The sequence below is a fragment of the Mustelus asterias genome, chromosome 4, assembly GCF_964213995.1.
Source record: "Mustelus asterias chromosome 4, sMusAst1.hap1.1, whole genome shotgun sequence".
Taxonomy (NCBI): Eukaryota; Metazoa; Chordata; class Chondrichthyes; order Carcharhiniformes; family Triakidae; genus Mustelus; species Mustelus asterias.
In genome coordinates this window covers 95,554,433-95,681,722 of record NC_135804.1, presented here as the reverse complement: position 1 = coordinate 95,681,722, position 127,290 = coordinate 95,554,433, and the positions used below count along the sequence as shown (strand labels likewise).

Below are 127,290 nucleotides of genomic sequence, written 5' to 3'. Positions count from 1 at the left end.
CCTATATCCCTCTGTACTTGACTCACTTGCAGGCTCACTCCATTTCAATAATAATCTGCCTTTTGATTCCTGCTACCTAGCTTCATGACCTTACACTTTCCCACATTAAACTTCATTTGCATGTTTTCACCCAGTCACCCAATCTATTTATATCCCTATGCAGAATCACAATATCCACACCACAAACTGCCCTTCCTCCTATTTCCATATGATCGGCAAAATTGAAAACCTTATATTCTGTTCCTTCCTCCATCCAGGTCATGAATGTAAATAGTGAACAATTCCGGGCCAAGAACTGATCCCTGTGGTGCTCAACTAGTTCCATCTTTCCCCTCTAAAAATGATCCATTTATGCCAATTGTTTTCTATCTGACAGCCAGTTTTCAACTAATTTATGCGATGAACTTGTCAGTTTGCTCTTATTGCTGTACTATGCACATTTGAAATTGCCACAAGGCTGTGTTCTCAGCCCCCTACTATATTTATACACCTATGACTGTGGGACCAAATTCCCCTCCAATTCCATTTTCAAGTTTGCTGACGACACCCCTGTAGTGGGTCGGATCTCCTTCCAACATCCACTTGTTCAGTTCAAGTTCCTTAACATTGTCAGGGATGTTAAGGAGTATTGTCAGAGGCTCCAGAAGGATATAGATAGGCTGGAAATTTGGGCAAAGAAATGGCAGATGGAGTTCAATCCTGATAAATGCGAAGTGATGCATTTTGGTAGAAATAATGTAGGGAGGAGCTATACGATAAATGGCAGAACCATAAAGGGTGTAGATACGCAGAGGGACCTGGGTGTGCAAGTCCACAGATCCCTGAAGGTGACGTCACAGGTGGAGGTGGTGAAGAAGGCATATGGCATGCTTGCCTTTATAGGACGGGGCATAGAGTATAAAAGTTGGGGTCTGATGTTGCAGATGTATAGAACGTTGGTTCGGCCGCATTTGGAATACTGCGTCCAGTTCTGGTCGCCACATTACCAGAAGGATGGGGAGGCTTTGGAGAGAGTACAGAGGAGGTTTAGCAGGATGTTGCCTGATATGGAGGGGCTTAGTTATGAGGAGAGATTGGGTAAACTGGGGTTGTTCTCCCTGGAAAGAAGGAGGATGAGGGGAGACTTAATAGAGGTGTATAAAATTATGAAAGGTATAGATAGGGTGAACGGTGGGAAGCTTTTCCCCAGGTCGGTGGTGACGTTCACGAGGGGTCATAGGTTCAAGGTGAAGGGGGTGGGGGGGAGGTTTAACACAGATATCAGAAGGACATATTTTACACAGAGGGTGGTGGGGGCCTGGAATGCGCTGCCAGGCAAGGTGGTGGAGGCAGACACACTGGGAACGTTTAAGACTTATCTAGACAGCCATATGAACGGAGTGGGAATGGAGGGATACAAAAGAATGGTCTAGTTTGGACCAGGGAGTGGCATGGGCTTGGAGGGCCGAAGGGCCTGTTCCTGTGCTGTATTGTTCTTTGGATATAGTAACCTGAAAGCACAATAGGCTTGAGATGGGTCTTTTTGTTCCAGAAAAGCAGAGATTTTGGTCCAGCTGTTTAAAATGAAGTAAGAGTTTTAACAACACCAGGTTAAAGTCCAACAGGTTTATTTGGTAGCAAATACCATAAGCTTTCGGAGCGCTGCTCCTTCGTCAGATGGAGATTTCCACTCCATCTGACGAAGGAGCAGCGCTCCGAAAGCTTATGGTATTTGCTACCAAATAAACCTGTTGGACTTTAACCTGTTGTTAAAACTCTTACTGTGTTCACCCTAGTCCAACGCCAGCATCTCCACATCAAACAGGGCATACAGAGACACAAAATCAAGTTACAGAATACTGATTAGAATGCGAATCTCTACAGCCAACCAGGTCTTAAAGATACAGACAATGTGAGTGGAGGGAGCATTAAGCACAGGTTAAAGAGATGTGTATTGTCTCCAGACAGGACAGCCAGTGAGATTCTGCAAGTCCAGGAGGCAAGCTGTTGGGGTTAACCCCCACAGCTTGCCTCCTGGACTTGCAGAATCTCACTGGCTGTCCTGTCTGGAGACAATACACATCTCTTTAACCTGTGCTCAATGCTCCCTCCACTCACATTGGCTGTATCTTTAAGACCTGGTTGGTTGTGGAGATTCGCATTCTAATCAATATTCTGTAACTTGATTTTGTGTCTCTGTATTCCCTGTTTGAGAGCAGATATTCACTCCATCTGACGAAGGAGCAGTGCTCCGAAAGCTAATGGCATTTGCTACCAAATAAACCTGTTGGACTTTAACCTGGTGTTGTTAAAACTCTTACTGTGTTTACCCCAGTCCAACAACGGCATCTCCACATCATAAAATAATGAAGGCATTAGATTGAGTGAAAACGAATGAACTAATTGAATGAGACAAGCCATGGACAACCAGAACACGAGTGCTCAGATACATTATAGAACTAGATGTTAAGGGTTCTGATAAAAGGTCACTCACCTGAAATACTGTTTCTCTTTCCACAGATCCTGCCTAACCGAGTGTTTCCAGCATTTTCTGTTTTTATTTTCAATTTCCAGCATTCTCAGTATTTTGTATTTGTGTTGGGATATTTCTTTCTGCAGGGAATCAATCAATCTTTGGGCAAGTTAACAACTTGCGCATAGTACTGCAAAGCTCAAAAAGACCCTTTCTCTGGTCGTGTCCACTCTTTTCTGGTGAAGCACTTAGACATCAGTCTCTAAGGTGTATTACATGAATACACATTATTGTTACTAGGAGAGTACTTGTATAGCATTCAGTTCAGTCAGTAATTACAGAATAGAAAGAATGAATTGGTCCATCATTCCATGTTAGAGATGAAAGTAGGTTGTCTGCTTTCTCCAACAGAGGCTGGAACATGACATAAAATAGTTTATAAATGCTTAAATTTAATTCGAATGCATATGGCAGCAAAAGAACTGTTGTACCTCACATTTTGTATTAAAAATTACAGCAACAAAACCTCACTATTTTTCCAACTTGTGAAGCACTCTTCAATATTATAATCACTATAATTATTTACATAGCACCTTTAACATAATAAAATGTTCTGAAATGCTTTACAGGGGCTTTATAAAGCGAAATGATACAGCCACAGAAGATACCAGGGCAGATGATCAAAACTTGGTCAAAGAAGTAGGTTTCAGGGAATGTCTTAAAAGGAGCAAAGTAGGATAGACAGGCCACGAGGTTTACATAGGGAATTCCATAATCCGGGAGATGGGGGGGGGGGGGGGGGGGAGAGGAGAGAGACAGGTGAAGGCACAACTACCAACACTGGAACATGAAGCTCCAAGATCAAGGTAACAATCATTGACACTCCAGTATTCAACATTTGATTGCAGTACCAATTGCAATTCCTCAGATACTGATGGTGTGTCTTCATGCAGCAAGACCTAGATATTTGATGATATATATCACACATTGTAACATTAAACATACTCCAGACCCTTCAGAAAGCTGGGACTCGACAGTTTTAAGAACCAATTTTCCACAAGTGAAGATGCAATTTTCATTCCAAGAATTTCTAAATATCTCACCAATCTCAACATTGGAGACTTTTTTTGAAGCATTTTGATACACAAAGCACCTTAAAAATGAGCGAGCCGTTTTTCTTTTTAATTAGTAATCTTGTCCATTGGTACATTGGCCATCTTCCACAGAGTAGATCATTGATTTTTTTTAACCAAAATTATGGAAATACATCTCTCTTCTGGACAGCTATTATACTCAACCAGATACATAATAAAAGTTTTAATAGGATGAAGCCACCTTTATGCACCATCAACTACATTCATTGTAAACTCAAATTGAAGTCTATATCTCCTCATTCAGTGCAACCTCCGCTTACGAAAGCCAAAAACTGCCGATAATGAAAATTTGAAAGAAGAGCAGAAAATGCTGGAAATACTCAGGTCAGGCAGCATCTGTGGAAAGAGAAACAGAGTGAATGTTTCAATTCTGATAAAAAGGTCATAGACCTGAATCGTTAACTCTGTTTCCCTCTCCACAAATGTTGTCACACCTGCTTAATATTTCCAGTGTTTTCTTTACTTCAACCTCCCAGTCACTAACCTCTGGCGACTGCAGAAAAGTTTTCAACTGCATGTTCCAATTTGCACTCATTTTGAGGATAATGCCCTCCCTATTGAGCCATCCTATACACATTTTATTTATTAATGTAGAATATCGTATGGTGGTTGAAATGGTCAGGGTATTTCAGCATGCATTTTGTTTTAGTATTTTAGCCAGAGAGCAAATGTGGAGGAAAAGGGGAACATACAATTAAAGATGGTTCGGAAACTCCAAAAAGACAAAAACGATAAACACTGAAGTCAAGGTATAGCCCATAATGGGATAAGGGGGCTGTGGCTAAGAACATGCAAATAGCACTGAGGCACAAGGCAGTCTAGAACTATAGAAGAGGTGAAGGATAAAAAATTGGGAATGGGGTTAACACTTCAATGTGGATTCAGAAAACATGCACCTACATTCTTGAGGGTAGATACACCCAAAGTAACTCCATGAGACCTTTTTCACCCAAAGTTTAGAGTGCTCACAGTGCATACGAGTTCCATTTGCCTCATAGGTGATCATGAAAGTTACAAATCTGATCAACTTCCACAAGACTTTTAGAAGGAAACTGATTATATTAATTGCTCACCATTTAATGTAATACTGTAGAACAGTTAAATGAAAACCAACATTTAATCAAAGTATATTAAAGCTCATCATTAAAAACACTTGGGGCTTGAATCAAACAGATGTCATTGTTACCAGACTAACATCCTTTTGTTCCAACCATAACCACGGGATATTTGCTCATTTGCAACTTCTAGCAAAATTTAATAAACTTGGGGATTATGATGGATTGAGAATCTGCTAAAAATACTTGAATCCCCAATTTGGCTAAACCTTGTGTCACCACATCAAGACATTTTAAAGGTTTGCCATTGTAACCCAACAGTGAAGTCTAGGTGTGTTTTTTGTTAAAATAAATGAAAAAATAATAACCCTGGAGACTAGTAAATTGTTAAAAGCCAAGTTTGAGGTTATATGTATTCACATTAAGTTTGATAATCAATAATGTAGCACAACTCTTTGTTCTACAAAGTTTTGGTAAAGGGCAAAATGTGCAATCTGGTACAAAGGAACGCACATTAGTTAAGCTTCTGCTTTTTTCTTCAGTTTTCTTCCCAACTCTCCTGTCAGCATTAATTCCAGTTGAGGTACAGAGTCCACAAGCATCATTAATTCTTTGGGACTAGTATTGACAGACTATTCAAATAAGAGAAACATCACAGCCAAATCCAATCCTGTTTCCAACCAACAGCAACACACACACATCCCATTAGAAGTCACAATTCAGCAATCGGAATCCTGGCTAAATTATTTCTCTCTCTTCAAAGTTGGAAGCTTTAGGTTAAAAAGTTAGTGTTTGCAGATAGGCAACAATCAACAAATTTCCAATTCTGCTGAAACAGGGGGATGAGAAAGGGAGATTAATTATAAGGCTTATTACACAGGAACTATTTATTCAATATTTATTGAACACGAAAACCTTGAATATGGACCTCTTCCACTTTATGTAAGGGACAAATATGTACATATATAACAAATTCATTTGGAAAAGACACAGTAGTCTTTGTGCACCTCTGTTGCCAGCTCGTAATTACAAAGGCTTCCTATTGTGCGTTAGATGTTTATTTTCACATTCTTAAAAGAACTGAGCAGTTTGTTTGACATTTTATCAGGTTCTCTGCCCTTTTCCTCCCGCTCCCCTGAAGTGAAAAGGTTTAATAGTACAGGAAGTAAGCAAAGTTTTATACAACCCTGATCATAAAGGTTGGAAAAAAAAAACAGCTTGTATTTTCTCGCGATCTGCACCCTGATGAAAGTTATGTCCTGCCGCAAGTCTCCAAATGTTGTTGTATTCTCAGTGGTTAAATCTATTACTGTTATGATAAATGAAAAATACAACATGGCAAATGCTTTGGAATTTTCCAGCAGGGTCAAAATACAAAACAGACATCACTGCATTACACACAATATTTTATTACCCACATTCCACTTTTGGCACCTCCTTTAGTTGTCAAAAAACGATGGCAAAAAACGGAACAAAATCCACATTTGTAAAATAAAACATGTATAGATAATGTTCACAACTAAGGATTGATACCATTTACTCCTTGCAATTCTAAAATCAATGTTAAAATAAAACTTCCAGAAGTGGTGAGCAATTAGTCTTCTCTCAATGCAGAGTTTCAAGTGTGAATAGAGGTGGGATGTCTAATGATGTCATGAAGTTTGAAGACTCATGCGCTTTTACAAGAAAAAGAGAAAATAAAACAAGCTCTCCCTCCCAAAAAAACATGGACGCAACTCAAAATGATTCAACAATGACGTGGCTAATCAAGAAGATAAAACTGATGAGGTGCAGTTTTGCATTGCATCTTTTTCTTCACAATTACCAAAAGTTAGTTTGAAAGATGGGGAGGGGTTGCATTTGCTTTTGGTGTCCACTGCTACCTCAAATATGTGGAAGTCCAACAGCATTAACAGAGATTCACAAAGTACTCTCTGGATGGGCACATTTTCCTTCAGAGAAGTTCTCTCCCAGTTATTTCAGTAATGCCATCCTCCATATATTTCTAGGCAATACGAACTAAAAAACTCATTTACTGGGATCAATACTGTAGCGTTAAGCCATTGACCATCCGAGATTTGAAGTGCTTGATGAAGCTTTTCTTCATCTAAATTTCTATGCCACATAGTTGTACTGATTGGTATTTTCTTTGTCTCTTTCCATGTAGTCCCTGTCAATTAATGACTCTATTCTTTTCTTTAGATCAGCAGGCTGAAAGAAAAACATGCAAAACATTATTTACATAGTGGAAAGCAATTCGAAATACACAAGACACACTGCAGCAACTCATCAAAACTCCTTCAACAGTACCTTCCAAAACCACCATGTCTAGCTTCTAGAACAACAAGGCCAGCAGATGCACAGAAATACTACCACCTCCAACTTCCCCTCTAACTACACACTATCCTGACTTGGAGCTACATCACCATTCCTTCACTGTCACAAAATCAAAATCCTGGAACGTCCTTCCCAGCAGCATTGTAGCTGCATCCACACCAGATGGACTGCAGCAGTTTAAGAAAGCAACTGATGACCCTTCTCAAGGGTAATAAGGGATGGAAAATATATCTGGCTTTGCTAGCAATGCCCATATGCCATGAAAGGATAAAAGTAATAATTATTCACGATATTAAAGCCACAATTAATTATTATTGAAAAGAGACATGTTGCTGAAGCCTGTGTCCTGCACTCATCAGGACAAATGCAAGAATGCCAAATCGTAAATGATCACAACAGTGGCGAGCTCAGAGTTCCCCAATGCTTTCTCCATGGCAACTCCTCAGCCCATCAGAGTTAGCTTGCTAATCAATCAGCATCATTTTCTCCTATAGGATAAATTGTTGCAATTGTTTGAAGTGTAATTCTTGCACTTTCCTGATGAGAGCAAGATGAAGAGCTTCAACAACATGTCTCTCTCTCTTTTCAGCAATATTCAAGCACGATACTATCAAGTAACTGAATAATTAACTGCAAATTCTGATTTGCTTTGAGTTACCAGCCATTCAACTAGGAAATCCTGGTGGCTTACATAACAGATGAGCACACAACTCTCACTCAAGTTGATCATCTTTCTAGACAAAGCAAGTCTCTTTCTGCACCTTAGTATTGCCCAAGAGATGACTAGACCTTTATGAAATCTAGAGGGGGGGGGGGGGGGAAGAGAAGACATATAAGGGTCCCTTTAGATTGCAAGTTGTTCGATCTCACACACAATAGTCTTTCCTGCTGTAGAAAATACGAGTTAACTCATACCTTGACTGGAAATTTCAGCTGATTATACACTTCAGATACAAGGAGATTGTGGCTCAAAGTTTTTCTCATTTTCATAATTCGGACAATGGCAGCATCTATCTGATACTGCCTGTCCTGGAACACCCTCTCAGTAGTGCTGGCCTGTTCTTCAACCTACCAGAAAGGACATAAATGTTACGGCAATGATATTTGAACTTGAATGACAAAATGCTAACATAGTAATGCCAACGTCACAAAAGTAATTACTCTGGAATTCAACTGCATGTTTGAAATGGAAAGACAAGTCAGCCATGTCAAATAACTTTAATGAATCTCCAGCAATAGCAACTCATTTATTTGGTGCCATTTATGTAATAAACCAGAGATGAAAGCAGACAATCTTGAGGATAGAAAAACATGGGGTTGGATGCTAAGGTTGAATACAGTTTGGTTCAGTTTCAGACACTGGCCAGGGACCATGATGGAGTTGGTATCTAGGAAATGGAACTTGTGGCAGAGACTGAAAACAATAGCTTTGGTCTTTCAATATTTAATTTAATTGTTCTATTCAGTTAAGTGCTCAATGTGAATATTTTGTTCAATTCCCAAGGAGGACTGGGTTTCAAAATTGCTAACTTTTCAAATGATCCTATCATAACTGGTTACGGCAGTTTATATAATTCCGACTAGGAAGGTGCTGATGTTCAATTCATAGAGCATAATTTTTACAGCCATTGCAGCAGGATTGGGGCTGGAAAATGCAACAAGCCATTCGAAAGTCCATTGACTTCGGCAGCCCAGGAAGTCCCGCCCATAGTCCATGCTGAGTTAGTGGATTTCAAATGGGCCAGTAGTAGGATGCTATAATTTGCACCAGCAGGGAAGGACTAGAGGTCCAAAACAAAATGGGCTGTGAGAAACGGCCTAGCAACCTACTTAGGGATGGGCAATAAATGCTGGCCCTGCCAGTGGAGCTCACATCCCATGAAATAATTTTTTTAAAAAGCTGTCGATAGTCTTTGGTTTTATTTACATGTATGTTGAGGAAGGGATGACATGAATGTGAATTCAGTAAAATACACAAATTGGACGAAAAAATAGCAGATGGCACTCTTGCTATTGTACATTGGTCTTCAGGAGAGGAAGGGAAAACACAATGGTAAAATATAGGTTGATAAAAACTGTCCAACTGCCAGAGTAGGATTTGAACTCATGCCCTGAGACCATTAGCCTGGGCCTCTGGAATACGAGTCCCATGACATTATCACTATGCACTGTCACCCCATGAAATTAACTCATATTTAGTTAGTGTTTTGGGGATCAGAGAGAGGACATGCCCCCTTTTCTTGCTCTGCCACTTTTCGTTCGGCACACATCCAACCCTTGTTGCTCCTTGTGATGCCTTGCCCTTATATTGTAGCTTGTCGTCTTTTTGTCCTCTGGACACATTAGTCTTTTTGTGCAGAGTGGTTAGGACTACAGGAAGAATAGTTGTGGGGCGTTTTATTTCTTCACATAAATTGGGCAAGTCAAATTGGCAAAGGAAGCCTTGAAGGAGTTGGCAGTTCGTATTTGGGACAGTATTTTGGAAACAACCCAGGAATTAGGCTATTTTAGACCTTGCATTAATGAGATAGGACTAATTAATTATTTCATAGTAAAGGATCTTCATAACATGATAGAATTTCATATTTCATTTGAGGGTGAGAAAGGTGGGTGTGAAACTAATGCCTCAGTCTTAAATAAAGGCAATTACTGGCTGGCTACATTGGATTGGAAAATAGGTTAAAAGATACATTTAAGGATATATTTCAAAACTCTGAGAAGGTTGAGCAATCCAGGGCTTACTTGGTTAACAGTGGTATCGAATTGAAAGAAAAGGGATACAATGGTAGGCCAGAAAATTGGGGAAATTTTAGAAAGTAGCAAAGGATGATCAAATACAAAACAATAAAGAGGGAGAAACTAGAATGAATAAACTGGCAAGATACAAGAGGTTTTACAACTATATAAAAGGGAAGAGAGTAGCTTTTGTTCCTTAGAAGATGAGATTGTGGATGTAATATTGGGAAACAAGGAAATAGCAGAGAAGGAATAAAGTATTTTGTATCTGTTCTCATGGTAGAAGACATAAAAAGCATCCCAAAGGTGGTAAAAAAAAAAAAATCAAAGTTGGAGTGGGAACTTAAAACAATCACGAGAGAGAAATAAAACTAATGGAATTAAGGGCTGACTAGGTCCCTGGACCTGTGGAGCGGCATCCAAGAGTTTTAAAAGTGGCTCCATACAATAGATATCCAAAAGACATTTGATAAGGCACATGCAAATGGGGGGCAGGAGTAGGTCACATAAGATGCCACAAAGGAGGTTACCATGGTGTTGGGGGTACATTCTTAGCATAGATATAGGCTATCAGGAAACAAAAGTCAGCATATTCGGTCAGTTTCAGATTGACAAACTACAACTGCACAGGAATCAGCGCAGGGGCCTCACTATTTAAAAATCTATATTAATGACTTGGATGAAGGCAACCAATGTATTGCAGAAAGATACAAAGATAGATAGGAAAGCAAGTTGTGAAGAGGACACAAACAGTACACAAAGGGAAAGATAGGTTGAAACAGCAAAGGTTAGGCAGATGGGAGCATAATGTGAGGTTATCCACTTTGATGGGAACAACAGGATGGCAGAATATTACTTAAATGGGGAGCAAATGTAGAATAGTATAGAGGGACTTTGATGTCCTTGTATATGAATCACAAAGTTAATATGGAAGAACAGCAAATAATTAGGATGGCAAGTGGGATATTTATTGCAAGAGGGATAGAGTTCAAAAGTAGGGAAGACTTGATACAACTATACATGGCATTGGTGAGACCAGTTTGGTCTCTACTAACAAAAGGATATACTTGCATTGGAGGCAGTTCACAGAAGGTTCACTAGATAACTGGGTTACCTTATTAGGAAGGCTTGAGCAGATTTGGCCAATAGAAATTGGAGCTTGGAAGAATGCGAGGTGGTGATATTGAAACACAAGATTCTGAAAGGACTTGACAGCATAGATACTGAGAGGATTTTTCCCCTCGGTAAGGCAGGGGTGGAAGAATCTTTGAAATCTAACATCTCTGGCAGGGAAATCACTGGAAAAAATTCTGAGGGATAGAATTAATCTCCACTTGGAAGCAAGGATTAATCAAGGATAGTAAGCATGGCTTTGTTGGGGAGGGGATCATGGCTACAAATTTGACTGAATTTTTCAAGGAGGTGATTGTGTGTGTAGATGAGGACAGTGCAGTTGATGTAGTCTACATGGACTTCAGTAAGGCTTTTGACAGGGTCCCGCATGGGAGACTGATCAAGCAAGTATGAGCCTATGGGATCCAGGGCAATTTGGCAAATTAGATTCAAAACTGGCCGAGTGGCAGGAAGCAGAGGGTAATGGTCAAAGCTTGTTTTTGTGACTGGAAGCCTGTGTCCAGTGGTGTACCACAGAGATTGGTACTGGGTCCCCTGCTGTTTGTAGTGTGCATTAATGATCTAGACTTGAATATGGAAGGTATGATCAGTATGGCGATGTAGTAAATAGTGAGGAGAAAAGCCTTGGATTACAGGACAATATAGATCATAGAATCCTACAGTGCAGGCCACCGCCATTCGGCCCATTGAATCTGCACTGACCACAATCCTACCCAGGCCCTATCCCCATAATCCTATGTGTTTACCCTAGCTAGTCCCCCTGACACTAAGGGGCAATTTAGCATGATCAATCCCCCTAACCTGCACATCTTTGGAGTGTGGGAGGAAACCAGAGCACCCGAGAAAACTCACGCAGACATGGGGAGAACGTGCAGACTCTGCACAGACAGTGACCCAAGCCAGGAATCGAACTCGGGTCCCTGGCGCTGTGGGGCAGCCCAAAGATGGGCTAGTCAGATGGGCAGAACAGTGGCAAATGGAATTTAACCCTGAAAAATTAGAGTTGATGCGCTGGAGGAGGACTAACAAGGCAAGGGAATACACAATGAATGTTAAGACACTACGAAGTGGAGGACAAGAGGGCCTGGAGTGCATGTTTAAGGATCCCTGAAGGCAGCAGGAGAGATAGATAAGGTGGTTTAGAAGGCATTTGGGATACTTGCCTTTAATAGCCAAAGCATGGAATATAAGAGCAAGGTTATGATGGAGCTGTATAAAACGTTCATTAGGCCATAGCTGGATTACTGTGTGCAGTTCTGCTCACAACATTATAGGAAGGATGTGATTACACTAGAAAGGGTGCAAAGCAGATTCACCAGGATGTCACCTGGGCTGGAGCACTTCAACTATGAAGAGAAGCTCATTAGGCTGGGTTTGTTTTCCCTACAGCAGAGAAGGCTGAGGGGGTACCTGATCAAAGTGTAAAAAAATGATGAGGCACATAGACAGGAAGAAATTAGTGGACCTTAGTGAAGGGGTCAGTAACCAGGGGGCATAGATTTAAGATAAAGGGCAGGAGATTTAGGGGTCATTTGAGGAAAATCTTGTTTACCCAGAGGATGGTGGGAACCCAGAAATCATTGCCTGAAAGGGTGGTAGAATTGGGAACCCTCAACATTTAAAAAACATTTAGATGAACACTTGAAACAGCATACAAGACTACGGACAAAGTGTTGGAAACTGAGTTAGAATAGATAGGTGATAGATGGCCAGTGGAGATGGGCCAAAGGACCTGTGTGCTGTAAACCTCTATGACTCTAACTAGGCAGCACAGTTTCAAAAAGCTAATCATCAGGGTTCCACAGCATATACTGGCACTGGGTTCCTACAAAGAATTCCATACTCCATCATCAACATCCCTCACCTTGATCAATGCAAAACTTCACTAGAAAATTGCAAAATACAGTATTTTATGCATTTTAACTGACAACACAATGAATCCTCAAGGTATAAGAGATCTTGCATACCGTTTCTTTCATCTGGATCTGATTAATCTTGATCCTGAACAACTTGTGCTTGAAATCATCATTACAGGTGAATTTGTCACAGTCTTCCACATCTTTGCTTTTTGGAGTCTTGGTCAGTACACGTGCCTTGCCACATGCCAAAGACTGCAATGTTCGTCGCAACTCTCCATCCTCTGATAGAAGAATGTTTTGTAATTAGGTAAATGTTAGATAAACATTTGAGAGATATCTTTACCCCTCCTAGCGTGAGGGTGCCAACTCTTACTTTGTAGATGCCATAGCATATTTTGTCTAAATGGTCATTTTGATACATAGGTCCAGACAGCAAATATAAAGCAAGTTTGTCAAAAGTGAATGCATCATAGCTGATTCTGATTTCACCTGATGTCAAAATATACATGCACATCCAATTTTGCAAAATTCACCGGATATCGTGAGGAATAAAGAAAACCTGTTTATCTTTTTCTTCCCCCTCCCTAACTCAAGATTGCTCAGTTTAATTGCTGTAACTTAATTAGCTGTCTCAGCTGAGATCATATAACCAACATTGATAATGCTAATTCATGAATTTTAACACTTAAAAGTGACATGAAATGCAGATATATTACTCAATCATTTAACTACTTAATTTTCCTTTCAATTTAGAGATCAGCTGATTGTTTTGAATAGCACGGAACACAACTTTCTGAAACTTGCTCAACTAGTATTCCATTTCTCCTCTCAAATTTCAAACAGGAGCATTCAAATATCTTGCATAATGCTATGATATTATTGCTATGTAATTTAACTTTCCAAATATTGATTGGAACCTTTGTATGTCAAATAGTTCGGATGGGGCAGTTTTTGTGCAGTGTGTGCAGGAGGGTTTCCTGACACAATATGTGGATAGGTCAACAAGAGGTGAGGCCACATTGGATTTGGTACTGGGAAATGAACCAGGCCAAGTGTTAGATTTGGTTGTGGGAGAGCACTTTGGAGATAGTGACCACAATTCGGTGTCTTTTGTTATTGCAATGGAGAGGGATAGGGCCGTACAGCAGGGCAAGGATTACAATTGGGGGAGAGGTAATTATGATGCGATTAGACAAGAATTAGGGGGCATAAGATGGGAACAGAAACTGTCAGGGAAAGGCACCAATGAAAAGCGGAACTTTTCCAAGGAACAAATACTGGGTGTCCTTGATAGGTATGTCCCTGTCAGGCAGGGAGGAAATGGCCGAGTGAGGGAACCATGGTTCACGAAAGAGGTGGAATGTCTTGTGAAAAGGAAGAGGGAAGCTTACGTAGGGATGAGGAAACAAGGTTTAGATGGCTCGATTGAGGGTTACAAGTTAGCAAGGAACGAGCTGAAAAAGGGGCTTAGGAGAGCTAGGAGGGGACATGAGAAGTCCTTGGGGGGTCGGATCAAGGAAAACCCCAAGGCATTTTTACTCTTAGGTGAGGAATAAAAGAATGACCAGGGTGAGGTTAGGGCCGGTCAAGGACAGTAGTGGGAACTTGTGTATGGAGTCAGTAGAGATAGGCGAGGTGATGAATGAATACTTTTCTTCAGTTTTCACCAAGGAGAGGGGCCATGTTTTTGAGGAAGAGGTGTTACAGGCTAATAGGCTGGAGGAAATAGATGTTCGGAGGGAGGATGTCCTGGCAGTTTTGAATAAACTGAAGGTCAATAAGTCCCCTGGGCCTGATGAAATATATCCTAGGATTCTTTGGGAGGCAAGGGATGAGATTGCAGTGCCTTTGATCTTTGGGTCCTCACTGTCCACGGGGATGGTGCCAGAGGACTGGAGAGTGGCGAATGTTGTTCCTCTGTTTAAGAAAGGGAATAGAAATGACCCTGGTAATTATAGACCGGTTAGTCTTACTTCGGTGGTTGGTAAATTGATGGAAAAGGTCCTTAGGGATGGGATTTATGACCATTTAGAAAGATACGGATTAATCCGGGATAGTCAGCACGGATTCGTGAAGGGCAAGTCGTGCCTCACAAATTTGATTGAATTTTGAGGAGGTAACTAAGTGTGTTGATGAAGGTAGGGCAGTTGATGTCATATACATGGATTTTAGTAAGGCGTTTGATAAGGTCCCCCATGGTCGGCTTATGATGAAAGTAAGGTGGTGTGGGATAGAGGGAAAGTTGGCCGATTGGATAGGTAACTGGCTATCTGATCGAAGATGGTGGTGGATAGAAAATTTTTGGACTGGAGGCAGGTTGCTAGCGGAGTGCCACAGGGATCAGTGCTTGGTCCTCTGCTCTTTGTGATTTTTATTAATGACCTAGAGGAGGGGGCTGAAGGGTGGATCAGTAAATTTGCTGATGACACCAAGATTGGTGGAGTAGTGGATGAGGTGGAGGGCTGTTGTGGGCTGCAAAGAGACATAGATAGGATGCAAAGCTGGGCTGAAAAATGGCAAATGGAGTTTAACCCTGATAAATGTGAGGTGATTCATTTTGGTAGGACTAATTTAAATGTGGATTACAGGATCAAAGGTAGGGTTCTGAAGACTGTGGAGGAACAGAGATATCTTGGGGTCCATATCCACAGATCTCTAAAGGTTGCCACTCAAGTGGATAGAGCTGTGAAGAAGGCCTATAGTGTGTTAGCTTTTATTAACAGGGGGTTGGAGTTTAAGAGCCGTGGGGTTATGCTGCAACTGTACAGGACTTTGGTGAGACCACATTTGGAATATTGTGTGCAGTTCTGGTCACCTCACTATAAGAAGGATGTGGAAGCGCTGGAAAGAGTGCAGAGGAGATTTACCAGGATGCTGCCTGGTTTGGAGGGTAGGTCTTATGAGGAAAGGTTGAGGAAGCTAGGGCTGTTCTCTCTGGAGCGGAGGAGGCTGAAGGGAGACTTAATAGAGGTTTATAAAATGATGAAGGGGATAGATAGAGTGAACGTTCAAAGACTATTTCCTCGGGTGGATGGAGCTATTACAAGGGGGCATAACGATAGGGTTCGTGGTGGGAGATATAGGAAGGATATCAGAGGTAGGTTCTTTACGCAGAGAGTGGTTGGGGTGTGGAATGGACTGCCTGCAGTGATAGTGGAGTCAGACACTTTAGGAACATTTAAGCGGTTATTGGATAGACACATGGAGCATACCAGGATGATAGGGAGTGGGATAGCTTGATCTTGGTTTCAGATAAAGCTCGACACAACATCGTGGGCCGAAGGGCCTGTTCTGTGCTGTACTGTTCTATGTTCTAATTTGAGGCCCAGTTCATCAGTAAAATTTTACATTCAACTAAGTTCCCATTCAAAAATGAAAGAATACAAACCTATTCCAGTAGCAGTTTTAATATCTTCCAAACTGAATTCCTCCCCTTCATTAAACATGAGTAGTACCAGAGTTTGGAAAAGCGACACTTGAAGTTCTTTCTTACCCTGTCATAAAAGCAGATTCCACTTCTTTAAAATCATTTATTTTTAATCAAAAGGTTGCAACAACCGACCCAAATTAAAATTGAATGGTTTTAAGTTGGTAGCACCTATTTTGAATCAGAAAACTGGGTCATTCAATGCTGCTGTTCAGCTTTTTAAAATAAAGGCATAAATGTGACCTGATTACTGAAACAGTTGCATGTGTTCAAATGCAATAATTAGTTTTTGTAACCAAAATAATATTCTTCTTTACCAATGTTGCAATTGGATTGGTTTACCTCGCTGACAATTTACAATGCAATCTAATGTTTAAAATAAGTAATGTTTTCCCATTCTAAATTGCAGAACACTCAACATGCAACAATTTTGCTGGACAATTGTATTATGGAGACATTGCAAAAGCTTGATGTCATTGCTGCGTGAAGGTCTAGAAATGATATAATTCCTCAAAATTTTCTCCTGAAGATACAGTTTCTTGTTGGAAAAAGATTGCACCTTTACATGCAAGCTTAGACAGCAAATGCCATAAAGCAATGCAGTGGACTCAGTTTTGTCCTCATTGAATGTATACCTAATGCATTTCCAGAAGAGTTAACTCAGCCAGTGGTATTGTCACTGGATTAGTAATCCAGAGACCATGGGGTAATGTTCTAGGGACCCAGGTTTGAATCCCACCATGGCAGATGGTGAAATCATTACACTGAATGTAAGCATGCAGGTAAAGCAGGCAGTAAAAAAGGCAAATGGCATGTTGGCCTTCATAGTGAGAGGATTTGAGTACAGGAGAGGGATGTCTTGACATAATTATACAGGGCCTTGGTGAGGCCACATCTGGAATATTGTGTGCAGTTTTGGTCTCCTTATCAGAGGAAGGAGGTTCTTACTCTAGAGGGAGTGCAGAGAAGGTTTACCACACTGATTCCTGGGATGGCAGAACTGACATTTGATGAGAGATCAAGTCGGTTAGGATTATATTCCCTGGAGTTCAGAAGGAGGAGGAGGAGGGGATTTCAGAAACCTAAAAAATTCTAACAGGACTAGACAGGCTAGATGCAAGAGGGATGTTCCCAATAGTAGGTGTGTCCAGAACCAAAGGTCACAGTTTGAGAAGGGTAGACTGTTTAGGACAGAGATGAAGAGAAATTTCTTCACACACAGGATGGTCAGTCTGTGGAATTTGCTACCAGAGAAAGTTGTTACGGGCAAAAAATTGAACGGTTTCAAGAAGCAGTTAGATATAACACTTGAGGCGAAAGTGATCAAAGGATATGGGGGCAGGGGAGGCAGGATCAGGCTATTGAGTTGGACGATCAGCCAGGATCATTATGAATGGCAGAGCTGGCTCAAAGGGCCAAATGGCCTCGTCCTGCTCTATTTTCTATGTTTCTACGTAAGTAGTAACAGCTAAAATCACAAACAGATCATTCTGACCAACAATATCGTCATGATTTTTTCCCCTCAAAATGATGAAGAATTTCAATTTGAGAAACTCTGGCAAACATTTGAAACATTAGTCAGCTACAAAGTAAAACTACTCCTACTCCTCCCTAACAACCAACATGCTCAATGGCAGGTTTCCCTCTACTGCACCTGGAGGACAAGAATTAACTTTCCGCACCAGCTATCCTGAAACAGCTTTACGTTGGTAGTATTCATTCTGAAGGAACTGGATTAGGATTGCCCAAACATATTTCATGGAGGATCTTTGGTGATAACTGAAGGAACACCTACATTGCATCATTGTGAACAGGATTCCAATCCAGGATCCAAAGAAAATCCAATGCCCTAATCTTTGCAGAAGTGAACAAAATTGTATTGTGTAATACCTTTCACATCTTCAGGACATCAAGTGGATTGCTTATGTAAGTAACACAGTAGCAATTTCCACACAGCATGGGCCCCAAGCAGCAATAAGCTCAATGACCATTTAATCTGCTTTGGCAGTGCTGATCGAGGGATAAATGTTAGCCTGCACACTGGGAAAAAACCTCTTCTTCTTCAAATGGTACCATGTGATCTTTTAAAGTCAACTAAACAGTCAAGGCCTCAAATGAAGTGTCAACATAAATCAAGTGCTTAAATCCTGGAGAAAGGCTTGAATTCATGATCTTCTGATGTGCGAGAACATCCACTGAGCCTGACGATGAATAAGCATGTTTAAAGCATAGGTTCAATACATTAAAGGTTTCTACAGTTAGAAAGATCCCAGTAAAAACTTAATTAAAATTATAAGATTTTAGTTTGCAGCTCTAATTATTGGAAATAGTCAAGTCCAATTTTTGAAACGTACCTCTTTAAATTCTGCTTTCAATACACAATGACCCAAAGTTGATTGCCACTGCAACTTTCTACCGCTGTGCTTACCCAGATAAAAAGTCTTGAAAATTTCCTGAAGTTTCACCATCTACAGAAAAAAAGAAAATAAGCAGCAGGGTTGATGGTAGTTTAAAATCCTTGTTTCAAGCTATTTCTGTTCTATATATGTGTCAAGTGGTTCAATGATGTGGAGATGCCGGCGTTGGACTGGGGTAAACACAGTAAGAAGTTTAACAACACCAGGTTAAAGTCCAACAGGTTTATTTGGTAGCAAAAGCCACACCACACGTGTGGCTTTTGCTACCAAATAAACCTGTTGGACTTTAACCTGGTGTTAAGCTTCAAGTGGTTCAATGCAGCCAAGGCTGCTTTTGGCTTATTCTTTCTTCTTTGTTCGTTCATGAGATGTGAGCTTCACTGCCTAGATCAACATTTATTGCACACCCCTAATTGGTGGTGGTGAGCGGCCTTCTTGAATTGTTGCAGCCTGAGTGGTGTAGGAATGCCCACAGTGTTGTTAAGGAGGGAGTTCCAGGTTTTTGACTCAGTGACAGTTAAGTTATATTTCCAAGTCAGTATGATGAATGGCTTGGAGGGGAACTGTTCCCATGCATTTGCTGCCCTTGTTCTTCTGCATGGGAGTGGTTGTGGGTTTTGAATGTGCTGCCTAAAGAGCCTGCGTGAGTTCCTGCAGTGCAACTTATAGATGGTACACAGTGCAGCCACTGAGTGTTAATGATAGAAGGAATAAATGTTTGAGGATGGGATGCCAATCAAACAGGCTACTTTGTCCTGGATGGTGTCAAGCTCCTTCAGTACTTTTGGAGTTGCTTTCATCCGGGCAAAGGGAAAGTATTCCTTCAAATGCCTTAGAGATGAAAGGCAGGCTCTGAGGAGCCAGATGAGTCACTCACTGCTGACCTGCTCTTGGAGCCACTGCATTGAGATGGCTGGTCCAGTTCAATTTCCAGTCAATGGTAACCCCCAGGATGTTGATGGTGGGGGATTCAATGATGGTAATGCCATTGAATGTCATGGGGCAGTGGTTAGATTCTCCCGCTAGGGAAAATCTAGTTAATGCTCTGGATGTGACAGTTTTAGACCTGTTGGAAAGTGTGTGCATGCAGACATTGTGAGATCATAAGATTTAGCTTTTAAAATCATAGAATCCCTACAGTGCAGAAAGCGGCCATTTGGCCCACTGAGTTTGCACATCGCTCTGACAGAGCATCCCACTCGGGCCCTATTCCCGTAACCCCACGTATTTACCTGCTACTGTCTTAACCTACACATCTCAGGACATTAAGGAACAATTTAACATGGCTAATCAACCTAATCCGCACATCTTTGGAATGTGGGAGGAAACTGGAGCACCCAGAGGAAACCCACGCAGACACTGGGAGAAAGTGCAAACTCCATACAGTCATCCAAGGCTGGAATTGAACCCGGGTCTCTGGTGCTATGAGGCAGCAGTGCTAACCACTGTGCCACCATGCCTCCCTCTTATACCTGCCAACATTTACTGTCTCTTACAAACAAAATTGGTCATTTGGACAATGTATAGGTTTGTTTTTTCAATTGAATGGACCCTTAGTGTTCAACGGTGTAGAGGTTATTGGCCATGCTAAATTGCCCCTTAATGTCCAAGGATGAGTAGGTTAGGTGGATTGGCCATGCACATTGACCCTTAGTGTCCAAAGGGGTGCAGGTTAGGTCAATTGGCCATGCTAGATGACCCATTAGTACCCAAAAATGTGCAGGTTATGTGGATTGGCCATGCTAAATTGTCCCCTAGTATCGGCAGAATAACAGGGTAAATACATGGGTTACGGGGATTGGGGCTGGGTGGGATTGTTGTCAGTGCAGGCTCCTCCTGTACTGCAGGGATTCTATGATTCTAATTCCTCTTCATATTCTGACCCTTGGATCCCTGTTAACATTTTGATAAATCTGCACTTCCAAGATTTAATATATCCTAGTTGCAATGCCCCAAAAGTACAAAGCAGTCTAAATGTGATCCAGCTAGGGCTTTGTACAGTTGCAGCAAAGCTCCCCCTCCTCACTTTATATCTAGTCCTCTAGTTATAAAGGCTCACGTTCCATTAGCTCTTTCAATTATTTTTTGTAGTTGACGACTGCATCTTTATGATCTGTACACACAAAACATATTCTATTTGGACCTCCACCGTTCCTCGCTTTTCACCATTTAAATGAACTTTAATCTATGGTTTCATGGTCCAATATACCGATGACCGTTCACCTGCAATGAAATATATCTACGCCAGGATTACTCGCTTAAACTATCCATTATTATTTGTAATTTATGCTCCCGTGTATACTACCTACCAAGCTACCAACTGGAGCCATTGGCATACTTGGATATATGGCTCTCATTTCTGTTATCCAAGTCATTCATGCCTTATCCAATGGATCAAACAGCCATTGCAATGTTGAGTCATGCAAGCCAGGGGATGCTAGATACAATGCTTGGTCTGCAATGATGCAGCTGATAGCAGTTAGGAAAACAACTGGAGCAGTACAATAGCCTCAGCCACCATGGTGCGACTAAACACTATTTTAGTACCCTTAACAGAACATGTATGACAGGACTGGCCTTACACTATGCTTTATTTTGTTCCAGCTCTTCATCCCATTTTCCCTTTCCTTCATCTCATGCAGTTAAGGAGCCAACTCCATTAAGATCCTGAGATATGCAACAGTTGCCGCATGAGCTCAGCCTCACTTCTCTTCTGATATCTATGTGGTGGAGCATTTGGGTTCTGCACAATAATTCCATAATGCAGCTGAGACCAAACTGCACTGACACCTCATCAACTATGTCACCTTGCCGAAGTGTTCAAACATATTATCCTAATTTAATGTATCTTTAAGAATTACTTTATGGGTACAATCAATTTTCAAAGCAAACTTGTGTGTAACTCCTTGCAGTGAATTTAGTACAGTCATTAAAATGATTTCACCATTATCAAAGTATAAGCAAAACCATAAAGACAATTAAATTGAACTTGGAAATGGTAGTTTGCAACATTAGTGTGAAGTGGTGAAGTCTCCACAGCTATCCATCAATATTCCTCTATTTTACTTGCCAGCCCCCCCACTGCTAACAAATATTTGATCAAACAAAAGCATTTTCTTCAGTTGCACCTAAGCCACACACCACCAACACTTACCAAACCCATGACCTCTACCACCTAAAAGGACAAGATCAGCAGATTCACGAGAATGCACATTCCCCTCCAACTCATATCACCCTGACTTGAGCTATACTGCTGTTTCTTCACTGTCACTAGGCAAAATCCTGAAATTCCCTCTCTAACAGCACCATGATGTACCTACACTATATGGACCACAATCATTCAAGAAGGTGCCTCACCAGCATTTCAAGGGCAATCGATGCTGGCCTTGCCAGCCCTGCTTACATCTCGTGAATTAATAAACAGAAAAAAAACAAGCCAAGATGAGCAATAACTCGACCCTAAAAGTCTATAATCATTGTTTATAGCAATTGCTAGGAGAGCAATGGGTTTCCTGCAACAAGTGGGGGAGTACATTACAGATCTATTTAATATGGAATTGGAACACTACAATTCTCCAAGGAGAAGATAGAAAAAGTGGTTAAATTGCAAATATAATCATGTGTGCAAGCAGTAAGTAGCAGCTACAGAAGGAATCACCCATGTAAAGGATCATTTCAAGGTTTACGATTCCATCAGGATTTTATTGCCGATATTTGTTTGCACTATTAATGTAGCACACTAACCTCCAGGGGTAAATGAACTTCCATAGGTACATAAGTTGGCCAGTAGCCCATTGTGAGGATATTTACAGTTAGCTCAAGGTTGCCAGGTATATTTTGATTCTGCATGTACTGTGGGGAAAAAAAAGAAAAATAAACTTTAAAAGGTTGAGCAAAATTTAAATCTCCTCCAAGGTCTTTTGAGATATCCAGAGTATATTATCCAAGTATAGCATCCCTATCCCCATCTTTTTTCCATCCTCCAAAGCTGCAATCCTCCAAGTATCCTGCATATTCCTCCAATTTTGACCTAATTTCCTTTCCTTCATTACTGGTGGCCATGCCTTCAAATCATAGACAATCATAGAATTCCTACAGTACAGGAGGCCGCCATTCGGTCCATCGAGTCTGCACCGTTCCTCCAAACAGCATCCCTCGCCTGCAACCAGCTCCATCATATCTCATTGGCCTAACCTACACACTAGGGTCAATCTAGCATGGCCAATCCACCTAACCCGCTCATCTTTGGACTGTGGGACGAAATTGGAGCATTTGGAAAAAACTCTCTCAGACACAGGGAGAATGTGCAAAATCCACACTGAGTCACCGGAGGTCAGAATTGAACTTGGATACCTGGCACTGTGAGGCAGCACTGCAAATCACTGTGCCACGTGCTGTCGCAAATGTCAAGGCCCTAAGCACTAGAATTCCCTCCTTAAACCTTTCTACTTCTCCCTTAAGCTAGACTGTATTGTTTCCTTATGTGGTTTAATGTCAAATATTCTCTGATCACTCTACTGTGAAGCCATCTGGGACATTTTGCTATGTTGAAGCACTAAATAAAGTCAAACTATGTTGCTTTGGTAAAACTGAAAAGTTGCCAATTTTACAACATTGTTACAAACATTCTGTGTTCAAAGGCCTCATAGCTCTTCGCCACACCATTTCAATTTTGGTTGCACCCAAGACAATAACTGAATACAGTCGGGAAGGCAGAGAACATGTGCTCTGTCCAAGTATAAACATAATACCAGAAACTCTTGTAGTTTCTTAAATTACATGAAAAATACATGAAGATAATTTGAAATATGTGGGATGAATCTCAATTTAGAAAAGTAGTCAGTTTGATAATGCATTCTTGAAAACAAACTCTTCCCGAAAAGAGTGGATTTAAAAAAAAACTTGAGCCATTTGGTGCACTCTACTCTCATTTGTTGCTTGGATGATACAAGCTTTAGACCACAGAAGCCTGAATTGTAACATCAATTAAGAGCATACATATGAAATCTACTGCACATTTTCTAAGCTTGTTAGCTCTCGGGCGACCTCTTTTTCAGAGTAAGATGTAGTAATTAATTTGTGGTCATAATAATAGCTGTGTGTGTATACTATCAACAGGAATAATCTCCACCCAACATTAATACTTGGCTTTTCCTAGAATTTTTTTTTTCAATGTATGGGGTCTTAATATTTAAGGATTTATTCTAAACCGATGTGGAACAAATTGATAATATCATCGTATGCCAAATGAGTGGGACTTTTCAGCAGATCTCCCCACAACATAATATATTAAATGTAAAGTAAACACGCAGATTAGTCATGGTAAAATTAATTTGGGCTAATATGGAGACAGCTCAAATGTATAATATTTATAAATAACTAAAAATATCTATTTCTATAAGTAACGCAACTCCCAAATTCCACTCTTCCTGCTGCCAGCAAATGCAAATTCAGCTCAGTCAGCTCTGGGTGAGTGATGATTGTAAAGAAAAAAAGGAGGGAAAGTTTAAAAGGGGGAAACATAAATTCAAAAGGAAAAAAGTGAAAAGGAAACAAAATGTTAAAAATTGCATTTTTAATGAATTTGCCCTAGAGTCATCCTGCTCATTGTGCCTGCCCTAGCCTTTTGAAAGAGATGACCAATTGAGTCCCACACCCAGTTTTCTCCCCTTAACCCAGCAAACTAGTTCTCTAAATATCTGTTCAATTGCCTTCTGACAATTGAACCACACTTTCAGGTAGTGCATTCCAGATCGTAAATGTGTGAGAGAAACCATTTCTTATTCCCTTCGAGTTCTTTTGCCAAATATTTAAAATCTATAACTTCTGGTTATCAATCCACTTGCGCTATTAAAAGCCCTTATAATTTTAAATGTCTGTTAGGTGCCCCCTTAAAGGCTCTGTGGAGAACAATCCATTTCCTCCATTCTCTCCACCCAACACAAATCACTGGCATCATCTTGGTATACGTTTTCTATAACTTTTTCAATGCCTTGCTATCCTTTGTAAAGTATAATGCACAGATATGTACACAATATGCCTGCCAAGGCCGAACCAGTGATTTGCAAAGGTTTAACAGAACTTCCATTTGTATATAGAGGTGTTGAATGCACAAAGCCAAGTATTCCTCAGACCTTTCTAGTTGCTTGTACTGCATTATTCTGAAGTTATAAAATGCAAAATTAAATTTGGAAATGTAAGATTTAAGATTATAAAGATGTGCAAATCTTCCCATATATAGGCAGACATGTTGAATTTATAAAACTATTCAGCTTAGAATTCTTGCTACAATTTAGCCACTGCCATGGAGAGAAAAGACAAAGATGAGAAAGTTGGGAAAAGTGGATGGAATGGGGAAAAAGTGGGAAAGAATTCTTAATACTGCAAGAAACTGAACTGAAGTAGCACTACAATTGGATCTTGAATAGATTGAAGGAAGCAAGCAAGTGGACCAATTAATATTCTAGCCATGCAATCCCCTGCATGAGGCCATTGGTCCAGTAAAGCATATGAAGCTTAAAAATAAATTCCCATTATATTGTCAGCTATCACAAGAAAAAAATATTGCAATGTTAAAAGTACATTTGCATTTACCACTTGATCTATTTAAAACAAAATGTGATACCTGTTTAAACTGGATCATAATATCTTTTGAGAGTTCCATGTCTCTAAACATTCCTTCCAGTTTGCTGGTGAATGCAGCTCCACATTCTTAAAAACAAAACCAGGGATAGAATTACATTACCCAACACCTGAGCATTTTCAGCATTTTCTGCTTTTATTTCAAATTTCCAGTATCCACAGAACTTTGCTCTTATAGCGATGAACATCTATTCTTTTAAGTGCAGTTTTTATTTGACAATATTCCCGAAAGGGATAACCAAGTGCAATAAGTTACATAATAGATAATGGTCTTGAGTTTTTGGTTCAATTGCACTGGTTTTAGAAGCATATTTCAGGCAAAATTGACATAAACAGCCCAACTTGAGCAGACATCGCTTTTTAAAAGTAGGCCCCATTCACAGAACTGGAACCATTAACTGGCAAAATAAATCCCCATTGGGAGTAAGTCGCTCTCATTTTCAGGCCTTTGAGGAGACTCAAAATTTAAAAACTGCTTTTTTTTTCAGTGCAAGGTCACCCTTGTTAAACAAAATTACATTCAAAAGCTTTTAAGTTATTAAGAAACCAATTGCCGTACCCCAGTAACTAAGAACTGGTTCTGCATACTTTTGAAAAGTAATTTTTAGGAATTTAAAATAGTGTTACAGATAGTGAGTGGATTGAAACTTTACGATAAATCCAATGTGAGATAGAAAAAACTGTATTTACTGCCACTCAAACACATGAAAACATTTGTTCTTGGTTATATGCAAATAAATTTAAACAAAAATCCCAAGGGAAAAAAAAACTTCAAAACTGGCTCCTTTACGCCCATTTTGCCAATTGCATCCAAAGAGTAAAGATTGAATGTGTGAACACCATTTCTGCAGAGGCCAGCAGATCCCAGTGAGCAATGGGAAGTCATGGCAATTCTACCTCCACAATCCACAGGCACCAACTGCAGCATCTCTATTGTTGCCCACACTGAGATTAGCTAAATTCAGTGCAGGTCAAATGCAAGACCGTCACTGTTTCTCTGACTAAACCTCAAAATGGATAAACCTGAGTATTCTACTCATTCCAATCAAATTTTCAGACTCTAAATTATTTTTCTAAATTCCTTTCTCCTGTTTTCTTGCTCCAATCATCCATTTTGGAGGTGGGAAAAACCTGCTGGTCAACACCTCATCTTTCGGTGAGGCAGTTGAGGGGGGGATTTTCCTGTCCCACCCACCAGGGGAATTGTAGCGGGCAGGGGGCGAACCCGAACCATGCAAAGGTCCTTTGACCTTTGGCAGGATTTTCCTGTTCTGGACAAGCATGGCTGGAAAATCCTGCCCTCGCTGTCAACACTGAATTCATCAATTTTTGATCATAACCTCTGCCCCACCTCTCGTCCTCCTTTTCCTTTCTTGTTCTGTTTTTTCTCATTTTTGCTTTCAGTCAACAGCACATCTTCTCTAGGCACGTCTTTTATTTATTCTCTTGCCCAGTCACTATTCTCTTTCACCTTGGAGGACTAACTCTTCTGTCATTAAGTCTCTCCTGTCCTTCACCCTGTCACAGACCTTCCATTCAACCTTGCCCCACCCACTCTTTGCTAAAACCTATGACATGCCTAACTTTTCCCCATTCGGATGAAAGGTCACAGACCTAAAATGTTAATTCTGTTTTTCCCTCCACCGACACTGCCCAACTTGCTGAGTATTTCCAGCATTTTCTGTTTTTAATTCAGATTTCCAACATCTGCAGTATTCTGCTTATTGATTAATACTTGTTAGCTAACTGGCTTAAACTTGGCTACAAAAGTAAATTCTTTGGCCAACTACCAAAAAACTTGATGATTGCAAAGTTCATATAACTGATACACCTGAGATGTCTTTCATTAACTAAATGGGGAAGGACTGTTGGACAAAATGCTTAAAGGTGACCCCCAAACCAGTCAGCACTGAGTCTATGGCATTTAACAGTTTAAAAATATGCTAAATTACAATTAGAAAGATAAGAGCAGTTGCAACTGGACAACAGCAATTTTACATGGTAGATTTTTTTTAAATCAGAGACCATGGTAAAGGAAGATAATTTCAGTGCTTCAATTGGTACTCGTGCACTGAAATGTACAGCAGTTACCATCAAGGACAACAGTTTCTGGAAAACCAGAAGTGTACGAAATGAAGCTTTGACAAAGGGTCATCTGGACTCGAAACGTCAGCTCTTTTCTCTCCTTACAGATACTGCCAGACCTGCTGAGATTTTCCAGTGTTTCCTCTTTTGGTTTCAGATTCCAGCATCCACAGTAATTTGCTTTTATTCTTATTAATGGTCTTCAAGGAGGTGCTACATGGAACTATTTTTCATGGGTGTGTTGGTGAATATTTCAGATCAAGGTTGCAGATCTGTTTAGATTGTGCTGTATAAGATGTTGTGACTTTGAGTTTAGAAAACTTCAGGAAAATTGCAGGGTTAATGGGACATGGGTTTATGCAAATTTAAACTCATTAATCTTGGGATACTGATATTGCTATCAAGATCAGCATTGGTTACTCATCCCTAGTTGCCCTTGAGGTGGTGGTTCATGAGTGCCCTCCTTCACTCTTTCACTTTAATGTTTTAATTAAAGAACCTGCACTGCTGGTTTTGAATTGCTTCCTTAGTTTTCTGGTAAGCGTGGCCGAAATTGTGTTTGCGATGAATGAATTACCTACAAAAATGGTCCATGACAAAATTAAAGGAAGTGGGCATTTCATATGGGTAACCTGGATTGAAAAAGGAATACTAAACCAGTGGAATTCATTTGTTCATCTGTCATATGCAAGTGAATAAGACCAGCAGTGACACAGTAGCAAATGTGGGTAACCAAGTTAAAACACGAGGGCAGTGTGGAGTGTAAAAGATGGACATTGAGCAAAAGCTCAGAGATTTATCCATGTGCTCAAGAGAAAGCCTCTTCATGTTGATCTACGAGGCAGCCAAAGCACAAGAAAAAGATCTCAAACACTTGGCAGTTTACAAGTAACTGAGGTAGAAGGCAATGAAATACATTCATTTTGGCATACCTCTGCTTCAATAACTAACCTTACAGGTCACAATCCTAAACGTAAAGGGCTTGGGGTTTCTCTGGTTGCTAAAAATATTTTTTTGAAACAAAATAGCTGCAAACAGAACTGAAATCAATAATGAAAATATATATTTTAAAACTTAGTACTTCTTTATTAATGGACAAGGAACTGCAGTACACACACAAAAGCTCAATTGTTTTTCAAGAAAACTCACCATGCTTTAATTTGGACAGCATCGATTTTTCTGCATCCACTGATGCACTCTTTCCTACCAATAGTCTCTTTGCCAAATCCTTCTTGTAAAAAGCCTCAAATACGTCTTTTCCTGTGATTTTTTTGAGAAAGTAAAGGTTTATTCAAAAACATAAAAGTAGAAAGGAATCAAAGGCCCCTTCAACTCTCGAATTTGGAATCCTAATAACGTTGCACTCTCATTCCTGGTGAACAATATACACTCAATCATATTATACTAACACACCTCGATCAGATTACTGCAAGCAACACTTGGCAAAATGTTCAATTACTTATTTTACATGAATAAATGAAAATAAACATTTTGTTGCCAAATTAGAAGATTAAAACTAACTGGGAATTAAGACCTCAGATTTCACATCTTGAATTAAATTTACAACGCAATGCCAATATGAAGAGAATATTTTATATAAAAGATGTTTGAATGTGTTCCCCTTCCTATACCTTCACGATCAATTTTCTTTCTTTCTGAAGACATTCCTTGTTAGATTTCAGCTTCACAGCAATCACCCTCTGATACTTCACCTAAGTGACCAATCACCATGTACAGGATAGTCTAAAGGACTGTATATGTTGCCAGACAACTCAACCACTTTGGGCAAGAGGAAGGAGCGGGCTGAAGGAAAGACATCACAACCACAGTCAATTGCATTCTCAATACACAGTTTTTCCCCCAATAAGGACACTGAATGGTGAATAGTTGCAGGATCTTTATAACACCCTTCTGCTTCCATGATTGAGATTAGTCATGGTCACAAAGCTTGATAACTTCTGGTCCAAAAGGTTCTTTGATGCATCAGATTGTGTCTTTACACAGAGGATCAATAGTAGGGGAGCTGTGCAATAATTATTACAAATTAGAGATGAATTTTTAAATTAACATTCATTTCACACATACCATAAATGAATCTAAATATTATCATAATTTTGTCCAGCATCTTCTCAAGTTCCTCGTCTGTAGCCTCTTTGTTGCCAGCTCGAAGCTTTGAATCTACATATTTGGCTGAAACAGAAATGAACAATACGCTTAAGGCTGTTTTCAATGTTCAATATTAAGTTACAATTTGAATCTGCGATTTGTTTTTGAGACTACAGCACATAAACAAGCCATTAAATCCAACTGGTCTACATCAGTGTTTATGCTCCTTACCAGCCTTCTTTGCTAATCAGCATGTGCACGGTTAGCTTATACTTAAATGCATTTGTCATTGCCTCAACTACTTGTGGTAGCATGATCCACATTCTGACCAATCTTTGACAACCAAGTCTTTTGCCTGAATTCTCTAATAAATTTATTTAGTGACTACCTATATTCATACTCACTAGCTTTGGACTCCACCCACAACTGGAAACATTTTTTCTACATTTAACATTTCAAAACCTTTCAGAATTTTAAAAGCCTCTGTCAGGTCATTCCTCAGCATTCTCTTTTCTTTTGAGGATGCCAGTTGGAAACCCACTGCTCCAAAAATGAGCCTCAGTGCTTGGTTTGCTATTTTTAATTGCTTTATGAATCAATGTCACCACTTTTAGTGATTTGTCTATCTGAACTCATACATTTTACTCCTCTACCCATTTAGGTTATCAAAGCAGTATGTGGTATTTTTATTCTTCCCAACAACATGCACCCCCGCAGGCTTACATATTTTGAAATTAACCTACCAATTAATTACACATCCATTCTGCAAGTAAATTTGTGTCATCTTATTTTGTCGTATTGTTCCAGTGTATCAAATGCATCTTTAAATTTGGTGACCTCAAATTTTGAATTTATACTTCCAATTTGCAAGACTAAATCATTAATGTAAAATTTGAACCACTGGTGCCAAGTCCTAGCATCAATCCCTGTGGAACATCACTTCGCACTTTTTGCCAGTCTGCATTGCTAAATCTAGCTGCTACTTTGTTTTATAGTCATTTATTAGGCATTTTTTGCCACACTCGCTTTGACCAAGATCATATTAGGCTGTACCCTACTGAAGGGCTTTTGAAAATACGTAAATACACAGCTACTGCATTATCCTTGTCCACACTGTTAATAACAACTTTACATTTTCAATTTATTTTGATCTTTACTCTGGAGATGGTGGTTTTGCATTGTGCTGTCCCATAAGCACCACAGTCCTCTGGCAACTTGCCGAAGTAATCATTCTTTGTTCATGGACCCAGATTGAGTTCTTGGCAGACAAGCCAAACAGGTCCATTTAAGGTAGAGTCAATTCAAAAACTGCAATTTGGGGTCAAATGTCAAATCAATCAAATGGCAAGATTTTTAAAGGTTGCTACCACTCTTTTTACATCTTCGTTCAAAAAAAGGCTATCCATCTCTATTGGGGATCATAACATCAGGCAAAAGAGGAAACCAAATCAAAGGAGATATTAGGAAGGCTGACCAAAAATTTGGTCAAAGAGTTTTGAAGGGAAGGAGGATGGTGACAACATTGAGAAGATTAGGAAGGGAATTCCAGGGATATGGACAGACTGGTACAATGAGTGAACAGATGATGTGTTGAGCACAAGAAGGTGGAGAAGTGGCACCATGTGAAGTGCTCCTTCAAACAGTTAGCATATACACAACAGACCAAATGGCTTCCCTTTCTGCTGTAACCATTGAATGATTCTATTTGGGGCCCAGACTGCTAAATGCACACAGCCAATGGAGCGCTGAAGATGCACAAAAAAATCAGTGGTAGAAAGTACTAGGGAATCAAAGTCTTTCAGCAAAGGAGGCTACAGTTTGGCCCCTTGCATCTGTTGGCTCTCAAAAAGAACTTGGTCCCATTTACCCAACTATTATAATTTTCAAATCGTTCTCAATGTTTATTTTTAAAACTATTTAGGGTTATCCTTATACTATGAACAGATGCTCATCTAAAACACTGCACCATAACAAAAAAAACACCTAACATAAATCAAGATAACAAGACCAAAATCAAAGTTCAATTCTGCAATTCTAACATTTTGTATTCAGAGACCACTCTACAGTGCTTCAAAAGTGCTCAAAAAGTTCAAAACATACTGAACATAAAAACACCAAATCCTGAAGACAATGAAACAGATTTTCAAACAAATATAGTCACACAATCTTCCATAAATGTTTTTAGGACAAACAACAAAATGAAGACAGGACATGTGTAACTCAATTTTTAATTCATTTCTTCATTTCACTAATCTAATCGCTCACGAGCACATCTCTTTCCCACCCCATATCACAAATCCTCAGAGGTCAAACTGTTTCTGTTACACACAGAACACATCAACTGACTTTAAAATTATAGCTGATGTTTACTGCCACAAGCAGCATCACAGAATATAAAGTACACACAAGTATCATACATGTGCACAGTTCCTGCTGAGTAACACCTTTGTCAAAGAACACGTACTTCCAGTAACACTTATGTCAGAGTTTTTTAGCATCGTAAATACAACTAATCATTTAGCTGATAGCTAATTAAGTCTTCTAAAATTGGCCTCCAGAGTAGGAGGGGTTTGCCATTAGCAGGACAGGGGCTAGTCACAAGAGACTGAGTGATTTCAATGAAGGTGGTTTTGTTAGCAGGACAATGCACTACTAAGACAGCGATTTCGTACCACATTTTACCCAATTTACTATTCTGTTTCTGGCTACCCTGTCCTATTCAGTTGGGCTTCATAACAAGAACTAGCATTTCTGTTCTCTAAATGCTTGTCCTGTTTGAAATGCTGTAAGCATTTTAAGTATTTTTAAAATTCTAGAAAACAAGCTTTAAAAGCTTCTAAACCTTGGGATATTGCCATTGTTAAGAAACTGGAAGGAGAAATGGGGAAAAGGAAGTGGATGGAGGAGAGAGGGGAGAAAGAGCATGGGTAGATGGTCACAAATATACTGCAACTCTTACATTTTGTTTTATTAAGAGACCACATTAGCACAGTACAATAAAGATGCTCAGAAGTTGTAACAACTGAAAGTGCAAAACATACCAAACATAAAAACACCAATCTTGAAGACAATAAAACAAACAAGCACAGCACCACAATCTTCCAGCGAGAGATGGGTAAAGAGCTGTACAATAGGACAAAAGATGGTGCAACAAGGTGGTGGAGAAAAGCAGAGAGGGTGGGCCGAGTGTAGACAGATCAGGCAGACAGTTTGGAGCCTCTAATTCAACATAATCTGCAAAATGCAAAATCCACTGACACATGAATGACTTATTCAATTACTCTGCTCATCTAAAGTTTTTTTTAAAGTTTATTTATTAGTCACAAGTTAAGGCCTACATTAACAGTGCAAAGAAGTTACTGTGAAATTCCCCTAGTCGCCACACTCTGGCGCCTGTTCGGGTCAATGTACCTAACCAGCACGTCTTTCAGACTATGGGAGGAAACCGGAGCACCCGGAGTAAATGTAATATATTGAAGATTACAAAACACATCTTCCAGCTCAAATGATTTACATGATATTCTTTTATTAAGCTAAAGCTTTAAGACTACAATATTTGACATCTCACTGGGTGAAATCAAAGTTTAATTGTTCTTGCATCAGAGGTTATGTATACAGAGACACCTGTATCAAATGAGTGCCTTTGTTTCTTTAAGCTTTCTTTTCAAACTTAACATTAATTATGTCAAAGTGCAAACCAGGAATTTCACACTAGATGCATCAATTTTATATTGCTTATAATCTTTGGGACGTTGTTTTAGAAGGACAGGAATTCTTATCACATTGCATAATCTACTACTCTGCTATGGTGCAGTTACATGCACAGCTTTAAGGTAAAGATTATTAACTTATGAAATAAAGTCAGGGTAGCAGTTTGACAATTGTTTGTTAAAACTTTTCAACTTGTTATCCATACCTATTAGTTCAGCTGGCTTATTAGGTCGTTTGTTTATGAAGGTTTCAAAGGCTTCTTTCATTGCATTGACAAATTTTTCATTCTTCAGGAAGCAGACATCTACTACGTGATCCACTTTGTCCTTGAAATCTAACAGCTCTTGAACCATCGTTTTATCTTTTTCGGGATTAATTACTATTGTACTGCCAAAGGTCTGAGGAATAAAAAAAATTAACCAACTTTAATCAAATTTCTGAGTAAGACTGACTGTAACAGGAAATACTTACATGACTACACCATTTAGCAGTGAAAAACATCTGGCTGCAGCCATCAGGAATTAAACAGTGTCCCTCCCAACTTTCCTTGCTTCAACATGTAAATTCTTGCCAGAGTATCACATCCCTTGCATCCCTTCAATGCTTTACTGAAGTGACCATTCTTCAGACAACAGCAAACGTCAAATCTGTTGAAATGTGCAAATTAAATCCCGTTATCTCCAAATGTTCATTGATGTGCTCTTTTCAGCAGGAATCAGTGAATAGCAATAAATAGCGGGGTCCCAGGGTAACAAGTAAAGCACTCCAAGCACAGCAGACGCCATCTCCCTGGCCCTACACTCAACTCGAATACCTAATACAGTTCAGCCTTTAACACCATCATTCCTATGAGACTCATCTCCAAACTTTGTGGCCTGGGGTTTGGCTCCTCCCTCTGCAACTGGATCCTAGACTTCCTAACCCACAGACTGCAGTCAGTAAGGATAGGCAACAATACCACCTCCACGATCATTCTCAACATCAGTGCTCCGCAAGGCTGTGTCCTCAGTCCCTTACCATACTGCTTACACATCTCTGACTGTGTGGCCAAATTCCCCTCCAACTCGATTTTCAAGCTTACTGATGACACCAACGTTGTGGATCGGATGTCAAACAATGACGAGACGGAGTACAGGAAAGAGACAGAATCTGGTGAACTGCTGCGACGACAATAATCTCTCCCTCAATGTCAACAAAAAGGAGATAGTCATCGACTTCAAGAAGCGTAGTAGAGGGCATGCCCATCTGCATCAATGGGGATGAAGTAGAAATGGTCGAGAGCTTCAAGTGTTTAGATTTGTAGATTACCAACAACCTGTCCTGGTCCCTCCATGCGGACGCTATAGTTAAGAAAGCCTACCAACTTTCTCAGGAGACTGAGGAAATTTGGTTTGTCCACTACAACTGTCACCAACTTCTACAGATGCACCATAGAAAGCATTCTTTCCGGTTGTATCACAACTTATTATGGCTCCTGCTCTGTCCCAGACTGCAATAAACTACAAAGGGTCATGAATGAAGCCCAGTCCATCGCTCAAACCAGCCAGTGACACTGTCGACACTTCTCGCTGCCTCAGAAAAGCAGCCAGTATAAACAAGGACCCTATGCACCCAGGACATACTCTCATCCACCTTCTTCTGTCGGATAAAAGATACAAAAATTTGAGGACAATACCAGCCGACTCAAAAACAGCTTCCTCCCTGCTGCCATTAGACTTTTGAATGGACCTACCTCGCATTAAGTTGATTTTTCTAGCTATGACTGTAACACTACATTCTGCACTCTCTTTTTCTTCCCTACATACGATATGCTTTGTATAGCACGCAAGAAACAATACTTTTTACAATATACTAATACATGTGACAATAATAAATCAAATGCTCAGGTCTTCTAACAAGGCCATTGGAGCTGTATCTCTCCATGACTAAGTCGCATCATAATGCACCCTGCACTGATCTCTTTTAGTCAGGACAAAAGGTTTCATGTTTATCCATATAGACTCGTAGGAGGCAGGACTGGGTGAGCATGCCATTAAATTATCTTTTAAAAATATATATTCTCCAAATAATTACCAACATCCATTCTGAATGCTACTACAATTCTGATGTATAGCTGTTTCTCGTAAGATATCCATATCCTCAGAATTCCTAACCTCTCCCTTCATTCTTTTAATAATCTTAACGTTTATGTCCTCCAGTTACCGAATCACAAACAAGTAGATTTAGTTTACATGCTTTATCAAAACCTTTTACAAGTCTGAACATCATCAGATTTCACCTTAATCTTTACTGATGCAGAGAAAAATATTATCCAGTCTCCCCAAACAGCTGGATCTGGAATCAATTATTTTGGAGAATTATTAGATAGATAGATGAAATGAGACAGTATCTGAGGCTCTGCTAAACGAGTTGAGATAAACAGGGAAGTTTAACAGGGAAATAACTGACTAATTGAATGGTGCAGAATAAACTGTTACAGCAGAAATGGCTCCATTCTTAAAGGGCTGGCAAAAGCAGACCTGTAACAAACAAACATAGAAGTTACCTCTTTAAATTAGATGGGGCAGGGTGGAATCTGGAGAACAACCAAAAGAAACCCAGAATATAGCACTACAGGCTTTATAACATTAAGCAGACAATGGTTAGGGATCTACTTTAGAGGCACTGCACAGGCAGTAAGTATTCAGAAATTAAGTGGATGAACTGTAGCCATTAATGGTGACCAGTAATTACAATGTCATGAAAAATTATGGAGGCAGCTAAGCTTGGCTGATGGAAATGAATATAACTTACAAGAACACAGACCATTCCAGAAAGGAGGGAGGACAAGGGGAGGATAGTGGAAGGAAAGAATGAATAAGAGATACACCAATTCCATTCCCCTCCCAGCCATGTTCTCTGGTTAATTGAGCCTACTCTCAACTTAAGCATCCCACTGAATCCCTAGGTGAATGCTGAATCCAATATGCTCCCCACCAACCTCCACAACATCATTCACCAGTGTTTCTACTTTAAGTTAACTGCTGCTGAAAAACTCATGCATGTCTTCTCCACCTCCAGATCCAACTACACCAAGATCCCCTGGCTGGGCTCCTCTGCTATATCTTCCAAACATCAGTGACAAAACATTGAGATGCGCTTTCTTCGGCTGATGGTCCACTTTTTGATTATGCCTCTCTGAAATGCCCCAAAACGTTTGTCTACATTAAAATGCTACATAAATCATACTTTTTATTTTGGCTAACACCTACATAACTACTTCAGACACTTTTGCTGAGAAGGCCATGAACAAACATACCATCCAACATTTATCATGCAGACTCTTACATACCGATGTCTGTGAATTAGATATTTTACAAAGGCTGAAGTGAATGAATGCCTTAGGCTTAAGTGGATGAATATTTGCATAAACTATGTACTCCAGGGTACTGTATCTATTTTCACATTCTTATCTGCCATTGAGAGTCAAAGAGGATATTCCAATAAACTGGAAATATTGAAATATAGTTACCAGTATTAAAAATGGCAACCTGGCAATTACTGAACCTGTGGTCTGACCTGTTATCAGAATGCCAACAAAATCAAAAATTGGAAGCAAAATATAATACATGGACCAAGTGCAAAGAAATGGTTTTAACAAGGTTACACTGGACCAGATGCAATTAGTGTTGAAAAGATTAAATCCCAAATTCCCGGTAATGGGTGAGGGGCACAATCTGAAAGTATATCTCTGCTGCCAAGAGACCTTTGATATTGCTCAAGAAACTCCTATACAAACTAAATGCCAGTGGGCACCAACAGTAAAATGTGGGTTAGTAACTACCATAAGAGATGAGTACAATCGTAATCCTGGATCAGTGGCTTAGTATTTCAAATCATAGAAGACTGCCTTTTTAATAGTTCCTCATGGGATTTTATTAGCTGGTGCTGTGAGCTGAAAAGGTTACCGAAAGCCTTCTGCATGTGCATGAAATAAAGATGTGTAATTTACAATGCTACTTCAAAAGACAAGTCACATTTGTCGAGATGGACTAAATGAGTGTCAGGTGTAAAATTCACTCCTGTTATTACTATTTCTCACCAACAATTAGTTACATCGATGGGCTTTTCAATTGTCCAGTAAAAGTGACAGTGACCAGCTCACCATTGGAGCCAGTGAGCAAGGAAATGGAATTATTCTGATATTTACTCTGTTTCACATGATTAAAAAACACCATAATTGCCGTCAAAATTTGAGATTGTGTACCAAATTGAGAGATAGTCTTTTGGTCATCCATGATCTCTGTCAAAATTTCAAAGCAAAGGGAAGAATAACTGTCTACCAATATGAAATGTTTTTTAAAAAAAATATGGTGATTTTTGTTTGCCAAGCCAACTCTCAAGCTGGGTTTTAGAAGCACTTCACAAATGTCCAATTTAGAATGAGGTTACTGCAAAAAGGCTATTCGACCCATCATACGTGTGCCCATTTTTGCTACAGCAATCCAAAACTCATGCTCTCTCTCCCCATGTACAAACTTATCACTCCTTTTACCTAAAGCAAAGAGCTCGTCTAAAGAGCTGACACCACTTTGAGAACTTTTATTATGTAACAGATTCCAAGTTGAAAACATCAATTTATCTATCTGCTATTTAACTTTTTAAACTTTTGTTTTCCCAATTTAGTTTCTTAGTGAGCCTGATTTAAACTTTAGTCTGAGATCATAGAAACCCTACAGTGCAGAAGGAGGCCATTCGGCCCATCGAGTCTGCACCGACCACAATCCCACCCAGGCCCTACCCCCACATATTTTACCCACTAATCCCTCTAACCTACGCATCCCAGGACTCGAAGGGGCAATTTTTTTTTTTAACCTGGCCAATCAACCTAACCCGCACATCTTTGGACTGTGGGAGGAAACCGGAGCACCCGGAGGAAACCCACGCAGACACGAGGAGATTGTGCAAACTCCACACAGACAGTGACCCGAGCCGGGAATCGAACCCGGGACCCTGGAGCTGTGAAGCAGCAGTGCTAACCACTGTGCTACCGTGTCGCCTGTCAAAGTATTATTGCTCAAGTTCAGAAAAGTAGCATTACTGTTCATTCAGTGAACATTACTCCCCATACGATGGGCACAAGATCGTATTTCAACTCAGATGAAATACAATCTCAGTTCATTTGACTGCGGAAGTGGACCTTTGCGCTGGCATACAAAACATTTTTTGAGAGTACAGCTGGATTACACCAGCCATAAAGGAAACTAGGTGGACAAGAATAACTGAGTGGAAGTCCCAGGATTTACTCTTTTGTGGTACACATATATGCCCTCTAAATACAATTTCAGAGCGAGATTGACAGAATTTTCACCTAGGAGTGTAGTTAATAGCAGAAAATGCAAGAAATTGCACTGTGTAAGAATAGAAGGCTCATGTATTCCATGGGTCGGTTAGAACTTTTCCCTCAGGAAACTGACGCAAGATAGGGAAGAAGTGGCCCATTGAAAGATACTTATCAGGTGTTAGTTGACTTCTCTTTCATTGTATATAAATAGTGATATCCCAATAAGCAAAAGTGACTATCGGGCTGGGTTATATGGAGTTCAAATCTCCCGAAATCTTACTAAGGCACCTCAATGCTCATTTAAACTGCATTTGGCTTTTCAAATCCTTGGGGCACTGTAGAGTTAAGCAAACAGACAGAACCCTGGTGGCAGACTAACCAGATATGAGGTACAAACTTCATGAGTCAGATCTCTTGTGTCTCAAGGGACTTCAGTTGAAAAAAAACTTCAGGCAAATGCGAGATACTTGTCACCATAGAGAATGCAAACTTGCAGTAATGACATGTGAACATGCTCAGATAGCAAGAGAAGAAGGTTGGCACGGTGGCACAGTGGTTAGCACTGCTGCCTCATCACCAGCAACCTGGATTCAATTCCAGCCTCGAGTCACTGTCTGGGTGCAGTTTGCACGTTCTCCCCATGTCTGCGTGTGTTTCCTTCTGGTGCTCCAGTTTCCTCCCACAGTCCAAAGGTGTGTGGGTTAGGTTGATTGGCTGTGCTAAATTGAAGCTTAGTGTCAGGGAGACGAGCAGAGTAAATATATGGGGTTACAGGGATAGGGCCTGGGTGGGAATGTTGTCAGTGCAGGCTGGATGGGCCAAATGGCCACCTTCTGCACTGTATGGATTCTATGATTCCAAGAGGATGTAGGTTCAGGATGTGGAGGACCAAGTTAAGTAGTCAATAAACAGGAAGCATTTCTTCATACTGTAACCAATTAACATAGTTAAAATCAACTATCTCAATGATGACTGGAAATCAAACCTGGCATTTCTGGAATGCCACAATCTGAAACATTGACTGTTTCCCTCCCCAGATGCTGCCGGACCTACTGAGTATTTCCAGCATTTTCATTTATTTCAGAAAAATCAAGTTTAGCACTGCAAATTTTAGTCAACAAATTAATTGATTCGAAGTTAAAAACAGACCTTGTGAAACACCTTCTAAATGTTTTTGAGAAAAAAGTGTAGGCAACTTGTATTTTTTAATTCAGTTACTACAGTTACTACTAAGCTAAGAAACAAACTTGATATACCTTTATATATTCAATCCAATGTTGCAGAAGAACCTGTACTCCACCTCGAACTCGACTAAAAAGCTGGTAAAGAAGACAAAGATCTTGTATCCTGTTTTCATCCAGAAGACTGTTTAAACCTGCAGGGTTTTAAGAATAATTTTGTTTGTTTTGGGATGGGACCAAAATGCAGAAGTATCGCAAAATCCAAAATCCCATCATGGAATAAAGTAGCTCGTGCAAATCTAAGTTTCAACTCATTATTGATATTTTGTTGTGAAGCTTCAGGGAATGAATGAACAGATGATTTTAATTATAACTCACGAGTGTGGAACGATATTGTTACACACACATACACCAATTTTAATTAGTGCATAAAAATCCAGGTTACCTTTCTGAAGAATGGCTGGTAAATGTTCACCTAAAAGTTGTTTTTCCACTGTAGCTATTAGAGGCTTCCTAAAAATAAAAGACAGATCAAAGAAAACATGAAGTAACACCATAGCATTAGAAGAGATTAAATGTACAGGAAACACTTAATATCCCTTTAATTTTAGATAAATAAAAAGTCAAATTGATTAGATATACAAACCTTAATTAAACAGATGAAACAAAGTTAGATGGAGATGGCAATGCAGTAGTATACCACAGCCACACAATGTGGGACTTGAAGATCACTCTGATTCTGGCCAACCACATCTGTAATAATTGTCTGCATCTACATCTCTGCAGCTCAGATTTGTTGAACTGGTGTTCAAGGTGCAGGTATTGCAGGTCATCAGGAGGGATTATTACCTGGACATTTATATCCAGGAGGCAGTCACACTCCTTGGGTTAGATAGTAGCGCAGGTCTGGTTCATGGTCACAGACATGTGTGACTGCAAGGCAGGTAGTTAAGGAGCAGCCTCAGCCTCTTCTCTTACCTAACAGATATGAGGTTCTTCTGCCTACACAGATAAGGGCAGTTTGTAGGCTGGATGTGTAGATTGTCACATATATAGAAAGGGAAAAGGAATGTAGTAGTGAAACAGGACAGTCAGATCAGGGGGATGAAAACCGTTCTCTGCAGCTGCAACCATGAATTCTGATGCTTCGTTGCCTGTCTGATACCAGGGTTTAAAGACATCTCCTTGCACCTTAACAACTTGTATTGAGAAGGGGAGAATCCAGATCTCAAGGTACATGAAGGAACCAATGGTAAAGGTAGAACAAGGAATGAGGTTCTGCTGAGACAGCATGAGAAGTGAGAACCCAAATTAAAATGCAAAATCTTAGATAATAAACTCTGGATTATTATTTGAACCACATGCATAAAGGCACAGGGACAAAGATTAGAAGTTAAATGCATGGCAGAAAGAGTGGTAAGGAAGTAGTTTCTGGAAGGAATAGCAAGCATAACAAAAATAGGCAAGAAATGACGAAGGAAAGAGAAGAATTATTAAGCTAAAGGCACTACATCGGAATGCACAAAGCATTCACAACAAAATAAATGAAACTATGACACAGGCAGAAATTAATGTGTTTGATCTGATAGCCATTATAAAGACATGGTTGCAGAGTGACCAAGATTGGGAATGAACTATTCCGGGATCCTTAACCTTTAGAAACATAGAAGATAGGAGCAGGAGGCGGCCATTTGGCCTGTGCGAGCCTGTTCCACCATTCATTATGATCATGGCTGATCATCCAACTCAATAGCCTAATCCTGCTTTTTCTCCCTAACTCTTGGTCCCATTTGCCCCAAGTGCTATATCCAGCCGCCTCTTGAATAAATTCAATGTTTTGGCATCAACTACTTCCTGTGGTAATGAATTCCACAGGCTCATCACTCTTTGGTTGAAGAAATGTCTCCTCACCTCTGTCCTAAATGGTCTACCCTGAATCCTCAAGATTGTGACCCCTGGTTCTGGACTCCCTCGCCATTGGGAATATCCTCCCTGCATCTACCCTGTCTAGTCCTGTTAGAAAATTCCATTTCCAGAAGATTGTTAAAATGGAAAAGGAGGAGAACTGTCTCGATAATTAATAATGGGATAAAATGAGAGTAAAGAGAAAGGTTCAGAGCTCATAAAATCAAGACACAGAACCAGCTGGAACTAAGAAACAAGAGCACAAAACAAAGTGGGAGCAATTTATTATGCAAGGAAACAATTATATAATAACCAGACAGTAAAGAGCTTCTGGGAAAGAGTGATCATTATTTGAATCTGGTTCTTTGTTCTTTGAAGTACATTGTAGCTGTGTCGAATGATAAATTTGTACCAGCCCAGGTTTAAAATCTTTCTGCCAACACCTCACCACCCTAATCACAGCTTGCATATAGATTAGAGCAATAATTAATATACTTTTATTTTCAAATATACACAATACCACAAACGTGTGTTCAGTGTTCCAGAAGTTATGTTTAGGACAGATGTCAAGAGCTTTTCTGCACAGTTGTAGCAAGTTACAGCAAGGGTACTTGAAACAAAATACTGTATTTGTGCATGACACAGTTGGAAGCTGTAATGTGTTGGCTAGACAGCACATCGTAAAGTGCAAGACTATACAAAATTCTTCAAAATTTGTACTTACTGTGTGCTCTGATCCAAGTAAGTGATAACCCGATCTGCTTCTTCCTCTAAACGCTTATTAACATGGTGCAAATACTCTGGAACCTAAATGGAATAAAGATATAAGTTAACCAAATAACTTCTTGAATATTTCTTGAACCAGACTATGCAAGTCTGAGCTCTGATGAAGGGTCATCCTGACTTGAAACATTGGCTCTATTCTCTCGCCACAGACACCCTCAGGCCTGCTGAAATTTTCCAGCATTTTCTGTGTATGTATGTAGGGACGATGGTCAAGTTAGTTAAGGTGAATTCGGAAGTTAGATTAAAGATCAGAAGAAATAAAGATACGGTGAATAAGCGATGCAACATTTGAAGAATGAATTCATAATTTGCACTGATTATACATTTGCTTAAGGAATAATGAGTGGTGATCGCATTGAAATATATTAATTTCACAAGATAACTGATGGGGTAGATTCTGGGAAGATGTTTCCTTGGTTGGAGAGTCTGGAGCTAGGGGTTACAATTTCAGAACAATTGGGTAGCCATTTGGAAATGAGATAAGGAGAAATTTCTTAACTTAAAAACTGTAACCTTTTGGAATTCTCTGTCCCAGAGAGCAGTTTACACTCAGTTGTTAGGTATATGCATTATAATGTAATAAGTATATCTTCAGGCAGTGGAGAGCATCGGACATGTGAGGGACACGCTTCACTGGGACAGCGATGTAAGAGAGCCCAGGGTTCTTGGCCAACACTGGAATCGTTGGCCCTATTCACTCCCCAAAGATGCTGTCAGAGCTGCTGAGTTTTTCCAGCAATTTCTGCTTTTGTTTCAGATTCCAGCATTCTCAATATTTTCCTTTTATCTTAAGAATCTATCAACCTTGGGTTTTAAATTAGTAACTGAACTGGCACCTACTAATCCTTCTGGGAGGCGGTTTCTTATTTAAATCACAGTGTGAGAGGTGTGTTTCCTGGCTTTTCTTCTGAAAGACCTGGCTCGGATTTTAGTATCCCCTACTAGAAGAAAAGTTTATTTTTATTTGCCCTATCAATTTCTTTCAAAATCATAAAAATCAATGAAACCATTGCTTAACCTTCCAAATTTTTTAAGAATATAAGCCTTGATCATATAACCTCTCTTCATAATTTGAGGAATTACCAAACTGCTTGGAAGATTTAGATATCTCTTCCTTTTGCCACACACCTTTCCATAACATCTCCAAATGTAACTATCAACATTGCCAGATTACAGGCAGTTTTGCATTCTAAGTAAACCAGGATTTTAATTGATACTACCTAAACTGAATTAATTTAGGAACTTGACACCGGACAGTGGAAACTTTCTTCACCAGGACATTTTTGGAAAATCTTTATTCAGTTAAGTGCCAATTTATCAATCGGGAAAATTTAATTTCTTGCAAACTACAATCAACATTTTTTCACCAAGTGAATGGAAGAATCCCATCAAGTTTTATTTGGAATTTTTCATTCAGTTATTAAGTTATGAACAATTCTAGGCCCATGACCCTAAAAACATGTCCCTGGTGTACTGGTAATAACCCAATTTATTCCACGTTCCACAGCTCCTTGACATAGTGCGTTTGTTCATCAACATGCGACTTGAACAGATTTCCTCTAACTGGGCTGGCAAAGGTAACATGCTGCATACCTCTCGTTCTTGCATCAATCTTTGACCTTCTGCAGCGTACAGACGGTTAGTCTCTTCCAAAAATCTTTGTTCAAATGAATCTTGATATATCTAAAAAGAAAAAAAAATAGATTTAACTATTATAAATGAAAACAACTGGGTTAGCTACATCTGAAAAAATTCAAATCTTACCTGCAAATCTGATAGCATACTTAAGAGACTTCGAAGCAAACTACGATCAATAGCTTCACCATTTCTTTCTCTCTCAATTAACAGGAGAATGCCATCAATAGTTTTATTTTGAACTTTGCGATCACTTATTACATGGGATCTGAATAATTCAAGGCCCATATCCCTATAAATGAAAACAGCTCAAATGAATAAGGATTGTTAAAGATCACAATGAGACTATTAACAGATCTGGTGCACTCAAATACCATTTTGTTTTCAGGTCAAAGTTAATCTCAAACCTGTTCTTTCCATATATTTTTTATTTAATCATCTTGCTTTGCAAAACCTGATCACTTAAAGTTAAAGCAATAAGTTGAAAATTTCAGTAAATCTATGCATTTCACATTATTTTATTTGTTGCAAATTTCTCACTCCTGAAGATGTGACTTTCATGTCAGTTCATTTCCACATGTACTGGCCGCCCTCAAGTCGCTTTCCTAAATAATATTTTTCACGTGTGAACTTACACAGTGACCACTGGTATATTATGATTAGAGAGAAAATCATAGATGATCTCAATCCTATCCTCATCCAATAACTATCCATGCAACCTTCCTTGCAGTTGACAGTAATCAGGAGCAGAAACTTTGGCTGATATTCTTCCCAGCTCAAGGGTGCAGAGCCAATGTGGCACTCCTCCTGTTGTACATGGTAGTATCAGTTACATCGATGACAAAATTCTCTTGGGAACTTCTGGTCTAATTGGTTTAATTAAATACTGAGTAAACAGCGAGTCATATCTTCATTTTATGGACCTTGGGAGCAAATGGAATTACTGCAAACTTGGAAAATTTTTTACAATACCTTAACTTTAAAACTTGCCATGTATTTCAATGTCACATCATGACATCACTTCAATTAAATACATTATGGATTCGGATTCATGGCTCAAAATCAAGTATCTCCATTAACACATTCAAAACAATAACATGCAGATATGCAGCCTATCAATTACTTCATCTTCAATTTATCACACAAGTCCATCAAAAAAGTGCAGGTACATAAAAGCAAACATCCATGCACACACTTGGTATGAAGACAAAAGCCTACCCCACATACAGACATTCAAAAATATGTTAAGAAAAAGCAAAGATGTTTCCAACACAAAGATGTATTTGAAAAACTCCAGGCAGATTTCCCAAATAAACTTACAAGTTTGCATCTCATCACACAAAGTGCAATATAAAAACAAATACTGAGCATTACAGTTTGCCTGACCACCTGAAGAGGGTTAGGGAAGGAGAAAAAGCTATGAGACATTTTGTTTCTGATCATTATCCAGTGACCACCTGCCGGAAAAGTGTGTGTGTGGGGGCATCAGGTAATAAAACAATCAAATTTGAGAGATGCCACCCCACAAACAACCTGTCAAAACTCTGTGCGGGCGCACATATGAGAATAAGCACTTTGTCCAAGGTAGTGCAACCTAGAACAATTGGTATCTGTAGATCTGCACCCCTGTAGGGAAGTCAGGATGATCCTGACTTGAAACATTGGGTCTATTCTCTCTCCACAGATGCTGTCAGACTTTTTTTTTGGTCTTGTACATGGATGGTTCATTTTTGCCACAGTTGTGTTTTCTGGATTTAGATTGGTACACCCCATGTTAATTCATGGTGGAATCCATAAATTAACAACGGCTGAAAAATCTATTCAAAGAACAGGAGAGGTATGTTACATGCTCCCAAATTTTACTTTTGATTTATAATTCTAAGTAATGCAACAGCTATTTAGAAAGATTATGAACCAGAAAAATAACAAGCACTAAATGCAGTAACAATAAGAGGTGTATTGTTAATAGACGGATGTCATCAGATAGTAAACTCGACCTACCGCAATAGAATATGACACAACTTTGGGAATTTCAAAGTAAATTGTTGTGCCTCACTGTATCAATGGCTCCATCTGCATCCCCCCCACCTCATTCCACTTGCCATTCTTCCCCCTGTAGCCATTACTTCTACCCAAACTCAGTTCCATTGTACTTCCCTTCTCTCATCTCACATCAGATTGGAAATGTATCTGTGATGAGAAGGACATTAGGCCTAACCACAGATAATGAAAATAAACTAGAATAAGTTTGAGATTACTGTGACCACTTTCCCAAAACATGCGTACAATTAACAATTCTAAAGGGCACCCCACTTAAATCAGCTTCCATCTTTTGAGTGATGATAAACCTTCAACAGCAAGAGTGTGCAAGCTATTTGATTTTGGAAGGTATTACAGGTGATTCCAATCCTATTCTCACCCGACATCCACAGTCATTCACTTTCTAACAAAGGTCCCTAGAGAGCAAACAAGGGTGGAAACAGTGACCAATATACACATTAATTCAGAAGTGTAGAGATCAATTGTGGAGCCCAACCAAGACAATCCAAGTCAATGCAGACTCTGAATAAAACTTGTGTCATTCTGGTCTGCATGGTTTAGTATTGCATTTAAAACTTTTACATTCTGGGACAAAAACCTTATAAAACACAGAAAATATTTAAAACTTTGTCAACCCAGAATTAGGACCATAAATTAGTCCGTTAGGTATTGCAGGCAGAATATATAGTCCACGGGGTATACCCTTATTGGTATAAGGACTACTTCCCTTAAAGGGGAGCAATATACCTGACTTCATTTACAGGATTCCCTCTGTGCACCTGGGATCCAAGGATGCTGATGTTCAAATGGAAGTCATTTTTGCACACCTGTCCTGGGATTTGGATCCTGGTGGACACCCCACAATCTGATGTAAGAACCTCTGAAGAAAGGCATACCAAAACAGGGGCTCACTGGCTCTAAAGGAAAGCTCACTGCAAGATCATACAGACGGTGAAGAAGAAAGATGGGTCACAGATCACAGATTCTTTAGACGAGAATGAACTAGTACCTGCCAACATCAAGGGCTGCCTTAGAAATCTGACCTATATCAAAAAGGCCCAATGTCGCATACACTCAACAGAAAGAAATGACAGCAAGGAAACGCCAATCAGTCTCAGACCCTTGACCTGTTGCTGCTTTCACTTCAGGAACAATGTGTTTCACTTTGCTCCAAACATCTCCAAACTCCATGTCTGGGCCTCGGCTCCTCCCTCTGCGACTGGATCTGAACTTCCTAACTCACAGACCATAATCAGCAAGGATAGGCAACAACACCACCTCCACGATCATCCTCAACACCGGTGCCCCACAAGGCTGTATTCTCAGCCCCCTACTATACTCCTTATTCACCTATGACTGTGTGGCCAAATTCCCCACCAATTCCATTTTCAAGTTTGCTGGCGACACCACCGTAGTGGGTCGGATCTCAAACAATGACGAGACACAAGATAGAGAATCTGGTGAACTGGTGTGGCAACAATAATCTCTCCCTCAATGTCAACAAAACAAAAGACATTGCCATCGACTTCAGGGAGCATAGTGGAGAACATGCCCCCATCTACATCAACAGGGACAAAGTAGAAAGGGTCGAGAGCTTCAAGTTTTCAGGTGTCCAGATCACCAACAACCTGCCTTGGTCCCCCCATGCCGACACTAGAGTTAAGAAAGCCCACCAATGCCTCTACTTTCTCAGAAGACTGAGGAAATTTGGCATGTCAGCTACAACTCTCTCCAACTTTTACGGATGCACCATAGGAAGCATTCTTTCGGGTTGTATCACAGCTTGGTATCGCTCCTGCTCTGCCCAAGTCCGCAAGAAACTACAAAAGGTCGTGCATGTAGCCCAGTCCATCACGCAAACCAGCTTCCCATCTACTGACTCTGTCTACACTTCTCGCTGCCTTGGCAAAAGCAGCAGCATAATTAAGGACCTCACGCACCCAGGAGATTCTCTTTTCCACCTTCTTTTGGGTGGCACGGTGGCTAGCACTGCTGCCTCAGTGTCAGGGACTCGGGTTCGATTCCCGGCCTGGGTCACTGTCTGTGTGGAGTTTGCACATTCTCCCCATGTCTGCGTGGGTTTCCTCCGGGTGCTACAGTTTTCTCCCACAGTCTGAAAGACGTGCTGGCTCAGTGCATTGATCCGAACAGGCACCGGAGTGTGGCGACTAAGGAAATTTCACAGTAACTTCATTGCAGTGTTAATGTAAGCCTTACTTGTGACTAATAAATGAACTTGAACTTTTCCGTCAGGAAAAAGATACAAAAGTCTGAGGTCATGTACCAACCGACTCAAGAACAGCTTCTTCCCTGCGGCCATCAGACTTTTAAATGGACCTACCTTGCATTAAGTTTAACTTTCTCTACACCCCAGCCAGGACTGTAACGCTACTCTCTGCACTCTCTCATTTCCTTCTCTATGACCAGTATGCTTTGTCTGTATAGCGCACAAGAAACAATGCCTTTCACTGTATACTAATACATGTGACAATAATAAATCAAATCTGGACTGTTAGTACTGCTTTAATCTAAATCCTTTCATCAAGCCTCGAAGCGCTGGCAGAATTTGCAGTGGACAAATGTTATGGTCAAGCAGGAAATGCCGAAGACATATGGTGACCAAAATACCCATCTTTACTTCAAGTATAAATTGGTGTCTGAAACTGTCATAAGCAGGTTCCAAGGAAAACCAAAAGTTTTACATTTACAATTGAAGGTGAACAGAGTGGAAGAAAAGGAATTCTGAAAATCACATTAACCTCTCGCGATACTGTTATGGCATACTTAAACAGGAAGTAACAATGTCTGCAGAGCTCGCAGGGAGATTCATGACATTACTACCCCATTTCCAAATAAAGTTACCTTTGAAAACTTAGTCTTGTTTGAGAAAATTAGAAGGGCCAAATTTAAAACAGCGTTGCTATTTCCTTTTAAGTATATAAAACTGTGGCATACACCTCAAACTGACAACTTCTCCTTCTATAATAAATTATATTTAAAATCTGCTATTTTGGCCATAATCATCAAGTTATTTGACGATGTTTCTCATCTGATGGAAGTTATTTCAGAGAACTGATTACTGTTAACATTACCAAACCTCCTTGGACAGAATTATCAATGTTATTATGCTGCTAAACATGATACTGAACATAAGGCAGAAACTGTGCCACAAGAAGGGGTGAGGAAAATTACTCATCTGATATGCATCTCATATTCATCATACAAGCAGTTCCTTATGCATTTGAGAATAAAAACAAGGAATGACTACAGAACAGACTGGAGCAAAAGCACATCTAAACATGTTTAAATAGCAATATTCAGAGGAAAAAAATGCATTAATTCTTTCAAATTATTTGTGAACTCTAGCTTGAAAAAAGCTGACATTCCTCCATGTTCTATTAGCTTTCTTTATCCATGCTTTGCAAAGCATGACAAGAAAATTTGCTTCTGAGCTACAGATTTTGATCCTCAGAAAATACATCAGTTTTAATCCAATTCTAACATTGTGCATTTGTAATTGCATCAAAGCAATCACAGACTAATTAACACAATTTTAAAAAACACAAGTGTTAAAAACCTTCACTCACATATCCAGTGATATTTGTTAAGTTTAAACCTACACTATATTATAGACGGATCTATTTCCCCAATTGCTCCATGAGCAGCTAAGCCACAGTAAAGGAGGAAAAGTTCGATACGAGCCTGCACCATGTTAACTGACCTAAAGCTCACTTGGCAATAGGTAAGCTACAAGGAGCTTCAATTGCCCCGGGCTGATGGTGGGTCAGCGGTTAAAAAGTGACAGAAAAATCAACCAGGGTCCATGCTCTACACTGTTGCTTAGTCATCCAAGAAGGCATGAGTGTACTGGCTGACGATAGCATATAGCTTGACTGCACTGGTCTGTAATTAACAACTTTCATTGCACAACTCACTGTCAAGATTCAAATTAAAAATTGGTTTCTTAGATAAATTCTTAGACTGCTGCTGGTGCCTGAGAGACAATATCTCCAGCAAGGAGCTAACACCCTTGCTGGGTGGGGAGGGAAAGGAACTATTGGAAAGAGGAGACTCAATTTGCATATTATAACTGCAGGAGTGAGTTTTAATAAGAACATGACAGGGGAACAGCAGTACGCCTTCGGGCTCCTGGAGTCTGCTCCACCATTCAATAAGATCATGATTGATCTGACCCTGGCCTCATCTTATTATCTATTCCCCCTAACACATACTCCCCAATAATTTAACATTCAATGAGAAGCAGAGATTTTAACTTCCCCTATATTGACTGGGACTCACTTAGTGCTAGGGGGGTAGATGGGGTAGGGTTTGTAAGGAGCATCGAGGAGGGCTTCTTGAAACAGTATGTAGATAATCCAACTAGGGAAGGAGCCTTACTGGACCTGGGATTGGGGAATGAACCTGGCCAGGTGCTCGACGTTTCAGAAGGGGAGCAGCTCGGGAACAGTGACCACAATTCAGTAAGCTTTAAAGGTACTGATGGAAAAGGAAAAGTGTAGTCCTCAAGTTAAGGTGCTAAACTGGGGGAAGGCTAATTACAACAATATTAGGCAGGAACTGAAGAATGTAGATTGGGAGGCAGATGTTCGAGGGCAAATCAACATCTGGCATGTGGGAGGCTTTCAAGTGTAAGTTGATAGGGATTCAGGACCGGCACATTCTTGTAAGGGTGAAGGATAAGTGCAGCAAGTTTTGGGAACCTTGGATAACAAGAGATATTGTGAGCCTAGTCAAAGAGAAAAGGGAAGCATTTGTCAAGGCTAGGAGGCTGGGAACACACGAAGCAAGTGTGGAATACAAGGAAAGTAGGAAGAAACTTAAGCAAGGAGTAAGGAGGGTTAAAAGGGGTCACGAAAAATCATTGGCCAGCAGGATTAAGGAAAATCCCAAGGCTTTCTCTACATATATAAAGAGCAAGAGGGTAGCCAGGGAGAGGGTTGGCCCATTCAAGGACAGGGGAGGGAATATATATGTATGGAGCCAGAGGAAATGGACGAGGTATTAAATGAGTACTTTGCGCCAGTATTCAACAAAGAGAAGGACTTGGTGGATGATGAATCTGGGAAAGGGTGTGTAGATAGTTTGAGTCATGTTGAGATCAAGGTGGTGGTGGTATTGGGGTTCTTGAGAAACATCAAGGTAGACAAGTCTCCAGGGCCTGATGGGATATACCCCAAAATACTGAGGCGCAAGGGAGGAAATTGCTGGGGCCTTGAGAGAAATCTTTGTATTCTCACTGGCTATAGGAAAGGTCCCGGAGGATTGGAGAATAGCCAATGTTGTTCCTCTGTTTAAGAAGGGTAGCAAGAATAATCCAGGTAATTACAGGCCGGTGAGCCTTACATCAGTGGTAGGGAAATTATTGGAGAGGATTCTTCGAGACAGGATTTACTCCCACTTGGAAATAAGTGGACGAATTAGCGAGAGGCAACATGGTTTTGTGAAGGAGAGGTCATGTCTCACTAACTTGATCGAGTTTTTTGAGGAAGTGATGAAGATGATTAATGAGGGTAGGGCAGTGGATGCTGTCTACATGGACTTCAGTAAGGCCTTTGACAAGGTCCCTCATGGCAGACTGATGTAGAAGGTGAAGTCACATGGGATCAGAGGTGAGCTGGCAAGGTGGATACAGAACTGGCTCGGTCATAGAAGTGATGTGGAGATGCCGGTCATAGAAGACAGAGGGTAGCAGTGGAAAGGTGTGTTTCTGAATGGAGGGCTGTGCCAAGTGGCATCTCTCAGGGATCAGTGCTGGGACCTTGGCTGATCGTAATATGTATATGATTTGGAGGAAAATGTAACTTGTTTGATGAGTAAGTTTGCGGATGACACAAAGGTTGGTGGATTTGCGGAGAGCGATGAGGACCATCAGAGGATACAGCAGGATATAGATCGTTTGGAGGCTTGGGCGGAGAGATGGCAGATGGAGTTTAATCCTGACAAATGAGGTAATGCATTTTGGAAGGTCTAATAAAGATAGGAAATATACAGTAAATGGCAGAACCCTCAAGAGTATTGATAGGCAGAGGGATCTGGGTTTACAGGTACACAGGTTACTGAAAGTGGCCATGCAGGTGGAGAAGGTAGTCAAGAAGGCATACGGCAAGCTGGCCTTCATCGGCCGGGGCATTGAGTTTAAAAATTGGCACGTCATGTTGCAGCTTTATAGAACCTTAGTTAGGCCGCATTTGGAATATAGTGTTCAATTCTGGTCGCCACACGACCAGAAGGATGTGGAGACTTTGGAGAGGGTACAGAAAATATTTACCAGGATGTTGCCTGGCATGGAGGGCCAGGATATGAAGAGAGGTTGGAGAAACTTGGTTTGTTCTCACTGGAACGATGGAGGTTGAGGGGCGACCTGATAGAAGTCTACAACATTATGAGGGGCATGGACAGAGTGGATAGTCAGAAGCTTTTTCCCAGGGTGAAAGAGTCAATTACTAGGGAACATAGGTTTAAAGTGCGAGGGGCAAGGTTTAAAGGAGATGTACGAGGCAAGTTTTTTTACACAGGGTGGTGGGTGCCTGGAACTCGCTGACAGGGGAGGTAGTGGAAGCAGATATGATAGTGAGTTAGAAGAATATGGTCTCCGGAAGGGTAGGGGGTTTTAGTTCAGTCGGGCAGCATGGTCGGTGCAGACTTGGAGGCCGAAGGGCCTGTTTCTGCGCTGTAATTTTCTTTGTTCTTTGACTCAGCCGCCACAGATTTCTGGGTGGAAAATTGCAAAGACCTACAGCATTGGGTAAATCCTCCTCATCTCAGTCTTAAATGGGAGATCATTGATTTAAATGTATGCCTCCTAATGTGAGATTCCCTCAAAAGGAAAAACATCCTCTCAGCATCTATCCAGTCAAGCCCCTTCAGAATCTCGCGTGCTTCAATAAGATTCTCTTATTTTTCCCAACTCAAGTATAGGTCCAAACCGCTCAACCTTCCCTCAGAAAACAACCCCTTCAGCCCAGCAATTAATCTCGTGAACATCCTTTGAACTGCCTCCAATACATGTCTATGCCTCTTTAAATAAGAGGACCAAACTGAACACAGGATTCTAGGTGCTCTCACCAATGCCTGTACAGTTGTAGCAAGACTTCCCTATTATTATAGCCCTTGTAATAAAGTCTAACATTTCATTTGCCTTCCTAATTATTTGTTTTATCTGCTTGGTTCCATGTACAAGGAAACCCAGATCCATGAGCATTCTTTCTCAATATAAATATCTGCTTTTCTATTCTTCCCAAAAAGTGGATAAACTCACTTTCCCACATTACACTTCAATCTTCCAAACTTTAGCCAAAATAGCCATGACCTTTAGTCCCAGTTACACTAGCTAGTGATAAATGGCATAGTGAGCGCATTGTTAGGACCCAAACTTTATACAAGTAGAGTTCATCTATTAGAATTTACTTTCCAGATGCTGCATTCCATGCTGCATTCCACAGATGTAATGCTGAACAGAAGTTTCCTCCAAATATTTTTCCCCCTCTCCTGTCAAAACTGACAGGATGGCCCAATGCTTCACTGCAACTAATCACAATTCCCTGCAGCATTTTCTTCCTCCAATGGATTATCTATGAATAAGAACCACCACCCCTGAAACTTGTGAATTGCAAACTCATGTTTAACAATTCCATAAAACACAGCTACCCTTATAGTAAATGGATACTATTCAAAATGAAAACTAAGAGACACACATGAATTTAGTTAAGTCAATATCAAAGTGGATCATAGTGATGGGTATTAATCCAGAGAACAGCTTAGATCCAAAGTGGCACAGGACAAAATTAGTATTGAAACAAAACTAACAAGGCAAGATGAGGTGAAATTTTTGCTAATTTAGTACAGTCAGAAATCTTGCAATTATTTAAAACAGAGATGAGCTGCAGAACATGGAGTCTTGGATTTAAACATTATTTTTGGTCCCATAAGTTTATAGATTTGCATATATTCCATGTTAACTGGTATTACCATCCACCAAAAAATAGCCTTTTCCAAACTTAACCATAAAATTCAAATAAGGTGAACCAATTTACAAGGAAAAGTGCAAAGAGGCCCACATTGTCCAGGTTTTATATAATTCTAGACTGTGAATGTGCAACTAAGTTTTTCAGACAGATGAATTAAAATGGATGAAATAATGCAATAACCTTCCTGAGACTTCTGTTTTTAGGAAGATGTGGACCAATGACTCCCAAACAAGACACAGTTGTTGTAGTCAGCATTCCAATATCTTATCTTCCATTACTCAGTCAAATGCACAGAGCATCTCAAATGCACTTCGAGAATATTTAAGAGATTAATCAAACCTAAACCTGCCCTCAACTATATATGCACTTGAATACAATTTCATCTGCAAATTGATTAGGAGCTGGAAGCCAAGCTCACTGTCTCTTTCCTAATTTAGAAGTGGTAAGATCAGCAGTAGTGTTCTTACTGCTGTCCTAGCTAACTTAAGATCATCAATTCTTTCAACTTACCAAATAGATGGAAGCATTGAATTTTGTAGAACGTAAGTTCTGTCCAGAAACAAGAAGATACTCCTAATCATGATCTGGAAGATAAATAAACTAGTAAACAAGTGAACATTTTAAAGCCCTTGTAAAGTATTTGAATAAAATCACAACATCTTCAGTAGTCTATATGCAGCAAACATCAAACTAAAACAGAGGGACCCACTTACTATGCCACAAGTGATGGCTAGTTTCTTTAAAATTAAACATCTGGTGTTTTTCCAATGATCTAGTGGTAAAAGATGCTGCCCCTGGTGATGCACAAATATACAAAATGCAGGTTTTCAGATTGAATCCGAGGAAAAATAGTCAGTCAGGATTCATATATCTGATGTTATCCTGTCACATATTGTCAGACACAAACTTACGCAGGTACGAACTGAGGGCAGTTGATGCTCTCCACATGCAAAGTAAATATCAAATGAACAATCATTTTCCATAAAACAAGTTTTTATGGTATTTGTGTTTCAGGCAAAGGAGGAAAGGCAGAAGTGCACAAAAGCTGCACTGAAGGGGGTCATTAAACAGGTTTATGAAGTCAGGTCAGCAAGACAGAGTTGCACAGGGAAAGTGACAGTGAAGACTGGTAGCTGATGCAGCATTGTCAATGGCAAAGCAAACATAGCTGCTTTTGACAGAGTGGAGCATGTACACTATGACACAGGATTAGTCAAAACCATAAAGGGTCAAAGCCATAGAAAAACTTGAAAGTGCTGTGGACTGCAGGAAGCAAGGGAGCTTGGAAAGACTTGGAATGATGAAAATTTTGGATTTTAAGTTTATGGGGTAAAAGTTATGACATACTGGATGATTTTGGAGATTACAAATGCTATAGATGCACAAGTCAGCCATGAGACCAATGGAGAAGTCAGCCACAAGGTTTTAAAATACATGCATCAGAATCTCAGCTGCAGAAAAGGGGAGGGAGATGTTCTATCAGAAGTAAACAAAAGTGATCTTGGTGACAGATTGAGTACAGTGTTAGAAGCCGAGTTTGAGGCCAAGCTTCCACTAGGTCAATCAAACCTGGTGAAAACTTAGGCTGGATGCACACAGGCATTTGCAGCAACTGTAAGAAACAGCTTAGATTTGATATCAAACTGCTGGAAATTTTGGTTTCAATATATGAACGACTACAGTATGTTTATGATGAAAGCAGTGATGACAACAGTTTTACAAAATGTAGGGATGATTTTGGAGGAAATAGATATTGACAATCTTGTGGATCATATGACTGGCATCAAGGTGCTTAGGTGCTCGGGATGAAAAGTTTGTGGCGGGTTTTGCAAGAGATATTTATCAACACTCCTCTGAGGGAGGGCATGGATTAGGGACTATCCAACAGAGAAATTGAAGCAGCTAGTTAAGGCTAACCTCTGAATTTTGTACTCAAGGTGCAGTCAACATACCGAACCTGCCACTTGGTTCAGGGGCTACCTCTGCAGTCTCAAATCTGCTGGCCAAAAACTGGAAATTGTTTGTGAAACAACTGTGTGTTAAACTTGGCATTGGGGAATGGAACATGGTCCTACCTTTCCAGATCGATTTTCAGATCGGCCACATAAGGTAAAACATTGGGTAGCAGTGGGGAAAAGATTCTTCTACAAATGCTCTGACATGCCTTTGATTCCTCTCCAGAACTGCAATAAGAAATGTTCATTGTCCCTACTGATTTTCAAATGAAGCTGCCTTTCTATTTAGTTTTGAAGTGCACAAATCAATTAGAAGTTGATTGAAAAATGCTCACAACTATGTTTCTGAATGGCTCAGTTTAAGCTTCAGAACCATGAATGCAGTCCGAGACAACCAGGAAGATACCAGATCTCATCCCAGGGATTCAAGAACTAATTATCTTCATGATGGGTGAAATGAGACAAAAATTGACCTACCAACAGAATTGTTATCCCTTCAAGATGAATTTCTACACAATAAATAGGTAAATCTTTGGAAACAAACAATTCTTCCATGTATATTCTTGCAACCTAATTTTGCTTAAATATATACCCCCAGTTAATTGCGATCATACTTACCATTTGTCTGCAATGGTCCTGCCAGCATTTATCTATTTTCTTTAGAAACAGGACGCTATCTAAGGAATCTGTAAAGAAATGGTTAAAGAAAACTGGTAGTGCAAAATTAGTTCTTCAATTAATCAGAAACCAAATTTCTTTGCAATATACTCTACCAAGCAAATATGTTAAAACTCATGTAAATAATTTATTTCCATTTGCTTGTTCATTCAATAAGTTTTCTTCCTTCTATTTTAAGTTCCCACACAGGGTCAACCAAGGAAGAAGGAAGCTATGTTACCTCTAGTCTTTACAGATAGTGGTCTTAAGGTGCATCTATGGATGAACCACCAATTTTGCTGCTGTTGAATCTACCCATTTCACTCAATCAACCTCAATCTTACACTTTGATTCAGAAATTTGTTTGAGTGGGAGGGGTGGGATGCAGGGGGAGAATAAAATAACCTCAGACGTACTAGCTTGCAAGATATACAAAATACAGTCAAGTGAACATTTCAGGAATTGGCAGAAGCGATTTTGGAAGTCTGTGAAAACATTCTGAAGGTACACTGCTGTATTTGTAATTTAGGAATAGGATTCAGCCATGTGCAAAAACATCTATATACATGAGGAATTAAAGTATAAATGGAAGCGCTGACTAATAAAGAACAAACTCAGGATGCTATCAAATGCTGCACAGCCAGTAAACTCCTTCTGAAATGTAGTCAATGCTGTTTTGCAGGCAAACAAAATACTGATTTGCAAATAGCAAAGACAAACAAACAGAAAATCAGATTAACAGACATTCTGTTTGTGATGATGGTTGAAACATGAATATTGGCCAGGACAAGAACTCCCTCCCTCTTTGAAAAATGCCATGTCGTGCAACACATTAGCATTGAGTGTCAATGTCTCAATGTTTTGATGGCAAGAATAATTAAAACCTTGGCTGAGCTCCAACTAAAGTGTTAGGTTTCCCCTCAGCGATCCAAAGCTGAGGAAGGAGAAAAACAATTACAGTATTCATGACTTTAAAGTATACCTTTTTTCAACAATGTAATTTGTTGAAAACCATAGTTTACAGAATCTTCCATGCGTTTTTCTCAACTGTATGTTCTTCCGGAAACAATCATCATGCGGCCCTCCAAGTTATACGAATTAAACTGAAAGAAAACCTTAGCTCGGTATTTAAAATGCTATGAGTCAGCAAAATAAAATTAAGAAAGGTCAGAAGGAGAGAAAAGGCAGTTTCGAATGGAGCATATGGAACACTCGGGAGCAAGAACGGATAGTTGGGTGCACATGGAGTTACTCTGTGCCATTGTCAAGCCAGGGAAGCCATTCAACACACACATCTACTCTCCTACTGCCCTGCTCTTAATAACATACAAGATCCTGGAATGCTTCCTGCTAAACAGACTGAGTTGCTTCCCAGATGCAGCAATGGCTCCAACAGACAGGTGTTTGCAATCATCTGCTGTGTAAAAACCCTACAACCAATAAACTCCATGATTAGCAACCAAAGGTTCCACATGCACGTTGGAGATTAAATAAGCCACCCACGCATAAAACACACAAGAGGATGTGGTGGTATCATGGTATCACTGGACTAGTAATCCCGAGCCAGGGTAATGCTCTGCAAACATGGATTTGTGTCCCCAGAGTATTGTCATATACAGTACTACGCTCAAACAGTCAGTAAACCCATAGTCTGACATTCCCCCACTTCCATTACCACCAAGCCAGGGGATAAATCCTTCTTCAATGAAGAGTGCAGGAGGGCATATCAAAAAATTAGGTCTCAACTTGGTGAGGCCACAACACAGGACTACTTGTGTGCCAGACAGCATAAACAGCAAGTAATATACAGAGCCAGGTGATTCCACAACCAACAGGCCAGATCTAAGCTCTGCACTCCAGCCACATCCAGTCACGAATGATATTGGGCAATTAAGCAACTCACTGGAGGAGGATCCGGCACCACAAATATTCCCATTCTCAGCGATGACAGAGCCCAGCAAATCAATACAAAATGCAAGGCTGAAACATTTGCAGCCATCTTCAGTCAGAAGTGCCAAGAAGATGATCCATCTTTTGGCCTCTTCCTGAGATCCCCACCATCACAGATGTCAGTCTTAAGCCAATGTGATTCACTCCATGTGATATGAAGAAACAGCGAAAGCCACTGGATACGGCAAAGGAAATGGGCCATGACAATTTTCCAGCAATCATACTGAAGACTTGAGTTCTAGAACTTGCCACACTCCAAGCTGTTCCAATACAACTACAACATGGGTATCTACTCAGCAATGTGGAAAACTGCCAAAATATGTCCAGTACACAAAAAGTTGGACAAATCCAACCTGGCCCATTACCACCCCATCGGTATTAATAGCACTAGCTAATCAAAAACCGACTCACTGATGCTTAGTTTGGGTTCCGTCAAGCTCCTGGCCTCATCACAGCCTTGGTTCAAACATGGACAAAAGAGCTGAATTCCAGAGGTGAGGCAAGAGTGATTGCCCTTGACTTCAAGGCAGCACTTGACAAAGTGTGGCATCAAGGAGCCCTAGCAAAACTGGAGTCAGTGGGAATCTGGTGGAAAACCTTCCTTTAGTTGGAGTCAAATCTGGTACAAACGAAGACAATTGTGGTGACGAGAAGTCAATCATCTCAGTTCCAGGACATTATTGCAGGAGTTCTTCGGGGTAGTGTCATTGGCCCACCATCTTCAGCTGTTTTACCAATGACCACCCTTCTATCATAAGGTTAGAAGTGGAGATGTTCACAGATGACTGCACAATGTTCAGCACCATTTGCAACTCCTCAGAAACTGAAGCAGTCCATGTCCACATGGAGCAAGATCTGGACAAAAAGATTGTGGTCACTTAAGCAGATAGGACACCATACCTAGAAGCTGAGTTTTCAAACTATAGCCTTTTCTCCCCAACACCAAAGATGAAAGATTTTTAAAAAGACTTTTATAACACGTTTGTTATTCACGAATATAGATCTTGAAATGTTGTAACTGAACGCTGAATTTGAGTTTTATAGCACACGTGACTTGATCCAGAAACTTTACTGATTAAAGGATATTCTCTGAACTGGTGAATTTGAGCTTTGATATGATCCTCACAGACTTGCCTCAGCTGTTTGTATAAATTTGCAGATACTTTGTAAGAACAGAGGTTCTCCACAGCCTAAAACAGAAAAACATAAATGTCACAAAGAAAATTGGAACAATAATTATAGTTAATAGCGTGAGCCAACAAAATACACCCCTTGCAGCTACATGAATTTTAGGCAAGGTGAATTTTCATCCCATTACCTCTCCCAGGGGTGCAACCTGGAAGCAAGTCCTGAAATAGGGAGGCAGGCATCAACAGGCTACTTAACCATCAAGATAAGAATATAACATAAGAAATAAGTGTAGTTCATCATTCAATATGATGGCTGATCAGACCTTGGCCTCAACTCAATTTTTCTGCCTGTTCCCCATAACCTTTAACTCTCCAGAAGTGCAAGGATATGTCTAACTCAGCCTTGAATTCAAAAGTCTTGGCGGTAATATGAATAAAGAATTGGCTAACTAACAGGAAAGAGATTTGGAATAAATGGATAATTTCCAAAATGGCAAACTAACTAGTGGGTGCTACAGTGTTTCGTACTAGAGTATAAAGAACAAAGAAAAGTATAGCACAGGAAGAGGCCCTTTAAGCCTGTGCCGATCACGATGCCCTAACTAAACTAAGAAGAAACCTTCTGTCCTTACTCGGTCCGTATCCCTCTATTCTCTCCCTATTCATGGACCCATCCAGATTCCTCTTAAATGTTGCGAATGTGCCTGCTTCCACCACCTGCTCTGGCATCTTGTCTCAGGCACCCACCACTCTGCGTGAAAAACTTACCCCGCAAATCTCCCTTAAACTTTCCCCCTCACCTTGAATCTGTGCCCCCTTTTAATTGACACTTTCACCCTTGGAAAAAGCCTCTATCCATCCTGTCTGTGCCTCTCAATTCTGTGGGCCTCTATCAGGTCTCCCCTCAGCCTCCGTCTTTCCAGTAAAAACAATCCTAGTTTATTCAACCTCTCCTCATAGCCAACACCCTTGAGACCAGGCAACATCCTGGTGAAACTTCTTTGCACTCTCTCTAAAGCTTTCACGTCCTTCTGGTAGTGTGGTGACCAGAACTGCACGCAATACTGCAAATACAGAGTAACCAACATTTTATATAGCTGCAACATGACTGCCCAACTCTTGTAACTCAATGCCCCGGCTGATGTAGACAAGCATGCCATATGCCTTCTTAATCACCTTGGCCACCTGTGTTGCCACTTTAGGGAACTGTGGGCCTGCATGCCCAGAACCCTCTGTATGTTAATTTTCCCAAGGGCTCTGCCATTTACAGTATAATTCATACCTAAATTTGATCCTCCAAAATGCATCATCTCGCATTTGTCCAGATTAAACTCCATCTACCATTTCTGTGCCCAAGTCTCCAATCTATCTATTTCCTGTTGCATCTCCTGACAATCCCCGACACTATCAGCAACTCCACCAATCTTCGTGTCATCCGCAAATTTACTAATCAGATCACCCACATTTCCCTCTAGATCATTTATATATACTACAAACAACAGAGGTCCCAGCTTTGAGCCCTGCGTATCACTAGCTATAGATTTCCATTCTGAAAAACACTCTTTCACTGCTGTTCTGTCTTCTATAACCAAGCCAGTTCTGTATCCATCTAGCCAGCCACTCCGAATCCCATGTGATTTTAATTTTTGTACCAATCTGCCAAGTATTACATACAATTTTAGACTCTTTATTTAGAGAGATATATTTGCATTGTTCAGATCAGAGGAGGTTCGCCAAGTTGAACCCTGGAATGAAGCAGTTATCTTAAGGATAGGTGAAATAGGTTGGACCAAAAATGATTGGAGTTCAGAAGAATGATCAGGTATCTAATTAAATGTATAAGATTCTGTGGGAGTTTGGCAGAGTTGATGCTGAGAGGCTGCTTCTCTTTGTGAGGACTCAAACTGGTGAACATAGTTTTCGAATAAGTGGTCATCCATTTAAGACAGAGATAATAAGGAATTTCTTCTTTTAAAGCATTATGAATCTTTGGAATTCTTTACCCCAGAGATCAATGTAGGTTGAGTCATTGAATACATTGAAGGATAAGACAGGTTCTTGATCTATATGGATGTCCAAGTTTATGAGGAACAAGAAGGGAAACTGGAGATGTGGTCAAAGACAGATTATGCATGATCATATTGAATAGCAGAGCAGGTATGCAAGTCATATGGCCTACTCCTGCTCCTATTTCTTACATTATGATGTTATACTATTTTCCTTTAAGCCTATCACTTCAAAATGTCAAGCACCTCTGAATATTCAGTTCGTAGCCGTAGTCACCTTGCAACAATGTCCTCTATAATAGCTTTCAATTCAGACCTATTTATCTCTATTTGTGCTATCAATTTATCAATTTTATTACGAATGTAATGTGTGCTTCAGATGAAGAGCCTTGACTTCTTATCATATCTTTTATTCTCACCCTGTTTACTGGTGCACTCTTATGTTTGCATACTCTTCTCTTCCTGTCACACTCTGGTTTTCACTACCCATATCACTACCCTGCCCTTTCACTACCCATATCACTACCCTGCCCTATCACTACCCATATCACTACCCTGCCCTATCACTACCCATATCACTACCCTGCCCTATCACTACCCATATCACTACCCTGCCCTATCACTACCCATATCACTACCCTGCCCTATCACTACCCATATCACTACCCTGCCCTATCACTACCCATATCACTACCCTGCCCTATCACTACCCATATCACTACCCAGCCCTATCACTACCCATATCACTACCCTGCCCTATCACTACCCATATCACTACCCTGTCCTATTACCCATATCACAACCCTGCTCTATCATTACCCATATCACTACCCTGCACTATTGCCTTGCCCTTTCCCTTTAACTATGTGAACAGTTAAAGGGAAAGGACAAGGCGGCACAGTGGTTAGCACAGCTGTCTCAGTGCCAGGGTCCCCATGGTTTGATTCCTGGCTAGAGTTACTGTTTGTGTGGAGTCTGCACGTTCTCCCCGTGTCCGGGTGGATTTCCTCCGGGTGCTCTGGTTTCTTCCATAATCCGAAAAACATGCCGGCAAGATGCATTGACTATGTCAAATTCTCCCTCAGTATACCCGAACAGACGACGGAACGTGGCGCTTAGGCGATTTTCACAGTAACCTCATTGCAGTGTTAATGCAAGTCTACTTGTGACACTAATAAACAAACTTAAACTTAGGATATGGGTGGCACAGTGGTTAGCACTGCTGCCTCACAGCTCCAGGGACCTGGGTTTGATTCCCGGCTTGGGTCACGGTCTGTGCAGAGTCTGCACATTCTCCCAGTGTCTGCATGTTCTCCCAGTGTCTGCGTGGGTTTCCTTGCAGAGTCTGAAAGATGTACTGGTTAGGTGCATTGGCCACGCTAAATTCTCCCTCAGTGTGCCCAAACAGATGCCGGAGTATGGTGACTTGGGGATTTTCACAGTAACTTTGTTGCAGTGTTAATGTAAGCTTACATGTGACACTAATAAATAAACAAACTCAAAATTTCCACACTTGAACACTCCCCCAGCGCACTTTGAAGCCTTATCTACAGCCTCAGTTATTAAATTCACTGGAACACTTGTTCCAGCAAAATGAAGCCGATCACAGCAGAACGGCTCCTTCTTTCCCCAGTTCTAGTGCCAATGCCCCACGAATAGCAATAAAAACAGAAAATGCTGCAAATATTAAGGGATCAGCCAGGAGGGAAACAGGGTTAACCTTTTAGGTCAATGATGGTCCTTCATTTCAGTTTTCCAGCATGTGGTGTTTTTCCCATGAATTGAAATCCATTTCTCCCACACTAATCTTTCAGCTGCGCATTCAACTCTCTGACCTTATTGACCCGATGCCAGTTGGTCATGTCTCAGGTAGCAATCCAGAAATTATTACCTTTGATCATCACAGCCAATAGAGGACACTGAAGGTATTTTTCCTAACTATATTCTTCCAATTTCATGTTGCTCAGTCTGTCATAATTTCCATCAAATTCACTCCACATCATTTAAATAAACACTAATCTGCAGGCCAAATAAAATCAGTCCGTAGATTATTTCTTCATGCTCGTTTAGAATTTACAGGCTCAGTAGATTAGAATCTATCTTTCTGACATAGGCCAAGACCAACACAGATTGACAGGCTACTGACTGTTGAGGGTATAATTTCTGACTTAATTTATGCTTTCACACACAATTTTCTCTAGTGATCTGAAGGGAATTTGGTGAATTTTTCAACCAAATTCACTAACTTATAGCGTTCAAGTTTAGCCTGAAGGGCTATTTACATTGATAAAATTATATTTTACCAATAGTCTACACCTTCAGAAGGGGAGAAAATTTGAGAATAAAAACCCTTTGTTTCCTTTTGGGAGATGGTGGTTATAATACATGTAAAAAAACACAAAATTGGCAGCAAAATGCGGCTGACACATATCGCTATGCTACTATTTACAAAATAATGTAACCCCAATACATAGAAAAACATACACAATTCCATTACCTGATAAAGTTCCTCCAAATTGTATTTGATTGAGGTGCTCTTCTGAATTGCTTCTACTGCTTCTTTCAGTTTTTGCCAAGTTTCATTGGTGTAATTATCAGGTAATTTAGGCTTATCTGCAACAGAAAATGCTGCACTGTATCACAGTTCACTGGAATAATGAGTCAGAAAAAGCTAACATAAAAAGATAGAAAATAGGAGTAGGTCATTCAGCCCTAGGAGCCTGCTCTGCCATTCCATGTGATCATGGCTGATCCTCTAGAAATCTATTTCTTTCTTAAATATGTTCAGTGACTTGTTCTCCACAGCCTTCTGAGGTAGAGAATTCCACAGGTTCACCCCCTCAGTGAAGAAGTTTCCCTGCAGTGAAGAAGTTTCCCTGCATCTCAGTTCTAAATGACCTACCCTGTATCCTCAGACTGTGAGCCCTTGCACCAGACCCTCAGCCAGAGGAAACATTATCCCTTCATTCAATCTGTCTGACCCTGTCAGAATTCTACATATTTCAATGAGATCCCCTCACATTCTTCCAGACTCCAGTGAATACAGGCCTAGTTGACCCAATCTCTCCTCACACGACAATCCTGTCATCCCAAGAATCAGTCTGGTGAACGTTCACTGCACTTGCTCAATGGCAAGTCTACCCTTTCTTAGATATGGAAAACAAAACTCCAATACACAATACTCCAGATGCAATCTCATGAAGGCCCTACACAGCTACAGTAAGATATCCTTGCTCCTATACAAGTCCCCTTGCAATGAAGACCTACATACCACTTGCCTTCCAAACTGCTTACTGCACCTGCAGTTTTTTGTCGAAACTTACCTCCTGACATCTGATGAAAAATACAAGCACATATTTTTTTCCAATTAGCTTTTTTTTCCTGAGTTGCAACTGATTGCTGGGGCTTGAGGGTAACCTCAACCTTGAGGATATGCCTCGTACTTCATCTAGGCTTATATAAATTAATACCTGCACATTTGCTGGCTGGTGTACAAGGACACCCAGGTCTGGATATAAAATCTATCAACATTTAAATAATACTCTACCATTGTATTTTACCTACCAAAGCAGACAATTTCAGACTTATCTACATTATACTGTGTTGGCCATGTATCTGCCCATTCACTCAACTTGTCTGAGTCACCCTGAAGCCTCTGGAGAGTTCGGCAAATTCTCAGAAATACATTCATGTTTGAAAAGAGATTAAACAAATAAATGTGCAAGTTTTGACATATAACAAAACTCAGCCATGCAGAAAATATTGTCAATTAAGAAGCAAAACAAATGGGTCCTTTTACGATGAATGGCTATTCCTTTTCAGTCACTGAACAGCGTGCTCAAAATTCAATCACCATGATGATGTAATTTCTTCTTCCTCCCTATCCAATCTGCTGTCATTGCATTTCCAACCATCTGGAAAGCATTGACTTTTGTTGAGGGACAGCATCTCAGCACACGCAAACCTCCAATGTCTTGGCGAAATAACCATTCTTACACAAGAAACAGGAGTAGAAAACCATCTGGCCTGTTGAGCCTGCTCCTTCATTCAATATAATCATGGCTGATCTTGAGCTTCAACTCCACTTTTCCAAATACTCCCTATGATTCCTTGATTCCCAGAAAGTCCAAAAATCTGTGTCAGTCTTAAATGTATTCAACGATGGAACATTATAACCCTCTGGGATAGAGAATCCCAAAGATTCAAAACCCTAGGAGTGAATTTGTCCTCATCTCAGTCCTAAGTGATTAGCCCCTTATCCTGAGACTGTGCCCACATGTTTTCAATTCCCCAACCAGCGGAAATGATTTCTCATACTGCAATACAGCAGCAAGGCTCGAGAGAAAACAGCAACAAAAAAAAAAATCAAGAAAAAATAATTGCAGGATCCCAAGCTTTGGATTTTACAAGCCTGAAAATTCTTAGAGGAGGGAAGGTGGTAAAAAGAAACATTTTAGAAATTTGGGAAGAACAGTGACAATAACAGATGATATGGCAAGACTTGATTTCAACTTGGAGGATGAAAGGAGAATAGCATATTGGGATATCATTTTGGAGCTTACAATGTATGGCAGGAATGATTCAGAGGAGTAATCAAAATATCAATGAACGGATTGAGTGGCTGGAGACAAAAGTGATATTTTTCTATACAAGATTTTTTCATTGCCTTTTCAACACTGAAGAGCTGTCTCCGATATGTCAGCACTATCCAATCTTGATCTCAACGAGGTACGCTCTAAATGAACTTGTTGTCTCCTGGGATAAGCATTAGTGATTGTAAATTAAGTTCCTGCTTCAAACTTAACCCATGCATGGCTGTTAGGTGAGACTGAGGTCAGGATGGCTGTGATAAACCAAAGGGCATGTGACCTTGCAGCCTAAACTATATGATGAGTGTGTGGGGGTAGCTGTTGAAAAGAACAGTAAGAAGTTTAACAACACCAGGTTAAAGTCCAACAGGTTTATTTGGTAGCAAAAGCCACACAAGCTTTCGAGGCTCTGAGCCCCTTCTTCAGGTGAGTGGGAATTCTGTTCACAAACAGAACTTATAAGACACAGACTCAATTTACATGAATAATGGTTGGAATGCGAATACTTACAACTAATCCAGTCTTTAAGAAACAAAACAATGGGAGTGGAGAGAGCATCAAGACAGGCTAAAAAGATGTGTATTGTCTCCAGACAAGACAGCCAGTGAAACTCTGCAGGTCCACGCAACTGTGGGAGTTACAAATAGTGTGACATAAATTCTGATTCTAGGATCGCATGATAAAGACTCAGGAGGAAAAAAGCAGAAATATTTATGTGAAATAGTGTGACATAAACCCAATATCCCGGTTGAGGCCGTCCTTGTGTGTGCGGAACCTGGCTATCAGTTTCTGCTCCGCGACTCTGCGCTGTCGTGTGTCGCGAAGGCCGCCTTGGAGAACGCTTACCCGAATATCAGAGGCCGAATGCCCGTGACCGCTGAAGTGCTCCCCAACAGGAAGAGAACAGTCTTGCCTGGTGATTGTCGAGCGGTGTTCATTCATCCGTTGTCGCAGCGTGCGGTTCGAACAAGACTTCTTCACCGCACGGGACCTTCAACCGGTGCTATACACTAGATACATCGATGACATTTTCTTCCTTTGGACTCATGGTGAACAATCACTGAAACAACTCTATGATGACATCAACAAGTTCCATCCCACCATCAGGCTCACCATAGACTACTCTCCGGAATCGGTTGCATTCTTGGACACGCGCATCTCCATTAAGGACGGTCACCTCAGCACCTCACTGTACCGCAAGCCCACGGATAACCTCACGATGCTCCACTTCTCCAGCTTCCACCCTAAACACGTTAAAGAAGCCATCCCCTACGGACAAGCCCTCCGTATACACAGGATCTGCTCGGATGAGGAGGATCGCAACAGACACCTCCAGACGCTGAAAGATGCCCTCATAAGAACAGGATATGGCGCTAGACTCATTGATCAACAGTTCCAACGCGCCACAGCGAAAAACCGCACCGACCTCCTCAGAAGACAAACACGGGACACAGTGGACAGAGTACCCTTCGTTGTCCAGTACTTCCCCGGAGCGGAGAAGCTACGGCATCTCCTCCGGAGCCTTCAACATGTCATTGATGAAGACGAACATCTCGCCAAGGCCATCCCCACACCCCCACTTCTTGCCTTCAAACAACCGCACAACCTCAAACAGACCATTGTCCGCAGCAAACTACCCAGCCTTCAGGAGAACAGTGACCAAGACACCACACAACCCTGCCACAGCAACCTCTGCAAGACGTGCCGGATCATCGACACAGATGCCATCATCTCACGTGAGAACACCATCCACCAGGTACACGGTACATACTCTTGCAACTCGGCCAACGTTGTCTACCTGATACGCTGCAAGAAAGGATGTCCCGAGGCATGGTACATTGGGGAAACTATGCAGACGCTGCGACAACGGATGAATGAACACCGCTCGACAATCACCAGGCAAGACTGTTCTCTTCCTGTTGGGGAGCACTTCAGCGGTCACGGGCATTCGGCCTCTGATATTCGGGTAAGCGTTCTCCAAGGCGGCCTTCGCGACACACGACAGCGCAGAGTCGCGGAGCAGAAACTGATAGCCAGGTTCCGCACACACAAGGACGGCCTCAACCGGGATATTGGGTTTATGTCACACTATTTCACATAAATATTTCTGCTTTTTTCCTCCTGAGTCTTTATCATGCGATCCTAGAATCAGAATTTATGTCACACTATTTGTAACTCCCACAGTTGCGTGGACCTGCAGAGTTTCACTGGCTGTCTTGTCTGGAGACAATACACATCTTTTTAGCCTGTCTTGATGCTCTCTCCACTCCCATTGTTTTGTTTCTTAAAGACTGGATTAGTTGTAAGTATTCGCATTCCAACCATTATTCATGTAAATTGAGTCTGTGTCTTATAAGTTCTGTTTGTGAACAGAATTCCCACTCACCTGAAGAAGGGGCTCAGAGCCTCGAAAGCTTGTGTGGCTTTTGCTACCAAATAAACCTGTTGGACTTTAACCTGGTGTTGTTAAACTTCTTACTGTGTTTACCCCAGTCCAACGCCGGCATCTCCACATCATGAAAAGAACAGAGACAGACCCAGAAAGAAACATGAGCACAACAAATCATACTCCATTACCACAGCAAATGCAAGGAAAGTATGTTACTTTTTTGCTGCAAAAAAGATAACTGCTACATTGTCATCTCTGACATGCCATTCTTCTTAGCTTACTGTTTATTAGCACAAGGAGGCAAGAGAATTCTCAGTTAACGCTATTCAATGAGCCCTCCTGCAATGTTCCAGAGAGGACAGGATCATGGTTAGCTGTGATGGTTTGGAACAAATGTGCTGGCATTAATTTACATAAACTCAAATGAAGTACAGTCGCTTAAGATAAAGAATGAAGAGTTTGCCAGATTACCCTAAAGCCCCAGCAATCAGTTGCAACTCAGGAAAAAAATTCATTGGAAAAAACGTGCACTTATAATAAATATCAACAGGAACTTCACATCGTTAAAAAAAACAGCAAAGTTCATGTGATTACTGCTTTATATTTTCACTCAAGCAAAGTAACACTTTGGCAAGGCACTCTGGTTCCTCGAAAGTGAAGGACAATAGATGCTCAATATAAGCTTTAACTAACTACATAAGTGATGCAAGATCCCACAAAGTCAAAAACAATTCGTTCATGAACTGATTTGTGCGACATATGCTGCATCCCGCAAAGTACAAAAGTCAATACATTTTGAGTTAGAAAAAAAAAACTTTACAGCACAGGAGGTTGGTTTCTCAAGCAAATGTCCATATCACAGAACAACTCGAAGTGTTTACTCAAAACTACATCTGTTCTCGGGCTCTAAAATCATGGAATGATTGAGCACACAGTGGGACCATTTAACCCACTAAGCCTGTGCCAAATCCAGTAGAGCTCTCTAATTCATTCCCCATAGCCCTTATTTTTCTTCCTTTCATGTATTTGTCTAACTTCCTTTTGAAAAATTATAGAATCTGCTTTGACCAACCTTCCAGGCAGTACATTAGAGATGACAACAACTTTTCATGTTGCTTCTGAATTTTTTGTCAATCATCTTAAGTCAGTTCCCGTTGGTTACCAGAAACAGTTTCTCCTTTATCAAAATCCTTTATAATTTTTAACTCCCCTTAACCTTCTCTGCTCTCAGAAGAATCCCAGCTTCACCAGTCTTGCCGTGTAACTGAAGTCCCTCATTCATGGTACTATTCCAAGCCTCTCCTGCATCCTCTCCAAGGCCTTGACACCCTTTGTAACTTGTGGTACCCAGAATTGAACACAACACCTAATCTGAGGTCGAATAAGTGTTTTATAAAAGGTTTAGCATAAGGATCACATACACCTTTTTGACAGTCTTCTCATCTTATCATGTCACATTCAAAGATGCATACACACACCCCCCAAATGTGTCTTTTGAACCATAAAAGGTTATGGCACAAAGAGGCCATTAAGCCCATAATTTCTGTGCCAGTCAAAAAAAAAAGCTAGCTGCTTATTTTAATCCCACTTTCCAGCACCTAGCCCATAGCCTTACAGGTTACAGCAATTCAGATGCAGATCCAAGCACCTTGTAACGAACTGAGTATTACATTACGTTTCAACCTCAACCACCAATTCAGGCAGTGAATTCCAGATGCCCACTACTCTCGGGGTGAAAAACTTTTCCCCATGTCCCTTTTAATCTTTCTACCAATCACCTTAACACAACATAAGAAATAAGAGGAGTCAGCCTCCAGGCCCTTCAAGCCAGCCCCACCATTAAATACGATCATGGCTGATCTAGGCCGGCCTCAACTCCTTTTCATTTCCCCATAGTTCTCTATACCTTGATCTATCAAATATTTATCCACCTCCACTTTGAATACTGCTAGTGATCCAGCCTCCAACCAAACTCTGGGGCAAAGAATTCCAGAGATTCACTACCCTCTGCGAGACATTTCTATGCACCTCAGTTTTAAACGACAGGCCCTTTATCGTATAGCTATGTCCTCTTGTTCGAGATGCTCCAACTAGTGAAAACATCTCACCATCTACCCTGTCAAGCCCTCTCATGATCTTACATGTTTGAATAAGATCACCACTCACTCATCAAAACTCCAAGGAACAGGGACCCAGATTATTTAGTCTCCCTTGATAGGACAATCCTCTCATCCCAGGAATTAGCCTGGTGAATCCCCAGTAGACTGCCTCCAACGTTACTATATCCTTTTTTAGGAAAGGGGACCAAAACAGTACACAGTATTCCAGGTGGGATTCACCAACACCCTATACAGTTGCAACAAAATCACCCTATTTTTAAACTCCAAACCCTTTCCCATAAAGGTCAAAATGCCATTGGCCTTCTTAATTACTTGTTCAACCTGTCTGCTAATTTTTTGTGATTCAAAGATTAAGTTTATTTGTCACAAGTAGGCTTACATTAACACTGCAATGAAGTTACTGTGAAAATCCCCTGGTCGCCACATTCTGGCACCTGTTCAGGTACACAGAGAATTTAGCATGGCCAATACACCTAACCAACACATCTTTTGGACTGAGGGGGGAAACCAGAACACCTGGAGCAAGCCCACGCAAACACGAGGAGAACGTGCAGACTCCACACAGACAGTGACCCAAGCCAGGAATTGAACCTGGGTCCCTGGCACTGTGAGGCAGTAGTGTTCACCACTGATTCATGGAACAGAACACCTAGATCCCTCTGTACTTCGCTCACCAGCAGTCTCTCAACATTTGGATAATGATCTGCCTTTTGATTCCCCCACCAAAGTGCATGAGCTTAAACTTCCCCACATTAAACTCCATTTGCCAGCTTTTCTTCCAGTCACCCAATTTATCTCTTGCAGAATCAATATTTCCTCATCATTACATGCCCTCCCACCTATCTTTGTATCATCGGCAAATTTGGAACTGTTACATTCATAACCTGGAGGAAGGAAAAGAATGTAAATAGTGAACAATTGTGGGCCAAGAACTGATCCATGCGAGACTCCATTAGTCAAATCTTTCCACTCTGAAAAGGGCCCATTTATTCCAACTCTGTTTTCTATGTGACATGATGTGGAGATGCCAGCGTTGGACTGGGGTAAACACAGTAAGAAGTTTAACAACACCAGGTTAAAGTCCAACATGTTTATTTGGTAGCAGGTTTATTTGGTAGCTTGTGGCTTTTGCGACCAAATAAATCTGTTGGACTTTAACCTGGTGTTGTTAAACTTCTTCCTATGTGACAGCCAGTTTTCAATCGATGCAAACACTTCCAATTCCATGGGCTTTTACTTTATGCACCAACCTCTTATGTAGCACCTTGTCAAATGCCTTTTGGAGATCTAAATAACTACACATCTACAGGTTCCTCTTTATCTACTCTCCCTGTTACATTCTCAAAGAATTTGAGAAAATTTGTCAAACATGATTTACCTTTCAAAAAATGTTCATGTTGACCAGATTTGATTATATTCAGCTTTCCTAAATGATCAGATATTTCTCCTTTTATTATTGACTCTGGCGTCTTGCCAATAATAAATGTTAAACTAACTGGCCTATTGTTCCCTGCCTTCTGCCTTTTTCCCTTTTTGAACCAGGGAGTCACATTGGCGACTTTCCAATCTTCTGGTCCCTTCTCTGAATTTGGTGAGTTACAAAAAATTTCAACCAATGGGTCCGCTACCTCTGCAGCCATTTCCATTAAAACCCTGGCATGCAGTTCATCGGGTCCTAGTGACTTGTCCACCTTTAGCCCCTTGAGTTTCTCTAATATTCTATCCCATGTGATTGGGATTTTCTAAGTTTTACCATGTTATTTGAAGTTAGCTCATCTGATATCTTAAGGATATTGACAATGCTTTCCACAGTGAAGACTGATGCAAATAATTTACTGAGCATATCCACCATTTCTTTCTTTGCTGTCATCAATTCATCAGTCTAGTTCAGTTGAGGTCCCACATTTAACTGTAGCTGCTCATTTCCTATTTAAATATCCATAGAAATTCTTACTGTTTATTCTGATGCTGCATGCAAATTTTCTCTCAAAATTCATTTTCTCCCTCTTTTGCTGCTGGATCCTAAAAACTTGCCAGTCCTCCGGTCTACCACTATCCTTTGCCACTTTGTATATCCTGCTTTTCAATTTATTATCCTTGACCTCCTTTGTTAACCACAGATTTTGCCTCTTTCTTGTAAAATCTCTCCTTATGATTGGGGGTAATCTCCTGCTGAGCATTTTAGACCAGTTGTTGAATTTCTACCACTGCTCATCCACTGACCTGCATCTTAGCTTGGTTACCCAGTTCATCTTAGACAACACTTCCCTCATACCATTATAATTAACCTCATTTAAGTTGAAGACACTGGTTATGGACCTACAGCATTAACCCTCAAACTATATCTGGAATTCTATCATTATGTAGTCATTACCCCAAGGGAATCCTGAACCACAAGATCCCTTATTAATCATTCTTTATTACACAAAACCAAAACTAAAACAGCCCATTGCCAGGTAGGTTCCACAATGTACTGCTCTAAAAAGCAATCCCTAATGCACTCCACAAATTCTTCGACACTACCATTGCCAGTTTGGTTAGTCCAATCAATATGCAGATTATTTTTTATTCTTTTGTGGGCCATGGGCATTGGTTGGCCAGCATTTATTGCCTATCATTAGCTGCCCTTGTTCAGAGGCCAATTAAGAGTCAACCACATTGCTGTGGCTCTGGAGTTAGATGTGGGCCAGACCAAGTAAGGATGAGATTTCCTTCCTTAGAGGACATTAGTGAACCAGATGGTTTTTTTCGACAATCGACAATGACTTCATGGTCATCAGTAGTTTATTAATTCCAGACTTTTGTTTTATTGAATTCAAATTCCATCTGCCATGGTGGATTTGAACCCGGATCCCCAGAGCGTTAGCTGAATTTCTGCATTAATAGTCGAGCGATAATATCACTAGGCCATCACCTTCCCCTAAAATCACCCATGATAATTGCAGTTCCTTCAAAGTTCCTGATTTATGCTCGACTTTTTCTGGGTCTATAGACAACTCCCATCCTTGTCTTCCTTTCCCGGTTATTCATGATTTCAGCCCAAACCAATTCTGATTCGCCTGTTTTTCTGGAACATTATATGCCCTGAATGTTGAGCACCCAGTCTGTGCCTCCTGGTGATTGACCCCTCAGCTAGTGGAAACAGGTCATTGTTGTCCACCTCCTCAATTTTGTACACCTCAATTAGATCACCCCTCAGTTTCTTCCAAGGAAAATAAAATAACCTGGGTCTATTTTTTTCTTGTAGCTGCAATTTTCAAAAGCTAGTGACATTCTTGTAAATCTCTGCAATCTCTCCAGAGCAATTGTCTCTTTCCCAAAATGTGGTGACAAGAACAGTACACACGATTCCAGTTGTGGTCCAACCAGCATTTTATACAATTTCATAGAAATCATAGAAACCCTACAGTGCAGAAAGAGGCCATTTGGCCCCATCAAGTCTGCACCGACCACAATCCCACCCAGGCCCTACCCCCATATCCCTATATATTTACCCACTAATCCCTCTAACCTCCGCATCTCAGGACATTAAGGGGCAATTTTAGCATGGCCAATCAACCTAACCCGCACATCTTTGGACTGTGGGAGGAAACCGGAGCACCCAGAGGAAACCCACGCAGACACGAGGAGAATGTGCAAACTCTACAAAGACAGTGACCCAAGCCGGGAATCGAACCCAGCTCCCTGGAGCTGTGAAGCAGCAGTGCTAACCACTGTGCTACCGTGCCACCTTTTCTATCATTACACCCCTGCTTTTGTATTCCACATCTCATCTGATAAAGGAGAGCATTTTCTGTGCTTTCTTGACCACCTTATCCCCTTGTCCCACCACCTTCAGGGGCCTGTGGGCATGCACGCCAACGTCTCTCACTTACTGAACTCCACTCAATATCATCCAATTCATTAAGTGTTCCCTTGCTTTCTTTGCCCTCCCTAAATGCATTAAATCACACGTCTCCGGATTGAATTCCATGTGTCACTTTTCCACCCACTCAACCAAAACCATTGATATAATTCTGGAGACAATAGTTATCCCTTCACTATCATCTACATGGCCGATTTTTGTATCATCTGAAAATTTCTTGATTTTGCCCCCCACATTTAAATCCAAATCACTAATACATACAACCTCACACTGAAGTACAAATCCTTAACATATACAACAAACATTAAGGGCCAACATTGAGCCCTGTGGGATGCCAGTAGAATCCACTTTCTATTCACAAAAACATCCATTGATCACTACCCGCTTCCTGTTGCTAAGCCAACTAGCCACCTTCCCCAGTATCCCATAGAAGTTTATTTTTCTGACCAGCCATGTGCTGACTGCCCCTGATCAATCCATGCTTTTCTCAGTGAGTTTGTCCTGCCTTTCTGCATTCCCTCTAAAATTATAACATTTGGTGTATATTACCTCTTCTCGTTCTTTCCATCAAAATACATCACTTTACACCTGTGTCAAATTTCTTCTGCTACTTGTTAGGCCATTTCACCAATCTTGATATCTTAGTGAGTTCTACCATACCTTCCTCATGGTTTATGACATTACATAAATGTCATAAAGGTCAATGGTTTTGTGAAAGTGCTGCAGCTGTAGAATTGGACAAATCTACAGTCTCAAAAGCAAATAGTTCATGCAACACTATTTCAAACTTGTATCTTTGTTTCCTCCAACAAACGGCAAAACTATTTTAAATGTTTTTTCCATGGCTGCATTCAAAATAATATAATGGCAGAAAGTAATTTGAAAAGTTTAATATACTTATTAGGAAAATATCTAATAGGTGAAGCTTCATGTTGTAGTATTCCCTAATTTAGATTAATCACAGGATTTAAATAACACTATAATGTTTTAATATTGTCTATAAAGAATATTGCATAATATTTAACTTTTCACCTCAAATCATTCCTATAGTTAACTGTAAGAATGAGCAATGTACATTATACGGCTTCAAGTGCACTCTCCAGACATAACTGGTAACTTTGAAAGAGACATTGATGCACGGAAATAATAGCTATACTATTTTGACTCATCTAAGCAATTGTCTGTTTGTTAACATGGATTGTTTTAAGTGAATTGTACATAAGCTGAAGTTTGGTCTTTTCTTTCATTCCATCTAACTTTACTCCCAAATCCACTCTTAATAAATGTTAACGAAGACCTTACAGAGATGCAAAGCGACCAATACACTTACATCCAGTTCTGTATTCATCGTAGCTACCTATATTTCAAATGTAATGTCTGTCTACATTCTTGAATTAAAAGTCAATGGGGCTCTTCAATTTTCCCCTTCCACTATCTGATGCTGCTACGACAGGGATCCAAAGTCTGCTACTGCATGTTATGCACAGGAATTTCTGATCTACAAAAACTGTTGCCAACAGCATGCGGAAACAGTCTAAAATCTTTGGAGCAACAGATAGAGGGATTCTTGAAGAACAATACGACTATGAATTTGGGGGGGGGGGGGGGGGGGGTGGAGGAGGAGGAGGAGGAGGAGCGGGGTGGTTGGAGAATCAGAACAGTGCACTCAATGTGATGTGGAAAGCTAAATTAATGGTGCTATTAACTTAGGGATTTCCATTTCAAGGTATGTTCCCTTAAAAAGGAAATGTAAGGCAAGCAAATCCTGAACTCCCTGGATGAAAAAGGAGATAGAAATTAAGATAAGGAAGAAAAAAATGTGCTTATGACAGGTATCAGATAGAAAATACGGATGAGAAGCAAGAGCAATACAAAAGGTTCAGAGGGGAGGTGAAAATTAGAGAAACAAAGAGGCATTATGGGGAAAGATGTGCAGCCAACATGAAGAGGAATCCCGAAGTATTCCATCGGCATTTAAATAGCAAAAGGGTGATGAAACGAGTCGGGTCGACTAGGGACCTAAAAGAGGATTCACATATGGAGATAAGGAGCATGCCTGAAGTAGTAAATTAATACTTTGTATCCATCTCTACCAAGCAGGTAGATGTTATCCAGGACATGTTGACATTCGAAAACATTCTGACCCTGGAAGGGTTCAAAATTAATGAAGTGTGGAATAGACTGTCGCTATTGAAAGTTGACAAGGCACTGGGACCAATGAGATTCACCCTAGGATATTGAAGGAAGCGAGAATGGAAATTGCAGGGGTGATGACAATAATCTACTCTAGATTAAGGGGTGGTGCCAAAGGTCTGGAGAACACAAAAGTCACACCCTTGTTCAAAAAAGATTGTAAGACTAGCCCCAGCAGTTACAGGCCAGTCGGTTTAACATTAGCAGTGGGCAAGCTTCTTGAAACAATTATTCGTGATAGTAGTCTTGCATGGAAGAATGTGGGATGATTAAGAGCCAGCATGGATTTCTAAAGAGCAAATAGTGTTCAACTAACTTGGGAGTTTTTTTTTGAAGAGGTAATAGAAAGGGTTGATGCAGGTAATTCAGTTAATGTGGTGTACTTGAAATTTTAGAAGGCATTCAATACAGCGCGACACAGACTTGAGAAAAGTTATAGCTCATGGGATAGAAGGGACAAAGCAATATGGATACAAAATTTGCTGAATAATGGGAAGTAGAGTGTAATGGTCAGTGTTTCTCATCTGTATTTTCTATCTGATACCTGTCATAAGCACATTTTTTTCTTCCTTATCTTAATTTCTATCTCCCTTTTCATCCAGGGAGCTCAGGATTTGCTTGCCTTACATTTCCTTTTTAAGGGAACATACTTTGAAATGGAAATCCCTAAGTTAATAACAATTAATTTACCTTCCCACATCACATTGAGTGCACTGTTCTGATTCCTCCCCGCCCCCGACAAATTCATAGTCATATTGTTCTTCAAGAATCCCTTTATCTGTTGCTCCAAAGATTTTAGACTGTTTCTGCATGCTGTCGGTAACAGTTTTTGTAGATCAGAAATTCCTGTTCACAACATCCAGTAGCAGATTTTGGATCCCTGGTGTAGCAGCATCAGATAGTGGAAGGGGAAATTTTTCAGGCTAGAGTAAAGTTTGTAGTGGTGTTCCCGAGTGATTGGTATTGGGACCTTTGCTTTTCCTGATATATATCAATGATATAGACCTTGCTGTGCAGGGGACAATTTTAGTGTGCAGATGACACAAAACTTGGAAGTATTGTAAGCTGTGAAGAGCACAGTGCAGAATTTTAGAAGGACAGACAAGGTGGAGTGGGCAGATAGGTGGCAGATGAAGTTTGATGCGGACAAGTGTGAGTTGACGCATTTTTGTGGGAAGAACATGAGACAATATATAGTAAATGGTAAAATTCTGAAAAGGGTGCAGGAGCAGAGAGGATGTACATGTGCATAAATCACTGAAAATGGCAGGACAGATGGAGAGAGCAGTTAATAAAGCATATAATGCTCTGTGCTTTATTAATAGGGGCATAGAGTACAATAGCAAGGAGGTTATGTTGAACTTACAGAAGAAACTAGTGGGACCTGTGTTGTACGGTTCTGGGTGCCACACTATAGGAAAGTGCAAACACATTGGAGCATGCAAAAGAGGCTTACAAGAATGGTTGCAGGGATGAGAAGCTCCAGTTATAAGGATAGAGTGGCGAGGAGAACGCTAAGAGGAGATTTGATAGGTGGTCAAAATCACAACGGGGCTAGAGAGAAACTGTTCCTGCTCGTAAAAGCCTCAAGAACAAGATGGCACAGATTTAAGGTGAGTTGCAAAAGAAGCAAACATGATACGAGAGAAAATTGGTTCCACACAACGAGTGGTTTGGATCTGGAATGCACTGCGTGGAAGTGTAGTGGACATTGATTCAATCAAGGTATTCAAGAGGACATTAGATAATTACTTAAACAGAAACAATGTGCAGGAATATGGGGAAAAGGCAGGGGGTGGCACGAAGCCATAATGCTCATTTGGAGAACCGGTACAGACATGATGGAACAAATGGCCTCCTGCTGTGCCGTAACATTTCTGTGATTCTGAGGATATGCTTCAGCTGTACAGGGCATTTGTGCGATCACATCTAGAGTACTGTGTACAGTATTGGTCACTTTATTCAAGGAAAAAAAAAGATTTACGGTAGAAGTCAGATATCTCAACATTTGTCTCATGTTACTCTGGGAAGGGGCAGGAATCAGCACCACAGATTTGAGATGCTATTCTGTAAGAACTGCTCCTTTAGTTTAAAAAAAAGCTTTTAATGATTAAAGATCCTTACATTTACATCATACACTGGCCAGATATTGCATGAACACTCTGCTACAATCAATGGGGCCTGTGGAACCGTTCACAAACTTAGGGCATCGAAGGTGCTTCACAGCCAAATATGTACTGGATTCATATCTCAAGACAAATTCTGCCTTTATCTTCCACTTTCGTTATGTAGAATGGAGGTATTACAGACACAGTAATTCATGTTGAAAAATTCATGAAAAACATGTTGAATTGGTTCGATATTGGAAGCAGTGAGTGTTTGAGTTTGTTCTTGGAAGCAGAGTTTGCTGAACTTCAGGGTCTACTCTGATCCTGTACTTTCCATTGATCCCCTGAGAAAAATCTCACCACCCAAGGAAGTAAAAGTTAAAGGTAGAATTTGACTCAAATTTCAAGTCATGATGATCTGCCTTAATTGTTGACTGAAACTGTAGGGGCAGTTCTCTATGAAGTGCAAAAGGAATTACTGTTAACAATTTTAAACTTTTAGTTCCCTACCTTAGCTGAAGAGTTTCAACACCCATAATAATGACAATTGTCTTATTCTGCACACACTTCACAGATGGGAACACAAATTTACATTGAATCAGCCAAGGTACAGAATGAGAGAAGGATGCAACACTGATATAGGCTGCTACTTTCTTCAGTGTACTTTTCATCTTGAATATAAAGTCATATTCAAATTATAGACTGATATTCTTAGTTCACAATCTTAAACTGCTTCCACCAGTACAACTCATCCAAGTATTATATATGTGGCTCAAAACATTTCTCCTCAAAGGAATTTCCCAATCTCTACAGTGAGAACGCAGTCAATAGGAGACCAAAGTAGGTCCCAAAGCAACATATTCAGTTAATTGCTTTCATAGGCTGCTCTTTTCCTTTACCCACAAGGTTCTGAATCATGCTGGAATACAATTCTACACACACCAGTATTTTGCTCAAGTAGCCATAATTTATCAGGCTACTTATCAGTAGAGAGGGAGGAATCTGCCAACAAGTCAAATCCAAAAGCTCATACCTGCTTCTACAAAGTGTACAATCAAATTCTGAATGCAAGTTGATTTCCATCCACACCAAATAAAATTCCAATACCAATTTAGTTGTCCTTTCTCCCAATCAGCACAAACTGAGAAACACCTGACCCTATAGTTCAGTCCCACACTAGGGAGTGCATTTAACAGTCATTTTGCGAAGACCACTCAACAACTGATGCTGCAGACAACTCCTCATTTGGAGCAGGAATCAACATCCATTCCTTTGCAGGAGTACCAATCATGGCATAACGGAAATGATCACCATTTGGTCTCACATTTTACTTGCTGCAAAATATTTTCAAATTGAATTAGTGCTCTGAGTTTGATATCCAGGATCAAGCAGGGATGCCAATCCAATCTCAACATCTCAAAGGTATCCACTAAAATTATTTTTGTAGCCGAGACACCTGACATGACACCTTCAGTACTCTACTTCAATGCACTAAATGGGGCAATTCTCTTCTGAGATACCATATTTATCATATTTTTAATGTATCTAGGACAAGGCAGTGTTGTCTAATAGAAATGGCTGGCTAACTACAGGTGTGGCTACAGTGACACTTTCTTTTACCAACATCCAGAAATTTCAGAAGGAAATGCTTGGCAAATGCTGAAAGAGGTGAATTTAATTGATGTGTACATATACTTAACATGTGCACCATTCAATAACTAAGATAGTAAAGGATGGAAACAAAAGCTTGTGCACTCTGCCTTTTGTACTACCATTTTACCATATGGATAGAAGTGTGACAGTATTGAGATCATAGACTTCCGGAGGGTGTCCATAACTCTTTTTATTTACTAATTAAAAATACAATTAGCTATATCTAGATTTCCAATTAATTACATGTAGCTAATGCACGAGACAATATTAGACATAGCACCATAAATTGCATTTTCTTCCCCCAATAGATACTCTCAAAATGTTAAATGCTGTACTCTCCTTCCATATACCACACAGCACCCAGGTTGAGCAACTTTATTTTGACTAACAGCCAAGAACTAAAATAGAGATTAACTATTCACAGAAACTTCTGTCCCTTGCCTGTACACATATTATCTATATTTTAATTATTACTTGCCATTTTTTCTTCTCTTCCAATTCTTGCAAGGGGCACAAGTCTTAGAATATAGGTCTATTGGTTCCTCACATATGCACATAGATTGTGCGTTTGCAGGTGATTGCAGTTGGAATAAAACCTGGGAATATTTTTAATGTTTCCATAGTGTGCTGCCTTTACCCTCCAATTGTTGTTGCCCTTATCATCTGCCAAACTGAGATCAGAATATACACTTCGTAAAAATGCAAAACCACAAGCCAGGATGATCACAACTTCAATATTCATCTTATTTCAAAATAAACTAATCTGAACCAACCCTCCAGTGTGAGTGCTACAATTGCTTCCAAAGATGCCATTCCAATTCAGCCATAATGACCAAAATATTGCAGATCTGATCCACACTCCGTTATGTATTGGCCAATCTTGTTTAAGATGTACAAATGACAGATACATTTAACTCAACAATAACAAAGACAAGCAAAAAATCTAGTCTAAAATCCATCATGTCCTGCATTCAGATTAAGAAACAGGTTTAAATGTAACTACTGGCCTATTGCAAAATACCAAATTTTTAAACACAATCTATAATCACACTGCTCCCTTCATAACACATGCTATTTTCATTTATAAAGTGAATAAATAATCAGCAAACCTCTTTAAATAAAATACTCAGCCTAAAACACATATTTAAATAATTCTAGCAACAGCACAAGCAATTTTAGTGAACAGCAAGACCACATTGGTTGAATGGTTCAGATGTTGAACACACATTTTATCAGGATAGTAAAGGTGTTTAAAACACAAATAAGGAAAACAACCTTGGGTTCCAAGTGGAGATGTTTTCCATTTGAATTGTCAATCAGAATGTTTAAAATCACGTTAGATTTACCACACATGGAAGTAAAGTTTAACTGAAGGAAACTTTTAACAAAACAGAGATTGTAATGAAACAGTTCGGTCATTGCCTGTAATGTGATGAAAATGTTCACCTTGTCTTTTAGGAAACTTGTAGGCCAAAGGGAAAACCGACTTAATATAATTAAAGGAGTGGAAAACAAAATAACTAAGCTGCTTTCGAGGATTCGATGTCTCCTTTTATAAGTGTCGAGATTGAAAGAAATGTGCGTGGGCTTTGTGATTTGGAAGGAGCAGTTGGGAAAGGTCATGGAAAATGCTTTAAAAACAGAATTCCAACATTACAGAACGTGAATTTTCCAAATGCCACATGTCATGTTAAAACATTAAGATCTCTTATTACTCTACTGTACCTTTGAAATTTTTAATAACTAATTTTTTAGCCGTTCCCGGCTTGCTGTTGGCGAAGGTGGTCGACTTGGTCAGGCCGTTGGCATGCCCCGTGAGCACGGAGCAGCCGCTGTTTTTCCTCTGCTCCTCCGCCATCATCACATCGAGTCCAACAAAGTCCAGCGAGTCCTCGAACTTGACTCTCTTCTGAGGCTGGTGGTTGCAGCAGGTGGAGGACGACGACGAGGAGGAGGTGGAGGAAGACTTGGGGGCGGCGGAGGGGAAGAGCTGGGCTTGCTGAGGTGTCTGGTGCTGGTGCTCGAACTCGCCGGCCTCGGCTAACTTTCGCTTCCTCGGACTAACATCAGCCTGTTGTCGCACCTCCTGCGGTGAATTTTGTGAAGAGAGGCCCGTTCGAAACATGAAAACTTAAAGCCGACGCCGTCCTATTGTTGTTGTTTTTTAAACAAAAACACACACATTCGCGCGCGCACACGCACCCTGGTCTCGAACAAAAATGAAAAAGAAATTGGGGAGGGGGGATGGGGGAAAAAAACAAAATTAGAACCGACTTCAAAACCCTCCGCAAAATTTCGGTCACTTGTTTTGTCAATAGAGTAAAATGGCGGCACTTCCGGCGCCCCATTGCATGCCGGGAGGCGTCAAGTCCTCTGACGTCACTGTGGGCGGGGCCTCTCTCTTGCCCTCAAAATTCCCACCCTCCAGGCCTTGTCAGTCAGAGGTGCTGCTCAAGTACCATTCGCACTTTTGGAAACACTGACCACTGTTTCACCTCATACATGATTCATAAAGCTTGCTCCCAACATATGACAACATAGAACATTACAGCGCAGTACAGGCCATTCGGCCCTCGATGTTGCGCCGACCTGTGAAACCAATCTAAAGCCCATCTCACCTACCCTATTCCAATATCATCCATATGTTTATCCAATGACCATTTAAATGCCCTTAATGTTGGCGAGTCCACTACTGTTGCAGGCAGGGCATTCCACGCCCTTACTACTCTCTGAGTAAAGAACCCACCTCTGACATCTGTCCGATATCTATCACCCCTCAATTTAAAGCTATGTCCCCTCGTGCTGGCCATCACCATCCGAGGAAAAAGGCTCTCACTGTCCACCCTATCTAATCCTCTGATCATCTTATATGCCTCTATTAAGACAGCTCTTAACCTTCTTCTCTCTAATGAAAACAGCCTCAAGTCCATCAGCCTTTCCTCATAAGACCTTCCCGCCATACCAGGCAACATCCTGGTAAATCTCCTCTGCACCCTTTCCAATGCTTCCACATCCTATAATGCAGTGACCAGAACTGTACGCAACATTGAAGGTGTCACCATATTAGAGACATAGAATCTCCACAGTGCAGGAGGCCATCTAGCCCTTTGAGCCTGTGTCGACCACAATCGCACCTGGGATTTAGGGGATAGGGCCGGGTGGTATTTGGGGGAGGTAGTGGTTTAGTGGTATTGTCACTAGACTAGAATCCAGAGACCCAACGTAATGCTCTGGGGACCTGGGCTCGAATCCCACCAAGGCAAATGGTGAAATTTGAATTCAGTAAAAATCTGGAATTAAGAATCTACTGATGACCGTGAAACCATTGTCGATTGTGATAAAAACCCATCTAGTTCACTCATGTCCTTTAAGGACAGCATGGTGGCACAGTGGTTATCTCTGCTGCCTCACAGCTCCAGGGATGCAGGTTCAATTCCTGCCTCAGGTGACTGTCTACATGGAGTTTGCATGTTCTCCCCATGTCTGAATGGGTTTCCTCCGGGTGCTCCGGTTTCCTCCCACAGTCCAAAGATTTGCGAGCTAGATTGATTGGCCATGCTAAATTTCCCCTTAGTGTCAGGGGAACTAGCAGGGTAAATATGAGTGGTACGGGGATAGGGCTTGGGTGGGATTGTTGTCGGCGCAGGCTCAATGGGCCAAATAGCCTCCTTCTGCACTTCAATGATTCTACCCTGCGAGTATCCTGCTGGTTGCTTTACCAAGGTCGTGGGAAGTGTAGACAGAGTCAATGGATGGGAGGCTGGTTTGCGTGAAGGACTGGGCTAAATTCACAACATTTTGTAATTTCCTGCGGTCTTGGTCAGAGCAGAAGCCATACCAAGCTGTGATACATCCAGAAAGGATGCTTTCTACAGTGCAACTAAGGGGCAATTTAGCATGGCCAATTGACCTAGCCTGCTCATATTTTGACTATGGCATGAAACAGGAGGAAACAGACTTTTGTATCTTTTCCCGGGCGGCACGGTAGCACAGTGGTTAGCACTGCTGCTTCACAGCTCCAGGGTCCCGGGTTCGATTCCCGGCTCGGGTCACTGTCTGTGTGGGTTTCCTCCGGGTGCTCCGGTTTCCTCCCACAGTCCAAAGATGTGCGGGTTAGGTTGATTGGCCAGGTTAAAAATTGCCCCTTAGAGTCCTGGGATGTGTATGTTAGAGGGATTAGCGGGTAAATATGTGGGGGTAGGGCCTGGGTGGGATTGTGGTCGGTGCAGACTCGATGGGCCGAATGGCCTCCTTCTGCACTGTATGATTTCTGTGAAGTGGAAGAGAGTATATCAGGGTACATTGGGTTCTTGGTTATGCTGGCTGCTTTTACAAGGCAGCGGGAAATATAGATGGAGTCAATGGATGGGAGGTGGTTTTACATTTAGCATGGCCAATCCCCGGGCCCGGATGGAATGCATCCCAGGGTACTGAAAGAAATGTCAGAGGTAATAGCGGATGCGTTAGTGGTTATTTATCAAAATTCGTTGGATTCTGGGGTAGTGCCGGCGGATTGGAAAACGGCTAATGTTACGCCGCTGTTTAAAAAAGGAAATAGACAAAAGGCAGGTAACTACAGGCCGGTTAGCTTAACGTCTGTAGTTGGGAAAATGCTGGAATCAATCATTAAAGAAGAAATAGCAGGCTATCTGGATAAGAATGGTTTGATTAAGCAGACGCAGCATGGATTCATGAGGGGAATGTCGTGCTTGATGAACTTGTTGGATTTTTATGAAGATGTGACTAGTGCGGATGACGGAGGGGAACCGGTGGATGCGGTGCTTTTGGATTTCCAAAAGGTGTTTGATAAGGTGCCTCACAAAAGGTTGCTGAAGAAGATTGGGTCACACGGAGTTGGGGGTAGGGTGTTAGCGTGGATTGGGGATTGGCTATCCGACAGGAAGCAGAGAGTCGGAATAAATGGGTGCTTTTCTGGTTGGCAGATGGTAACTAGTGGCGTGCCGCAGGGATCGGTACTGGGACCTCAACTATTTACCATTTATATAGACGATCTGGAGGAGGGGACTGAGTGTAGGGTAACAAAGTTTGCAGACGACACAAAGATAAGTGGAAAAGTGAATCGTGTGGAGGGCGTAGAAGGTCTGCAGAGAGATTTGGACAGGCTGAGTGAGTGGGCGAGGATCTGGCAGATGGAGTATAACGTTGACAAATGCAAGGTTATTCACTTTGGAAGAAATAATAGCAAATTGGATTATTATCTAAATGGAAAGAAATTACAACATGCTGCTGTGCAGAGGGACTTGGGGGTCCTTGTGCATGAGACGCAAAAACCCAGTCTGCAGGTGCAACAGGTGATCAAGAAGGCAAATGGGATGTTGGCCTATATCGCAAGGGGGATAGAATATAAAAGCAGAGATGTCTTGCTGCATCTGTACAGGGCATTGGTGAGGCCGCAGCTGGAATACTGTGTGCAGTATTGGTCCCCTCATTTGCGGAAGGATATATTGGCCTTGGAGGGAGTGCAGAGAAGGTTCACCAGGTTGATACCGGAGATGAGGGGTGTTGATTATGAGGAGAGACTGAGCAGATTGGGTTTGTATTTGTTGGAATCTAGAAGGCTGAGGGGGGATCTTATAAAGGCCTATAAGATAATGAAGGGGCTGGATAGGGTAGAGGTGGAGAGATTCTTTCCACTTAGAAAGGAAACTAGAACTAGAGGGCACAGCCTCAAAATAAAGGGGGGTCGGTTTAGGACAGAGTTGAGGAGAAACTTCTTCTCTCAGAGGGTGGTGAATCTCTGGAATTCTCTGCCCACTGAAGTGGTGGAGGCTACCTCGTTGAATATGTTTAAATCACGGATAGATGGATTCCTGATCGGTAAGGGAATTAGGGGTTATAGGGATCAGGTGGGTAAGTGGAACTGATCCACTTCAGATCAGCCATGATTTTATTGAATGGCGGGGCAGGCTCGAGGGGCTAGATGGCCTACTCCTGCTCCTATTTCTTATGTTCTTACGTTCAATCAACCTAACCTGCACATCTTTGGACTGTGGGAGGAAACCTGAGCACCTGGAGGAAACCCATGCAGACACGGGGAGAATGTGCAAATTCCACACAGACAGTGACCTGAGACTGGAATTGAACACAAGTCCTGGTGCTGCAAGGCAGCTGTGCTAACCACTGTGCCAGCATGCCAGCCTAATTTGAAATTCACATCCCTGTAATAGAACCATAGAACCATAGAAAATTACAGTTCAGAAACAGGCCTTCTGGCCCTTCTTGTCTGTGCCAAACCATTTTTTGCCTAGTCCCACTGACCTGCACTTGGACCATATCCCTCCACACCCCTCTCATCCATGAACCCGTCCAAGTTTTTCTTAAATGTTAAAAGTGACCCCGCATTTACCACTTTATCCGGCAGCTCATTCCACACTCCCACCACTCTCTGCGTGAAGAAGCCCCCCCTAATATTCCCTTTAAACTTTTCTCCTTTCACCCTTAACCCATGCCCTCTGGTTTTTTTCTCCCCTCGCCTCAGCGGAAAAAGCCTGCTTGCATTCACTCTATCTATACCCATCAAAATCTTATACACCTCTATCAAATCTCCCCTCAATCTTCTACGCTCCAGGGAATAAAGTCCCAACCTATTCAATCTCTCTCTGTAACTCAGCTTCTCAAGTCCTGGCAACATCCTTGTGAACCTTCTCTGCACTCTTTCAACCTTATTTACATCCTTCCTGTAACTAGGTGACCAAAACTGTACACAATACTCCAAATTTGGCCTCACCAATGCCTTATATAACCTTACCATAACACTCCAATTTTTATACTCGATACTCCGATTTATAAAGGCCAATGTACCAAAGGCACTCTTTACGACCCTGTGACGTCACTTTTAGGGAATTCTGTACCTGTATTCCCAGATCCCTCTGTTCAACTGCACTCTTCAGAGTCCTACCATTTACCCTGTACGTTCTACTTTGGTTTGTCCTTCCAAAGTGCAATATCTCACACTTGTCTGCGTTAAATTCCATTTGCCATTTTTCAGCCCATTTTTCTAGTTGGTCCAAATCCCTCTGCAAGCTTTGAAAACCTTCCTCACTGTCCACTACACCTCCAATCTTTGTATCATCAGCAAACTTGCTGATCCAATTTACCACATTATCATCCAGATCATTGATGTAGATGACAAACAACAATGGACCCAACACCGATCCCTGCGGCACACCACTAGTCACAGGCCTCCACTCAGAGAAGCAATCCTCCACAACCACTCTCTGGCTTCTTCCATTGAGCCAGTGTCTAATCCAATTTACTACCTCCCCATGTATACCCAGCGACTGAACCTTCCTAACTAACCTCCCTAATGTTGGGCTGGGCTGGGTAATTGTAAAATTTTTCCCTTGGACGCACAAAAAGGTCTGGGGGTAGGGCCCTTTCTCAGGTGAATCTGGTAAAATGCTATCAAAAATGTCAAATCCTTGGTTATATGGAATTACATAGCATCTACTTCACAGAAGCAGGCCAGTGGGTTGGTCGGTGCCTCTGTTTATACTCCTCAAAAGACTCCTTACACCCATCTTCAGCTAGCTAATCCTTTGGTGCTTGTTGAGGATATAACCATATTGACTTACTTTGGTATCCTGGATGAATGTGATCCAGGATTACCAACCCTCCAAGACTGGTCTGGAGTCTCTAAGATTTGAAGGTCAATCTCCAGGATACTGCTGTGCACAACTTTGTAGAAAAATCATTGGGTCATTTAAAAAGTTTTTTTTGTCATTTTCTTTGAACATTTATCCACCAGATATAAAGATATTGAAAATGGGAAGAAAGGCTGTTTGGCTAACAGTCAAGCATCATCCACTTGGGTAATGAGTCTTTTTGCTTTCCAATTGCATGGAAGCATCACAGGAATGGATGTGTTGTTTACTAGTGGCAAGCGAGTGGAGGTGGGGGGGGTGGGGGGGGGGGGGGGGCAGGGGGCGGGTAAGACATGGTGATGGAACTTCCAGTAAGCATTTACTCACAGTTGGCAACACTAATGTGATGAAATGTACCAAGGGATTGATTGATACCTGTTGGCGTTTTAAGCAGATCAATTTAAATGTAAGTGTATTGACAATATTGTAGTTATAGAGTAAAGTAAGAAGTCTCACAACACCAGGTTAAAGTCCAACAGGTTTATTTGGTATCACGAGCTTTCGGAGCACTGCTCCTTCATCAGGTGACAGTCACCTTGATTGAGGTGAATGAGGAAAAATGTTTTTATGCATTGAATAATTATGATTGGAAAAACAGTGCCTGAAAGGGTGGGGGAAGCAGTTTCACAAGTAACTTTCAATTGCAAATTGGATAAACACTTGAAGGGAAGAAAATTGCAGGGCTGTGGGGAAGAGCAGAAGTGGGTCTAATTGGATAGTTCTTTCAATGTGTAAGCACAGGTAAGATGTGTTATAAAATTGTATGATTGAATTCTGTGATACTCCTGAAAGCAATCAGGGTTTCAGGAGACCATTCTGACCATGAGACGTCTTAATCAAATGCTCAAAACCTATTGCAAGCAGAATTCTGAACAAAAAATATAATCTTAAATAATGCATAGGGTAGTGGAGCTCAATGTTTGCCTCGGTTAAGTGCATTGAAGAGATAGTTCACTGCTTATTAAATTGATATTTGAAGAAATTATAGGAGGAAGTTATTTTCCTTCCACTTGTGCCTATTTTGTGTCTCTGATTAAATGAGCTTAGTGTAGTATTTTTGAAACTGTCTGCAGACAATAATTTGACTTTATAGAGAACGGAAATAGTGAACTAAATTTTAAATAAGGAACCTCATCCTTGGTTGCAAGAAAAATGGAGGTATTGGAGAGGAAATTCACATGCAATCATCTGAAAACTAAGTGCTGCAACAATTGTCAGGTATGTAGCTTGTACTCACCTTGAGTCGGTTGTTGTACTTCTATCTCTGAGTCAAAAGATTATGAGTTCAAATCCGACACCAGACCCTGAGTACATAATCCAGGATGACACTCAATTGCAGTAGTAAGACAGTGCTACACTCTTGTTCAAGTGGACATTAAAGGTTCTATTGCATTATTTGGAAAAGAGTGGAATCCTCCAAATCCCCGAGATCAACAATACCAAATGCAAAGTAACTAATTTCTGATTGTGTCTTTTGTAAAAATGACGACTGTATTTGCCTGCATAACTGTCTGCTGCGGTTCCGGAAGGCAGCTCACCACCACCTTCTCAAGGGCAACTAGGGATGGGCAATGAATGCAGGTCCAGCCAACGATGCCCAAATCTTATAAATTAATTTTTAAAAGTCAGCTACACTTTACAGTAGTTAATATCTATGAAGTGTGTTTGAGATTTGAGTTCAAGTCTTTTTCGTTTTCTCACCAGTATTCCTGACAAGAAGCTTTGTTCTCATTTCAAAGGGAATCTGCTGCTATTGGATTGATGACACTTGTAAGATCAGGATTTAGACAGAAAACAAGAGCACGTGAACAAGTATCCATTCAAAAATCAGAATTTTGATTGTGCTGTCACTTGTCAGCATTTGCTGTTAAAAGTCAATGCAATTGGGCTTTCCCCACTGCAAAGCACTGCCATCTCCTTACATTTGTACTCCTGCTGAGATTGATGCTTTGATAAACTGGTTGAGATTCTCACAAGATTGTCAAATCTCACTATCAATGGCACAAAGTTGAAGCACATCTGCTCTCTTCCCCCCTACAGCATCAACTTGATTGCAATGAAGTCCAAAACCAAAATTCGAGGCTCCTCAGATTTTGCAATTTCATAAAATAATACTGTGTAGAAGGAGGCCTTTCGGCTCACCAGGCCCGTGCGGGTACTTCACTGTTCTTAACCCACAGCCCTGCAATTTTTTTCCCTTTCAATTCTCCTGTGACAATTATTAGTGATCTGCTTCTACCAGCCTTTCAAGCAGTGCATTCCAGATCATAACTTGCTACATTAAAAAAAACCCACATTGCCTCTATTTTTTTCATATTATCTTAAATCTGTGTCAACTGGTTATTAACCCTTCCGCCACTGAAAATAGTTTCATTTACTTTCCCAAAACCGTTCAAGATTTTGAACATCTCTATTAATACTCCCCTTAACCTTCACTAATCTAAGGAAAGCAACTGCAATTTTTCTAGACTCTCCATGTAACTGGAATATTTCATTCCTGGTAGCTTTCCGTTAAATCTCCCCTGCAGCTTCTTAACGTTCATCTTAAGTGAGGTAATTATAATTGGCCACAGGACTCCATCTGGATCTAATCAGTTTCTTAAATTAAGGCTTAATATGATTTCCTTGTTTATGCATTTATGCCTTTTACTTATAAAGCCATGGATCCTGTATGCCTCTTAAACAACATTCCAATTTTTTCCTGCCATCTTCAAGACATATACAGCCCAGGGTCTCTCTGTTTCCCAACCACTTTTAAAATTGTACCATTTTGTTTCCACTGCCTTTTATCATTCATTCTACCAGAACGAATCATTTCACACTTAGGAATCTTCTCAGATAAATTAAATAAAAGAAATCATGCAATACAGCCTACCTAGCTTTTGGGTAATATGTGAAAAATTCTCATGTAAATTCTGTATCAGAAGTATGTTTGTCTGCCACTTATTTGGTATATTTTGTCTGTGACCTGGCACAACCTGGACATTACATTGACACGGAGATAGTTGACAGGATTTACCGTGCAACCTGCCATGTGTTTCGCAGCGCCGAAGACGGCCCGCCATTGACCGGCAGTGGGAACTTCTGGTTCTGCCGTTGTCAAAGGGGCTTCCTGTTGAATGCAGCCCTTGCCGCTGGGAAATCTGTGGCCGGGGTGCACCGTCGGTGGGACCAGAAGATTCCACCAGCATGCACAACTGGAAAGTTTTGACCATTGTTTTTTTTTATATGGCATGGGAATAATTTATAATTTGATGTTGAGATTAACAATCCACTCAATGGCTTCACTGAAACTGTGAATAGTTGTTGTTATGGGATAATTCGGTCATCACCAGAAGAGATTCCTGAACAGGTTTCAAAGCTTTATTTCAATGTACAAAAGGAGAGACAGTCTTGGGCAATCTGGTTACAATGAAGTCACATTTTTATATACAATTAGTCATGTACACATATCATGATCCACTTCTAATTTTGTCACTTACAGTCACGTACAAAACTTGTCTTCGACTCTAGAACCTTGTTTCCTGTGTGTATGTGCATTCGGCATTGTTCACACAAATAGAGACCTCCATTCTCACCCTGATCTTGTGCTTTGGTACCATTTCTTATCCGGTCTAGAGTACATCTGCTACCTATCTGTTCTGCCTTTCCGGATTTGGTGGTTTATTTTGCTAAAAGTCACTTTTCAACTAATTTCTTATCCTGACTGGGGCACACCTGCTCAGATCATAATCATAAGATATAGGAGCATTAGGCCATTTTTGCATTAGTATTCACAAAGGAGAGGGACATGTTGACTGGTATTGTCTCAGAGAGATGTGTTGACCCGTTAGAAAAAATCTCAATTACAAGGGAGGAAGTGTTAGGTTTTTTAGGAAACATTAAGACAGACAAATCCCCAGGGCCGGATGGCATCTATCCTAGACTCCTCAGGGAGGCGAGAGATGCAATTGCTGGGCCTCTAACAGAAATCTTTGTCTCTTCACTGGACACAGGTGAGGTCCCAGAGGATTGGAGGATAGCAAATGTGGTCCCGTTATTTAAGAAAGATAGCAAGGATAGCCCGGTGATGCGCGGTTGAGATGCTCAGGAAATAAAGGCTTTTATTTGCTGTTACAACAAAGCTACTAATTATATACACGATCCCAGACTGAGGGGTCCCAGACAGAGCAGTGACCTTTATACCTCTCCCAGGAGGTGGAGCCTGACTGGGATGTACCACAATAACTATAATACAAGGTGTAACAGCCCAACCCTAACCCCAACAGCAACAAGTAGAACAACCCATCCCTAACCCCAACAGCAACATATATACATACTTGTAGTACTGGCCAGACCCTGGCTCAGTACTATCTCGTGGGAACCAACGATGGTTCACCACATTCATCCCTCCTTTGAAGACAAAGGCCGGCGGGGTACAAAAAAAACAGAATAATTCATCATCAGTCTATAAGTTCAGACGGTCAGGGGGACCGCACCGTCGTTGTGACCTCCTCAATACCGGCGATGACACCGGAGTAGGCACTCGCGGTGGCGTTCTCCCCAAGGCGATGTCCAACTGTTCCTCCACAGTCTCACGGGCCGGTTGACCCCGAGGTGATGGTAATCCATTGAGCAGTTCCGACACGCCCTGAAGTGGCGACCATCCTCTGGACTCAGGCAAGCTGTACACGGGAGTAAAAGGGTTAAGTAATGGTCCCGATGCTGCCCGCGCCGTGTCCGGAGGGGAAACAATAGTTATGGGGTTTCTAACAGGGGGTATGGGAGCGACAGGGGTTTCTAGGTCCCCTGCTGGCGCCAGGTCTCGGATTGAGACCGTGTCCTCTCGCCCGTCAGGGTATGCCACATAGGCATACTGAGGGTTGGCGTGGAGGAGATGGACCTGTTCGACCAACGGGTCGGACTTGCGGGCCCTAACATGTCGCCGCAGGAGGACAGGTCCTGAGTACGTCAACCAAGACGGTAATGAGGTCCCAGAGGAAGACTTCCGAGGGAATGAAAACAGCCTCTCATGGGGAGTAGCGTTGGTTGCCGTACACAGGAGTGCGCGTATGGAATGGAGCGCATCAGGGAGCACCTCTTGCCAACGGGAGACTGGAAGGCTTTTTGACTTCAACGCCAGTAAGACAGCCTTCCAGACTGTAGCATTCTCATGTTCCACCTGTCCGTCACCCCTAGGGTTGTAGCTCGTGGTTCTACTAGAGGCAATTCCGTATGAGAGCAGGTATTGCCTCAAGTCATCGCTCATGAACGACGAGCCCCTGTCGCTGTGAATGTAGCTGGGGTACCCAAACAGGGTGAAAAGATCACGGAATGCCTTGATAACCGTGGCAGCGGATGTATCAGAGCAGGGAACAACAAAAGGGAATCTTGAGTACTCATCAATGATATTGAGGAAGTACACATTCCGATCTGTTGAGGGAAGGGGGCCCTTAAAGTCGACACTCAGTCTTTCGAAGGGACAAGTGGCCTTGACTAATTGTGCCCGGTCAGGTCGGTAAAAGTGCGGTTTGCATTCCGCGCATACCTGACAGCTTCTTGTTATGGACCTGACATCCTCCACCGAGTAGGGCAGATTGCGGGCTTTTATAAAGTGGTAGAGCCGGGTGATCCCAGGATGGCATAGGTCATTCTGGAGAGCCTGCAAACGGTCCTCCTGTATACTGGCACATGTTCCACGCGAGAGGGCATCCGAGGGCTCATTGAGTTTCCCTGGACGATACATGATGTCATAGTTATAGGTGGAGAGTTCAATTCTCCACCGCAAGATCTTGTCGTTCTTGATCTTGCCCCTCAGCGTGTTGTTAAACATGAACGCCACGGACCGCTGGTCCGTGATCAGGGTGAACCGTTTTCCCGCCAAGTAATGGCGCCAGTGCCTGACGGCCTCCACAATGGCCTGGGCCTCCTTTTCCACCGCTGAATGCCGAATTTCGGGGCCTTGGAGGGTGCGGGAAAAAAATGCGACGGGCCTGCCCGCCTGGTTAAGTGTGGCGGCCAAGGCGAAATCAGATGCATCACTCTCCACCTGAAAGGGGATGGACTCATCAACAGCGTGCATCGTAGCTTTCACGATGTCGGCTTTTAGTTTATCAAAGGCCAATCGAGCCTCTGGTGGTAGGGGAAAAGAAGTGGACTTGATGAGCGGACGGGCTTTGTCCGCGTAATTGGGAACCCACTGTGCATAATAAGAGAAGAAACCTAAGCATCTTCTCAGTGCTTTTGCACTAGTGGGCAGGGGAAGTTCAAAGAGGGGACGCATACGGTCTGGATCAGGGCCAATGACCCCGTTTTCCACCACGTATCCGAGGATGGCTAAACGGCGCGTACGAAACACACACTTCTCCCTGTTGTAGGTCAGGTTCAGGCGAGATGCAGTGCGTAGGAAATTCAGGAGATTTGTGTCGTGGTCCTGCTGGTCATGGCCGCAGATGGTGACGTTATCCAGGTACGGGAAGGTAGCCCGCAGCCCGTTCTGGTCCACCATTCGGTCCATAGCACGCTGGAAGACCGAGACCCCATTGGTGACACCAAAGGGAACCCTGAGAAAGTGATACAAGCGACCATCCGCCTCAAAAGCCGTGTATTGTCGGTCCTCTGGGCGAATGGGGAGTTGGTGGTAGGCAGACTTGAGATCTATGGTGGCGAACACCCGGTACTGCGCAATCTGATTGACTATGTCAGATATGCGCGGGAGGGGATACGCATCCAGCTGCGTGTATCTATTAATGGTCTGACTATAGTCAATGACCATCCGGGGTTTGTTCCCACTCTTGACCACCACGACCTGCGCTCTCCATGGACTAGCGCTAGGTTGTATGATCCTTTCCTTGAGGAGCTGCTGAACTTCAGATCGAATGAAGATCCGATCCTCAGCGCTGTAACGCCTACTCTTAGTCGCAATGGGCTTGCAGCCTGGCACAAGATTCTGGAACAGGGAGGGTGTGGTAATCTTCAGCGTCGAGAGGCTACGTTAGGCAATTTGGAGGCTGCTGTTCTCCCCACTGAAAGCGGAGGGAGTGGCCCACCATACTGTAGGGTTACACTCCTCAAGTGGACCATGAAGTTTAGTCCGAGAAGTATTGGCGCGCAAAGGTGCGGCAACACCAGGAGCTTGAAACGCTCGTAAACCATGCCTTGCACCGTTAAAGTTACCACGCAACTCCCTAGCACGGTGACAGACTGGGACCTTGATGCCATAGAAATTGTCTGTTTGACAGGTTGAATCCGGAGTCCACACCGCTTCACAGCGTCTGGGTGGATAAAACTCTCAGTGCTCCCGCTGTCAAACAGACAATAAATCAAGTGGTTGTTTACCTGAATGTCCATCATAGACTTGTCAAGTCTATGAGGCTTGGCCTGGTCCAGGATGATCGACGCCACCGTTGGTTCATGAGCGCCACTGCAGGCAGCTGAGATTGACGAGGATGACCCCTGCTGGTCGTTCGTGGTCGGTGCCGACCAACATGGCCGCTCCCATAGGTCGCACGTGGGTGATGGCGCCAAACTCAGTGACCCCTGGTGGTCACGCATCTCCGACTCCGTCGACTGTAATGGCGTCGTCCTGGCCTCGCACGTGGACGAAACCCTCGACGATGCCGACGACAAAGAGCCGGGCTCCGAGGAATCGTAGGCCGCACTGCTGTTCCTAGAAGCAGGTTTAGATCGGCATACTTTCGAATAGTGCCCCTTCTTACCGCAGGTGGAGCACAACACAGCTTTAGCGTTTCACCGTTGCCGAGTATGCTTCGCTCCCCCACAGAAGTAACACCGCGGGCTGCCCGGAGCTGCTGCCGTCGTCAGGCCCGAGTGTGGGCATGCCATCACGCAGCTTTTCGAACCCGAGGGACGAGGAGGGATCAGCGACTGCTCCTGCCACGTTGTCTCCAAGTGGTCTTCACGATACAATACTAGGCTTTTGGAGGCCGTCTCCAACATATCCGCTAGTTCTATTGCCTTAGTGAGGTCAAGATTACCTTGCTCCAGTAGTTTGAGTCGGATGTAAGATGATCCGATTCCCGCCACAAGCGCATCTCGAGCGAGGTCGTTCATATTCTGATCTGCCGACACTGCTTTGCAGTTACAGCCCCTGGCTAGCTGTAGGAGCTCGTTCGCGTATTCTTCCGTCGTTTCGCCGGGCTGCCGTCGTCGAGTGGCTAAGAGGTATCGAGCATGCATTTCGTTTGGCGGTTTAATGTAACGCTTCTTAAGAAGCTCGAGGGCCTTTGTGTAGTCGGTGGCCGCACGGATCGCGAGGTATACGGTGTCGCTTACCCTCACATGGAGGACCCGGAGTCTGTCATCATCTGTGGTGACCGCTGCGGAGGCTGCCAGGTAGTCCTCAAAACATTTCAACCAGTGGTCGAAGGTGTTAGAGGCGCCCACCGCACGTGGATCCAGTGTAAGACGTTCAGGTTTCAATATCTGCTCCATACTCTCTATCGTTTTTTTTTCTTTCGACGAGAGTTTACTTAACAGCAACTAAAATTGATGCGCGTTATCACACACGAGGCTTGAGATGCTCAGGAAATAAAGGCTTTTATTTGCTGTTACAGCGAAGCTACTAATTATATACACGATCCCAGACTGAGGGGTCCCAGACAGAGCAGTGACCTTTATACCTCTCCCAGGAGGCGGAGCCCGACTGGGATGTACCACAATAACTATAATACAAGGTGTAACAGCCCAACCCTAACCCCAACAGCAACAAGTAGAACAACCCATCCCTAAGCCCAACAGCAACATATATACATACTTGTAGTACTGGCCAGACCCTGGCTCAGTACTATCTAGTGGGAACCAACGATGGTTCACCACACCCGGGTAATTATAGGCTGGTGAGTTTGACATCCGTGGTAGGGAAGTTGTTGGAGAAGATTCTTAGAGATAGGATATATGCGCATTTAGAACTGAATAATCTCATTAGCGATAGACAGCATGGTTTTGTATGAGGGAGGTCATGCCTCACAAATTTGGTTGAGTTTTTTGAGGAGGTGACAAAAACGATTGACGAGGGGAGGGCCGTGGATGTCGTCTATGTGGATTTTAGTAAAGCGTTTGACAAGGTCCCTCATGGCAGGCTGGTGCAAAAGGTTAAATCTCACGGGATAAAAGGTGAGCTAGCTAGATGGGTGGAGAACTGGCTTAGCCATAGAAGACAGAGGATAGCAGTGGAGGGGTCTTTTTCTGGTTGGAGGTCTGTGACTAGTGGTGTTCTGCAGGGCTGTGTACTGGGACCTCTGCTGTTTGTGATATATATAAATGATTTGGAGGAAGATGTAACTGGTGTGATCAGTAAGTTTGCGGACGATACGACGATTGCTGGAGTTGCAGATAGTGATGAACATTGTCAGAGAATACAGCAGGATATAGATAGGCTGGAACATTGGGCGGAGAAATGGTAGATGGAATTTAATCCAGATAAATGCGAAGTGATGCATTTCGCTAGATCTAATGTAAGGGGGAGCTATACAATAAATGGCAGAACCATCAGGAGTATAGACACACAGAGGGACCTGGGTGTACAAGTCCACAGATCCTTAAAGGTGGCAGCACAGGTGGAGAGGGTGGTGAAGAAGGCATATGGCATGCTTGCCTTTATTGGACAGGGCATAGAATATAAAAGTTGGCATATGATGTTGCAGCTGTAAAGAACGTTGGTTAGGCCACATTTGGAATACTGCGTCCAGTTCTGGTCGCCGCACTACCAGAAGGACGTGGAGGCTTTGGAGAGAGTACAGAGAAGGTTTACCAGGATGTTGCCTGGTATGGAGGATCTTAGCTAAGAGGAGAGATTGGGTAAACTGGGGTTGTTCTCACTGGAAAGACGGAGGATGAGGGGTGACCTAATAGAGGTGTATAAAATTATGAAGGGCATAGATAGGGAAGTTTTTTCTCAGGTCGGAGGTGACGAACACAAGGGGTCACGGGTTCAAGGTGAGGGGAGTAAGGTTCAACACAGATGTCAGGGGGACGTATTTTACACAGAGGGTGGTGGGGGCCTGGAATGCACTACCAAGCAAGGTGATTGAGGCAGACTCGCTGCGATCGTTTAAAACTTATCTAGATAGCCACATGAACAGACTGGGAATAGAGGGATATAAAAGAATGGTCTAGTGGGCTCGTGAGCGGCGCAGGCTTGGAGGGCCGAAGGGCCTGTTCCTGTGCTGTATTGTTCTTTGTTCTTTCTTTGTTCTTTGTTCATTTGGCCGACCAAGTCTGCTGCGCCCTTCAATCGTGGTTGATAAGTTTCTCAACCCCATTCCCCCACCTTTTCCTTGTAAGCCTTGATCTCCTTACCAATTAAAAATCTATCTCTATCTAAAATACATTCAATGACCTGGTCTCCACAGCCTTCTGTGGCAATGAATTCCACAGATTCACCACTCTCTGGCTGAAGAAATTTCCTCTCGTCTCGGTTGTAAAGGGTCATCTCTTTATTCTGAGGCTGTGCCCTCGGATCGTAGTCTCTCCTTCAAAAGGAAACATCTTCCCCAAATCTAATCCATTCAGGCCTTTCAGTATTCTGTAAGTTTCAATGAGGTCCCCCCTCATCCTTCTAAACTCCATCGAATACAGACCCAGAGTCCTCAAATGCTTCTCATATGTCAAGCTTTTCATTCCTGGGATCATTCTTGTGAATCTGCTCTGGACCTTCTCCACGGCCAGCACATCCTTCCTTAGATATGTGGCCCAGAATTGCTCACAATACTCTGAATACTCCAAGATTACTGCTGCCCAACAATCTTGCTTTTCCCTGTTTGGGGTTTTATTTGCTAAAGGATACTTTCCAATGAAACAGTTTTAACCCTTTCAGTTGTGATGCCACCAGGGATGGATTTCTCAGGGCAGGAGTTCAGTCTATGGATGATGGTGTGACTTCGATGGCCAGAGTCGCAATTTGAGCTGTTACCTGTGGAGCAAGTAGCCATATCACTCATGGCCCATCCTCAAGCGGTTGAGGGTTGTCCAGATTTTCTATGGAAGGTTGAAACCTGGGACTTCAGTAGTTGGGTCAGTTACCAAGTTGTGCTTGATGATGTTTGCAGCCAACCAGGAAGTGTGCCATCGAGAGATGGGGCTGTCATCAATTTGTAGGGTGTAGAGTGTGTGCTAATTGAGGTTATGGAATTTCAAATGGTGAATGGTGATTTGTTTTTTGATGTCCTGTGTCAATGGGAGTGCTTTGTTAGCCACCAGATGATAGTATTTTGTGAGGAGGATGTTTTCCTTGTGGATATCAGGTGTTTAATGTTTGATTTGATTTATTATTGTCACATGTATCAGTATACAATGAAAAGTATTGTTTCTTGCATGGTATACCATTCATAAAGGAGGAAAGGAGAGAGTGCGGAATGTAGTGTTACAGTCAGAGCTAGGAAAGATCAACTTAATACGAGGTATGTCCATTCAAAAGTTTGATCGCAGTAGGGAAGAAGCTGTACTTGAGTCGGTTGGTATGTGACCTCAGATTTTTATTTCTTTTTCTCAATGAAAGAAGATGGAAGAGAGTATATCCGGGATGCATGAGGTTCTTAATTTTTCTGGCTGCTTTTCCGAGGCAGCGGGAAGTGTAGACAGAGTCAATGGGTGGGAGGCTGGTTTGTGTGATGGATTGAGCTACATTCACGACCTTTCAAGTAAAGTTTATTTATTAGTCACAAGTCGGCTTACATTCATACTGTAAATAAGTTACTGTGAAAATCCCCCAGTCGCCACACTCGGGCACCTGTTCGGGTACACTGAGGGAGAATTTAACATGGCTAGTGCACCTAACCTGCACATCTTTGGACTGTGAGAGGAAACCGGAGCACCAGAAGGAGAATGTGCAAACAGTGACCCAAGGCTGGTATCGAACCCAGGTCCCTGGTGCTGTGAGGCAGCAGTGCTAACCACTGTGCCATCATGTAGTTTCTTGCGGTCTTGGGTAGAGCAGGAGCTATACCAAGCTGTGATACAGCCAGAAAGAATGTTTTTTATGGTGCATCTGTAAAAGTTGGTGAGAGTCGTAACTAACATGTCAAATGTGTGCTAGCACAGGAGGGAACTTCAACTGTGTTGGTCTCAACTTTCTAGAAATATCCCTCCTGACTTCCTAGAGGTGGATATCTACCACATTTGTGTAGCCAGGTTGCAGTGCAATCTTGGCTGTTAAATAGACTAAGGTGAGTAAGACAGTGGATAGTGTGTTGGATGTGGTGCCCAAGATGGTACCCACTAGTTTCAATATGAGATTCATGATCATCTTGCTTCAGTGTTCTACAATTGACAGGTCTGTGTGTGCCTTGGAAATCAAATCAGTCACCCATGCATAACTGACAAGTTCCTGCAGCGATCAGTCCTTGCACCAACATATATACCAGTGACCCCTCCCCCCCTCCCAACCCCAAAGAAAATTGTAGCTCTTTGCATATCAGATGATTTGGCCCTAGCTTTCCAGGCTAAAGAACACCAGGGTATTAAGAAAACATTCACTGAAAATCTATGTTCACTGGAAGCCTACATCAGAAAGTGGAGACTTTGACCAAATGCTGCCAAGACTATTGTTTCAGCCTTCTACCTGAATAAGTTGAAGGCCAGTAAAGGACTTAAAGTCCAGTTGTGTGGCCAACGACTCTCCCAGAACCCAAAACCAAAATATCTCAGCATCACTCTTGACTGTACACTGACCTACTGCCAACGTCTCTAGGATATAGATGACCAGGCTTACCCTGGATACTGAATGTCCTGTGGTGAGACCAGAAATTGCCTGCCACAGACTTTAAGTGAGACTTGGCTCAATTTTTTTTTGTCACTGCAAACAAGCGAATACAGCTCATTATTTTCAAAGTTCCTTGGAACTTGACAAAAAAAATTATTATTTCCTGTTAAGATTTAATGCGTAAATATATCTACAAAAATTGAATCTATCTTCCTTGAAGGTAGTGAGTAATTGAGCTGTAAAGGAAGCTTTTTAATTCAATGCCCTCTGTCTGCTCAGTTTAATATTTTCATCAGGGAAGTAGTTGGTCTCCACAATTAGTTTCAGATCATCTGCATTGGAAGAAGGAAGAATGAGCGAGGAGTCCCATTCCTTTCCTATCCTCCATGCCGATGCTATAGTCAAGAAAGCCCACCAATGCCTCTACTTCCTCAGAAGACTAAGGATATTTGGCATGTCAGCTACGACTCTCACCAACTTTTACAATTGCATCATAGAAAGCATCCTTTCTGGTTGTATCACAGCTTGGTATGGCTCCTGCTCTGTCCAAGACCACAAGAGACTCTGAGTGTCGTGAACAAAGCCCAATCAATCACACAAACCAACCTCCCATCCACTGATTCTGTCTACACTTCCCGCGGCCTCGGAAAAGAAGCTAGCATTATCAAGAATCCCATGCAACCGGACATACTCTGTTCCACCTTCTTCCGTCAGGAAAAAGATACAAAAGTCTGAGGCCACATATGAACCGACTCAAGAACAGCTTCTTCCCTACTGCCATCGGACTTTTGAATGGACCTACCTCGTATTAAGTTGATCTTTTTCTACACCGTATGACTGTAACACTACATTCTGCACCCTCTCCTTTCCTTCTCTATGTATGGTATGTTTTGTCTGTATAGTGAGCAAGAAACAATACTTTTCACTCTATACTGATACATGTGACAATAATAAATCAAATCAGTATAAAACATCATCTGCTGAGGACACCAGAAGAGAACATAAGAACTATGAGCAGGGGTAGGCTATTTGGTCCCTTGAGCCTGCTCCGCCATTCAATAAGATCATGGCTAATCTTTTTGTGGACTCAGCTCCACTTACCTACCCACTCACCATAACCCTTAATTCCCTTACTGTTCAAAAATCTATCTATCTTTGCCTTTAAAACATTCAATGAGGTAGCCTCAACTGCTTCACTGGGCAGGGAATTCCACAGATTCACAACCCTTTGGGTGAAGAAGTTCCTCCTCAACTCAGTCCTAAATCTGCTCCCCCTTATTTTGATGCCATGCCCCCTAGTTCTAGTTTCACCCGCTAGTGGAAACAACCTCCCTGCTTCTATCTTATCTATTCCCTCCATAATTTTAGATAAGACCCCCCTCATTCTTCTAAATTCTAAATGAGTATAGTCCCTTGAGGAAAGATTGAAATTCAGTTGCAATGCTCTCCGTGGCTGAAATACCTGATAACACATGGTGTGTAAGGTCACGTGATGAAAATACGAACATACAAAATAGGAGCAGATTAGGCCATTCGTCCCCTTGAAGACGGTCCACCATTTATTCAATAAGATTCAATAATGGCTGATCTGTTTGTGTTTCAAAATCTATATTTCCATCTATCCCTAATAACCTTTGATTCCCTTGCCTAACAAGAATCTATCTATCTCTGTCTTAAAAATATTTAATGGAAATTCAATGAAAAATGATATTTAATTGAATATCACATGCTATGTTGTCACATAGAATAGTATTTAGATTAGGAACACACTTTATATTGTCACACATGAAAAATGATATTTGATTTATTATTGTCACATGTATTAACACAGTAAAAAGTATTGTTTTTTGCACGCTATGCAGACAAAGCATACCATTCATAGAGAAGGAAAGGAGAGAGTGCAGAATGTAGTGTTACCGTCACAGCTAGGGTGTAGAGAAGGATCAACTTAATGCAAGGTAGGTCCATTCGAAAGTCTGATGGCAGCAGGGAAGAAGATGTTCTTGAGTCGGTTGGTATGTGAGCTCAGACTTTTGTATCTTTTCTTTGACGGAAGAAGGTGGAAAAGAGAATGTCTGGGGTGCGTGGGGTCCTTAATTATGATGGCTGCTTTGCTGAGGCAGCGGGAAGTGTAGACAGAGTCAATTGATGGGAAGCTGGCTTGCGTGATGGATTGGGCTACATTCATGACCTTTTGTAGTTCCTTGTGGTCTTTATCCTGACATAAGGAGAACGTTGCAAAGATGAGGAACACAGTTTGGTGTCACAAATTTAAGATTGGCAAATGGACGAAGAACACGTTCTTTATTGCCACGCATTAAGATCAGTGTTTAGATAAGCATCACACATTATATAGGATTACACACAAAAATGATGCTCAGATGAGGAACATCAATTGGGTCGCACATGAAGAATAGCGCTGAGGAGGTTTGGTGATGCCTGAGAAATCATTTCACAGAAAGAAGCATAGATTTTTCTGCTTGCTTCCAGTCCAATGTTTTACACCAATTATCATCATGGGCAGATCATGAGTGCAGAAGTGGAACAACCTTGCCTGAATAATGCTGTGAAAATGGGGTACAGCTTGGAACAATCACAAGTGGAATAGAAAACAAAAATATATATATTGATATTTGGTTAACTTATTGCCCCTTGCGATTATCATGGAGTGTTTTATGACAGGAGGTTATTTTGCTTTTTGTACCAACTGGAGTTTTTAGCTACTCTGCTGCCCTCTGGTTGTAACTGTTGAAGATAGGGAGAAGAATCCAGTTTACAGCAGTTGCTGTGATTTGTTATGTAGTTGCGACCTGCCGTAAGAAGATATATTTCCTGTTGGGCCTCGTGTGGTTGGAGTTTCTGAGGCTGCACCATGTTTAAAAAGTGAGTTTTACATTTGATACGGTTGTCTTTTACTCAGAAATAGCAATTTTTAAATCATGTTTAGAGAGCCAATTTTTGTTGGTTTGAACTGGTTACACTTCGTTTTCATGACTATTTTCCACCTGCGATGAATGGATCATTTAATGCACTAGGTTTGAAATATACTTCAGAATTTCTGGGGCTGTCTTCCTCCTTTTTAGCCGGATTTTATCCAGTTATTTTCTCCCTTCCTCCCAACAAAAACACGCGGATGAGCGTTTCCAGCTGAACATCTGCCTTGACAGGTTTTTTTTGTCACCAGAGCAGGTGTTGAATAATTTAAATGTCATTTTGTTTAAAAAGGACCAGTGTCCTTCCCCCCCCCCCGCCCCCCATTTCAAACAGAAATACAAAAGCAAAATAGTGCGCGATCCTGCCTTTTAAATCTGAAATTAAAAACACAAGATGCTCGAAATATTCATTCATGTCCTGACTGACAGCATTTGGGGGAGAAACTAACGTTTCAAGTCGATTACGGATCATCAGAACAGCGAATTGCAGTGGTTCTCAATGGATTGATCTGAGGGATTATTTTGGGTGTAGCAGCAGAACCATCGAGTTCCAGCACCAGCTAGTTCTCGGTTAGCTAATGGTAATGGTAAGTTTGTCACAGAGCCTGTGTTAATGTGGTGGATATGTGAAATTGGCCAGGGTTACTCCTTCTGATTTTATATGGTGACCTCAAATGGTATGCGGACAGTGTCAGCTTTGACTGATGTCTTCTGTGGTCAAAGTGCCTGCTGAAACTCACTGTCTGGGTGAGGAATGAAGAACAACCACTTGGATGAGGTACTTGATGGATACAGACAGTTGTGGAACCTCAGCAAAATCAGCATCCTTGGTAAAAGAGAGAACAATTTTGAAACGTTGTATATGGTGTCCAAGTGATTGTATTTGTTTGGAGTGGAGTGTCTATTGTGTTTTAGAAACATCAGCAATGACAATGATTCATTTCTTTTCTATCTTAACAGATTTGATGAGAAGGAAAATGTTTCAAACTGCATCCAACTGAAAACATCTGTTATTAAAGGCATTAAGAATCAGTTGGTGGATCAGTTTCCAGTCATTGAACCATGGTTAAACCAAATCATGCCAAAGAAGGACCCTGTAAAAATAGTAAAATGGTACAATTTAACTTGTTTGCATTCTAAATGTAAAGAAAATTTAGTTATTGTGATATTTCTCTTCTCTCTAAGTGTCAGTTCTGTTCACGTGGTTGGTGATCTGTGCAGTCCACACTTAAAGTCACGCCTGCCAATTCCATCCCATCTTTAATCATAGAATCATAGAAACCCTACAGTGCAGAAGGAGGCCATTCGGCCCATCGAGTCTGCACCGACCACAATCCCACCCAGGCCCTACCCGCTAATCCCTTTTTTTTTTACCCGCTAATTTACCCGCTAATCCCTCTAACCTACGCATCCCAGGACTCTAAGGGGCAATTTTTAACCTGGCCAATCAACCTAACCCGCACATCTTTGGACTGTGGGAGGAAACCGGAGCACCCGGAGGAAACCCACGCAGACACGAGGAGAATGTGCAAACTCCACACAGACAGTGACCCGAGCCGGGAATCGAACCCGGGACCCTGGAGCTGTGAAGCAGCAGTGCTAACCACTGTGCTACCGTGCCGTTAGAATCACATTCTAACTGCCATTTAACCCTTTCCAATATTCCTTTCTATTCACAAGCTTTCCTTGTGACTCTCAAATAATGCTGTTATTTCTCTTATAATTTCTGTCATTCTTATGCTAGTTCTCTCATTCCTTTTTATCCAATTCATTTTCGATACATTTTTGTACGTTAACTCAAAGCACTTCCAGCTAGCTTTCTTCCATTCCTGAAGTCCAATTTTCATATTCCTATATTGATTACACAAAAATGTAACTTTCTAATCGCTGACTTCATCATTTCACAGAATCATTTTCACATTATTTCTAAATTTGGTCACAATGTTTGGCATCTAAATCAGTGTTACCAGTAGATGTAGCATTTTAGTTTCAGTATGCTGAAGAAAATATTGCAAGATCACAAGATAAGTTGAGCTGTAGGAGGCCCTATAGTCCATTTGATGCCCTCTGAAATACAAACCGATCATCTTATTTACAGCATGTAGTTGTTTCTTAAATGCATCCAAGGCTTGACTGACGGTAAACACTGAGCTGCTAAATCCGGAAGGGAAAGTTGTACCAGCAGCCAAAATGGTTTTTTGCAATTTGTATATAATGAGGAGGTTTTCTGAAATCAGGAAGTGATGTCTCCGACCAATTGATGATTTTATATTAAAGTAAACAGTTATTAATGAAGAGAATTTTTAAAATCACATAAACACAAAAAAAGTTTCACACAATTAATAGTACATTTTAAAAACAGTTCCAAAAACGATCTTAGCTAAATTACACTCGGAGCTAACCTTCCCTTCTCTGATGGCAACAGTCCGGATAGATTTTTAAATCAATAGAATTTCAGTACTTTACGCACAATGCTGTGTTACACTTGGGATGTTCTCTGATGGTGACAGCAACCTGGTTCTCCAGGTCTGGACTTGTCAACAGTGTCTTTTGCCTATTACCAATCACCATGTTTTCTGCTTGAAGATATTACCAGCTTCCAAGCTATCTTCAGGGAGTTTCCCAGTTGCCCCTCGGTCTTCTGGGAGATTTAAGCAGCTAACCCCTCACACAGGCTTCAGTATTTTCTTAAATGTGTTCCCTCCCTTTGATCTCTCTACCCTTTCCCACAATCTCTCAGAAGTTCACTGTTACCAGAGCTTGCACTTCATAGCTCCTATATTTTAAAAAGTGAACTTACTCCATCTTTGCCTCACTTACTTACAATTTTACAATTTGTACACGTTCCCCTTTGTTGCCTTTAAATAAATTCTTATTTACGTTCCTCTTGGTTCCTTCTGTTCATAAACGTACTAAAACCACCTACTGATCCTTCCAGTCTCTGTTTCTTAATCCAGTTGCATCTATCACGCCCATCAGCCTGTTTTCAAATAAGAGAACTATTACTACCAAAAGAAAAATTTCATAATTCCTCATTTTCCTGACTCCTCCATATCTTTTACTTGGTTGTCCATTCATTAATTGTTGATTACCATCTGTATAAAAGGATAATTCCTGATATTTGATTTAAGTTAGTTCTCTGGTCCTGCTGCCATGCCATATTGCAGTAATGTTAAGTTTACTCCCAATCCTGTTAAGTATATTTTGTACTTCTATAAGATCTCCTCTGAGACGTTTCTTTTTGAGTCTCAAGATCTATAGCTCGTCAAGCCATTTGTCATGGTTTGTCTGTCACCAGAGATTGGCCTTTATTGCAGTTCTCTGCAATGCCTCTATTTCCTGAATGGTTCCAATATGTCTTGCGTATGTGTACTGTACGCTGGGCGTGATTTGATCTGTACATGTCTGGAGTTTCAAATTCTGCACTTAAGCCAGAATACATGTTATTTGATACTCTTAATATTTTAGATTAGTCAGGCACAAATGACGTACATGTAACTTTCAATACTTTTTTAGCCTTATATAGCTGAGAAGACAAAATTTGAAAGGATAAAACTTGTACTACTCAGGATAAGTTAGCATATTATCTTTCCTACTGTTACACTTTACTGAAATCTGAGTGGCAAGACACTGCTTGTATGTCATCATTTAGAATCATATTTGACTCCTCAACAGTGTTTCTCCCAGTCTGTGCAGCAGTTGGGATGCTACAGTTGATCTCTTTCTGGGCAGAGGATAGGGGAAAAAAGCCACTGGCCCCCTGCTGGAAAATGTGTGTATGTGGAAGTAGGGTGAAAACATAATCCTGATACCCTTTATATAGCTGAACAGCTGACTAACTTGGTGCTTGTACTTACTAAGAGCAGTTCTTGGTTCTATTCCCCAGTGTTAACAAACTTTAATGATGACCACAAAATTTGTGAAAAGGCAAATTTTAAAAAAATGCCAATTGTGCAAAATTGCAAATGGTGTAATTTTCCTGGAATATAACACAGTGTGAGATGGTGCCTGCGTGCTGCACCTTGGAATTGAAATGGTTTGTTCTAGGTTTGCACCTTGTTTTATCATGTAAGAGGAATAAGTATTTGCACAAACAATATGCAATTAAATTACACAAGTCCCCATACAGAAAGGACCTGTAACATGCTTCAGAAGCTTGTCAGTTGTGTCAATTTATTTCAGTTAGCGGCATTTTAATCTCTGGGTCAAAAGATTGAGATTTTGAGTCAAAATATAAAATGATATTGCAGTGTGACAATGGTGGAATGCTGAATTGTCGAAGGTGCAATCTTTTAACTGAGATTTCAGGCCATGGTCAAGATCTCAGTTCTCCTGTGGTTCAGGTGCCGTTGATGACCCCACCACAGTATTGTTTAGCTTCTCCACCTCATTGCTTATTCATCTCATTGCAGTTTGTGATATGTTGCTGTAGAATGGCTGCCTACTCCACTTCAAAAAGTACCTAAGATTCTTCAGGGGTTAAACAGGGTAAATATTGGGAGGTTGTTTCCACTCGGACCAGAGGGCGTAATTGCAGAATAAGGGCAGCTCATTTGAGAAGGATTTGAGGAAGAATTTCTTCTGAGTGGTGAATCTTTGCAATTCTTTACTGCAGAAAGCTGTGGAGGCTGAGACCTTGTATGTTATAAAGGCTGAGAATGGAATGGAGAGAAAGCAGGAAAATTGACTTAGTGAGTGTTAGATTAGCCATGATCTCATTAAATGGCAGAGCAGATGCGAAGGGCTGAATGGCCTACTCCTGTTCCTATTTTTTATGGTCTTGTAAGATGTGAAAAGTTTTGAAATGTTGTGGTGTAATAATGGACTGTGCAAGTATTCACTTCAAGAAATGTACATCTCCTAAGTGCATTATTTTATGAATATAGAAAATGCCATTGTTGTTTTTTCAACATTATTTCTGAGGGGGGGATGGTTATTTAACAAATAGCAGGATCTTTCTGTAACATGGGCATGATTATTTTTAACAGAATTATTATTTTCATAACTTGAGAGCCTGATACTCTTTTTTTTATTCTCTGCAGCCATGAACATATAGAGATCCTGACTGTTAATGGAGAATTGTTGTTCTTCAGACAGAGAGAGGGACCTTTCTACCCCACCTTACGATTACTTCATAAATGTAGGTTTACTGCCATTAAGTCTATTTGAGGATTTGTAAACTGACAACTTTTTACATTATGGAAATGATGCTAACTTTACCCAGTTTTGTCATAATTGTTAAGCTGCCGCCTGAGTGTATTATCATGAAATAATAGGTGCTACATTATTTTCTACATGCATTTTTATGAACTTTTCTCAGAGAATAATACAATGAGTTCGTCCAACATTATTTGTGGATTATTCTCGGAAGTGGAATTGTAATTTGGGAGTTGGGATGTCAATCTGAGTTCACGAAAGATAAGTAGTGTCTTCGAGGCAGGTTGTTCTATTAATTTAGGTGTCGTGGGTGTTGCTGGCAAGGCCAGCATCTATTGCCCGTCCCTAATTGTCCACAAGAAAGTGGTGGTGAACCCGTCTTGATTTGCTGCAGTCCTTGTGATGGAGATATACCTATAGTGCTGTTAGGGAATGAATTCCAGGATATTGATCCAGCAACAGTAAAGAAACGACATATTTCCAAGCCAGGATGGTGTGTGACACGGAGGAGAACTTTCACGTGATGGCCCAGAAGATGATGTTGGGGGGATTTCAGTAATGGAAATGCCGTTGAATGCCATGGTTAGTTGGTTGAATTCTCTCTTGAAGATGATCATTGCCTGGCATTTGTGCTGGGTTCTACCATTATTGCAGATGGGATGTTCATGAAGCATTCTTCTCCTGTTAGTTGCTTAATTGTCCACCACCATTCACAATGGATTGTGTGGCAGGGCTGCAGAGCTTTGATCTGTTGGTTGTGACTTGCTTAGCTCTATATCTACAGCACGGGTGTCCAACCTTTTCATGTGAAAGGCCACATTTCAACTATTTCCTCACTCATGGGGCTAGTGGGCAAACTTTCAGGAAGATAAGATAATTTAGGAATGGGAACAAAGAACAAAGAACAGTACAGCACAGGAAACAGGCCCTTCGGCCCTCTAAGCCTGTGCCGCTCCTTGGTCCAACTAGACCATTCATTTGTATCCCTCCATTCCCAGACTGCTCATGTGACTATCCAGGTAAGTCTTAAACGATGTCAGCGTGCCTGCCTCCACCACCCTACTTGGCAGCGCATTCCAGGCCCCCACCACCCTCTGTGTAAAAAACATCCCTCTGATATCTGAGTTATACTTCGCCCCTCTCACCTTGAGCCCGTGACCCCTCGTGATCGTCAACTCCGACCTGGGAAAAAGCTTCCCACTGTTCACCCTATCTATCCCCTTCATAATCTTGTACACCTCTATTAGATCTCCCCTCATTCTCCGTCTTTCCAGGGAGAACAACCCCAGTTTACCCACTTTGGGTAAGACCCTCCATACCAGGCAACATCCTGGTAAACCTTCTCTGCACTCTCTCTAACGCCTCCACGTCCTTCTGGTAGTGCGGCGACCAGAACTGGACGCAGTACTCCAAATGTGGCCTAACCAGCGTTCTATACAGCTGCATCATCAGACTCCAGCTTTTATACTCCATACCCCGTCCTATAAAGGCAAGCATACCATATGCCTTCTTCACCACCTGTGTTGCCACCTTCAAGGATTTGTGGACTTGCACACCTAGGTCCCTCTGTGTTTCTATACTCCTGATGACTCTGCCATTTATTGTATAACTCCTCCCTACATTATTTCTTCCAAAATGCATCACTTCGCATTTATCCGGATTAAACTCCATCTGCCACCTCTCCGCCCAATTTTCCAGCCTATCTATATCCTGCTGTATTGCCCGACAATATCCTGCTGTATTTCCTGCTGTATTTCCTGCTGTACAGGAACACCAGTTGGTAATTCATCCCTTCAAGCCTGTTCTATCATTCTATTCATAGAATCCCTACAGTGCAGAAGGAGGCCATTCGGCCCACCGAGTCTGCGCTGATCACAATCCCACCCAGGCCAAAACTGCCTTACCCCATGTATTTGCCCTGCTAATCCCCCTGACCAATGGCCAATCAACCTAACCTGCACATCTTTGGACTGTGGGAGGAAACTGGAACACCCGGAGGAAACCCATGCAGACGTGGGGAGAACGTGCAAACTCCACACAGACAGTGACCCGAGGCTGGAATTGAACCCGGGTCCCTGGCGCCTTGTGGGATTTGCACATTCTCTCCGTGTCTGTGTGGGTTTCCTCCCACAGTCTGAAAGACGTGCTGGTTAAGTGCTTTGACCTGAACAGGTGCCAAAGTGTGGCAACTAGGGGAATTTCACAGTAACTTCATTGCAGTGTTAATGTATGCCTTACTTGTGACTAATAAATAAACTTTTACTTTTAAAAAATCTTTACATATCTGTCAATTACCTTGTGATTACCTGACACCAGCTTATTCCTTGTGTTTCATACTATTTCAGATTTTTCTATCCCACCAGTGCCCCACTTCCACCAAACATCTGATGCATTGATAGTGTTCTGAAGCCACTTCCTGGGAGTGTTTGAGGGAAGTTTGGGATAGCCGTCTCGTTTGTCTGGCATTCTCTCTCTCAAACAGTTGGGATGATAGTGATTGGCATAGCCACAGGATCCAATTTCAGACAATGAAAGTATTTTGATTTCAGCTCTCGGAACCCATCACCTGCATTATTGGAGAGAATGTGGAGAGTGTGTCGTCCATGGTCAGACTGTTATAATTGGTATTCTGTCTATGGGTATAGTGTAACCTGTAAACTCCTCGAGATCTGCTTGGTGAGTCTTGTTCCCCCGAGAACCTCACTGAATACTGACAGCAGCTCCCTTGACGCCTCCCATTCTGCAGCCTGTCTTAACATTGCTGCTCCGGTCCTCAGGCTGAAAGCTACTACTTACCTCTCACTGTTCTTCCAATCACAGACTGTTTCCCTTCCAATGATCACAGCAAAAGTGGGAAAGAAACAGCCTATGAATGGCAGAGCAGCTCCTTATTGAAGATGTCTCTTCCACTTATATTTGTTTGTATTTTGAACACTGGTTGGTGGGCCGGATGGAAACCTTTAACAGGCTGGCCTGTGGTCTACAGCATGCTGCTTCTGTGGTCTAGCTTGTATGTAGCATTACCAGTGCTGCTTCTGGCATGCTCTCCTACACTCGTTGAACTCTGATTAGTCCCTTGGTTATTGTAGAGTGACAGACATGCTGAACTATGAGGTTACAGATTGTGGTGGGCTACAATTCTGGTGCTGATGGCTTTTAGTGCCTTGTGGAGGCCCGATTTTGAGCTGCTGAATGTGGCCCAGTGTCACACCAGAGTGCCGGGTGTCCTCCGTGTGAAGACAGGACTACATTTCTATAAGGATTGTCCATGGTTACTCCCGATGTGGAGATGCCGGCGTTGGACTAGGGTAAGCACAGTAAGAAGCCACCCAACACCAGGATAAAGTCCAACAGGTTTATTTGGCAGCACAAGCTTTCGGAGCGCTGCTCCTTCATCAGATGAGTGATGAAGGAGCAACGCTTCAAAAGCTTGTGCTGCCAAATAAACCTGTTGGACTTTAACCCGGTGTTGTGAGACCTCTGACCATGGTTACTGCTACCAGAGCTATTGTGGACAGATGCAATCTCCGACTGGCAGATTGATTAGGACAAGATCAAGTAGATTTGTCCCTCATGTTGATTCTCACCTGATGAAGAAGCAGCGCTTCGAAAGCTAGTGGCTTTTGCTACCAAATAAACCTGTTGGACTTTAACCTGGTGTTGTGAGACTTCTTACTGTGTTTACCCCAGTCCAACGCTGGCATCTCCACATCATAACTTGCGGAAGGCCCAGTCTGCAGATATGTCCTTCAGGGCTCGGTCACTAATGATGCGATTCCTCCAAGTCTTGTTCCAAGTGTGGGAGCACTGATTCACCTGATGTGGGAGGGTTGTAGTGGTAATCAGAAGAAGGTTTCCTTGCCTGCGTTTGACCTGATGCTATGGGACTTCATGCTATCTGTAGTCAACATTGAACACTCCCAGGACAACTCCCTTCCACTGTGCTGTCAGCACCCTCTGGTAGGTCTACCATGCCAGCGTGACAGGGATGATGATGGAGGAGCTGGAGACATTGTCTGTAAGATATGATTTTGAGTAAAACCATGTTGGGCTGTTGCTTGACGAGTCTATGGGTCAAATTGGGTGCAGCCCAACCTGTTTGTTGATGAGTTAAACTAAAAAAGCCTATGCTCTGCTTCCCGATCATTTCTTATCTTGTGGAGAGGAGAGGGGCCAGAAGACAGCATGAGATCATACAATCTTGAAATAGAACCTCAATGACTTTGAGGCAATGATAAAATCCCTTCCAATAATGTGTTTGGAGATAGTTGAGGAAAGGATGAACAGTGAAAATGAACAAAACTATGGAGCTGAAAATAACAGGTAGATTGGGGAAAATTAAGCACTCCTGGAAGGGGGGGGGGGGTCGGAGGTTTGGTGAGTTCACACGATTCTAGTGGGTGGCTAGAAATGCGTGGGAAGCCCACTAAAAGACCTCCACTTGAATCTCCCGGCCTGCTGCGCTACAAAAGCAGCGCAGCGGGCTGGGAGAATTGCTCCCATGAACTATATAACACACCAATGAAAAGTTGCTAGTTATAACCACATAGTTAGAGCTCAAATGCATTTGAGCAAGTGAACATGCTCCTAATTTTGAGATTATTAAGTGGCCAGTACAGGTATTCAGATGCATGATACCCAAAATTTATCGACCTCATGGTTAGCTTAATAATTAAACTCGGCTATCTCACGTTTTGTCTTGAATCAGGGTAACCAAATATTTTAACCATGATTGAAAGAAACAGCCAAGATTACCAACCTGAAACAGGGATATGCAGCATTCAATTGCTGTGAAAAAATAACCCATAGAGGTCTGATGCTTTCATTCCCCATAGCCAAGAATGAGCCGAGAAAATAGACTGACTTTGGGTTCAACAGGTGATCCTGAATATAAACAACAATGACCAGTATTGAAAGAGTATAATTTCCAGTTGTTGCTCCCATTAAATCAACCAAGGCATCAAATAGGAAGCCCATCAAGAATTGAGTATACACTGCTGCATCTGGTGTGTCAAAGAAGTGATCTTCTTGTTCACTGTGATTTGGAGATGGGCAGAGTGAATCAATCCAAAGTTTGCTCCTTTCTTGCACAGCGTGGATTTGATGTTAAATGCTGTTTGCCTCCTTGTCAGATCTGCTCTTGTGTCCCAGTAAATCCCGATTAGATGGCCATGGTAAGTGACATTCAACTATGCGTAAGTTTTGTCGTCTTGACCAGTTTTCTAGGTCATTGACTTTGGCTTGCAATGACACATTTTCCTTAATTGCTGCAGTCAGCTTGGACCCGGTGTGTAAATCCTGTCACTGTGGTCTCAATGTCGGTAAGGGTGTTGGCGTGAGAATCAACAGCTGAATGAATGGTATCGACAGAAGACCAAATAGAACCCAAGGACTCTTCCAGTGAATTCTTCAGCTTCAGATCCAAACTTTGTCAGGATTTGTCAAGCTGTGTGACAGGAATTTCACTCATATTTTCAGTAGTCAAAATTGTAGGGTAGCTGGCCACCATTTTAACTGCAGCTGTCTCGGCAGATGTGTCTTTATCATTTTATTTTTTTTTCATGCCTGAATGTTTTAAATACTTGGGCATGAGGCCTAAAGTTGGTTTTATATGGAAGCAAACAGGAATATATTGGCATGGTGAAAAGTTAGTAAAACACCTGTCAGGAGAGACATCGTGTGCTTTTCTTCTACATTGCTGAACCAGAAGTCACAAAGAATTCTAATAAATTTGTTTGGGCGTGATTTCCCCTTCATGAAGCCATGCTGATTCTGCTTGATTATATTGTGCATTATTAAATGCTCTGCTATTACATTCTTTATAATGAATTCTAACATTTTCCCAGTGACAGAAGTGAAGTTAACTTCCAGTTACCTGTTTTTTTTTCTCTCCCTCCCTGTTTGAATAGGTAGTTTTCCAATCGTTTGGGACGTTTCCAGAATTTAAGAATTCTTGGAAGATTAGTACTCGTACATCCACTATCTCTGTAACTACTTCCTTTAATATCTTGGGATGCAATCCATCAGGTCCAGGGGACATATCGGCCTTTAGCCCCATTAGATTCCTCAGTACTTTTTCTTTAGTTATGGTATTTATTCCCCCTCCCCCCGATTATTTAGTTTTTTTGGAATGTCATCAGTGTCTTCCGCCATGAAGACTGACACAAAGTATTTGTTTAACTCTTATTATTTCCTGATTCACGATTATTATTTCCCCAGTCTCAATTGCTAGTTTACCCATATGGTTTATCTTCTCCCTCCTCATTTTTTGGTCATCTTTTGTTGGTTTTTAAAAAGTTTAGCACAGCAGGCCGGGAGATTGTAGTGTCGGCTGATACGCGAAGTTCGCGTCCCACGACTGTCTCCCAGCGCTGGATTTCCGTTGGCATCTGCTCCGCACTGAAAATCGGCAGAGAGGCGCAAAGACCATTAACAAGGTCATTTTAATCTCACTTAAATGAGATTACCGGGCCCGGGACGGAAGTCTCCGGGCCTGTGAGCATCTCCTCCCCCCATCCCTCCCCCGCCAGAGTGTTTCACTCCAGCGGGGATTGCAGTAGCTCCCCACCTTCGGGGAGCTTGCGGCCCGATCCCACGAGAGTGAAGGGGGGCAATTGGGGACATCTCCAGAGGGTCGGGCGGTGGGGGAAGTGCCCCTGGGCATTGGCACTCTGGCAGTGCCAGCCTGTGTCCCTGACTGTCCAAGGGCCAAAGTGCCAATGTCCAGGGGGCATGGGGCAGTGCCAAAGGGGCGGGGTACATGGGGCACAGGCCTAGGGGTGTGGCCTGATGGGGTGGGGCCTGGGGCAATCTGTGGGGGTGGGGGGTCCCCCTGCCACTCTGCATAGGGATCGGTGGGAGAGGGAGGGAGGCCAGTGATCTGGGGGGGGGGGGTTGTGGACAGGACAGAACCGAGGGGGGGGGGGGGTGGGTGGACAGGACAGAACCGGGGTGGGGGGGGGGCGGTCAGGACAGAACCGGCATGGCGGGGGTCATGGAATAGCCAGCAATCGGGAGACCATCAGTGCAGGGCCACTGTGTATGTGCCAATCTCGTCACTTGCAGATCGGCGCATGCACAGTGGGCTCGCTCAGCACGCTGATTTCCGCCTCGGCAGTGGGAATAGGCCCCGTCCCCTGAAATTTAATGATATCCACGCTAGTGGCCTCTGCAGTGCACAGAGCGTGGGAGATTCTTCTCTGAACTCCCACTGAAAAAAGCAGTGTGAATTACTCCCGTTTTCATGCAAATTCGGCACTTAGAATTTTTTAAAAGAAGAATCATAGAATCCCTGCAGTGCAGAAGGAGGCCATTCTGCCCATTGAGCCTGCACCAACCACAATCCCACCCTAACCCTGTAACCCCACATATTTACCCTGCTAGGCCCCTTGACATTAAGGGGCAATTTAGCATGGCCAATCCATGGGAGGAAACCAGAACACCCGGAGGAAACCCATGCAGACACGGGGAGAATGACCCAAGCCGGAAATCGAACCCAGATCCCTGGTGCTGTGAGGCAGCAGTGCTAACCACTGTGCCACCGTGCTGCCCTGGGAGAATTCCACCCTGTATGTTTTTTCTTTCAATTTAATACTATCCTTAACTTCCTTGGTTGATTTATCCCATTCCTAGAATCCTCCTTCCTCACTGGGGTATGCCTTCGTTGTGAGTCATGGACTATTTTTACAAACGTCTTACCTTCACCTATATGGATTCTACCTCCAATCCAAGATCATTGTTCAGTATCGTACTTATTCCATCTCATATTAACAAAACTATCCCACCACCCTTTCCTCCTTGCCAGTCCTCTTGAAAAGTCACACATCCCTGAATATTTAGTTCCCAGTTTTGATCTCCTTGTAACCACATTTCTATAATAAGAACTAGGAGCAGGAGTAGGCCATCTGGCTAAAAGATCATACCCATTAACCTCAATTTGTGCCGTTGATTTGTTTATTTTGTGCCGAATACTACGTGCATTTAAGTAGAACCATTAATTTTGCCTTGTTGCCATTTTTGTACCTTTCTGATCCTATTTTTGGCTTTTTTGTTTGTACACTCTGTCCCTTCCTGTCTTGTAAAGCTGCCATATCCTTTTGCTTTGTTAGCCTACATATTCCCTTTCCAGAACCATCCCCCTTCAATTTATTTTAAAGCCCTTTCTACTTCCCTAATTATGCAGTTTGCAAGAACCAGCATGGTTCAGATGCAGGCAGTCCCAATGATACAGACCCCACCTTCCCCAGTGCTGATGCCAGTGCCCCAAGAATCGAAACCCACTTCTACAAGAGTCTTTCAGCCATGTATTAATTTCTCTAATTTTATGGCAATTTGCACACGGCTCAGGTAATAATCAGACTTGAAGGTTCTGTTGTTTAATTTAATGTCTCTCTATGCAGAACCTTCTGTTTCGTTCTACCTATGTCATTGATACCTACATGGACCACAACAACAGGATCCTCCCCCACCACTGCAAATTCCCCTCCAGCCCAGTCCTGAATCCTGGCACTGAGTCGCAGCACCACCGTCTGGACTCTCTCTCCTTATTATGGAGAAGAGTGTCTATCCTCCTCATACTTTCCCCTATGAGCGCTACCTTCTTGTGTTCTAGCCCCACTTGAATGGCTTTCTGTACCACAGTAACATGACTCATCACTCTGCAGCCCCACAGTCATCCAAACAAGCTGAAAGAACCTCAAATTTTTTGACCAATTGAGTGGCTGACACTCCTACCCTCTGGATCCTCTTACCTGCCTCAGCTGCAGTCACACCCTTTCCAAGGGTGACCACTTTCCAAGATGGAAGATTATATCCCAAGGGATGTGACTGCCTTTTGAAACAAAGCGTCCCGATAACCCTCCTTCTCTGATGTGTCACGCTGTCCACAGCGTCAATGACTCTGAGCTGAAACTCCTCAGACCGCAGGCACTTAGTGCAGATGTGTTTGCCCTGGATAACACCAGTATCCATGAGTCCCCACATTAAACTTTTAAAAGTTTAAATTTGTCCTGTTCACAAACTACAGGACAAATTTAAACTTTTGGAAAATAGACTTTGACCACTTGCCAGATATTCACCCGATGCCCACCAACAGCTCACCACTTTTCCCCTGTAAGACAGCAGAAACTAATTCCCGCAGCATGAAAAAGTTAGAAAAGCAAAGGAATTCTGCCCTCATTGAACTCCCTCTTCTCCCCAAACCCCCACACCCTGCCCAAAGCTGCACTCAGTGCTGTTTGCGCAGTGTCTGAATTTGTATGTTCTGACCAGAAGGATGAGCTGAGTCCAGGAAGAGTAGAGACCAGTTCCCACTAGTTTCCTTCATTAATTAACTTTTTCAGTTGCTGCCAGTACATAGCTTCTTCTATCCTCCTACTTGGGGCCCTGGATGAGACTTGCAAGTGAAAAAATACTCGCAGTTAAAATGTTAAACATAAGTACAAACGGTATTAGATTTTTAGCAACATATTTTAAATTTTCCTCTTCCTACCAAACCTCCCCACTCGTGATACAGTTTAATGGGGCAAAAAATCACTCCTGCTCATACATGCTTGCACATGTGCATGGAGTTTCTTTATTGCTTCGCAGACGGCAAAGCACCGTTGGCAGTGTAATGGATCTGCTATCTGTGTATCACACTTGACATGTTTTGCTCTCCGATTAGTACTTGTCGTTTAATCACAGTATATACAAATCATAATTAATATCTTATGGTCATTTGTATTCCTGGTTAAGTTTAAAACAAGCTGTAAAAATATTGGCATGTCTGTCAGTCCTAAATTTATTAAAGCTGTGATTTATTGGCACCCATTTAGCAACTCTGGTCTGAAAGTAATTTAGCGGTTACCAACATTTATTGAACAGTGGAAAGCACAAAAGCTATGGCACTGTCATTTGTTAAAAAGAATGGGGAAATTAAAATTGTTTTCCTTCAAATACTGATCAGCTACCGAGTATTACAAGATGCTGGCAAAACTGATTCCTGTTGGAAGAAAAGTTGTATTTTAAATAACAACATATAAAATTTAGAGTAATTTCACTGATTTCTGGGCTCAGGATTCCTCCACTTTTAGAGGTTGGTGCACCCCATTTTGCTGAACATACCATCCCCCAGATATATGGCCAGTCTCGTATGGGCTGGAGAATAGGGATTCTCATTATTGGGGGCTTATACCGTTAAAGGACAGGTGGGGAATCCTGGCTCAAGATAAGGCATGGCATGTTCAACTCCAGCCCTTTGACCCTTGTTTAATTGGCCCTGTAAATTTTTCTTCCCTGCATGTCAATGGGAATAGTACGATCTGATGAAAAGCCTAATATCCTGCCAGACTTAATCATGCCATCTTTTTGTATAATTTGAGCAGATAGAAAAAAATGTTTTTCTGATTTGTGGCTTAAACACACAACCTTTGGACACAGGTTAGAGTGCTACCACTCTAACACAAGCTGACACAATTTAAATAAACTTTGAATTGATTGTAACTTTGCCTAATACATGACACAGCTTTGTGTAGCACTAAATGGTTCTCAATTTTTGGCCAGTGGTACAAGTTGATCTGTCTGACAAACAGCCAGACACCTTAAAAAAAAAAACTCTCTATGTTGTACATTCAAGGTTACTACTGCTGATTGCTACATTCAAGGTTCCTACTCATGATTTCCACCCCACAACCCTGGTCAGCCATACAAGTGCATCTTGGATATGCATAAGACTGAGCTCTGATGCTACCCCTGACAGTCCAGGGACATTCCAAACGCATGAAAAATGGCCAGTGGACAAGATCAGAGCAGAGTCAAAGCCTCAGGAGAGGAACAGACAAAAATTGAAAAGAACCATCTTAAATTGACGACAGAAGTTTTATTTGCCAAGTTCCTTTGGAAAGAATTTATGGTAGATTAGCCTGGATTATTATTAATAATTTATGTGCAAACATGTCTTGAGGTATGTATTTTGTGACTAACAGTAATTGGGCTGTAATGAAGATGTTTAATTTTGAAATGTTTTGTGTAAGTATAATGTTATCGATCTCCAATTCTTCATCACAGATCCTACTATCTTGCCACATCAACAGGTTGATAAAGGGGCCATCAAGTTTGTGCTCAGTGGGGCCAATATCATGTGTCCTGGTCTAACTTCCCCTGGAGCTAAGCTTCACCCAGCAGACACTGACACTATAGTTGTATCCTTGATGTGACTCATTTATTTACCAGAAACCAAAAATGGGTCATTTTTCATAAAATAAAGAGTATTTATTAACAGGAAGGCTGATTCTTCCGGGTAAGTGTGTTGCCCATTGAATTGTTTTATTATCTCATCTTCATAGCAATTGCAATTTAACGTGATAAGATATTAGTCTTTGAAGAAGTGATGATATATGGGGTAATACTTGGGGTGAAATACTTACCGTAGGGTATGATGTAGGTTTCTTGTGGTTGACTAACGATTGAGCAAGATCTTTGACACATTGACAGGTTTCGATTTTGTTCCTTTCTATTTCAAACACCGCCCCCTGAATCCATTGACTTTTGCAGGGGCATTTTCAGCCTTCCACTATTTTACCTATGTGAATGTTATTTATATATCAACTTTGATAGTGAGTGTTGGCTTGCTACTGAAGTTGTGAGTTAAAATAGTGCAGCCACTTTCTATCCTCACCTGATATTGATTCATGCATTTTGCAGCATGTTCACTCAAAGCAATTGGAAGAATGAAATCTAGTTGTTCTTTCTCTCACTATCCCAGATGTACTGAAGTCAGTTGTCATAGTGTAACTGTTGCCCTGACTGAGATCTAATAAACTTTATTAATGCATCAAAAAAAATGTAAATTCGGCAAAGCAACATTGATACAGGACTCTTTTCATTTCATAATCCAGGAAATTCATAAATAGCTTTTTTAGATTATAGAATCATAGATTTGATTCTATGATCATAAATCGCCTTTTTAAAATCCCAAATGTGCGAATTGTATTTTACTACTGAAAAGAACAAGAAATATTGCTTAATGCACAAAGTCAACATTAAAAATTCTTATCACTGCGTGCATCTCCTGTCAACTTTTCTCATTCTAAATTCAGACCCACCACTGATGGTGGGGTGGGAGGGGGAGGAGTGTAATTACTTCAGAGAGTTGATGCTTCTTGTCTTCATCACTGATGCTTGCTGAAACATAGCTACATTCTCCTTTCATTGTTTTTCTTTCCTGTCCTACCTCACAGGACACGTGTTCCCCATAGTTTACGAATTAATCCATTGGGAGAGTTCTTTTACAGTATTTAATTCTTGAGTAAATTCATGCCCTTATTTAGACTAGAGTAAAAGAGAAATATTGAAAAATGGACTTCATACAACCTTTGTCAAACATTCTCTTTTTTTTAATTTGAGAAGATCATTTTTTTATTTCATTCATGGGATATTGGTATCATGTCACTGGCTAGGCCAGTATTTATTACCACTGGTGATTGTCTGTATGCATGTACTTTGCTTTTTGGTATCTTCCTTAACTGAATATTCTTAAGGCTATAATGGCAGAAGGCAAGCAACATGCCCTCTCGGTGGGAGTTATGAAGATGCCAGCAGATAAAATGTAAATATTTATTAACTTTGGTGTTTTATTGTTTTAAGGAGAATTGAATCATGCAGTGACCTTTCATCCAACTATAGCTGATTGGGAAGATAGCAAGATTGAGTTTGAAAGTCTCAATCCAGTTCCTAGTAGGTATGGACCCGTAAACAAAAGTGTCCTCAATTACACATACATGACAATCTCACATAACTGTAAGATGTTGATGTGGTACGCTGTGAAGAGTGTTCTGAGGTGAGAATTGAGCAACTGGGGCCATTTTAACCTCCAGGTCAGGGAGGAGGTGAAAACAAATCCTGATCCAAGCTCCTCTCCAACCTTCCTCCTTCCAGTCTTAGCAGTAGGTGGGGATCAGGCAGACAAACAACCAATCCATTCTAGAGAGGTGATTGGTCTTTCAGTTTTTATAATGAGGTTGCATGCCTCATTGTTATTCCTCATTTGAAATTTTACCGTGGTCATGTTCCTTGAGCCTTGGAAAACCTCGCAACTAAATCTAGGGGAGGACTGTTAGAGCTGCAGGAGGTGAATGAACACCTCACCCTTACTTAACTGACAGTGCATCCTCGATCGAATTGTTCCCTGTCCAATTGGACGTCAAGTTAAAACTCCATAGTATGCCTTCCTGACTTCTGGGCCTGTGGATTGGGTAAGTTAAAATCCAGCCTATGCTGTTGCAATAGAGACGAGATCTCTGCGTTTATACCTGTGCCCCTTTTTACACACTTTTATTCAATCCTTTGGTCCATAGTTCAAAACATACAGGATCATTTCATTCTTGAGTGAATTTAAACTTTGAACTGTGCTGACTTTTCAAAATTTCTAAGTTTTCTATTCTACTTGATTATTCAACCAGGAAGGATGGCTGTTTATTCAGAGTAGAAGTTGAGCTGACAAAACGAAACAAGAGTTATGATGGGATGCGAGTGTCATTGTCTCAGAGTATATACTGTCCATCCCTAATTGGCCTTCAGATGGTGGTGGTGGTGAGCCTCCTTCTTGAACCACTACAGCCCAGGTGGTGTAGGTACACCTACAGTGCTGTTGGGAATGCAGTTCCAGTATTTTGACCCAGTGACCATTAAGGAGCAGCAGTATAATTCCAAGTCACGATGGTAAGTGGCTTGCAGGGGAACTTGCAGAGGGTTGTATTTCCATGCATCTGCTGCCCTTGTCCTTTTTGGTGGTGTAGAGGTCACAGATTTGGGAAGTGCTTTTGAAAGACCCTTGGTGAGTTGCTGCAATGCATTTTGTGGATGGTACACACTGCAGCCACTGTATGTCGTAGTGGAGGGAGTGAACATTTAAAGTGGATGGAGTGTCAAAAAAATGGGCTGCTTTATCTTAGATCGTGTTGAACTTTTATCTCGTTGGAGCTGCACTGATTCAGACAAGTGGAGAATATTTCATCACACTCCTGATTTGTGTCCTGTGGATAGTGCACAGGGTTTGGGGAGTCAGGAGGTGAGTTACTCATTGCAGAATTTCCAACTTCTGACCTAATCTTATTTTGTTTCCACATATCAATTGACTGCTGATAGTGTTTGGTACTGGTTTCCATCAACACTGAGAAACAAACTGTAATGATTTCTCATTCCTTTGGAGGGACATGCCGCAGAGTGCTACCAGCAGTAATGTTGGTTTAGCTTATCTGCCCTGAAAGACCATCAGCTGAACTGTCAGTAGTTATAGGACAGATTGATTAAAACTATTTTTTTGCTTACCTGAGCTGCTGCCCTTGAAAAGTAATTAGTTGTGTGTAACATCTTTTGATTTAATAAAATGCGTATAAATGCAGGGATTTTTATAAATGTTGACATCCCAAGGGTTACTCATTAATGGAGCAAACATTAGTTTTCAGAATTTTGGTACACTTGCCCTTCAGTTTAAACTACTAGCTAACTTTAGACGATTTGTAAATGCATTACTGAAAATGTCTTTGAAGCTGATTTTTGGTATTAGTTGTGGCAGTATCATTATGGATTCCGCTGGTTGAATTGAAAACAACCCCTGCTCAAAATTATATTTTAAAATAGATGAAAGAAATTTTGTTCATATACAAATGGTCAAATCCATTTTGATTTTACTTTGTCCACAGCGAGCAAGTCAACAAAGGTATTGGAATTGAGAACATGCATTACTTAAATGATGGCCTTTGGCACATGAAGACATACAAATAACACAAATACCAGCAATGAGATATCTGCTAGAAAGAGAACATGGACAGACCCAGCTGCAAGACATGGAAACATTGGCAGTGTTGGATTTTAAGAGTTGTATTTTTTTAATTTTGCTTTGTGTAAACCCAACACTTCAAGGTGGGGGAAGAAAACAATTTTGTGTTCCGTCTGTCCTGGATTTATTTTAACCTATTTAAACTTGTCCAACTTACAAAAGGACTTGTAATCACATCAAGGTATGCGGCAGAAAGAAATTGGCAACAACTTGACTTAAAATCAAATATCACAATGTAGATGTCTTTAGCTTGTATAGTGGGTTTGTACAAACATGGTTGCATAGTTAATTTCAAATATGTTCATTAAATTAATACCCAAGATTATACAAGGTTTATCTTTTTATAGAACTTGGAGATCATACTTTTACATATCACAATTGGAGGGTTATGATACATTTTTAGGCTTCATCTGGGTATTTCTCTTATGCTGTATGGGAAAAACCTTACTCCAAGCAAACTGGTGTGTTATATTACTGACATGATACTTGATAGTGTAACATTAAAAATAGTTGAAAAATAAACTCAATATTTAAGATTAATGGATAAAATAAGCCTGTCCGGTCATGATCTATATTTCAGAAAGTGGCAGAATAAGCATGGTTGAGGCGATGTAATGGATTTATTTAAAATACTGGGTCGTCAATAGCAATAGATAATATGCCAACTATCTCCTTTTTTACTGAACTCGAACTATTGCTACCTGGGTTTAAAATATGGTGAACCGATTTGCTATTGATAATTTTGTAGTTATCAGATATTTATAATCTGATTTTTTTTTTCATCATCTGAATCATTGAGCAATCTCTTATTTCTCCATTCCCTTTCACATTTCTTCTGATTCTACTAAAATCTGTTTTCTCAAGTGATCTGCTGTGAAATTCCAGCATTTTTTGCTTTTTGGGATCCTTTGCATCCCTCAGAACAATCTTGAACATAGTGTCTTTAATGTTTTACTGAGCTATATAGGGAAATATTAGGGTATTTGAGCAAAAGCTTGGGAAGTGATAGGTTTTAGGGAGTGCCTTTAAGGGGGAGTGGGTGGTGTAGAGTTTCAGGGAAGGAATTTCAGAGCTTAGGGCCTGGACAGCTGAAGTCATGGACACCAATGCTGGAGCAATTAAAATAGACCAGAACTAGAGGAGCTTAGAGACTTAAGAGGTTTGTAGGGGTGGAACAGATTATAGAAATATGTGCTCAGGCATGCAGGGATTCCATGCAACAATGAGAATTTTAAGATAGAGGCGTTGCCTGACCAGGACCCAATGTAGGGGGTAGATCAATATTCAGAATTGTAATGGATGAACAGGATTTGGAGTGAATCAGGATATGCGCTGCAGACTTTGGAAATGTCTGCACTATCAGCATTTTGCAAGTCAATTTGCTGTAAAGTAGCTTACTGTTCAAAAACATACAAATCTATATATATCTACATGTTTCAACTGTCTTTGATAGGCTAGCAATTACTTCCTTTAAAATTTGATACCAGCTCATATTTAATTAAGAAATAATGAAGGTAGAAATCAGCTGAACTCTATTCACTGGTCTTTTTACTTAAGTCTTGTTCCACCAATTTAAAGGCACAATGCTCTTTTTATTTTTCCTCTGCCTTCTGTCTGTATAGACACTGCACTTTTACGAATGCTTATAGTACCCCTCTATTTTCACTTTTGTGCTTATGCAGCTGCTTGTACTTACACATTTCCTTTTCTCTTCTGGCAGGAGTGTGTGTTATGCTGCCAACTGAGTTGCTTCCATTTTTAACTAGTAAGAGAACAGCTTCCATATCAACCCTACACATTTTAAAAATCAAAACTAACTAGCCCTGTTCATTAAACATCCCTCATCTCTCTTTAATTTTAATTAAGCAACTATTGTTAATTGTATAAATTAAAATTGTGTCTACAAGTGGGGGGACTCATTGGATAATTACCTGTGCACATCGAGACACTGCTGGTGGGTTATAGTTAGGAGTAATACATTTGTAATGTTTCACTTTGTGACTAAATTTGAAACTGCAAAAAGAACTGACTTCTGATCTTCATTAACTGACTATAAGAAGTTTAACATGGTAGCAGAGAATGATTGCCTGAAAGTGAAGGTCGGAAATTAAAAATTTAAGGCAGATTACAATGAGTAGCTTTTGTGAAGAATGGTTGGAAGCAAGTGTAAATTGTCAGGATATGATTCTCCCTCCCCGAGCCTGACCATTATGACCTCAGTTCTCGGAAAGAGCAGATGGAGCTTTTGGAGCAGATGTCTGCTGCCTTGAAAATATTCCTGGGGAAACAGTCCTTTTCAGCAGCAAAAAAAGGGCACAAAAAAGATATTGCATGTTGTCTCAAAGGATTGAGGCACTTTGAGATCATCCAGATATTGGATGCAGGTGCCAGTACAAATTTGAAAGCATTTTTAATAGATGTGGATACCAGAGAAGATGACAGGAATGGAGCGGTAGTAGGTGAATAAACCCCAGAAATGATCGGGGAACAGGTAATATGTGCTTCAGGTATCACTCAAAATATCTGTGATGAACTGTCCAAAACTGAACATTAAGGTTCTTGAAGTGATGCATGACACAGAATTCAGAGGCTGAAGGAGATCATGATCTGAAGGAATTGTGCCAGTCGCAAGTTTTAGTTCGATGAGTGCATTAGTTGCGGATCCATTTAATTATATGGTGTTTATATAGTGGTTGCACCTGAATAGCATATGTAGAACACATTGGTTAAAATGTTATCCAGAATCATTCGGTGATGAGGTTTGATGTAAGAACAAGGAATATGAAAGTTCTACTTGTTTTAGGTTTGGGGATGACAACACATTGTCACTAAAAAGCGTGGTGATTCCATGAAAGATAGCTGGAGTAAACCACTTTATTCATACTTATTGAATCTCTAGTGCTGTTAAGTAAGCTTTCTATGAAAAAACATGATCAAACATTTGTTTTCTGAAAGACAGTGGAGTGCAGTTTACTCAATCAGCATTGTTGTATCCCCTAAAGCCACACAAATAATTCACTAACCCTTGTCAAAGATTTAAAATCCTGCTAAAGAATAAAGCTTGGTTGATGCTGAGAATACAAGGGTTAGAGATTAATGCACAATGTAAATTACATAAAAGGTATCAGAGGACACCCCCATGCCTTATTGTAAGCCTTCCATTAGCATGTGACTTTTCATGGGATAGTTATAATGGATCTAAATGTATGGGACAAAGACAATTTTCATTTTACACTTTGTGCACAGAGACCAGATATATTACTGTTGGGAGACTAATGGCAAGGACAAAAGAGTTATTGTAGATAAAGCCACGGAGAAACAGATAGGAACTGCACTTTATTCATTCCAGGGATGTAGGCTTTGCTGGCTAGGCTAGCCCATCTCAAGGCTGGGTATGGACAATAAATGTTTGCCTACTGATGAAGTTTCT

General features: G+C 41.4%; 2 protein-coding genes across 2 annotated transcripts; one reads left to right on the top strand and one right to left on the bottom strand.

Annotated features, from left to right (window-relative positions):
* Window positions 1–6,050: 6,050 nt before the first annotated feature.
* On the bottom strand, window positions 6,051–82,851 carry cul4b (cullin 4B). The gene is made up of 20 exons (XM_078211397.1): window positions 82,314–82,851; window positions 64,169–64,284; window positions 59,622–59,725; window positions 56,547–56,616; window positions 54,484–54,557; window positions 44,075–44,237; window positions 43,904–43,993; window positions 42,249–42,331; window positions 40,065–40,132; window positions 39,695–39,813; window positions 33,321–33,513; window positions 29,384–29,488; window positions 28,448–28,558; window positions 25,197–25,282; window positions 22,316–22,423; window positions 18,509–18,622; window positions 16,116–16,221; window positions 12,836–13,008; window positions 7,914–8,066; window positions 6,051–6,872 (listed from the first exon to the last, which is right to left on the bottom strand). The coding sequence occupies exons 1-20, from the start codon at window positions 82,711–82,713 to the stop codon at window positions 6,777–6,779; spliced, it is 2,532 nt and encodes an 843-aa protein (XP_078067523.1). The 5' UTR covers window positions 82,714–82,851; the 3' UTR covers window positions 6,051–6,776.
* Window positions 82,852–103,736: 20,885 nt separating this feature from the next.
* Window positions 103,737–124,196, top strand: mcts1 (MCTS1 re-initiation and release factor). Its single transcript, XM_078211384.1, has 6 exons — window positions 103,737–103,835; window positions 104,846–104,998; window positions 108,928–109,025; window positions 120,089–120,222; window positions 121,561–121,628; window positions 123,724–124,196. The coding sequence occupies exons 1-6, from the start codon at window positions 103,825–103,827 to the stop codon at window positions 123,803–123,805; spliced, it is 546 nt and encodes a 181-aa protein (XP_078067510.1). The 5' UTR covers window positions 103,737–103,824; the 3' UTR covers window positions 123,806–124,196.
* Window positions 124,197–127,290: the final 3,094 nt, after the last annotated feature.

What these genes read in the sequence shown, in the direction of transcription:
- cul4b (XM_078211397.1), bottom strand. Translation starts at nt 82,713, where the DNA reads ATGTTTCGAACGGGCCTCTCTTCACAAAATTCACCGCAGGAGGTGCGA. An exon ending in CAAATTCACCAGTTCAGAGA is followed by an intron (nt 56,617 to 59,621) that starts ATATCCTTTAAT and finishes CCATTTCTTTAC; the next exon opens with AGATTCCTTAGATAGCGTCC. An exon ending in TCAATGCTTCCATCTATTTG is followed by an intron (nt 44,238 to 54,483) that starts GTAAGTTGAAAG and finishes TTTCATTTATAG; the next exon opens with GGATATGGGCCTTGAATTAT.
- mcts1 (XM_078211384.1), top strand. An exon ending in CTTACGATTACTTCATAAAT is followed by an intron (nt 109,026 to 120,088) that starts GTAGGTTTACTG and finishes TCTTCATCACAG; the next exon opens with ATCCTACTATCTTGCCACAT. An exon ending in AAGATGCCAGCAGATAAAAT is followed by an intron (nt 121,629 to 123,723) that starts GTAAATATTTAT and finishes CTTTGTCCACAG; the next exon opens with CGAGCAAGTCAACAAAGGTA.